The sequence below is a fragment of the Zalophus californianus genome, chromosome 1, assembly GCF_009762305.2.
Source record: "Zalophus californianus isolate mZalCal1 chromosome 1, mZalCal1.pri.v2, whole genome shotgun sequence".
Classification (NCBI taxonomy): domain Eukaryota; kingdom Metazoa; phylum Chordata; class Mammalia; order Carnivora; family Otariidae; genus Zalophus; species Zalophus californianus.
The window spans coordinates 201,280,142-201,397,394 of record NC_045595.1 but is presented as its reverse complement, the minus strand read 5'-3'; the positions used below and the strand labels follow the sequence as shown (position 1 = coordinate 201,397,394).

General features: G+C 37.8%; 11 protein-coding genes and 1 pseudogene across 11 annotated transcripts; 6 read left to right on the top strand and 6 right to left on the bottom strand.

The window, feature by feature from the left end:
• Nucleotides 1-11,934: 11,934 nt before the first annotated feature.
• Nucleotides 11,935-12,387, bottom strand: LOC113918447 (keratin-associated protein 15-1). Its single transcript, XM_027586901.1, has one exon. It carries the CDS (start codon nucleotides 12,385-12,387, stop codon nucleotides 11,935-11,937), a length of 453 nt encoding a protein of 150 aa, XP_027442702.1.
• A 3,472-nt stretch (nucleotides 12,388-15,859) lies between these two features.
• On the top strand, nucleotides 15,860-16,372 carry LOC113918286 (keratin-associated protein 13-1-like). Its single transcript, XM_027586616.1, has one exon. It carries the CDS (start codon nucleotides 15,869-15,871, stop codon nucleotides 16,370-16,372), a length of 504 nt encoding a protein of 167 aa, XP_027442417.1. The 5' UTR covers nucleotides 15,860-15,868.
• Nucleotides 16,373-23,345: 6,973 nt separating this feature from the next.
• On the bottom strand, nucleotides 23,346-23,906 carry LOC113918184 (keratin-associated protein 13-1-like). The gene has a single exon (XM_035723216.1). It carries the CDS (start codon nucleotides 23,868-23,870, stop codon nucleotides 23,346-23,348), a length of 525 nt encoding a protein of 174 aa, XP_035579109.1. The 5' UTR covers nucleotides 23,871-23,906.
• Nucleotides 23,907-29,220: 5,314 nt separating this feature from the next.
• LOC113918134 (keratin-associated protein 13-1-like) lies at nucleotides 29,221-29,769 on the top strand. Its single transcript, XM_035723067.1, has one exon. The coding sequence runs from the start codon at nucleotides 29,257-29,259 to the stop codon at nucleotides 29,767-29,769; it is 513 nt and encodes a 170-aa protein (XP_035578960.1). The 5' UTR covers nucleotides 29,221-29,256.
• A 15,818-nt stretch (nucleotides 29,770-45,587) lies between these two features.
• Nucleotides 45,588-45,769, bottom strand: LOC113915840 (keratin-associated protein 23-1). Its single transcript, XM_027581776.1, is given in 2 exon segments — nucleotides 45,588-45,655; nucleotides 45,658-45,769. Coding segments are annotated over 2 exon segments (180 nt in total).
• A 5,047-nt stretch (nucleotides 45,770-50,816) lies between these two features.
• On the bottom strand, nucleotides 50,817-54,406 carry LOC113915841 (annotated as a pseudogene).
• A 992-nt stretch (nucleotides 54,407-55,398) lies between these two features.
• Nucleotides 55,399-55,911, bottom strand: LOC113918249 (keratin-associated protein 13-1-like). Its single transcript, XM_027586529.1, has one exon. The coding sequence runs from the start codon at nucleotides 55,894-55,896 to the stop codon at nucleotides 55,399-55,401; it is 498 nt and encodes a 165-aa protein (XP_027442330.1). The 5' UTR covers nucleotides 55,897-55,911.
• A 6,526-nt stretch (nucleotides 55,912-62,437) lies between these two features.
• On the bottom strand, nucleotides 62,438-62,911 carry LOC118355999 (keratin-associated protein 13-1-like). Its single transcript, XM_035722103.1, has one exon. It carries the CDS (start codon nucleotides 62,909-62,911, stop codon nucleotides 62,438-62,440), a length of 474 nt encoding a protein of 157 aa, XP_035577996.1.
• Nucleotides 62,912-83,111: 20,200 nt separating this feature from the next.
• On the top strand, nucleotides 83,112-83,702 carry LOC113915842 (keratin-associated protein 13-2-like). Its single transcript, XM_027581777.2, has one exon. It carries the CDS (start codon nucleotides 83,112-83,114, stop codon nucleotides 83,700-83,702), a length of 591 nt encoding a protein of 196 aa, XP_027437578.2.
• Nucleotides 83,703-90,155: 6,453 nt separating this feature from the next.
• Nucleotides 90,156-90,653, top strand: LOC113916567 (developmental pluripotency-associated protein 3-like). The gene has a single exon (XM_027583089.1). The coding sequence runs from the start codon at nucleotides 90,156-90,158 to the stop codon at nucleotides 90,651-90,653; it is 498 nt and encodes a 165-aa protein (XP_027438890.1).
• Nucleotides 90,654-103,953: 13,300 nt separating this feature from the next.
• Nucleotides 103,954-104,487, top strand: LOC113918311 (keratin-associated protein 13-1-like). Its single transcript, XM_027586683.1, has one exon. The coding sequence runs from the start codon at nucleotides 103,987-103,989 to the stop codon at nucleotides 104,485-104,487; it is 501 nt and encodes a 166-aa protein (XP_027442484.1). The 5' UTR covers nucleotides 103,954-103,986.
• A 7,693-nt stretch (nucleotides 104,488-112,180) lies between these two features.
• LOC113916204 (keratin-associated protein 27-1) lies at nucleotides 112,181-112,786 on the top strand. Its single transcript, XM_027582173.1, has one exon. The coding sequence runs from the start codon at nucleotides 112,181-112,183 to the stop codon at nucleotides 112,784-112,786; it is 606 nt and encodes a 201-aa protein (XP_027437974.1).
• The last annotated feature ends 4,467 nt before the right edge of the window (nucleotides 112,787-117,253 follow it).

Sequence of the window (117,253 nt, the reverse complement as noted above, 5' to 3'; positions counted from 1 at the left end):
CATGCTCTTTTTAGTTAACCTTTAATGAGTGATGGGAGGGGTTAGACAAAACCAGAGGTAAGAAGGGGACAGACACCTGGCATTACTTTGCCGAGGGCAAACCAGTAATGGATTAGTCTCTATGCTAAAATCAGCACTGGCACGAATGTCTTGGATTAATTTTAATTTAATGACTTAACCTGGTAATGCCACTGGAATGTAAGGTCTCTGGGGTCAGGAATCTTCTCGGCCTCATTCACCACTCTGTACCCAGCACTTGCCTGACATAATCAGTTAAAGGGTGTTGACTGATTGGCTCATTGATGCAGAAGTCCTTTCTGACTCACCTGCTCTAGGGTTCTACTCGCGCTGTATTTCCTTAATTGGATTCTGAATATCTTAATGGTGGGAGGTGTTGACTTTTAATTCTTTTGGTTTCCCACAGTTCCTTTGAATACATGTGATATTTTTAAAAGTTCTCAAGAAAGGTGGGCTGCAATTAGTTTAAATTACAGCTTTTCATCTGATAAAGCTGTATTATCAGAATATTTTTAAAGGCCTACTTTTCAGGCATCCAGTTACTTCTGGTTGTACTAGATGCTTAGCCATGGAAAAGACTCCAATTCAATGTTTGAGAACTAATGGCTAAAATTATGTTAAACAATTTCTTTAAAAAGATAAAAGATTTGCAAAATTAAAGTATTTTATAAGATTTATAACATATAAATAGGTTTTCCTCACCACCAACTTGTAGGAAATTCAACTAAATATTAATGCATGTGACATATTCCTGCCAGCAATTTCATTAATGTGATAGATTGATCCAATTCATCATATTTAGATGTCACACCCACTAATAACCCTTTATGGGTTAGAGTATCAGGTGATACACTCTATCTCAGACCACTGTCTAAAAACGAATTCAGCATCTGTTGATAGTCTAAAGATATTCAGCGTCTAAAGATAGTCTAAAAACAACTATCATCTGTTATTCTGGAAACTTCAGCCAGGTCGTTGAGGGCTCCCTTTAGCTTCTCTCCGGCAGTCTTCCTATCCAAGCCACTTTATCTATTGTCTTCCTAGCACCTTTCAAGATAGTTCCCAACTCCACAGTGACTGCCATGATTCTTTCCACAGTGCCACTGGCTACCAGTGTTGTGGTCAGTCCCTGTATTTCCAGCCCGGACTTTCTCCTTCTCCCATCCTTGACAAAGAACTTATAACAGATCTTGGGATTCTAGGAGGAGGTTCTACCATCTGGGCAGAGGATCCCTGGGGTTTCCATCATTGAGTTATTAACACCTGTGATATCTCACCATGTGGAGAAACTGGTCACCTGTGACTGACTCAGAAGCATCCAGGACCTACCACTGAATTTGCAGGAATTCTCAATCAATGCCCTGGCCATCTTTCGAGAAGTCTTCTAGTTATGAATATTAGTAACCTGCAAAGTCTCCATTTTGAGGAAATTGCAATGCAATATCTTTGTGAAAGTAATAAATAACTTCAATAATACAATAGATGGTGTTCATGAGATAATGCATGTGTATTAAAGTCCATATAAACTGTAAAACTATACAAACATTAAACTTTGTTGAGTATTACTTAAAAGAGTTCAAGCTTGAATATCTACTTAATATCTTTCTTGGATCACTAATATAAGCAGAAATATACGTGGGTTATTTTTAAAAACATTGATTTAAACTTGTATCAATATACTTTCTAATTGTTACTTATCCCTTTTAGGGTAAAGGCTCTGATTTTGTCTTAACTATCTTTCAATCCAAGGTTTGCAATTTCATCTAATTAAAAAGTGTCCAGAAATCTAAAATTTCTTCAGTGGACGTCTAGTGACCTGTGGTTGAACCACGGTTTACTGGGAATTTTGTTCCACTTACTGGGGGGAGAGACAGTGGGCAGTTATATAAAGGAATGGAAACTTTTTGAGATCATTTCAAGCAGGAAGACACAGAATTAGCTGCTTTAATAACTCCCATGTGGGTAATCTCAATACCAAAAGTTTTCAGTATCTGAATCTTGTATCATTAGTGGGTCACAAAATCTATTTATTGATGGTGATCAGTACTTCTTTTAATGATAACTAATAGAATGGGCTGGGGTGGATGAGAGAGGATAGAAAATGGTAGAGTCATCTTACACATTTTTTTTTTTTCTGAAAGTTTGGTTCTTAGGAAAGAGTAAGAGAGAGAGAGAAATACAGAGCGAGAAAGGAGAGAGACAAATAAGTTCCAAAATAAAACATGTTTCTCAGTATGGGTCAGGGTCACACAAATTTTAAAGCCTCTGCTCTATAAGAATCTTCCTTGGCACCCATCCCTGTGGTGTGGACACTCTGCATTAGAGCTGCTCTGGATACAGTTTTAAAGACTCACATACATAGAGGAAGAAGTAATAAAATTCCTACAGCAAGTGTCCGTTTGAATTGTACAGTATTTGAAAACAATTTTCTTCTTTAGCTAGATAAAGAAGAAATAAAAATTGTTTCTAATGCACTTAAATACACATGGGGATTTTCTTTATACTACTTTTTTTCTTTTTTAACTGCCCTGTAGGTTGTTTGAGGGTAAGAACTATCTTCTCATCTTTGTAAACCCAAGGACAGTGAAGTGACCGCCACACAGTTGACATTCTGTAAATGTTTATTAACTATCCACTGAAGAAATCACCATGGTTGAGGACATGTAAATTAAAACTAGTAAAATAATAGTGGATAGAATCTAACATTTATCAGATTTATCAGCTGCCTTCCATTACATAATAAGTGTTTTTTTTTTTTTTATGTAATGTCTCCTTTAAATCCTTAGACTAATCCTACCATATAGATGATTTTATCCAATTGTAAAAATGAAGAAATTGAGAAATTGAGGCTAGGATGTGAGTCACCCAAAGTTATCAGCTCATGGGCCAGAAAAAAACTTAAACTAAGCTTTAAAAAAAAAAGCTTAAGTAGATTTCTCAAGAACGCATGGAAACTAAGTGATGGAATCTTAAGTCATCTTTCTACCACATTCCAACTCAGAGGACACTCAGGCTCTTAGCCTATCAATAAATACCTCTCTCTCACTCTCTCTGTCTCTGTCTCTATCTCTCTCTCTTTGGTTACTTAGTCTTATTGAATTTATTTTTTTTAAAGATTTATTTATTTATGTGAGAGAGAGAGAGTGAGTTGGGGGTGGGAGAGGTGGGAGAGGAGGGGAAGAGGGAGAGAGAATCTCAAGTAGACTCCACACTGAGCATGGAGCCCAGCAAGAGGCTGGATCTCACAACCTGAGATCATGACCCGAGCTGAAATCAAGAGTCAGGCGCTAAACAAACTGAGCCACCCAGGCGCCCCACTCTATTGGTTTGAGAAGACACTTTTAAAAAAGGGAAACATTTTTATTCTTAATAGAGCTCATGTCAGGGTGCCTGGGTGGCTTAGTGGGTTAAGCGTCTGCCTTCAGCTCAGGTCATGATCCCAGGGTCCTGGGATCCAGCGCCATGTCCGTCTCTCTGCTCAGTGGGGAGTCTGCTTCTCCCTCTCCCTCTGCCTGCCTCTCCGCCTGTTTGTGCTCTCTCTCTCTCTCTCTCTCAAATAAATAAAATCTTTAAAAAAAATAGAGCTCATGTCAAGTTTTATTCTTAATAGAGCCCATTTTATATAGCAAATACAACATGGTTGTGTACATAAAATGGTTATATATGCAACAGAATAAAAAATATAAATAAATATTGAATAGTTATGTGTACCCATTGAAATACAGGGAATCTTTGGAGGTTACAGGGAACAATGGACAAACTAAATAAATCCTTATTTCTCATAAAAGAATCTGTACAAAATTGGCATATTTTGTGATTTTTACAGAAATAGAATGGATTTACAATTAATTGACCACAGCTTCACAGTAGCCTGGTACTACGAGCTTGAGCAATTTAGAATTTATCATTATAGACTTTCATTACTTTGTTTCAATATGCAGCAAAAATATTCTGAGCATGACATATGAAAGAACAAAATTAAAATGTTCCAAAGTCTTAATTTTCTTGCTGGTTCTTTTTGTGTTCCCTCTATAATTATGTAAAATCCAATTACTTAAGTCAATATCATAATAGTTAGAAATCGCTAATCTAGTAGTTATGAGAATTTAGTAGCCAGTGGTTTTATTGGGAATGTACTGTATCTTATACCAGAAAGCCTGCTCTTTACTTAGGTCTTCTGCATGAACACTCCCGTTTTTGTGCAGATATGTAAATCTAGGGAGGATCGTTCTCCAACTGTATTAATACCATCCAATTCTCTAGACTATTTCATATTGTCATTCTTCAATTTGCACTCCACTTGCTCAAATAAATGTTCTTAAATATTTCATCATATGTCCTGCCATATCTATTTAGAATTTTTTTTAGCATTCATTTACCTTTTGCAGAGATTCATAAAATAAATTTGTGGAAATGCAATTCGTTAACGGCACAGACTCCTAATAAATAAATTCGACATTATCCAAGATCTTTGAAAAAAAGTAATGCTCACTATTTCCTTGATATCAAATGCTTGGAAATGTTATTAAGTCAAATAGACATTTTATTACCTAGAATATTGTGACAGTGCTCTCTTGTTTATTTATTTATTTATTTATTTATTTATTTTTACTCATTGTGTAGGATTATATGATTTTTTTTTAAATAGAGTTTTAAAAGTAGAACTGAGTTTATAATATAATACTGACTTAGCTGTGTGATTTTGGACAAATAACCTTCTCTGTACCTGAGATGTCTTATTAAAAAAACAAACAAATAAAACCAAATACACAACCCAACTCTTTGTACTGCTCTATCGATTATAAAAATACACTGCTATAGCATGTATAGTTAAAAATAAAAGCCCACAAAATTTTGACAACTGCTTTTAAAAGTAACATAAAAGTGAATAGACTGATGATCTCAATTTTCATAATTAATTTTTATTTTTAGGTATAATGATGAATCAGTTGCTAACATTTTATTAAATGATACTCTGAAAGTAACAAATTATGCAGAAGATCACAGTCCTGTCTTAAGGGTTCCTTTCAGATAAGCAGGCAAGAGTTGGAAAGTAGGATATAGCCCATAACCACAAAAATATTTCCAGTACCTCTGGCCAGGATTCCAATGACAAAACAATCAAATAGAAATATTATTGTAAATGAAATATTGACTAAAACAATCAAATAAAAGCTCTTATTTAAAAATATGTCTCCCAAAAGCATATTAAATTTAGGTGACAGAAGGAAATTCTAGAATTACTACTCAGAAATTTCCACTGTTCTCCAGTTCCTTTCATAATGTAATCAAAATTTGTTAGCATGATATCCATGGCCAAATAGCCTTTCTAGTTCAAGCTCTTTTCCAAATGCAAAGGGAAAGGGAGGGTCCTTGCCCTTCCTCAAACAGGTGTTTTGCACACTGTACTTGTCCTACTTCCTTTCCTGTAACTTTACTCTGCCTGTCCAAATGCATTATCCTCAAGGTCCTAACTGGAGCTTTACTTCTTCTGGAAAAAGTCCTCCAATCTTCATTTCTTTTCTCGTGAGATTCTGCCAGTCTAACTAAAGTTATAGTTAGTTCATAATGTTGATAGCTGTGTGTCAATTCCATTACATTGTTGCTTAAACTTGCATCCTCCAGGACTTAGCATAAACCCTGTCATGTAGCAGGGACAAATAAATATTTGTTTAATGAACTTGTTTTCTTGTATTTGAAATATGAATCCCTTTGAGCAGATGCTTGTTAACATGAAATATTTGGTAGACACAACTGAAGAAGTTCATAGTCAGTGAAGTGCTCATATGATACATTGAAATGTGGTGTTGAGATACTTAAAGAGTGAAACCCGTGATATCAGCTTCAAAGCTTCAAAATGAAGAAATGTAGTTTATGATCAGCTCCATCACTGCCGGTCGATACTAAGAGTTGAAGTCTTTTCTTGTGGAGTACCAGAATGAGTCAGACAAATTGAAGGAAGCCCTAAGAATACCCAAAGATATTAAAGCAGAGTCCATAAACCAGAAATTGGTCTCAGCTGGTCTTAATTATCTGAAATATAGTGAGAAGATAATCTAAGTCTTGCTATTTCTCCTTGGTCCGGGATGATCGAAGAGTGAGTATGATCCCAAAAGACAACTTAGATGTTCTGCTACTGAGAAACTGGTCACAAAAAATGTCATTTTTTTCCCTCTAATTGCAGTTGAACAGGTCATTACAATTATGAATATCATCACAATTACTACATTCATGTGCAAGAGTGGAATAATATTTACCAATAAGTAGCTCAACATTATTTTAGATTTATGAAATATCCATGCATTTATTCAGTAGTTATCACTTATAATACCTTTTGCATGCTTGGAGTAATACAATATTTTATTTTCACTGTCCTATCTCCATCCCAAATAGGGGATAGGTCCGGTGTTCTCAGTTAAGAACTATCCTAAGCAGCTCATTCCCCAGATACCCATCTAAATCAGTGGTTCTAAACAAAGAATAATTGTGCCTCTGGCGGACAATTGGTAATGTCTGGCAACATATGTGATTGTCTCAAGGGGGATAGGGTGTGTGTATGTGGGGGGAGGGTGGCAGTGCTACTGGCATCTAGTAGAAGGGGCCAGGGAAGCTGCTAAACATCTAACAATGCACAAGACACCCATATCCTGACAAAGAAGTACCCAATGCAAATGATAATAGTTCCAAGAGCTGTGGAAACTATGAAGAGAATGAACACTTGGTTAAAGTACAGGAAACAAAGCAGAAAGGTAGAGAATGATAAAGGAAAGTCATGATAAAAATGGGTGGAGTATGACAAAAGCTAATGAATGAAGCAAACATGAGAAATATGATGATCAGAAATAGCCTAAGATGGGCAAATAGATGAAAAATTATCCCGGGGGTGGGGGTCGGGTGCCTGGGTGACTCAGTTAGTTAAGTGGCTAACTCTTGGTTTTGACTCAGGTCATGATCTCAGGGTTGTGGAATGGAGCCCCTCGTTGGGCTTCATGCTCAATGGGGAGTCTGCTGGAGATTCTCTCTCTCCCTCCCCGCCACACCCCCACCCCCGCTCACGTGCGCTCTCTCTCTCTGAAATAAATGAATCTTTAAAAGGAAATTTTCTTGGAAACAAATTCCCTGAACATTGCCCTCTGCCCTAATATGTCTCGTGCACAGCTAGGCCAGAGTTGCGTTCCTAGCAGGACTGCACTGGAGAGATCATCAGCAGAAAAGAAATTGTTCTTACGAACACACATAGACACGTATTAAGAGGTTTCCGTATCCCAGTGAGCAATTGTGAAACTGCTAGAAATCTCTCTTACAAATTAGACTTAAGAATATGAAAAATGATCTAAAAAAAGAAGTATGAAAATAATTTTATGAACTGAGAGGAAGATTACTTACAAGTAAAATTTTAATTTACTCTTGCTTAAAGTCTTATGCACTAATTTATACTGTATATGTTATGAAATAGATACCCTCAGCCCAGATTTTCAAGAGAACGGAGATTGTGGCAGATAATTATTATGTGTCAACTGGACTAGGTTATGGTGCCCAGTTGTTTGGTCAAATACTAGTTTTGTGTTGTTGTGAAGACATTTTGTAGATTTAATTATCATTTACAATCAGTTTACTTTTAAAGAGATTGTCTAGATAATGTGGGTAGGTCTTGTCCAATCAGTTAAGGCTTTAAGAGCAAGAACAAAGGCTTCTCCTAGAGGAAGAAATTCTGCCTCAAGATGGTAAAGATAGCAAGAGGGGAAGAATGAAGGGGGAGGGGAATCGGAGGGGGAGACGAACCATGAGAGACTATGGACTCTGAGAAACAAGCTGAGGGTTCTAGAGGGGAGGGGGTGGGGATGGGTTAGCCTGGTGATGGGTATTAAAGACGGCACGTTCTGCATGGAGCACTGGGTGTTATACGCAAGCAATGAATCATGGAACACTACATCAAAAACTAATGATGTAACGTATGTGATTAACATAACATAATAAAAAAAAGGGTAAAAAAAAAAAGAAAGAAAGAAAGAAAGAAAGAAACCCTGCCTCAGTTTTCAGCCTCCTGGACTGCGCTGGGAGTTTTGGACTTGCCAGACCTCACAGTCATGTGAGCCAATTCCTTAAATCGCTGTCTGTGTGTGTCTCTCTCTTTGTCCATCTGTATCTCTCTTTCTCTAGTCACATCCTGAAGAGAAGATGTGGCCACACCGTTTTATAGTTTTTAAGAATGTTTCAACCATCAAGAGAAGCTTAGACATTCATAAGGGGGAGAAGTTTACTCTCAAAGAGTTCATTCTGGTAGAAGGGTATCAACCCCCACCCTCTTCACAACACACACACACACACACACACACACGCACACATGCACACACGCACACACGCACACACGCACACACACACACACAGTGCTTCTCCTTTCTTGTGAAGGGAGAGAAGCTCATGAGGACCATGCACGGACAGTGTGGTGGCTGGCCAGAAGTGGCGACAGTAATCTTATCCTATACAATAGGAACATTTTATATAATAGGAGCTCAACAAATATTTGTTCAATGAATGCCTAACTGAAAACAAAAATTTTTGAAGCAATTAGATGAATAAATGCACTTCTGAGAGAATATAAATCTCTCAAACATGAGCTATGTCATATATTTCAATTCTTATTTAACCTTTCTTCTTTTTGTCCAGAAAAAAAATAATAAAATATATGAAACAAAGAAAACAAAGAGTGTTGACCCAGTGAAGACTTTTGAAGTACGGGCTGCATTCACTAAACGTGTCATGTTAATAAAAGGAATGGGATATCTGTGGGATTTTGTGGCCTAGAGCCACTGAGAGGACAATGCAGAAAATTAACTATGTTTCTTGGAGGCTGTGAGTTAGGGTAACTAGTATTCTCTGTTTCTCTCTTAAAAAGCTGCAGTGAGTCATTAGCATTGGCTGAGTGAAAGGAAGCTGCTCTAGGAGCAAACTCTGCTTCCATGGATAGACGGCTAGTGTTTGTGTTTCCTCTGGACCAAGAGGTCTATCTCTAGAGCAAATGGATGCTAGCAGAAGAAAGCTGGATGGGGTGTAGCCCTGATGATGGGTAGGAACTGAGGGTGAGACGCTAACGAGAAGTTGTGGAAGAGTGTGCTGTCAGGTGAATGGTTCAGTGCAGGAGATTCCAGGGAGTTGGGTGGGGTTATAACAAGATGGTTTCTCCACTAGGGAAAGAGCCGGTACTCAGACACCTGTGAAAACTGAGGATATTCAGCAGCAAAGGCAGAATCACAAGTAGCACTAGCTAAGTGAAGACTTTTATGTCCCTCTGAACACCTTAGAGTATCACCAATCTGTTACTTAAGCAAAATGAAGCATAGCCGAACTTCTTGCAGTGAGGGGCAGACACCAGGAGAGTTTTAGCTGTGATTCCAAAGAGAGGTGTTAGAAGTGAGATTTTGGGTTCAAATGGTGTCAAGGTAGGAAAGTGATTGGGACTGGGCAAACTTATTACATGATACTTTAGGACTAGTGAGCACAGCAAAGAGAACATACTGATAACAAGCCTCTCGATAAGCAAACGGTTGCTCACTTTGGTCTCTGTTTTTCCATGTCTACAGACCATTTTCTCCAAAAAGCTAGTACATAGGAGTTTCCTCAAGCATACAGTGAAATGATTCCTTGGTTTAATCTCGTCTTTTCCTAGGGAAAGTTTCCTGAAACAAAGAAGTCACATTGACACAGGGTGTCTAAACCATACTGAGACAGATGCCCTGAGTTCTCACTTTCTTTCCTCCCGTCCTTTCTCTCTGGTTTGAACAGGAGAAGTTGGGAGCAGCACTTTGATGGAAGACAAGGTAGAGCAAGGAGCTTAAATCAAATGATCATGCCCCCAGTGGCCTGCCAAATCACATGACAGGTTTAAATTAAGGGAGAAGGGAAAAGACTTGATGTAGCTGTAAGGCTGGTTTTTAATTTCTACTGGATTAGAATTAACTACTAATGTGAGATAAAGATGTTTCTTAATATCTTAATGTGATCATAGATCTGCCCATGGAATTGTTCAGAGACCCAGGCTAGTTAGAGCCCTCAGGTCAAGTGTGAAATTCAATAGCAGGAGAAAGATGAAGCAATTTCCTAATTATGCCCTACCGGGTCCAGCGTGTTTAACACATTAGTTATATTTAAAATCAAAGATGACCATCCAATAATCCTCAATTCCTTCTTATATTAAGCTGTAGAGTTAGAGTTTCACTCACTGAGTCCTAGATAAGGTTTGTTACAGTAATTAATTTTTTGATCAAACTAAGTAAAAAAGAGATAATGAACGTAATTCATGAAAAAATCCATCTTTTCATTTATCATGTCACCATTTATTGTAAATCAGAATGAACATCATGGAACCTATGAAAACATAGCTCTCACACCTCCCTCTGCAGGGAACATGATTAACTGACATCTCCAGCTGCCAGTCTCTGAATCTACCACCACGTTCATGTCGACGTCATAACATGCCCTCTTCTTGGCCAGTTACTGAGCTTGGCAGGGATACTAAGGCAGGCCCATCTCTGTGAGACACTGAACTCCTTTGATGGGTAACTTGGAACTGCCCTGAAGAAGGTTATTCCAACCCAACATTCCTTCTTTGCTTCTCTCTTTCCTTCACTGAATTCAGATCTGCATCGTGGTCTGATGACCCTCCCAGAATTCTCCAGCTACGGCTCCATTTTCCCTGACAGGCATTTTCTCCAATAAATTTCTTTTAGGTCAAACCCTGTTTGGTAGCTATTTCTCGAAGGACTACAACTAACACATTAGATCGACGAGAGTTATTTTTTTTTAAATATGAAATGGTAATTCTTTGGATTGTCAGTAATGAGTTTTATGTGATTTCCTCACACTTTTTCCCCCCACACTTTTTTTGAAGTCCCTGTTCTTTGTATTCCTATTGAACCTTAATTTTTTGTCCCCATTATTGTGCTTGCTGCATGATGATACGTTAGAATTGTACGTGTGTGAGCTTCATGAAGGCAGGGAATTTATGCCTTTGTTCAGCACAATGCCTTGTCTATAATCAAAACTCAGTAGGGACGCCTGGGTGGCTCAGTAGGTTAAGCGGCTGCCTTTGCCTCAGGTCATGATCCCAGGGTTCTAAGACTGAGTCCCTCATCGGGCTCCTTGCTACGCGGGGAGTCTGCTTCTCCCTCTGCCTGCAACTCCCCCTGCTTGTGCTTGCTCTCTGTCTTTCTCTCCCCCTCTCTCTGACAAATAAATAAATAAAATCATAAAAAAACCTCAATAAATATTTTGCAGTGAATGCCTAACTAAAAACAAAATTTTCTAAGGCAATTAAATAAATTCATCTATCAGTGTACATAAATCCTTAACCTGTAAGATATATCACATTTTTTTAGTATACGTGCTGCCAAAGTGAGCACAAGATATATCACATTTTTAATTATCCTTTAAATTCCTTGTTTTCTATTCAGTAACATATTAATAAAAGCTATGAAACAAACAAAACAAAACAAAAAGGTGCTTACCTAGTGAAGACTGTTGAAGGTATTGGATACATTCAACAAATGTATTGTATGAATAAGAAAAATGGAATGCCATAATTCATGGTAGAGAAAAGTTTATTTTGAATGTCAATTCTATTTGAAATACACTTAAGTGAAAGAATCCTAGGAGAAAAATAAGAGAAAAATCTTAGAGAGTAATGAAAGGGACTCTGAGCATTGACATAAAAATGAACATTCAAGGCTTATCTCATATGTCTGATTTAGAAAAGGTCACAGGCCAAGGTTACTTTGTCCACAATGAATCACATACTTCTGGGAGAGATGGTGATGGCGAATCTTGGTGATGCAGATCATCAGTAATCGCAGATATTGGACAGGCTACATGTTAAGGTTTCATAAGGCACAGACATAATGGTGAGATAATGGGGAATATTCAGCAAGTTGATCCAAAAAAGCGAGAGCTAAAGGCTGGTTGGTAACAAGTTGACTGGCAACTCCTAGAAGAAAAGTAAGTTGGACGACTGAAGCTGGACCCACAGCCCAGAGATTGGAAACCAGTGCTTCCACAACCGAAAGACCCAAGGCCAATATTTCCACATCCCAGAGACCCCATGTAATTTGTTTGGCAGGGACTGAAGAAGAAGGAATTCTTTGGGCGGAAGCAGGATGTCTGGTAGGGTCTGGCCCCAGCACAGGATGTCCCGCAGCTGGTGCGTTCACAGCAGGTCTCCTGATAGCCATCAAAGACAGAGGAACCCAGCTGGCAGGTGCTGGGAGAGTAGATTTCATTGCTGGGGTAGAAAGAATCATAGGGAGAACCTGGGTACCCCAGGTAACCTCCGAGAGAGCAGGAGGAGAGGTTTCCAGGGCTGCAATTGTAATGCATGTCAAGTTCTGAGTTCAGCTGAGTTGCAGAGAGGTTTGGTGAGTGTGACTGTTACCTTCTACTGGACGCTTATATACCCTAGTAATGAGTTAGTAGCATGTGCCCAACTTAATAAGAATGCTTAATTAGTCTCCAGTCAAAATGAAATACATTAACCTTCAAAGGCCTTTTTTTTTTTTTTTTTTTACGAAAGAAAACTTTTAAATGAAAGAATTTCATTAGGTTTTCAAAGCAATTGTTTATGAGTAAAGATGTCATCTCTCATTCAACTAGCTTGGGTAGATGAATATAATTGTATGGTAATTGCCCCTATAAGATTGGTGTTTTATTCATCCTATCCCTCAAGATACTGTATCTGAATGGATAATACAGTGAGAATTTTGCTCCGTTTAAAGTTCTAAAAAAATACTCTGTTGTCTGGAGGGCATATTTATTTTGTTCCAAGTTTAAGAACCCAGTTGAGAACAGAAAAAAAAAAAAAAAACACACTCCTTAATATCTGTTTCATCTCCCACATCTTGTGGACCTTATAGAAGAAATAACCCACTAAGAACTCTTAATTGGTAGAAAAGTTAAGTGAGTGTCCTACACATTTGGATTTTGGTTTTCTTACAGCACAAGTACCCAAGCTGCTTTTGTGTGTGTAAGTTTTTGATTTAAGAGTGAAGGGTCCAGGGGCGCCTGCATGTTCAGTCAGTTAAGCATCTGCCTTCAGCTCAGGTCATGATCCCAGAGTCCTGGGATCGAGCCCCTGCGTGGGGCTCCCTGCTCTGCAGGGAGTTTGCTTCTCCCTCTCCCTCTGCTGCTCCCCCTGCTTCTGCTCTCTCGTTTGTGCATTCTTTCTCTGAAATAAATAAATAAAATTTAAAAAAAAGAAGGGTCCAGGGGTGCCTGGGTGGCTCAGTCAATCAAGCGTCTGCCTTCTGCTCAGGCTGTGATCTCGGTTCCTGGGATAGAGTCCTGTGTGGAGCTCCCTGCTCAGTGGTGAGTCTGCTTCTCCCTCTCCCCCTGCCCCTCCTCCTTACCTGCTCATGCTCTCGCTCTCTCTCAAATAAATAAAATCTTAAAAAAAAAAGAAGAAAGGGACCAATATTTGCAGGAGTACATTGAAGATTACATTGTAAAAATACTGAAGTCGAGGAATCCTTGCCCTGAAGTTGACTTGCCTTTTGATAGAAGACATTGATAAATTATCAAGCTTAATCCCCATAAAGTTTAAGTAAATTTTTGGTAGGGTTGATGTTTTGAGAACAAAAGAGTAAGCACTGCACATAAAAAATGGGCCTTTGTTCTCTTAGTTTCCATTCATAGGGTAGGAATTTTACTGCAGAAGGTAAATATAATCAAGAAATCAAGAAAGTGTCTACTCCACATAGACTTCAAGGAACGATCAAGTGTTGGAAGAATTCATAGTTACAAATGATCTTTATAAGTTGATATGGGATGGGAGGGAATAAGAACAGATGGTAATGTGAAATAAAGAATGAATGCCATTGGGACCTCTGACATGACACATGTATCAAGTAACATATATATTCTGCCTAGAGGACTAGTATCATAAGTATTTTTCTAGACTCTCTCATCAAGAGCATAATTGACGACCACAAGTAGAGTAGTGCATGGGGGCAGGAAATGGCTTAAAATAACCTGTGGGAATGGGCAAACCTCATAAGACACCCATCTTCAAAAATTGGTATGTTGTCCAATGGAAATGAGCTGAAACTTATTCTAGAAAGAACTGAGATTACTAGGTGGAAGTTTTAAGGGAAGATTCAGCTAAAAATCTAAGACAAGCCACTTTTGTAGGTAATGAGATGTCCATCTTGAGGGCACTGGGAATACCTTGTCAGGATATTGTAAATGGGATTCCAGTCTGGTAGGGGACTGGAGATAATTGCTAAACTCCCAAATTGTACACTTTATGGGTCTGAACATTTTGAGTAGACAAATTGGTTTTCAAGCATGTTTCATTTATGACCTAAATATAGTTTGTCTTCTGTTTGTAAAATAAACGATTCTTATTTATTAGGCTTCTTAATTATAAATAGCAAAAAGCATTCTCCTAGATCCCAAACCTTCCCATTTTACTTGTGAATAAAATATTGAACATTAAAACATACATATAGGTATTCAACTCACCTAAATTGAATTTGCTTGCTTGCTTCAATGTCATCCACTCTTAGATCAGCTATTTCTATGAAAGAATATTCTCTGAGTCAGATATTTGGTAATTTTTGAACATTCTTTTCTCAACCAAATGGAGGACTTTACATTCCAACCCTTTTGTTCAGGAGTGGAAGGGAAATGCTTTACTGTGAAAGGAACGAATCAAACATCACAGAAGCCACAGCAAGATAAACCTTCTCAATCTTTCCTCTTCCTCAAGGTATCAATCTTCATTAGTCTACTACATAGAGGTGGAATACAAGTCATAGAAGAAGAAAAAAATGACCATTATTTTAGAAATTTTGTAATACTTGTCAGAAACACCTGAAAACAATTTAAGTCAAAGTGATGTATGTTGCTTTCTGAGGCAAGGAAGAATCTCCTTAAGATGGTTCCTTTGGTCTAAAACTTCAAGGCAATTACCTTATAAACTTTTTTTAGAACAAGAACATTTTCCAGGTTCTGGGGAACTTTTTTAGTGATAAACACTGCCTCTGATTAGAGATAGAAATACGTGGGGGTGTTTTTGCCACCTTTTTGTGATTTTCAATGCTTTTTCAGCACCTTAGATGAATCACCTCCAGCACTCCAAAATCATATAAAGCGATTTTAATATTTAACTTATGCCACCATAAACACACACACAAAAGAAAGAAAAACTAAGATCGACTCCTATTGGTCTGCACACAGTTTAAGCAGGAACATGGGAAATAAGGGAACCTCAGTTAATATTTCACTGAAGCTGTTCAAATTGAGATCTGATTAAAAAAAAAATCCTCATACATCTTGCATATTACCCCTGCTGCTTCCTGAGGACACTATTCATTAAGTAAACTTGCTTGACAACAATCAATGTGTGTTTTTGTTTAAAAGAAATGACTATGAATAGATCAGTTAGTTAGCAACTTTGCTATCCAGATGGCAACAATTTTGAGACAGATTGTGAAAGGGGTATCAATTATTTTTAATTAAGCCAGCTTTCTTCATCCCAGACACTGTCTACCTCTGAAGCAGTTCTCTGAGTGATCTGCTGGGTGACCTCTGGCAAAAGGAGATGACTAATAGCTTTGAAGATTCAACACTATTATCTGAATTCCAAGGCACAAACATTACTGCATTTTCCAGTTGTAAAACCACAAACACTACATATGTTTGATTATGATGATCTTTTCAATTCAATTAAAAGCAGAAGGTAACCTGTTTTTATGTGTCATGTGGCTGGCACACCCAATGATAAGGGTATATAAATGCCCCAGTCCAAGAAGTGGCATTCAAACTCAGAACCTTCTCTTTGTACAGCACATCTCCTCTCACCATGCCCTACAACTGCTGCTCTGGAAACTTCCCCTCCCAGTCCCTTGGGCAACACCTGCGCTACCCAGGATCTTTCTGTGGCTCATCCTACCCCAGCAACCTGTTCTGCAGCACCAACCTCCACTCTCCCAGCACCTGTCAGCTGGGCTCTTCCCTCTCTAGTGGCTGTCAGGAGACCGGCTTTGAGCCCACCAGCTGCCAGACATCCTACCTGGTGTCCAGTCCCTGCCAGATGTCCTGCTACCCGTCGAGAACCTCCACACTCTTCAGTCCCTGCCAGACGACTTACACCGGGTCTCTGGGCTTTGGCTCCAGCGGCTTTCAATCTTTGGGTTGTGGCTCTCCCTCTCTGGGCTTTGGATTGGGTGCTTTCCAATCAGTGGGCTATGGTCCCAGTGCTTTTTCATCCCTGGGGTGTAGATCCAGCTTTTACCGTCCACTCTACTCTTCTAGAAGCTGCCAGTCTGCTTTCTACCAACCAACTTGTGGATCTGGCTTCTACTAATCTTATGTTTGAGCATAATACCTACTATGTCTAGAAATTTACCATAATACCAGCTATGTCAAGATCCATGCTATCTCTATTGATCTCTGTCCTAACATTAGCTTACAAATTTGACTTGTATTGTTACCTAATATGGTTTAGAAATAATTTGAATTCTGGTAATCGGAAAACACATTCATTGAAGAAAGATGTCAGAACAGCTTTCTTGTAGTTATATAAACATGCAATATTGAAACATATTTCTTTCTTAATATCTTTCTTAATATCTCCTAGTGCATTTATTTAAAATTTTACAAAATGGAAAAATGTAAGTGTAAATAAAAATGTTACATGGCATTCACATATATGTTTTTATATGATCTGTTCACTCTGTGTCTTCAAAACTACTTCTAACTATCTGACTGGATATTTCTGTATTTGTATTTATCATTCAAAAATTTTTTACTTAAGGGGTGCCTGGGTGGCTCAGTCGGTTGAGCATCTAGCTCTTGATTTCAGTTCAGGTCATGATCTCAGGGTTGTGGGACTGAGCCCCACATCGGGCTCTGTGCTCAGCACAGAGTCGGCTTCTTCTTCTCCCTCTGCTCCTCCCCACTCGTGCTCTCTCTCTCTCTCTCTAAAATAAATAAATAAATATATGTGTATATATATATATATATATATTTTCTTTTACCTTAAAAAATAAAATCATCAACTGTCTTTTTGGTTTGAAAGAAATTATTTCGTCTTTAATGTCCACTCCATACCTTCATATGATAAAACTTAGAAACACATTTTTAAGACTGCAAACCATTGTGGCCTTTTGTTATCTATGGAGTCAGAAATTTCAGTGTTTTTATATAAAATAACTACAAATTGTAATGGATATTAAATACACTACATAATTTTGGAAAGGAGGTTACTCTAATAAAATATATCCTAAAGTACATGCAAAAGTGGAGTTAAACTCTCCAGTGGGAAGTTAGACGTACCAGTCCAGTCACCCCACTCAACTGACATAAGAAACCAAGTCTCAAGTGTTGAATCACTATATGGTACACCTGAAACTAATATAACATTGTATGTTACCTACACTGGAATTAAAATAAAAACTAAATAATAATAATGAAAAAAATCAAGTCTCTAAATGAAATATCTAATACATTCCAATATTTATTAGTAAGTAGGCCCAATATCATCAGTCCTGTAGGTCTGATAAAGTCCCAACTTGCTCCTGCTTTTCGGTTGTTCGGTTACTAACACTTGTTTGAAAACAACAGCAACAAAACAAAACTCAAGACCAAGGCAAATGCTCTTTTGTTACAGCATTCAGCTAAACATCCTGGCAGCCGATAACACGGGAATCAGCAGTTCTGCCCCAGACTTTTATCCACTAAGTCAAGGACAACATTACTGAAGGCATAGATAACTAGATTCCTACCCACAGGGTAACCATATGTCTTGGTTCATTCTGTTTGTCTCAGCGACCAGTCTCATTTGGTAATGGTCTTAGATTTTTTTTTTTACTTTTTATTTATAATGAGTGTTAATTGAATTAGCATAAGTGAGATTGGTTTGGGAGACTTCCACTTTGGTCATGCTTCTAGCTCGTGAAGTATAAGATGCATGCATAGTGAGCAGAGTTTTTACTTTAATCAACATTAAATCTGAAAGAAGACAAGGCTTCTCCAATCCCTTCCTTTGTTCATTCTTTTTTGAGTAAAAGAGAACTATCACTTTTTTTTCAAAGACAGTGTGCAGAGGGATCACTGAAAGACAAATTAAATTCAGATACAAGCGGTAGGACCACTCATACATTCAAATCGTTGTGGAGAGTCATTTTTTTTTTTTTTTTCCTAACCTAGCCAGTAAGTACTGCTATGGCTCTTTCTATAGGCCTCAGGAGGCAGTAATATACACCAAGTTACCAGTAGGTGGAGATAAAGAGAAAGTTGGGAATTACCGATGGGTTGTACATGAAATACAGCATGAAATTGAGAATGCCACAAAGCATATAAAGAATAATTTACATGCTCTTGCTGGGGTGGCTTGACCATATATTGTTTAAATCTGCAACTATTCTTTTTGTCTGAGAACATCTTTCTTCTTTAAATTTGCAAAAAAATATTTTTAGGAGCAATGAGCTAAAATTGAAAGTTCATCTTCAATGAAAAAAGTGAATACAGAATTTCTATTCCTAAAGCAAGTTGATGGTGAATATTTAATTTGTATAACAATTTGATGCCATTTACTATCCCCCATGGGGGTCAGCAATGTCACTGACCACATGAAAAGTTAGAGACAATTTTGCTGAAGAAGCATCAATGACTACTTCAAAAGAAAATAGAAGTGTTTTGTGAGGGTTTTTTTTTTGTGTGTGTGTGTGTGTGTGTGTGTGTGTGTATTTATTTATTTATGTAAGTCAGTACGTAAGTAATCTTTACACCCATTGTGGGGCTCAAACTCATGATCTGGAAATCAAGAGTCACATGCTCTTCCGACTCAGCCAGTCATGCTTTGGCAAAGTAGAAGTTTTTTTAAGATGATTATGATGAGAGAAATACTCTCTAAAGATCTGATATACAAAAGAAGCCGTTTTAGACTTCTAAGTCTGCATGACTGTACATAAACTTTGTTCAACGAGAAGCCTGATTTATGGCCCACCATGCATGTATTGTACATCTGCTCTGTGAATGAGTAGCCTAAAGGAAAACCATCTTGTCCTTGAGAAATTGATCAGTGCTCCTACTGCCCGAATTCCTTAATGTTAAAACTTGGGATTTCTGCCTATATGCTCATCTATAATTTTTTTGAGCTTTTCCAAGATGAAGAAAAGCCTATTATCCTGTAAAGACTGTTCATTCTCTGGAGAACTTTCTTTCTCCTGAAGATCCTGTTTCCTGGGCGGCTGTCCTAACTGGGGCTCGAATAAGACTCTATTTTCTTTCTGTATTTGAGTTCTCTTTCTGGGAAATTTGTGTCACCAGTTGCTTCCAAAGATGACGATTTATTGTTAGCAGTTGCAAAAGATGTGTTAATAGATCACTGGGATGCATACATTTTCATTGAGGTCAAATAGCTATTCTAAATGATTTTCACTCACGTTAAACCCTAAGTTTTCCTGTGCATGCAAAACAACACACACACTAAAGCATAGCTATTGGTGTGCTCTTCTATTAGCAGCAGTAAAACTTCACTTAGGAATAGATGAAGGAAGTTTTATGTCTGTATTGTCAAATGCTTCACGTAGAAAATGAACAAATTCTAATAATGGTTTGATCTCTTCATTCATTTGAAGGGGAGCAAAATCTGCCACCTCAAAATATTCCTCCTTGTCCTGTCAATTATTTTAAGCTGGTTATTTTTAAGAAAATGCAGGCACAAAAGAAGATCTGAAAATTGAGTAGAAGTTACCCTTTTATAAGATACATTTATATTCATAAGGGAAACCTCTGTTTGTAAGATGTCTCCCACCCCGTGCCAGGAAAAGGGGAAGGACTCAACAGTCTAAGAACTCTTGTCAGTGGAGAAGGTGAGGACCTCAATCTGCATAATAACTTCAGCCTTGTTTACTGAGCTTTTCCTGGTCACCTCCATAACTGACTCCCTACCCCCAATATCTTCCTTTGTCTTTAGCTGAAGATGGTATTTAAGGTGATGGCTTTGACCATTTCAAGGGGTTACTCCCCACCTTAGAGTTATAAAGTTATTAAACTTTTGTTTTACTCCTGTTTTAAATCAATTTAATTATTAGACCAGCCAAAGAACCTCAAGAGTAGAAGTAAAATGTTCTTCTCCCCAGCACAGGATGAAGAATCCAACTAAAGTTCATAATGTTCTGATTGACAATGTTAATGTAAAGTTATTTAAAAAGGTCAACATTGAAGATAAAATTATTGGTTGCCTCAGTAATAATAAAAAAATGCAAATCTGGTAAAGGACAACATCTTGGTAAAGACAAGTAAGATTCCTATGGAGAAGAAATAACAGTTTTTAAGTATTGTAAACAAATAACTCATAATTGTATCCAAACAAACTGCAATATTCTGCTAATGAAAGTGGAGGCAGTAGTTTTAAAACTTTAAAAGCAGTCATGTATACCCACAGTAAGTTAGTTTGGTAATCAATGCTTTTCCTTACCTCATCAACCACCTCTGTTGTATTATTATCCTTGTGCCTTTGTGTTGCTGTTTTTTAGGCTGTTAGTATGCTACTTTACATAATAAAGCACACCCAAGAGCTTTTCTTCTGTTTCTTGCTTGGGCTACTATTCTGCCAAACTGGATTCTAAATCCCAACCCCCCCCCCCCCCCCCCCGCACCTCCACCCTGCCCCAGCCCCACACACCTATGCTACTTCTGAGCAAACAGTACTCCTTTTCTCTACTCGAGGACTTTCCCATGATTTTACTCAGATTGCCTCCACTCCGTCAACCTGACTCACCAAGATGGGAATGCAGCTTACAGTTTCTGGGAGATGTCACAAGATTTTGGCAATTTCACTTTTTTTTTTTTTTTAATTTTCAGAGAAAAGCTTCTAGGAGCAACAGTGTTTGTTGGCGCATCTGAAGGGAAATTAAGAAATCTGTCAAGTTACGTAAGAATCATCTTTAACTTCTTATTTAGTTTATTTTTTTTTTAATTTTAACAAGAAGCTGATCATCTCTAATTTTTGGTTGCTGATATTGAACTTGAATATACCAAGTGAGATGTGAGAGGGCTTTTTTTTTTAAGTTATTTTTGTTCATAGTGTTAGGTATTGAGGAAGGGAACATCATGATGTGACACTAATAATAATAATTAAAGTGAAGAATATAAGATTTGTCATAGGACTCAGGATTTCCAGGGATGTCTTCCTGAGAGGTAGTCAAATATTTCTCTCAGTCTTTTATTAGGTACTATAGTTAATACAAATATTTTCAAATGAAATTAGCTCACCCTTCCTTCATGTTTTTCTCCTAAAGTCTATTTTTTTTTCATTTCTACTCTTTATTCTAGATACTATTCATGAGGCTAATGAAATGAGATCCCATAGGAGTTGAAGCCTATTCATATAAAGGAATTTTGGTAGTACCAGAGGTAGTCAGGTACTCTTTGGTTAAACAATGAGTTGCATATTAAAAAAATCCAGAAAGAACAATAAAAGATAGATTCAAGAGGTCAGATTCTACAAGATCTTTGATTTATAAAGTTTGACAAGCTTCTAAACCTTTTGAGTTTTTATTCCCTTATGTCTGGAAAGGTCTATAGGACATAATGTTTATCTTTCTCACAGGGATGTTTGAGCATTAAATGAAAGTGATATATCTTTTTTTTTTTAAGATTTCATTTATTTATTTGACTGAGAGAGACACAGCGAGAGAGGGAACACAAGCAGGGGGAGTGGGAGAGGGAGAAGCAGGCTTCCCGCAGAGCAGGGAGCCCGACACCGGGCTCGATCCCAGGACCCTGAGATCATGACCTGAGCCGAAGGCAGACGCTTAAGGACTGAGCCACCCAGACGCCCTGAAAGTGGTATATCTGACACCTCTTGTGCCCTCCCTTATATCCTCATTCTCTCAGCAGATCCCAGGCACAGCTATGATGAACAATTTCATGCAGACTTCAACTCTTTTTGCACAGACAGTTTTTTCTCCTCCAAGACACAGCATTTCTTTCACTCTCTACCTGAGCTTCTCTTAGGTCACAGCCAGGAAAACAAATGGAGCCCATGATAATCCTCCTTTGCACACTGAATGAAGTTCCAGGAAGTTAACATACATCTGGGACAACATTGAACCAATGAGAGAGGTGGATAAATGCTGATAAAAGCTGATGGATAAATGCTTCTGCCTGTTGATCAGATTCTGGGGTAAATAATTCTAAGAGTCATTCTATAAGTTCCTAAAAAGACCCAGAAGGATTGAGTTCCCATTGCCCACTGTAATATTAACTAAAAAATATGTCCTTGATGAGATTTTCCTCTCTGATTTTTTAACCTTCCATGATCTCCGAAACTTGATCCCTGGGATCTTGTACCAAGTAAACCTTCTGCACCCAAGTTCTTGTCTTCAGTTCTATTTGGGGGAGACGGAGATAGAGGCTAAGACTAATGAACATAAATGTTGTCAACACTGCTCAGTTCAGGTGTGTTGCTCTTAGCTTGAAATGTTGAACCCTGGAGAAGCACCAGGAGGTCATTCACACTTCCTTAACCCAGTTACTCCCTACCTAAGATCATTTTGAAACTCACATGTGTTTATAGGTAAGGCTCAGGAACACAACACCTGTGGTAGGCAAGGATCATGGCACTTAGGCTAACTGACAAAGAGCATACATAGCATCTGTCCTGGGAGTTAAAGCTCTTTTTCTGCTGAAAATCCACTCAGATGCTAGACTTTGAGGTATGTGTCTATTGATGTATAACCTCACCTTATAAATTATATTATATTCTTGTCTGCATTTCTAGTTTATGTACCAATTTCTTTGTTTTTCTTTATCAGCAAAAATTCATGACCCTATTCTCAGCCAAGTGTCATTGACATTGAAACATGCAAAATATGGACCTCCAGGAAATGAACACTCCCGACAGGAAACATAGCCAATGTCAACAGAAACTTGCTCAAATCTATCATATTGTATGTGCCCAAACCCAGTCTCAGAGTCTTATTGATCTTTATCAAAATCTCCCAAATCCATAAAATACAAAAACTACAGGAAAATAATTATAATAAAAAGAAGATGAACAATATATTTGAGTGCCAGATTACAAAAATTTATTAGATTAAAATTTTCATTTTCAATTGCTTTTCAATAGAAATCCAATAGCATATATTCTATCAATAGTACAGAATTTAGGACTTCATTTGAGATTACTCATTAAATTCAGTTGGCCAAAAGTAGGTGCTACAAGAAACTGATGATTTAGGAATAAAAGAATAGTAGTAATTGGTGGAAATGAAAACAATGGCTGTACTGAGTAGAGACTGACATCAATACTCAAAAGCATCTGAACCTCAACAAGTTGCTCTATAGAAGCCAGATCCACAGGGTGGCCTGTAACACAATGACCGGTAGCTCTTAGAGGTGAAGTAGGATGGGTGGCAGAATCTGGATCCATAGCTCAGAGAAGGAAAACCATAGACTCTAAAACCCAGGGGTCTGAAGCCCTGGGATCCACAGCCCAGTGAGTAACAGCTTCTGGATCCATAGCCCAGGGAGCAACAGCTGCTGGACCCAATGCCCATAGACCCAGGGTAAGCAGTCCAGCAGGGACTGCAGAGTGTGGAGGTCCTCCAGCGGTAGCAGGACATCTGGCGGGGGCTGGACACCACACGGGATGTCGGGCAGCTCTTGGGCTCACAGCAGGTCTCCTGACAGCCACTGGGGAGGGAGGAGCCCAGCTGGCAGGTGCTGGGAGAGCAGAGGTCAGTGCGGCAGACCAGGTTGCTGGGGTAAGAGCCACAGGAGGAGCCTGGGCAGTGCAGGTAGCCCCCACGGGAACAGGAGGAGAAGTTTCCAGAGCAGCAGCTGTAGGACATGTTGGCAGGAGGTGTGAGTTTGGCTGAGGGACAGTGAGAAGATTCTGAGGTTGAATTTCATCTCTGGACTGGGGTGTTTATATACTCGCAGCAATAGGTGTGGTAACCTGCACGGTCATCCTTGACATATCTGTGTGCCCTCATTTACATATGGGTAACTCAGTAATCTCTGTAATTGCAGTTGAATAATTTCCCACATTTGGATTTATGGATGCTATAATTTTGGTGTTACAACCAAAGCCAATGAACTGCTCCTCTGTCAGAAATGCCACGAATGTTTGACGTTTATGTTCATCCCATCATGAGGAGGAAAACACCACAGCCAGGACAGCTTTTCCTTGGGCTTATGCTACCTACATCTGCTTCCTGTGTATCAACATATGGTTTTTCTGGTGGATGCTTTCCTCCTAAGAGTAGGGAATGAAATCACATCATTTTTTTTTCCTGGTACAATGGATCAGAGGCAGTGTTTCTACCTGGATGGAACCTTCCAGGAATGATCCACCTTGTCACTATACTCCACATGCTCCAGAATTACTTGGTGGTAATTTGTTATGCCAGCAATAGAGAAAGAATGCATCGAGTAGTGGTTACCCAGTGGGTCTCTTGTCCAATGAACAGAGACCAAAAATAGATAAAACAAAGACAGAGATGGCTAGACACTGACAGACACCTTGCCACATATCTAAAGATAAGGTGACAACACAAGGGCTCAGCTGAAGCAATCCCAAGGAAGATCAATCTAGGCCCATCTCTAGGCAGTCAAGGGGAAAACACTAGTCTGATGACGGCAGCTGAAGGAGGAAGAGAGAAAGGTCAGAGACTTCAGCCTTTTTTCTAGTGCACTCTTAAAAGATGATCTGTTCCATCCCAATGTCTTTAGAATTAGAACCATTCAAATTTAGTATATTTTATGAAAGTTGATGTATTATCCATTTTATCATCTACATTTAAAAAAATCCAGGGCTTCTAATGTCTTAGAATATCTTAGCTTTTCACTTCACAGGTTTTGAATGATTTTCTGGCACTTGCACAGCCTGGTACCACCCTGCATTCTCCTGCCTAAATGTTTCTTTTCCAAGTCCCTTTTCCTCTGGAAATACATGAATCAATCTCTCTCCTCTCTCCTTCTCTTTCTCTCTCCCCAACTCTATCTGTCCCCGCACCATTTTTCATTCTTGTTTTTTTTTCTGTGTTTAAGTTTGGTTTTCTCTGTTTTTCTTGTTTTGTTATTTTTTGCCATCGCTTAACTATAGATTCAAATTTTTAAAAAGTTTGATAATTTATCATATTCTTAGAGTATAACTGGCTGCTTTCTAAGTTCAATGTTAAAATAAAATCAGTTAAAAAATAAATAAAATAGGGGGGCAAGGATGGTGCAGTTGGTTAAGCATCTGACTCTTGGTTTCAGCTCAGGTCATGATCTCAGGGTCTTGGGATTGAGCCCCATGTCAGACTCCACCGTAGGCATGGAGACTGCCTAAGATTCTCTCTCTCCTTCACCCTCTGTCCCACCCTCCCACCCACTCTCTCTCTCTAAAAATAAATAAATAAATAAATAAATAAATTAATTAATTAATTAAAATCAGTTAAATGATATTCTAAGCCCAAGAGAATGTACTATCATGGTTGAATGCAAAGTTTAATTTTACTAATAAAACTGTAATAAACTCACAACAATAATATTAAAAGTATTTAAAAATGTGCTACATGCAATATTAAAGCACATTTGTCTCTGTAATATATTCTTGGCATTTCTCCCCTAGGGATCATTTCATTTAAATTTTATAAGGTGGAGAAACATTGAAGATTTCTCAATAAACATATCAGTGAGGTATCCAAGTATGTATTTTTTTCTATAAATTATCCAAGAACAGTGGTTGAGAACATGAGCTCAAATGCAAGTTGTTTATTTTGGAGAGGATACCAGTAATTACCTGCAGGGGAGTATGAGAAATGTGGCAGACAATGGAAGGAAGGCAATGTGGGGTGCGTTACTAAGCCAGGCACCACTGTAGACAACTGAAACCCAATCCTAGTGGAGAATTCCCCACACAGGGCTCAGCAAGTTCTTGTGGAGTGAAAAAGTCCTTGGGCAGAGTTTTATAGATACCCCCAGTAATCGTACACTTCAGAGTTTAAAGATGATTATCCAGGGGATGTAGGCAGGGTGTGAGAGCTTCTGTTGGGAATGAGGTGTCACTAGAAAAGCAGAGATACCGTAAATATGGAAAAGAATAAGATAAGATCTGGAAGGATAAAATGGGATAAGAAAAGCAGAAGGGTGTGAAGTCACATGGTGAATTCAGATCATATTGCGACACAAAGTAAAGCATATATAGTGTGAAAATGGGAGACAGGGTTGGAAAGAAAGGCTGAATACCCACAACTCTAGCATTTGAATTTCCTGAAATTTGGTAGGTGTCATCTATTACCAGTGCAACTACTATAATGACTTTTAAATGGCCACCTTCTCTGTAGATCCTCACTTATTTGAAGCATTCCCTTGTATTTTAAAAATAAGTAAGTCATTCAAAATTATGTAAAATTAGCAAGTTAACATTGCTTAAAACACTGAACCCTTCTTTTCAATGAGAATAGAAAATCTGTGAAAATACATCATCATCATCATCATCATCATCTCTGTTTGAAAACTTCAGAGAAATACCTAAGTATTCCAGAGTCCCAGAGGTACTATATGGGCCAGAACTGAAGTAATAAATAAATAAATAAATAAAATAAGCCTACGTCTGGAGTTGCTATTCTCTTAAAATGATATGTTGATTTTGACGTGGATGGAACTGGAGGGTGTTATGCTCAGTGAAATAAGTCAACCAGAGAAAGGCATGTATCATATGACCTCACTGATATGAGGAATTCTTAATCTCAGGAAACAAACTGAGCGTTGCTGTAGTGGGGGTGGGGTGAGAGGGATGGGGTGGCTGGGTGATAGACATTGGGGAGGGTATGTGCTATGGTGAGCACTGTGAATTGTGCAAGACTGTTGAATCACAGACCTGTACCTCTGAAACAAATAATGCAATATATGTTAAAAAAAAAAAAAAAGAAGCAGATAACAACAGGGGAAGAATGAAGGGGGGAAATTGGAGGGGGAGACGAACCATGAGATGATGGACTCTGAATAACAAACTGAGGGTTCTAGAGGGGAGGGGGGTGGAGGGATGGGTTAGCCTGGTGATGGGTATTAAAGAGGGCACATTCTGCGTGGAGCACTGGGTGTTATACGCAAATAATGAATCATGGAACACTACATCAAAAACTAATGATGTAATGTATGGTGATTAACATAACAATAAAAATTTTTAAAAAGAAAAAAATTATATGTTGATTTTGAAAGTAGTAACTGAGAGGCTAAGAGAATTCCACAAACTCACTGGGCTTAAAAAATAAAATTGGAATTCAGTGTCTATTGGAATTGAGATCATGGCAAATATCCCAGACCTTAGAGAGCCAAATCCTAGAAGTAAAATTGAAGTGCTAATAAATAGCTCTTCATAAGGACTGAAGCCCAGGTTTGAATTATCTCAATCCCTGATTGGATAAAATGATCTAGGATGCTGGTGACCTTATCCTAGCAGCCTGCCTGAAACATAAGTAAATTCTTTCTGGAGGAAGGTAAATTATTCTGGGATGTGTATGTGTGTATTTCATATATATATATCTCAAAATATAGTAGGAATATGAGAAGAAAAGACTAAAACAAAAGAGAACACCAGAATATAGAATCTGAAATACATAGTGCATGTGCCAAAATCAGACATTAAGTTACCAATGTGAAGAATTTAACATTAGGAAATAGGAAGATATTATCGAAGGAATTATTATATTTAAAGAAGTAAAGATATGATTGAGAATTTTGGCAGAAAACTAAAAGCCATGTAACAGAACCTCATTGAAATTTTGGAAATTTGCAATATACTAACTGATCTGTAAAACTTAATTGATGTGTTTTATCAGGAGATGAAACAAAGATAAACAGACAATTAATGAATTGGGAGATGGGATAGAAAGAAATTCCCAAAGTTAAGTATAAAGAGATAAAAAGAACGAAAAGCATGAAAAAGGAAAGAGTATAAAAGGCATATGTAACATAGTTTAATAGTGTATTTTGCTTATAATTAGAATCTCAGAAAAAGGGAGATGAAAAAGAGACAAACGATATTTGAAGAGAATATGGTTGAGAATTTACTAAAAATGATGAAGGGCATGAATAGAGCAGGCTTGACACTGAGATGGAATTAAAGGCACACAGATTTCATTTGGGAAATGTCTTTGAGAGAAGAGTTGGAGGAGGGGTGAAGAAGGAGAGGAGAGCTGTCAGACCCGGTACAAGTCTGACCACAGTGCCTGAGGCAGCCGCACAGACTAGGCATAACTGCTTGAGGCCATTGGAGAATCCTCAGTCATTGGCCATCAAAGAAGTCCCATGTGTCCCAGGACAGAGCTTATCTAGTATCTCTGCTGCACCGCAGCACATCGGGGCCCTTGGTCAACTCAGCCTCCTGCAGTTGAAGATCTGAGAAGGAAAGTCTCAGCGTTGATATGCATATGGATGAGAAACTGTTAGGATTACAGGACTCATATCAGACACACTGAACCTAAAACCCAACTATTTCTTCCCTCATTTCAATATTGCTTAGCTCTTTGATTCTCCTCCTAAGACCCCCATTTGATCTGCACTTGTGACTCTGTCTTGATTCTGTCCTTTACTGTAACCATGTCTCCAAATAAATGTCCAGGTTTCTCTTTGGCTTTAACTATCAATGATATTTAATTTGTATTGGCTGACATTTTCCCCCCTTTCCATTGCATCTGAGACATACTGTGTAATAGAATGTGGATATAGATGGATAATAATTTTGGAAAATGAGAAAACATGGTGACAAGTAAGGTCAGTATTTAGTCTGTTCCTATTAAAGCCAAATTATATCTCTGATCAATTGACAAAGCAGAAAAATAGTTATATCTCATTTCCTGCCATTTAGGAAAAGTATGTGCCCATTATTGCCAGGAATAAAACACATGAAGCTTATGGCAAGAGCAAAGGAAGTGCTTTCCCGGCTGAGATGGATGAACATTAATGTCAAACAGTCACGGTATTTCTGACATAGGAACAGTTCACTGGCTTTGGTTGTAACACCAAAATTATAGCATCCATAAATCCAAATGTGGGAAATTATTCAACTGCAATTACAGAGATTACTGAGTTACCCATATGTAAATGAGGGCACACAGATATGTCAAGGATGACCGTGCAGGTTACCACACCTATTGCTGCGAGTATATAAACACCCCAGTCCAGAGATGAAATTCAACCTCAGAATCTTCTCACTGTCCCTCAGCCAAACTCACACCTCCTGCCAACATGTCCTACAGCTGCTGCTCTGGAAACTTCTCCTCCTGTTCCCGTGGGGGCTACCTGCACTGCCCAGGCTCCTCCTGTGGCTCTTACCCCAGCAACCTGGTCTGCCGCACTGACCTCTGCTCTCCCAGCACCTGCCAGCTGGGCTCCTCCCTCCCCAGTGGCTGTCAGGAGACCTGCTGTGAGCCCAAGAGCTGCCCGACATCCCGTGTGGTGTCCAGCCCCCGCCAGACGTCCTGCTACCGCTGGAGGACCTCCACACTCTGCAGTCCCTGCTGGACTGCTTACCCTGGGTCTATGGGCATTGGGTCCAGCAGCTGTTGCTCCCTGGGCTATGGATCCAGAAGCTGCTACTCACTGGGCTGTGGATCCCAGGGCTTCAGACCCCTGGGTTTTAGAGTCTATGGCTTCCCTTCCCTGTGTTATGGATCCAGTTTCTGTCACCCAATCTATTTCCCTTCCAGGAGTTTCCAGTCATCTTGTTACTGGCCACACTGTAGATCTGACTTCTACTGATTAGCGTGTTGAAGAGCAAAATCCATTCGAGAAATGCAGATTCTGTCCTGAGATTATTTATTATCTTAATTTCTTCCATTAAAAAGTATCTAATATTCCCTGATCACTGGTAACTTTACCTCACCAGCCCTCAAACACTGGCTGATAGAAGAACTCTGTCAAACTACAAGATTAACGAGTAATTCAAATGGCACTGTTGATAGAATTTATGGTTTGCATTTCTCCCAAAAATAGGCGGAAAGTCAAATGATTTTATTTTAATAAAATCTTTATTCTGCTATCCAAATATGTTGTTATTTATTAGTAATGTGTCAACTGGGATTTGAGTTATCAGTGCTTTAGTTAATGGGCTTTGGAAAGTTCAGATTTTAATGCCTGTGCACTAATTTTGGTTGGGTTTGAGTATTTCCCCCTGTTTAAGCAGTTCCTTGGAGGCCCACAGTTTCTAGGTACAGCCTTTTTCTCAATGAAATCTCAGGGGTTTGAATAAGATTCTTGTTTACACAATGAATATAGCCTATGCACACAAAGACATAATAAAGACATTTTGTATTAAAGATATTTGAGGAGTGTAGGAACAAAGTTTAGATTTACATGATGAGGCCTGTGCATGCAGGTTATTCAAATGGAAGACTAGTGTGTGGGTGCAACGTTCTAGAAAAAGAGCACCTATGAGCTTCAGCTAATCACAGTGAAGGGATGCCACATATTTTTTTCTAATTGACTAAGTCCCTGTACTCCGATTACTATTTTCAATTTGCTCAAATTATCCCCATTTGTATAAGAACAGCTTAGATGAGAACAAACTTAGCTGGGAAGGAACTAGGCTCAGCAGGTGTGAAGTTGCACCTGGGTTCTTTGCCAATATATACACAGAATCTAACTAAATGAGAATCTAATCTAAACAAGAAACCTTTAATATCATTGAAAATTACTGTTTCCGCTGTATATTGAAATAAAATTGGATATTTTTTATTTACACCATTCTTCTCTCCTACATCCAAGTGTTATAAATGTAAGGTACTAACAGGTAACATAGAAACTAACCATGTAGTAGATAATACAGATATCATAACATACTAACATAGCATGATAACAACCGGAGACGTGATGTTCATATAGAGCAAGCAGTGTTTAAATATTTTTTCCCTAGTCTTTATTTTATAAGATCCTCAAACATCCCTGAAATTAGGAAATGGAATGCAGAGTACTTGAAGGTTGGAAAAAACCCCGTCTAAATCTGAAATATAAAAAGAGTGGTAGGGGCCATTAATTCAATCTACTTACTCCACAGAGGTGGAAACTGAAAGATAGAAGAGCTAGATAGAATTTTACAAGATTACACAGCAAGTTATTATAGAGTTATTAGTAGAATTACTTTATTCCGTGCATTCTCGCCAACCTCTCTCTTCCTTCATATGCTCCCTTTCTTCCTCATCTTTCGTTCCCTCCTCCTCCTCCTTCACTATGTTTAGAAAATAGTCATGACACTTACATAGCTAGAGGAAAACATAAAGGAATAATGAAAGGAGATTTGGGGAAAATTTCATCAGCTGTTGTGCTATAAAATTTAAAATAGTAAACTCCTCTGTAAACAGTCCTGCTCATGAATTTTAATGATCCAAGTTGGTTTCATGCCCATTATCTTCAACCAAGAGAAAGAATCCAATTTTGTACCCCAAAACATAAGCAATGACAGAGCAGTCATGAGGAGCACCTGGAGCTTTTTGGCCAAGCTGAGGCTTCGTCTGTTACTGTCTCCAGATTTTAGATGTCAGAGTGGAAAATTTTCTGGCTTTCAGAAATATACCAGTGTCTTAGTTTTCCTATTATTGCTAAAATAAATTACATCAAAATCAGTGGTTTAAACAATACAAATTTATTATCTTACAGTTCAATAGGTAAAAACTCAGACACAGTCTCATTGGGCTAAAAGCAACATGCTGACAGGGCTATATTCCTTTCCAGAGGCTCTAGGGGAAAATCTACTTTCTTGCCTTTTTTAGTTTCTGGAGGCCAGCTGCATTTCTTAGCCCATGCTCCCCTTCCTCTACCTTCAGAGCCGGCAGTGGTGGGTCAAGTTGATCTTACTCTGTATCACTTTGACCTACTCTTCTGCCTCTTCTTAAGGATGCTTAAGATTATGTTGTGTCCCCCTGCTAATCTCCCTATTTTAAGGTCAACTGATTCACAACTTTAATTCCATCTGCTACCTTAATAACCCTTTCAACAGAAAGTAACGTATTCATAAATTCTGAGGTTTAGGATATGGATATGTTTGAGGAACCATTATTCTGCCTAGCAACACTAGTAAACAAGCAAATTTACTAAAAAACAAACAAAAAGCCCAAACCAAACCAAACAAAAAAACCTCAACAACTGATTCACTGTAAATAGATAGCCATGTGATGAAGTGCTCACAAACAAAGCAAAATTCAATAGTGAGGACAGCAAACTTGCAATACCACAGCTGCACCTGAAGTTACAATATCCCATTTCATGTTGATAGTCAAGATAAGAAAACTGTAATATTTTACAAGAAACGTAACTCCTGAGCTGATATCTTGCCATGTTCATTTAAGAAACTGCCCCTTCATCCATTCCATGTCTCTGGCACATCCTAAATTTCCCAGAGTATAGACTTTCTTCTTTCTATATTTTAGTATAGTGAATTGTGATCTTCCAGTTTTCACCAAATTGACCCCACTCCACATGAGCAGGAAACCAGCTGGTACTTGTCTGGCTTCCTCCTGCCGTATTGTTTGACAGATGCCTAACACCTCGGATTTTGAACCTAGGGGTTTAGGTCCCAAGCTTCTGCCACCCCACAACTATAGTTCCAGAAGCTGCTGATCATCTGTCTGCCAACTGGTTCCCAATTCTGACTTTCAAGAATAAGTGTAACCAGTTTCCCAGGAAATACTCCCATGAATCATTCCTAGGCACTTGATCTCAACAATTTCTATTTATTAATGTTTATCTCATTGGTGATTATAGAGAGCAGGTTTATCCTTGCCAACTCCCTGCCCTCATGTTTGTTTTTTTCTAATTAGTCATACCTCAGAACACATTGTCAAACATTTTGTTAGTACCATTAGTTTTCATGACATTTTCACTGAGCCTTTACGACAAGTCAGAATCCATGGAATGGAAATGTGTTATTGAATATATTTTTTAAAATAAGATTATATTTGTGTATTACTCCATAATTTAAAATATATTAAGGAAATGTATGGGGTCTCTGTTCTAACTGATCTGAAAGTCAAAGAGAGAAAGCAAATACTAAATAAATAATTATTTAATTACAAAATAATGAGCTATGAATGAGTTTTTGATACTAAAATAACATCAAGAGAAACTCACCAAATCTTAGAGATCAAGAAAAGTTTCCCAGAGGAATAGCTTTTGAAATAGGTTGGAAGAGTAAGTAGAGGATGGATTGGTAGGCCTTGGAGAAGAAGTATTTTTAGGACCCAAGTCTTGAGATGTGCATTACATAACTGAAAGGGATTTTGTCTTGTCAGTGAGGGAAAATGAAAAAAAAAATAACTTGAAATTAGGTCAGAAAGATTTAGGGGGCCATTCTTTGCAGGTCTTCAGTGGTCTGGCTCAGAATCGTACTTTCTTCTGATAGCAATGAGGGCCATTGAATGGTTTTGGGCAGAGGTATAAGATTGTCTGCTTTGTTAGTTTTTAAAATAATCTTTGTTATTCAGTTAATATTTATACAAAATGAAATGAACAGATTTTAAGGGTAGAGTTTGACGTTTTTGACAAATATATGCACCTATGTTACAACTACCTGATCAAGATACAGAACATTTTCCCTCCTCAGAAAATACCCTCATCCTCCCTTAATCTCTGCCAACTGGAGCCAACTACTGTAATGATTTCTATCATCGTAAAATGATTTTGCCTTGAGAATTTCATAAAAATTAGACCATACAGTATGTTCTTAGTTGTATCCAGCTTTTCTTGTTCAACATAATGTTCTTGAGATTCTCCATGGTGCTTATGTTTTATTCATTTTATTTCTGTGCCGTGGTCCCTTGTGGGAATAGATGACAATGTGTTTATTCCTTCACCTGTGGATGGTTATTGAATTGTTTCAAGATTAAAGAAAACTTTTTTTAATCAATAAATCTGCAATTGGACATTGACTGTTCCAGTCTTTTTGTGGACATATGTTGTTGGTGTTTTTGTGTTTGTTTGTTTGTTTTTTGAGAAAAACCTTCAAATGGAATTTCTGGGTCAGAGAGTGAGCATAAGCTTAACTTCATTAGAAATCGCTGAAATTTTCAAAGTTGGTTTTATCATTTTACTCTACCACCAGTAATGCCCTAGATTTCTAGAGACCACATTCTCATCAACATTGACATCATCTTTCTCTTAACCATTTACTGGAGGAGAGTGGTATCTCATTGTGATTTTGAGTTTCTTTTTTTGTGTGTGATTTTAAGTTTCATTTAGGTGGTGAATAATGATTTTGAGCAGCTCTTCTTGTGCTCATTGGTTATTCTCTTGACTTCTTTTGTGCAGTGTTTATTCATGTTTTTCTACATTAAATTTTTTTTGCTAATATGTTGGAATTCTTTATCTACTCTGGAAATAAGTCCATTGTTAGATTTATGTATTGCTAGTAATTTTATATTTGTGACTTGCCTCCTTATCTTAATGATGACATTGGATAAGCAAACTTTCATCTTGATGAAATCAAATTTATCAGTTATTTTTCTTTTGTTGTACTTTTTTGTATTCTCCAAGAAAAGTTTTGCCTCCCACTAGGTTGGAAAGATATTCTCTTATTTTTGTCCTAGAAACTTTAAAATTTCAGCTTTTACATATAGGTCTATGACATGTATCAACATATATATATATTTTTAAGTTCTTTACATGTATCCATTAATTCAAATGCCATGTGTTGAGAAGATATTCTGCAATATTTTATAGTATTAAATATGGGAATCTTGAAATATATTCCTTAGGTTATATGTTTTGTTGTTCTTATAGTTTAGATTTGATTTTTCACATATTTTTCATTATTACATAGGAATGAAATAGATTTTTTAATAGAAGTTTTGTACTTCATTGGATTTTTTATGTCATTCTACCTGTGAATACAGAAATCTCTTCTGTTCCCTTGCTCATACTTATGCCTTTTATTTGTTTTTATTGGCTATTTCTCTGGCTAAAACCTATAGTGCAATGATGACTAGAAATGTGGGGATATGTTAATGTGGTTGATTTTATGTGCATATGTATGAGTGTGTAGTGAGCTACCTACCTTCTCTGCTCACATTAACAGATATGTATATTTTTAATTAAAAAAATTTTTTTTAAGATTTTATTTATTTATTCGACAGAGAGAGACACAGCCAGAGAGGGAACAGAAGCAGGGGGAGTGGGAGAAGGAGAAGCAGGCTTCCCACGAGCAAGGAGCCCGATGTGAGACTCGATCCCAGGACCCTGGGATCATGACCTGAGCCGAAGGCAGACGCTTAACGACTGAGCCACCCAGGTGCCCTGCATCTTTTTAGTTTTAAGAGCTTGTTGTGTATGGTATCACATTATATGCAACCATGGAAATGGGGAGAAATTGATTATTAACTGAATTAATTTAGAGGACATTTGCAACAAAATCCTTGCTTTCTCATTCCCAGTGCTCCTGGGAACTCTGTTTTCAAACCCCTCAGATCGGGAAATGGGAACTTTACACATAGCAATTTACTAACTGAATTTCTTCTAGTTCAAGATCGGCATACTCACTATACCATCCCATTCCTATCACCTCCCTCTTTAAATTTCATTATAATACAGTTTAGCCCAATTTCAGAAGATTGTAAGATAACCTTTATTTGATGAGGGAAGCAATATAAATGAAATGGCATTTAAAAATGAATCTAAAAGCTGGGATGTTCTTAAATATCAAAGACATGAGAATTATGAGAAGAGATAAGGGGAAGTATAGGAAGATGACCTGAAACGACCAAAGCAGAGTGGAAAAATACATACTGTGTGTTCAGGAAAGAATTGAGGTTCCATTCGTTTACAGTAAAAGGAGGGTTTATGTAGAAATTGGGAGACAGATTTAAAAAAAAAAGAGCAAGACAGGATGTGTACATGTGGATATGCTGACTATTGGACCTCATTATCACAGATTTTTTCATTCTCACTCAAATTAGTGTAATCATCTTTTAATCAGTTGTCCTTGCTCCAGGTTCTACCTTGATCAAGCTTATTTGCTCATTCTCCAGCTGTAGCTTGTAAACTACTTTCTCTGGGAAGCTTTGTTGACTTCTAAGACTGTTAAGATCTCATTGTTAAACATACTTATATGTTGAGGATTTGCTTGTTTGCAGCTTTAATCACTGCTGCAATTAATTAATTATTTGGTTAACCTTGCTAGATGGTAAGTTCAAAGAAAGAGGAACCACATTTTTAAATATTGTTTTTAAATTTTCTCATTATATAGTAGCAGATGAATGAATGCATTTTCTTTGAAAAAAATATCATAGAACATTTGTTCATCATGCATTCCCTATGAGCAGAGCCGAATGAATATTATTTTGAGAACTGACTAGTATCGACAAGATGTTTGACAACATACTATGAGGCATGACTAATAAAAAATATGGGAGTCAAGGTTGAAGGGGAACAAAGCTGTTATCTGTAATCACGAATGTGACAAGAATAAATAAATAGGAATTGGTGAAATCAATTGCATAGAAATGACTCATGATGAGTTTCCTGGGAAACTGAATACATCAATCCCTAGAAATCAGAACCACATGCTGGCTGGTAAAAAGATGACTGGTAACTCCTGGAAATAGAGTTGCTTAGGCAGCGGGAGCTTGGGAACTGAATTCCTGAGTTCAAAATTTACAGAGCCAGTGAGTGTAACAGAAGGGCAAGAAAAACAGCGTGACAAAGTTAGAAGTCTGGTAGGGACAGGACCTATGGGAGATCTTGTAGGAATCTGGTAGAGAGCAGGGCTGCCTTTGTAGGAAACAAGACCCAGAATCACTGTTGCTGGAATATAGAGGGAAATTTACCTTGATCCTGGTAAACTCAGAATGTTGCTAAAGACTTGGGGGTTATGTGTTGCCTGTTTCTAGAGCAGATTTTCTATGGGATTGAGACAATTTCTTGAGATGTAATGATAGCTTTCATACTTTAATGCTGATATCCTTAAACAAGACATTGCATGTAATGTAAGTATCAGTTGTGATATTACAAATTTACTATCTCCAACATTGTAATTGGGAATTGTATTTCTTTACATTGTAGTGTAATGACTATTAAATCAATCCCTGATTTGTCTTTAAAAGGTTGTTTGCTTTTTTAACTACAGTATTTCCTGGGGCCAGAGGACCATTTTTACATTTTTAATCAGATATCTCTTTTAATCATCAGAGATAGCTCCGATTTAGCCAAAGAGTATTTTTCAATTTTAATGCTATTTTGTCTATGTTCCAGATCTCTAAGACGACTGGCCCACACATGGAAATGTGCATGTGGGGATCATTTGTGTTATTCTATTTTCAAAAATCATGGAAATTATGAACAAAATAAGAATAAGTTCCGAGGAGTACTGAGCATTGCCATTTCTATTTCTGTCAGTGAAAGCCAAATGAAATATCTGTATTTTCTCTCATACTTTCAATCGCCTTTAGATTTCCCAGTAACAATCTAGAAATCATGATAATTTCTCAAGCAATCTAGTGGTGATGATGATGAGTTTTTCAACTCTTCTACTCCACTTTCCTCAACATGATGACTTTGAGTCTTGTGTTTGTTGCCTTATGGTCTTGAATGATCACAACATTGACCAAAATGGGTGAGCTGCTTGTGCTGCCCACCCCAACATTCTTAAGTTGGAGTCCTAACCCCCAATACCTCAGAATGTGACTGAATTTGGAGATGGGATGTTTAAAGAGGTAATTAAGGTAAAATGAGGTTATATGGGTGGGCTCTAATCCAACATGGCTGGTATCCTCATAAGAGGAGATTAAGACCCAGAAACTCATGATGGTAATGGGGAGCAGAAAGAAGATGGATGACTGAAGGAGAGAGAAGATGAGATCCTATGGCACAATTGAAATTGCATTAAAATGAAACTAGGAACCAGGAGTCTATCCTTAGCTTTACCATTAACTCTCTCTGAGACCTAGAAACTAACTCTTCTAGGTCTCAAGATCCATGCCTATACAATAAGTTAAATTTAACTTGGTGATCTATACAGTCATTTATGTCTCTCATATTTAATGCATTCAGGAAGTGAGTGGGATATTTTTATTTCCTTAAAGAAATGGCACCTTTGGAAAATCTGTGATTCTCTTTGAGCTTCTATTTTCTCATATGCTAAAAGGACCTTAGAGTGTAATGAGTGAATTCCACACTGGTATGCTTGTGAGTATGATGAAACAATGCATAGAAAATTTAAGTATTCCCTGGCTTTACACAAAGGTATCCTTTGATTTTGGTGTTTGGCTCATTTGCAATAAGTCCTATTTTTAGCAGCTTATCATTTCCTGAAATATTGTATTTATAAAAGTTTAGAAAGGAACCATAAAAAAAATCAAAGAAGGGGCGCCTGGGTGGCTCAGTCGTTAAATGTCTGCCTTCAGCTCAGGTCATGATCCCAGGGTCCTGGAATCGAGCCCCCCATCAGGTTCCCTGCTCAGCGGGAAGCCTGCTTCTCCCTCTCCCACTCTCCCTGCTTGTGTTCTCTCTCTCGCTGTCTCTGTCAAATAAATAAATAAAATCTTTAAAAAAATTAAAGAATATCCAATTTCATATTGATACAATTGAAACATATATAGGCTGCTTTAAAAGCTCATTCGGGAAGGCACCAAGATGGAACCCATGCCTTCTGAACCTGGACCCTTCCCACCTAGCTTCAGTGATTACCTCCTTATACACAGAGAAATGAATCAGGCTAGAAACTGGTTGTTGGAATGCAAAATTTAGACATTTTTAACCAAAATGAGGTATATTTAATTCTAGTTAAACATACAGGCATTCTTCTCTTAATTTTACAAACTCATAGTAGTTTTCTATTTACTTTCTTTTTTTAATGGACCAAACCATATAAACTAACTTATTTCCTTGCTTTCTATATTCCTGGTATATGTGTCAACTTCTTCATTCCCTCATTCTGTCAGCACAGACACATGGTCCATTGTTCACTGAGTGAATTCCACTCTGCTCTGCTCCTGAGACTTATCATCAGAGATACTTGCACCTTCAAACTATGAACTTCCAAGAAATTACCGCTCTAAGAGAATTAAAACTTTAAAGATATTTGTTAAGACCTTGCACACACAAGCTTTCAAAGCCCATTCACAGAAAAATATAATCTTTCATTTTAATTTCACAAATATATAACAAACCAAGAGTAAAAAATAAACATAACAAACCACTACATTATTTTTGGATTAAGGAGCTTATTAGAGGGGCACCTGGGTGGCTCAGTCGGTTAACCATCTGCATTCAGCTCAGGCCATGATCCCAAGGTCCTGGGATTGAGTCCCATGTTGGGATTCCTGCTTAGTGGGGGTCTGCTTCTCCCTCTCCCTCTACCCTTCCCCTGCATGTGCTCTCTTTCTCTCTCTTTCTCCTGCTCTCTCTCTCAAATAAATAAAATATTTTTAAAAAAGGAGCTTATTACATTTAAATCATGTGAATTTCATTTTGAGGAGAAAATCTATTGAAATAAATTCTATCACAAAGGCCAGCATTAGACTTTAAATTTGGGCTATTCAGTTCAGTGCTGGCAATATGTATTTTAAAAATAAAACATCAGTAGATATAAGATAGAGATAAATTACAAAATTTTAACTTAAAAAAAAAAAACTCATAGCAGGGCTCCTGGGTGGCTCAGTCAGTTAAGTGTCTGCCTTTGGCTCAGGTCATGATCCTGGAGTCCTGGGATTGAGCCCCATGTCAAGCTCCGTGCTCAGTGGGGAGTCCTCTTCTGCCTCCCCTTCCCTCTCCGGCTCCTGCTCTCTCACTCACTCTCTCTCTCAAATAAATAAGTAAAATAATAAAATATTAAAAAACCTCATATGATTATAAATTAATCAATACCATTCATTATTATCCAAATATCAAAGAAAAGAAAGCCCCAATGGAAATTGGGAAATATTTTGAAAAGCATAATAATGATGATACAACTCAGTAAAATCAGGGAGATGCAGCTGTTTGGAAGGAAATGTTTAAATTTTAATGTATATATGAAAATCCAAGAAAGCTCGAAATAAAAGTTTTATTCTTCTATATGAGGAAGCTTAAGAAAGGAAGAGCAGTTTAAACCAAAAGGAATTTTAGGGTAGGAAATTATAAAGATAAAAATAGAAATAAATGGAATAGAAATCAAACACAAAACAGAGAAAACCAACAAGGTCACAAACTTCAGACTTTGTGAAAATCAATAAAATCAATTATTTCATTTAAAAAAATCATACAGGAAAATAGGTGACCAATAGCTTCAGAAAATTTATATAATCATTTGGAAAAATATTTATTTTCATATATTCCAAAGCAGAATTCATTTTTCCTTCATTTCCTCCAGCAAGTATGGTGTCTTTGTCTTACAAATACTTTTTCAAAATAGCCATGACAAACTCAGAAGTCACGAACAAGATGAACAGGCTGCAGAACCACTCTTAGACAAAACGGAAAGTTAATAAATACGTTTTCAAAGAGTACCAAAACCTAATTCATATCCTCTGCACCAAAGAGGTTTATGACCTCATTCTCTTCCAGCAAATTCTCATCTCTAATTCTACATTTGTATAATGGTGAATGATGGGAGTCTACTTGAAGGAGACTTCCCATTCGCTCAGATCCTGGTCTGCCCAGCTCAAACTTGTATATTGGTCAGGACTGAACACTCTAGGTCTCCAAGGGTAGTTTTTTTAAAAAAGAAAAAAAAAAACCTTAAATTATTTGTCAACATTATACACCTAGACAGTTTCAAAATATGTGTGCTCTTTACTATGGAAATACTGACTTACATTTTTTGTTTGTGGATCTGCGTTCTTGAGATATGGGTTCAGTTGTTTCTGATCTGAGCAGTGTCATCCATAGATTTTAGTACTTACTTTTCAAATGCACATACTTCTAGAAATTTTTTATCAAATCAGCCAGGGTCGAACTAATGATTTTGTAGATAATTTTTTGAGGATAAAAATTTTCTGAACATATTTTCATTTTTATTTCTTTTTTGAAGGGTATTTTGAACTGATATAAAATTCTAGGAGGCTGAATATTTTTTTTTTCTTTTCAGCCTTTTAAATATATCGTTCTGCTTTCTTCTGGTGTTAAGAACATTAGCTGTATTTCTTATTACTGTTTCCCATACGTTATGTCTCTTTTTTCCTCTAGCTACTTTAAGATTTTCTTTTTAACTTTGTTTTTAATCACTTAAGATTTTCTTTTTATCTTTGCTTTTAATCAATTCACTACAATGTACCTAAATGTGGATTTCTTCTGATTCAAGTATCCTAATATTCTTGGATTTTTGAGTTGGAGGTTTTATTGATTTGTTTAATCTTGGCTTTTTGTTGTTAATCAAATGCAAGTTTTTTTCTTTTCTGCTCAGTTTTTTTTTTCTGGGACTTTTCTTACGTTGTTTTTAAATTGCTTGATGTTTTTCAACAAGTTTCCAAATCTTTACTCTGTCTCTTTTTTCAGTCATTATTTCTCCGAGTACTTTGAATTGGGTGATATATTTTCTTAAAAATCTATTTTCAAGGGGCACCTGGGTGGCTCAGTCATTAAGCATCTGCCTGCGACTCAAGTCATGATCCCAGAGTCCTGGAATCGAGCCCCACATAAGGCTCCCTGCTCTGCGGGAAGTCAGCTTCTCCCTCTCCCACTCCCCCTGCTTGTGTTCCTGTTCTCGCTGTGTCTCTCTCTGTCAAATAAATAAATAAAATATTTAAAAAACATCTATTTTCAAGTTCACTTATCTTTGCTTCTGTTTTGTCAAATATTCTCTTAATCTAATTTTAATTTTAAGTCTTTAACTTAATTTTAATTCTTTAACTTTCTGTTTAAGGATATCCACTAGTTTTTTTTCCAATTATTTCCATCTCTTAAAATTCCCCACATACTTATTAATTATATCCATCTTTTTCTGAAATTATTCACATGTTCATCATAGTCCCTTTAAAGTCTGTGCCAACTAATTCTAATATTTGTAATAAATGTAAATTTGCTTCTATTGATTGTTTTGATTGGGTAACATCTACATGCTCTTTGAAATATTTTATAATGTTTTATTGCATTATAGATAGTGTAAATAAAAGACTAGTGGATTTTGAAATATAAATATTTATATTTATATAGAGTTACAATTGTATTTGTAAACTCTTATGATTATATGATCAATACACATATACACACAAAAATATATGTATGCAAATATATTGATTTATCATTTTCCAGAGAACGTAAATACTTCCTTCTGCATGTTAGAAAGGCAAAGAGCTTAACAGTAAGATTCCTGAAAGAACTGAGTTAAGCAGACTGTCCTTCCCCAGTTTAAATCAGCTTGAATGCATCACCACGTTGCCTATACTCCCATCAGGTATATTGTCACTCTGATCTGAACTCATTAGTATATTCTATATTTCAGTTGAGGGAGAGGCTAGCCCATAGTCTTAGACTCTTTTAGTTTGTCTTCAATTCAAATGAGGTTCCTTCATTTTAGTTATTGTATTTTACAGTTTTAGTATTTTCATGTTCACTTTTATGTGTTCTAGTACTCTTGTTAAAATTCTTGAACTTTGTCTTTAATTTCTTAAGAATAATAACCACAATTATTTTTCTGAACATTTCCAATATGTACATTATCTGGATATCCTGTAGGTTTGTTTGTGCTCTGTGTTGTCTCTTGGTTTGGTTTGGTTTTGCCTTTTGGTAGCATTGGTAATTTTAATCAATTACCATAGGCAATTTAGTCTCTGAATGAATCTATTTGCAGAGGAATTTACTTTGGTTGTACCAAGCTGAGGTAAGATTACTAACACTTTCAATATGAAGAATTATACAATTCAGAGGTTGACTTCAGTTCCTATGAAACATATTCTATGTTTGCTTCTTCATAAAATTCTAATAGAGTCTTTAAAGCCTAGAATGTTCACCTGTACTCCAAGATCCTAAAAAAAAAAGGCCCTGGAATCTGATTCTATTCATTCGTACCAGGAACCCATTAACATTTTTGGAATCAGTGGAAAACTCAGGAAGAAAGTAGCCCAAATACCAACATTTATTTTTACTTAAAACTTGTCCTAAGTTTGATTTAGCAGTTCTTAGCTGACAGTGCTCCAGAGTTTGTGCATAGATTATTTTATCAAGGTTTGCTAAGGTTCTTATTCATAAGAGTGATTTAAACTATCCAGTCTGATGCTGTCAAAAGTTATATTTGATATAAAATATCATGTTTTTTTTTTAAAGATTTTATTTATTTATTTGATGGAGAGAGACACAGCAAGAGAGGGAACACAAGCAGGGGGAGTGGGAGAGGGAGAAGCAGGCTTCCTGTGGAGCAAGGAGCCCGATGTGGGGCTAGAGTCCCAGGACCCTGGGATCATGACCTGAGCTGAAGGCAGCTGCTTTACCAACTGAGCCACCCAGGCGCCCCGCATGTTAAGTTTCTATATATGAGGATGGTTGGTAAGAATATTTATTCTGTGATAAATGCAAAATTATTTAGAATAGACAAGAAACCTGGAGGATTATCACTAGAAATCTGTTCCAATAAATTTAATAGATGAATATGAAATCATTCAAAACTCACACTTTAAAATGGTGGGGTAATGTGCAGCCATTATTAATAACTAGCACTACTTGCCAAATAAACCCTCCATTCGTTGTAAATTAACTACCCAAACGTTCCCTAACCATACCAGCTAACTTTCTGCTTTGTTCATTCCATTTTATCTTCCCAAACTTCCTGTATTCCATCCTATACGATTTCTGTTTTTGTTTTTCATAGTAGCCTCTATCAGGAAATTGTGAACATTGATTTCTCTATAAAACTGGGATCTTTGGCCAGATTTTGACTCACTTTGAGCTTCCACTGCCTCATGTTTAAAAGAAATTTAGCACATAAAATACATCTCCCCCTCAGAGTGCTGCTTAAGATTCTAAAGAAATAATGACTTGAAAATCTATTTGAACATTTATTTAGCTCAACACAATGATAATTCTTTTTTTTTAAAGATTTTATTTTTACTTATTTGACAGAGAGAGACACAGCAAGAAAGGGAACACAAGCAGGGAGAGTGGGAGGGGGAGAAGCAGGCCCCTGCTGAGCAGGGAGCCTGATGCGGGGCTCTATCCCAGAACCACAGGACCACAACCCGAGCTAAAGGCAGCCACCCAACTACTGAGCCACCCAGGCACACCAAAGATAATTCTTTTTTATTATTAGATTTGTCTCTTTATCAAACTGTGTCTCAAATAGCAACATATTGTTTTCTGGAATACATGGCCTTTAAAAGATTAGCACATATCTATAAAAAATAAAAATAATGGATCTCCACTTTTTGCTGACATAAAGGCTGTGATTCTCAGCCATATGTCATTTGAGTTATTGGAAAACGTAGAGGCAAATACATATCCTGAACCAAAAATCTTTACATCAAGCATAACTGGCTTCCTTCTTATATTACCATAAATAAATGAATTCCATTGATTTCTGGGATTCAAAGATTTCAATACTTTTCCCAACCAACATTGGATGAGTTTAATGGAAGTTATTCAAGCTTTATATTTAGTATTTTCTGAAAATATGAAGCCACAAGTTAGATTTATATTTAATTTTTGTTTCATGTGCAAACCTACCAATATATCTAAATTTTATTCTTTCTCTCTACATTTCATATGTATACACCAAATTTTGTACTTTTCCTTCTCCTATGAAAAGAGATACAAGGACTCACATGGTTTAAAGGATTAGGCTTTCCTAGTTCTTGAGATATTTATTTATACAAGGTTCATATAAAAAGGAAAAAACCTAAAGATGAAAATTTTATTTCAAATTCTCCAAATTCTATGATTTCAAAGCTTACTTTGTGAAGCAAATTAATCTTACATTAATCTTTACATACATATATTATGTATATATTTTTATATATTAATTAATATACCCAATAACACTAAAAGAAATTCCTACTCAATAAATACGTAATAAATAATAATAAAAACAACATATGTTGATGCCAGGATAAATGTGTTTATTTACTTAAAATAATTAGTTTTTTTAATTTTTGAAGGATGTGTAATAATTATGATTTCCATCACCAACACAGCTATATGATTTAAAACTTAGGCTTATTGCTTAGTTTTACATTCTGCAAGAACCCTTCTGAAAGCTAGACTGGGTGGCCGTAGAGTGGGTGAGCAATTAGTCTTTGGAGACCATAAAGAGAGTTGTTTCTTTTGAGAATAAAATAGCTGACATTCTGCAAAAGATCTGGACATTCAACAAATTAATCTGTAGAAGCCAGGTCCATAGATTGGTTTGTAGCAAAATGGCTGGAGATTATGAAAACCAAAATAAGTTGGGTAGCAGAATCTAGATCCACAGCCCAAGGTGGGGAAACCACAGACTCCATAACCCAGGGGTCTGCAATCACTGGACCTACAGCCCAGTGAGTAGCAGCTTCTGGATCCATAGCCTAGAGGACAGCGGCTGCCCAGGGTAAGTCATCCAGCAGGGATTGCAGAGTGTGGAGGTCTTCGGGCAATAGCAGGACATCTGGCAGGGCCTGGACACCACATGGGTTTTCTGGCAGCTGGTGGGCTTACAGCAGGTCTCCTGACAGCCACAGGAGAGAGAGGATCCCAGCTGGCAGGTGCTGGGAGAGCAGAAGTCAGTGTGGTAGACCAGGTTGCTGGGGTAAGAGCCACAGAAGGAGCCTGGGTAGCACAGGTAGCCCCCAAGGGAACAGGAGGAGAAGTTTCCAGAGCAGCAGGTGTAGGACATGTTCATAGGAGATGTGAGCTCTGCTGAGAAAACACTGTGGATACTGAATTCACAGAGAATATTCTGAAGTTTATTTTACCTCCTGGACTGTGGCATTTATATACTCTCAGCTGTAGGTGTCGAAAGTGACAAAAGCTTCATCCTTATATTTGTACTCCTTCATTTGCATAGTATTAACATCATTTCTGTAATTGCAGCTGCATAGTTTCCTACCTATTGTATTTATGAGGACTATAATAAATTTCATTATAACACAAAGCCAAGGAGCAATTCTTACGTCAGAATACTATGACCGTTTTTGCATTAATGGCCATGTCAACTTGGCCAGGAATGTCCCTCCTTTTCTTCCTGGTATATGCTGTACATGCATCTGATCCTAGCTTTGCTGGGGTGTGCGTTCCTTCTAAGGGTGGAGATGAAAATGACATCACCTTTCTTTCTTTCTTTCTTTCTCTCTCTTTCTTTCTTTCTTTCTTTCTTTCTTTCTTTCTTTCTTTCTTTCTTTCTTTCTTTCTTTCTTTCATTTGGCTACAGGCATAGCTTCAGCTTTGCCAAAAAGCCTTCTAAAGATTGAAAACTACTTGTGACCACTCATTTTTATCCAAAACTTATTTTCCAAGTATTAAACATTAATGCAGGGTATCTCATACCCAATGGAAAAGGCCCAACAATGTTACAAACTGAATGGAGAAAGGCTAGGAACAGAAGGAACCCTAAACAAGTATTGGGAAGCAAGATGCAACAACAGTACATTGACAGAGTCACAAATGGAGACCAGTTTGACCAGTTTGAGCCCCTCAAAGAGTGTTTATCAATTGAGACGAAGGGAAGAAGTAAGTGACAGAGGACAGAGTGAGACATTCAGGTTTCTCCTCTAACTTATTTTAAACTTCTAATTTGTTGAATGTAAATGTGCAAATCAAAACAATTCTAAATGGATGAATTTTAAATACATTGTGCCTTTTTACCATCTATCTTTATAGTCATCTAGACATCTCACTCTTCTAGAATAGCCCTAGTTGGGCATTGCAGTCCCATCAAATTTTCTCTCACATTTTTCTCACTTATTGTCAAGCATCTTCTTTTTTTCCCTAGACTACCTCCTTGAGATTAGTACTCTAGTGCAAGATACCTAAATGCCTACCTCTAATGAGCTCTCTAAATTAAATACTATAAGACTCTCTTTAGGTACAAACAAAATATTCTCAGAAATATGGAAGTGCAGGAAGAAATATAAGGTAAATGTGTGGGTAAATATAAATTACATTTGAATACAAATTTATAAAACAATAATTGAAATGATTTTTGGCTTTAAAATATATGTATTTAAAATGCACAAGAATAATAATGCTTAAAAAGAGAGGGATTTGATATAAGGCATTCTAAGGTCTTAGCATTATTGGGGAAATTGTAAAATAATAGTTTATATTAAAGCAGAAATAAATCAAGAATGTACATTGAAATTTCTAAGAAATTCTAAAATCAGTAAAACAATGCAAATATTACACTTAAATGGGGGAAATGAGAGTACTAAGGTTTTTGTTTTGTTTTGTTTTTAAATAATTGTTTTTTGTTAGATTTTAAAAAATTTATTTATTTGACAGAGAGAGAGGGAACACAAGCAGGGGCAGTGGGAGGGGGAGAAGCAGGCTTCCCACCGAGCAGGGAGCCCGATGCGGGGCTCGATCCCAGGATCCTGGGATCATGACCTGAGCCAAAGGCAGGCACTTAATGACTGAGCCACCCAGGCACCCTGAGAATATCACGGGTTTTGAACTAATATTAAAAAAGCAGAAAAGAAAAGCAAAAGTAATTAAAAGATCAAATAATAAAATTATATGTTGATAGATATAAACATTGGTAGATATAAACTCATATATACATACATACACGTATATGTATGTGTATACATATATACAATGAATATATATAAAACATGAAAGGACTAAGAGGTCCAATACAAAGACTTGGAATGCCAGATTGAGGTACAGATAGAAGAACCATAATATCCCACTTTTAAGAGTAAGCAATAAAGGGGTGCCAGGGTAGGGGGTTCTCAGTCGGTTAAGCTTCCAACTCTTGATTTTGGCTCATGTCCCGACCTCAGGTTTGTAAGATCGAGCCCTGCGTTGAGCTCTTCACCGAGAGTGGAGCCTACTTAAGATTCTCTTTCTCCCTCTCCTTCTGTCCCTCTCCCCCACTTGTGTGCTCTCTCTTTCTCTCAAATGTGTAGATGTATATGTGGAGATTTTATATTAAAATGTTGGCTCTGAGTTGTGGAATAATGGCTTCCAAATATGTATTTGATTCCTATCTCTGTTTTCTACCTAATTTTTTCAGATCTGTGGTTTGTGGAACTAACAGATTTCTATTATTTATTTTAGATCCTACTTTGCCACCCATCTAATTATTCTGTGGGAGTTGCTGTTCAGCTTGTTACTGACCATCCAGAAGATTTGACTTTGATTGGTCATCTTGACAAGTAGCCAGTTACTTAAAAACCATGACTTGGAATATTAAGATTGACGCCATCAGGTAATTGTCTATTTGTTATTGAGAAAGTGTTTCTATTATATTTGCCCCATGTAGCCTAGGGGTACTTGTATACATCCCCTGGGAAGTCATACCATGACCAAGAAAGTATGCGGTCTTAAGAATGGGAGGAGAAGTCAGCTCATACCTGAATTTCAGACTTTTTCCTATTGACGGGTAAAGACATTTTCCTTCTCACTAACAGACAACTTTCAGTACATATTTTAGTGTCAGTCTGCTGCTGAGATGTTCTCTCAATTTTTTGTTGTCTGAAATTATCTTCGATTTTGAAGCACCTATTTATTGAGCATAGTATTCTAGGATGGCATCTGTGTTCTTTCAGAATTTTGAATATTTCATTCAATTATCTTTGTAAGTAATTCATATTTTAGTCCTATTGTCACTTTTTCTTTTTAAAAAGAAATCAGCTTTCTTTCTCAGGTTTCTTAGAAATGTTTCTGTCATTGGTGTTCATCAGATTTACTAGTGTGTAGGTGTGGTATTCTCTGTCTTTAAATTTTACTTTGCAGCCTTTATTGACTTTGGGAAAAATTTTAAATTTCTCCGCAATATATTTTCTCCCCAATTCTCTCTCTTTTCTGTTTTAGGACTCCAAATGCAAGTATGTTAATTTTTTTCACTATAGTCCATATTTGCATAAATTCCTTTCTCTGTTTTACCTCCATTTCTCACCATATATTAGTTTAGATAAATTATTCTCAACCAAGAGTGATTATGCCTTCTACCCCCCAGGGAATATTTGGCAACATCTGAGAGACAGGTTTAGTTTTCATGACTAAGGAAGACTCTGATCTACTTTGTGTTCATTTCCTTCTATTTAAAATAAACTGGGGGTGCCTGGGTGGCTCAGTTGGTTGTCTGACTCTTGATTTCAGCTCAGGTCATGATCTCAGGGTTGTGAGATCGAGCCCTGCAGTGGGCTCCAGGCTGGACATGGATCGTGCTTAAGTCTCTCTCTTTGGGCGCCTGGGTGGCTCAGTTGGTTAAGCGACTGCCTTCGGCTCAGGCCATGATCCTGGAGTCCCGGGATCGAGTCCCGCATCGGGCTCCCCACTCAGCGGGGGGTCTGCTTCTCCCTCCGACCCTCGTCCCTCTCATGTTCTCTCTCTCTCTGATTCTCTCTCTCTCAAATAAATAAATAAAATCTTTTAAAAAAAGTCTCTCTCTTCTTTGCCCATCTCAAATAAATAAATAAATAAATAAAACAAATTAATTAATTAAAAAAACCTGAATTTTAAAAATAGTCTTTGTCATAGTTCTATCTGAGGGTCCAAGGAAATAATGAGTAGGATATTCTTTGAGCCTTGATTATAGCACTATTTAGGAATAATGTCTTATATAATTTTATTCCTTAGTAATCTGCTGTTTATCTTAGTCTCATATGGGTTTCTCTAAGTACTTGGCCTGCAAAAGATGAGAATACTACCCAAAAAGTAAAGACATAGTGTCCCCAACTTTACAGTGAGATCCAAATGAAAAGTTAAGTCCACTGCTATAAAGTGCTTTTTGTTTTCACCTATATTTAGTTTGAGCTTTAGTAAAACATTGATAGGGAATCACATACATTCTTCCCAATAAGAATATCTTTCCATACATATAAAAAAGTGAATTATGTTGGACATTCATCAGTCGATGTGTGAGTCTGGCCAATTTTAATCAGATTTGGGTAAACTCATTAGAATTCATTTAAGGCTCATACATATTTTTTAAACTGGCATTTTAGTTTTTCTCTCATTGATTATATTAACCATGCAAATCTGAATGTTATTCTTGTTCATGAAATTCCTGAAGAATCTGTCAACTTCAGTCACATTCCCTCTGTCCACATAGATAAAACCCATGTTTTTTGAAGTACTCAAAATATATCCTAATTCTCAGACCATCATTCATAAAATTCTAAAACTAAAAAATATGGATGTCCAATAACTACAGTTTGAATGAGAAAAATATCCATAATCTGAAGAAATTAGATCAAATTCACAAGGTTTTAGACTTCCAAAATTTACTATGAGATGCATATTGAGCTTTTATTAAACCTGTAAATCAAACTTAACACAAACTCTGCTCAATAATATATAAAAAATAACATAAAAATATTTCAATCAGAATAAATTAGTTTATTGGATTATAATCATTTAACTTTTTATCCATTTGGGGCAGATAATAAATTAGCATGAACTTCATCCATAATGAGTTAAGTCATTAAATTAAAAGGATGCAAAAATCAGTCTGTTAGATTATGCTTGATAGAAATTGGATAAGGAACTGGTGATCAAAGACTAAGATAGTTGTCACTGGAAATAATGAGCATGATGGAACTCTGGGTAGACGTTTTGATCACTTTGCATAAATGTACTAGAACTCAACAAGTTGATTAGCAGAAGCCAGATACATAGGTAGGTTGGCACCAAGATGGCTGGAGGCTAACAGAAGTGAAGTCAGTTGGGTGGCAGAAGCTGGATCCACAGCTCAGGAAAGAGAAACCACGGACTCCTTAACCTAAGGGTCTAAAACCACTGGATCCACAGCCCAGTGAGTAGCAGCTACTAGATCCATAATCCAGAGAGAAGACACTTGCTGGACCCATAGATATGATATAAATTGATTTGCAGGGACTGCAGATCATGGAGATCCTTGGGCAGTAGCAAGATGTCTGACAGGGGCTGGATACCACACAGGATGCCTGGCAGCTGGTGGGCTCACATCAGGTCTCCTGACAGCCGCTGTGGAGAGAGAAGCCCAGCTGGCAGGTGCTGGGAGAGCAGAAGTCAATGCTGTAGACTAGGTTGTTGGGGTAAGAAGAGCCATAGGAGGAGCCTGGGTAGGTAGCTCAGGACCTCCCTCCCCCAAGGGCCTGGGAAAATAAGTTTCTAGAGCAGTAGCTGTGGGACACGTTGACAGGAGATATGAGTTCAGATTAGTCACAATGAGAAAATTCTGAAGTTTAAGATGATTTTGTGCACTGGGTATTTTATATACTCATCAGATGGTGCAGCACAATATAGGTACAGTCCTCTCATATCATCTTCACACCCTCTTCTGCATTTGTGTAATTCATTAACCTCTGTCATTGCAGTTGACTAGCTTCGTACCTATTGTACTTACGGGTACAATGGGTACAATGATCATTCCTATCTCAGAAATTCCAGAACAATTTGTCAGTAATCCTCAACCTATTATGCCCAGGAAAGCCCCTTCTTTTCCCCCTGGCTAGGACTCCATGTATATCTATTCCTGCTTTGCTCGGGAATTCTTTCTGTCACTTTTCTACTATGTCAAGTGATAAGTGACATAGCTTTATTTTTTATAAGGATACTTCTAATGATTGATTCTACTTGTCACCACTCATTTACATTCTCCAAATTTATTTTTCATCTATCACATAGTATTATACAGTACTTCTCACATCCAAATGGAGGGAAGAAAAATAACACATAATGGGAAGTGGCTAAAAATAGGAAGGAACCAGACAAACATTTAAAGGCAAAAGACAATTGAGATGGAGTCACAAGAAGAGGTTGACTCAGGCCATATGAAGAGGGAGAAGGAGTGATGGTGACAATGTGGGAATCTGGAAAAAGGGAATGAAGAAACAGGGATTTCAAGTGTCTCTTCTACCTACTTTTAGCCTATGGAACTTTTCATCTAAATGCCATTTAAGGGGCACCTGTGTGGCTCAGTTGGTTAAGCATCTGCCTTTGGTTCGGCTCATGATCCCAGGGTCCTGGGATGGAGCCCAACATCAGGTTCTCTGCTCAGCGGGGAGCCTCCTTCTCCCTCTTCCTCTGCCTGCTGCTCCCCCTGCTTGTGCTCTCTCTCTCTCTCTCTGCCAAATAAATAAATAACATCTTTAAAAAATGCCATTTAAAATATTATTAATGTATTTTTACATATTTTCATTCACATTGTCCAAATTTTAAAAGAACCTGGGGCCTGCCTCCTAGAACAACTCAGGCTCTCCACTGCTCAGATTGAATGAGTTTTGTGCATTTCCAAAGTCAGTTCCTTTCCTGTAATTTCCTCCAAAATATTAAATAAGGGTGCTGGGTGGCTCGGTCAGTTTAAGTATCGACTCTTGATTTCAGCTCAGGTCATGATTTCTGGGTCGTGAGATCGAGTGCCCTGTCAGGCTCCATGCTGAGTGTAGAATCTGCTTAAGATTTTCCTCTGGGGGCACCTGGGTGGCTCAGATGGTTAAGTGTCTGCCTTCCGCTCAGGTCATGATCCCAGAGTCCTGGGATTGAGCCCCGCGTTGGGCTCCCTGCTTGGTGGGAGCCTGCTTCTTCCTCTCCCTCTACTGTTCCCCCTGTTTGTACTCTCTCACGCTCTCTGTCAAATAAACAAATAAAATCTTAAAAAAAAAAAACAGATTCTTCCTCTGTATCTCCCTCTGCCCCTCCCCCACACTCTCCCTCTCCTCTCTCAAAAAAAAAATACATATATAAAATAACCCTCTTTTATCACCCTTATTCTTCATTTTATTTTTCTTTTGAATAATATAATAACTGGGTATTAATTTCCAATGGGTTTACTATTCAGATAAATTTACACTGACATAAATACTAACAGATTTTTTGGGGGGCTGAAGGAAAATAATCATAGGTGGAAACAACAAATTCCAAGAAAGAATAGAGAGACTATTTGCCAGTTGTATTATCCAGGAAGCAGGCACTGAGACACTGATAGAAGAACGAAAAGTTTGCAAGAGAGTAGCACCTGTGAATGAAAAAAGCCATTCTACCACCTTGTTCAGTCACTGACCATGGGTCAGGAGCTGTCATGAGAAAAGCCTGACCTTGCCTTGAAAGCTGAGGGAGAGCCCAAAGAAGCCAACAGAGAAACCTGTCAGCTGGCCTCACTTGTCAGCCAGACAGCCATTCCTTTTGTGAAGTGATGTGATGTGTGTTCCAGTGCAGATCTGTACCTGTCACAGTCCATTGGTTGCATCTTCAGGGTTAACTTGTCAGGAAAGAGATTCTCCATGGCTGTGGTAGAGCTCTATTCCTGAGGGGAAATATAAAAGGGCAAAGCCATGGCATGAAACACGGTCTCTGTCACTGCATTTGGTCTTGGAGCTGCAGCTGATGCTCACCATCTCCCTCACTCACTATCCATTAGAAATTTGTCTCACCCTTAGTTACCACCTCTGGTGGTCATGGTGGATTTCTTGGTGGTATTACCCAAGCCTTATTCCTAAGAAGTGTGAATCCTGATAATTGTACCTTTTTCTTGCTAGAGTTGCTGCATTTGACAAGTCATGTCCACAGTTGGATGGGAGGTTCCAAGAGCCACCCAAGGAGACCAACTGAGCTTCCCACGTATTCCCTCTTCCCTCATTGTGTAACAGTAACCCAACTACTTTCTACTAATCAGGATCAACTCCTCTTGCATAGATGACAACTCTCTTTTTGGCTGTTCGTACCTGAATAAAAGGAGCCCAAAGTGCTCAGGCAGCAGCCATAGCTGTAGTTTAATGAGACCCTTGATGTGTTCCTCAGCAAGTCTGCCTTTGGGAACTGGGCCTCTATCCTTGAAAATTCCAGCTGCAGAATAGGAAGCACAAAGTTCTTAAATGGGTCTTTGAAGTAATAGTAGGTAGATATTTGCAGCCCAATCTTTTGAGGATATTGCCTCCATGCTAACACTTCAACTTTGTAGTCAGCAGGCCAATCCAATGCACCATCAGGCAGGGAGCTTCAGGGTGGTGTGGTTTTTGATAAAACCTGTGGATCTCACTTACACTGTCTCTACTGTGAAGTGGATTTCCTGTGTGGATGCTACATTGTGAACAATCCCATGCTGATAGATCAAGCTATTCATTAACTCCTGAATAATGGTGCTGCTGAGGTAAGCATTAAAAGCAAACTCTTACACTGACTACGTATCTATACATTGGAGAATGAACACTGATCTTTCCGGAGCAGAAGAGGACCGTGTTCAACTTACAACCAAGCAGCCAGTTGGTCTTCTTGAGGACTAATGCCATACTGGGAGTTTAACATTAGCCTCCATTGCCAAGATTGGACGTTCACAGGTGGCAGTTATATCAGCCTTGTCAGTAGGAGCTGATGCTGCCTGAACCATTCATAGCCTCTGTGGTCCCTTGTTCATCTTGTCATCTTATCATCTTGTAGGGATTGCTGATGAAGGTAAGCTTACATCAACTGGCAGAGTCATTTTGTTTACTTGATTGTTTCATTCCTCTTTCATGGTGGACGCGTTCTGGTGGGCACTGAAAGGAAATACAGATCTTCACATTTTGTGCCCACTGCATGTGTCTATCCATACATTTCCACACCAGATTTCTTTGTATCAATATTCTAACATTCTCCTTTCCAGGTCCCTAACTAGCTGATCAGGTCAGTTGCCACTGTCCAGGAATTTAGATGTATCAGATGTGTTTTTTCCTTTTGTCAGCAAAAGTCAAGGTCCCACATCCTTTGGAGGAAATATGCTCTATATTTCTCCTGAGATTATTATTCATATAAAGTTTATGCATGAAAAAAGGATTCAGAAAAAAAGTTTTAAAGAAAGAAATGTCTAAAGCCCAAAATAAATTAGTTCAAATTCACCAATCTATTAGATTTCCCAAGTTTGTTCCCAGAGACATAATAAATATTAACTTGAAACCCCCCCAAAAAAAACAAAAGAAAAAAAATTACCCAGTTGAAACTAACAAAATTAACAGAATATTTGGAAGCCAGAATGAATGAGTTTATTACACTATATTCATTTAGGTTTTCATCTCTCTTGTGAATAAAATGTAGGAACACGAATCCCATTAATTCATTAACTCTAGTTCATGTTTATTAACATAAATTCCATTAATTGATCTCACAATTTATTTCATTAATTCCACTAATTCTATAAATTCATCCAATAAAATTAGTCATTAAGTTCAGTATATGTTAGAGATTTTGGCCTTTTTTTGGCCAGCACGCTGTGGCTGGAAAAAAAAAGGTGATTGGAGAGTTTTTCTTGAACATCACGAAGATGATAAACTCTGTGTTTAGAGGTTAGACACATTGCTCTAAAGGTCAGGATCCTCAACAAGTTGGTGTATAGAAGCCAGATCCTCAGGTTGGTCTATAACACGATGACTGGCAGCTTCTGGAAGTGAAGTAGGTTGGGCGGCAGAATCTGGATCCATAGCCCAGAGAAGGGAAGCCATAGACTCCATAACCCAGTGATCTGAAGCCCTGGGATCCACAACCTAGTGAGTAGCAGCTTCTAGATCCATAGCCCAGGGAACGGCAGCTGCTGGACCCAATGCCCACAGACCCAGAGCAAGTCGTCTGGCAAGGACTGCAGAGCGTGGAGGTCCTCGGGCGGTGGCAGGACATCTGGCAGGGGCTGGACGCCACACGGGATGTCTGGCAGCTGGTGGGCTCACAGCAGGTCTCCTGACAGCCACTGGGGAGAGAGGATCCCAGCTGGCAGGTGCTGGGAGAGCAGAGGTCAGTGCGGTAGACCAGGTTGCTGGGGCAGGAAGAGCCACAGAAGGAGCTTGGGGATCGCAGGTATGCCCCAAGGGAGCGGGAGGAGTAGTTTCCAGAGCGGCAGCTGTAAGACATGTTGGCAGGAGATGTGAGTTCAGCTGAGTAACAGCAAGAAGATTCTGAGGTTGAATGTCACCTCCTGCACTGGGGCACTTTTATACTCTCAACCATGGGTGTGGCATTTTTTACAGTCGTCTTTCCCACACTTGGAATCTCTCATTTCCATATGTGTAATTCAATGATATTTTCTGTAATTGCTGGTGATTCCTTCCATCTCATATTTATAGGAGAATTCATCATGTTGTTATAGCACCAAGCCAACGAACTATTCCAAAGTCAGAAATGCTATGACTGTATGACATTAATGCCAGCTAATCAGGGCCAGAAAAGCCCCTACCCTTCTCCTTGGCTGAGACTCATTGTGCCTTTTCCCATACACTGGCTGCGGAATGCTTAGATCTAAAGGCGGGGATTAAGGTTAAGTCACTTTTTTTTTCTCCCTCAGTGGAATAGAGGCACCCTATTTTGTCACCAATGATTTTCTTTCTGTAAATTTATTTCATCCCTTAAAGTTAGTTTTCATATATTACATTATTACATATTGCCCCTCAAATCCAATAGAAAGGGGAAAATAGATAATATAAATTGATTGAGAAATATGGTGGATCACAGAGATAAATCAGGACAGATGTTTAAAGGCAAAATGACTAAGCAAGACTAATTTGAAAAAGAGTCTCAGTGGATACCGATTTATACACATGCAAAAAATTCCAAAGAGTCGAATACTCTTGAGGTGTGGGAAGAAAGCTAGTGACACGATGGATCTTTCCATCTGTGTGTAATTCCAATAAAAATGGGTTCTAGATCAATATACTTTATAGCTTTTCATATACACATTGTCCCTTTTATCATCTGTCCTTACAGTGTGTCCAGTGATCCTGCTCTCCTAGAACAATTCTTATCACACAGGACCTTCTGGTCATTTTTATCTTTAGATTCTTTCAAAGAATTGTTTCCTTCATTACAAAAACATTTTTTCCCTACTTCAGTTCCTCAAGATTATTTTTCCATTGTAAAATATCCAAATATCCAAATACTGTCTTTTATAGAGCTCTCCATGTCAAGCAAACCTAGGCTAAAATGAATACTGAAGTGTTTTCTCCAGTTAGGAAGGCAATTACCTCAAAGGGGAAGTTGTAATTGCAGGAGGTGATAAAAAAGATGGAACTATAAGTGAATTGTCTGAATACTCATTGTGCATAATACTAATAAAGTGGTTTGCGGTTCTTAATAAATAGGTAGAAGTAAATAGTAATTAAAGTGATCATTAAAATCTTTTGAAAGCTTACTAAAAAATTTAAAAATGATAATAACCTAAAAGGGTAAAATTATAGCTTTAATCATTTTATTATCCCTCCCAAAAGTATGAAAATTTACTATTACAAATAGTAAATGTGTAAGTAGAAATCTGAAAGTATCAATAATTAAATTAAATATAGTGGACTGAATAATCCTTATTGAAGACTTAGAATATCAGACTGGACTAGAAACCCAAGCTATTTCCTACTTAAAATAGATTTTCTTAAATATAAGGAAACAGAGAAGGGAGAGAGTAAAAAGATACATCAGACAAAAGAAACAAACAAAAATGCTACTTCTGTTTTACTAACTTCAAAGTTTGCTGTATGATAACATGTAAAGCATCATGTTATTAGATGTAATACAAGATATTCCCTAACAATCATTCTGTCAGCCTTCCAGGATGATATCCATGATTTTGTGATTCATTTAGAGGCCAACACCATACCACCCAGCAGAGTAGCCACTAGCCACATATATCAAGTTCAATTTATATCATTTAAAATTAAGTTAAATTAAAATTTGGTTCCTCAGTCACGTTAGCCACATTCCATGTGCCCAATAGATACATGTGGCTGATGGATACCATATATTGGAAAATGCAGATAAAAAGATTTTCGGCAACACAGGAAGTTCTATTGGACATTGCTGCCTTAGAGTTCACAGCATGCTTTGTTGACTTGCTAATAGAAATGAATACTTTTACTATTTCCGGTCCAGTGCAAGAATGTCAGAAATCTTAAGGTCAATTATTTTTACCCCAATTCATGTACTATGTTAGGATTTTCTGTATTGTAATTTCGTGTATGCTTATGTATATTCATATATATTTGCCTCCATGTTTTTATGACCAAAATTTGCTTAAATTTATCATATATATAAATATATATAATATATATGTATATTTCTTTTGTTTACTCTTCATTTCTTCTTACATCTTTTTTTGTATGTTCTGAGATTATTTTGTTTCTGACTATATATAACTTTTATTATATATTTTAGTGTTGGAAGCCTAGTAACACATTCTTTACAGGTTTGATTGTCTGAAAATGTCTATATTTCTCCTTCTTTTTTTTTTTTTTTGAGAGAGAGAGAGTGGGGGGGCAGAGGGAGAGAGAGAGAGAGAGAGAATCTCAAGCAGTCTCCATGCCCAGCACAGAGCCCAACTATGGGCTTGATCCCACGACCTTGAGATCATGACCTAAGCCAAAATCAAGAGTCAGATGCTCAGCTGAGCCACCCAGGCGCCCCTCTCCTTCATTTTTCAAACAAAGACTCATTAGTCAAGGACTCTAAAGTTTTCTTTCTTCAGAAATTTGAGGATCTTTAATTTTCTTTCTACTTTCCTTTTTTCTGTTTAGAATTCAGCTGTCAATCTTACTGTTGCTTTTTTTAAGGTAACTTGCATTTTCTTTCCCTTTGGTTGCTTTAAAATTTTCTCTTCTTTTTTGTTTATCGGTTTGACTCCAAGGTATTCTCTTTATTTGTTAGTTTAAATATGTTCTCCAGAACAATCTCTAATTGTCTCTCCAGCTATGTCTAATTTCTTTTCAATCCATTCAACAATTCTACATTTAACTTATTGCATTTTTCAATTTTAGAATTTCTATTTGGTTCTTTTAATTTTTTTTCTTTTTTTTAGAGAGCGAGCCTGAGTGGGGGTGGGGGGAAAGGGCAGAGGGAGAGGGAGAATCTTAAGCAGGCTCCACACCTAGCATGGAGCCTGATGTAGGTCTTGATCTCATGACCCTGAGATCATGACCTGAGCCCAAATCAAGAGTTGGACACTTAACTGACTGAGCCACCCAAGCACCCCTCTACTTGGTTCTTTTAATATGTTTCTCTCTTTCTTAAAATTTTAAATCTATCTTTTTATTTCCTAAAATGAATTCTACTATCTGATATATTTTGGATTTAGTCATTTCTTAACTTCTTGAAGTCTAGGAAATTTCCCTAGGATATCAGACGATCTATGTCTACATCATCTATGTGTATCATCTATATACTCATTTATATCTGTGTAAAACTATATCCACAATTATATCTATACCTCTAAGTCTATGTCTGCATTTATAATTTATATGTATCTATGAAAAGAAATAATTTAAGGTCACCTCTATACCATGCTAAATTTTTTTGTAGTTTGAAGTTTTTATTTAAATTCCAATTAGTTAACATATAGTGTGATGTTAGTTTCTGGTGTACATTACAGTGATTCAACACTTCCATACAACCTCAGGTACTCATCACAACAAGTGCACTCCTTAATCCCCATCACCTGTTTAACCCATCCCCCTCACCACCTCCCCTCCAGCAACCCTCAGTTTGGGTTTTGTATAGTTAAGAGTCTGTTTTATGGCTTCCCTCTCTCTCTCTCTCTCCCCCCACCATGTTCATCTGGTTTGTTTCTTAAATTCCACATATGAGTAAAATCCTGTGGTATTCGTCTTTCTCTGACTGACTTCTTTTGCTTGCATGCCACAACTTCTTTATCCATTCATCAGTTGATGGACATTTGGGCTCTTTTCATAATTTGGCTGTTGTTGATAATGCTGCTATAAATATTGGGGTGCATGTATCCCTTCAAATCTGTATTTTTATATCCTTTGGGTAAATACCTAGTAGTGCAATTGCTGGATCATAGGGTAGCTCTATTTTTAATTTTTTGATACTGTTTTCCAGAGTGGCGACTCCAGTTTGTGTACCGTGCAAATCTAATCGAGCATTGAAATGATTGGGAACTTAATTTCAGTTCATAGGAAGGGGTAAATATTGAAGTTTCAGCCTAGTCCTAAGGTGTGGTTCAGAGTCACAATTTTGGTCAAAATCATTGGAAATTTCTAACTTTCAGTTTTGGTTACCTGAGCTCATGAGTCTCATCAGCCTCCCTTTTGGATTCAGCAATATCCCTAATTGAAAAGTAGTCACAAATTCTATGACTTTGTTGTTGTCGTTGTTGTTGTTTTTAAAACCTCCCTGACACTTTGGCCCTGGTAACTTCTGGACATTTTCACATATATTTTCTTTGTCTAAATTTTCTAGACAAAAATATTGGTTCCAAGTATTTTTTTTTTCATTTGTAAGTATATCAATTTTTATCTTATTCCCCCCCTTAGGAATAAGCTTAAAATTCATAACCAAACCTAGATGAAAGATTTATCTTATAATTATGAAAAAGTGGCTAGAATAGGTGAGAGATAGAGTAGGAGTGTCCAATCACAAAATTATTTATTTTATTTTTAAGATTTATTTATTTATTTTAGAGAGAGAGAGAAAAAGTGTGGGGGGGGGCAGAGTGAGAGAGAATCTTAAGCAGACTACAAGCTAAGTGTGGGGCCCAACCTGGGGCTTGATCTCATGACCCTGAGATCATGATCTGAGCCAAAACCAAGAATCAAGTCTTGACTGTGCCACACAGGCACCCCACAAAACTATTCTAGTAGTTTGAATGGAAGATGGTGGAAACAAGAATTATTGCAAATTAAAATATAATACCTCTAAGAAAATAAATAAAAGGTAATACCTCTAAATGATGGAAGAACAGTTACTCATTAACTATTTTTTTATAAAGATTATTTTTTATTTATTTATTTGAGAGAGAGAATGAGAGATACAGAGCACGAGAGGGAAGAGGGTCAGAGGGAGAAGCAGACTCCCTGCTGAGCAGGGAGCCCGATGTGGGACTCGATCCCGGGACTCCAGGAGCATGGCCTGACCTGAAGGCAGTCGCTTAACCAACTGAGCCACCCAGGCTCCCACTCATTAACTATTTTTAGCCATGTTTATCATTGTCACACCATATAAAATATCCTTCAATTGTAAGTTAACCAAATTTCCCGTCATTCCTTCAATGTAAAAGTAATTTTCAGTCTTTTCTACTCTGCTTATTTTATTTCATCTTCCCAGATTTCCCTTTTGCCCCTTCTAGTACTCCTATGTCTTTGCAATTCTAAATAAACTTCACCTTTTAAGATGCCATGGGACAGGTATTCCTTAGAAATTCCTTATTCCTTCTGTGTCTCCCTTTTCTTACACTTAACATAACAAATTTATAATGAGTATCTTTCTCTAAGGACTGTTGTATAGCCTAAAGAAATAAGGCTTAGGGACATTTATTGAACATGTGTTAACTCTTTTTGTTGTCAGTTTTAAGTTCCTTATCAAAATCTATCTATTTTCGCTCTTTGCTATCCCTGAAAATACTTTGCCTGAGAAAACAGAGAATATTATAATGGAAAAGAGAAGTAATATTTCCCCATTTTTTAAAGATACGCATTAAATCATCACTCCTGATGGTATCAAATGCTAATTATATTTTAGTTTGAAACATGAGTAAAAACCAAGGTGGAAATCATCCTTATGATTTTAGATTCTTCACTCAAATTTTATGGTATTGCTCATTACACATATGTAGATAAGATCATATTGAATACTCATCAGTGAGATGCAGGTGTTTATCACTTTTACTAAGAAATAGTGGGTGACTTCAAGCAAAGTTACTTAAAATTCATCCATAATCATGTTCATTTGTCTTCTGTTTAATTTTTCTTTTCATGTATAAGCCTGACCATATAAATGTAAATATTATTTTTATTCCCTGCATTTCTTATGTAACTTTCAACTAGTCTGCTACGTTATGCCTGTTGGCATTCCCACGTCTTGTGAGGGAATTAATTTAATTCCTGGATCTGAGATTTCAATTCATTAAAGTCTATACACTTAAACAATAGTCTTCTACTACTTATAGTTTGAGTAAGAAAAATATCTGAGGTCCCTCAAAGTTCAAATCCCCAATTTCTTAGGATTTCAAAATCTCTTTCCAGGTGCATATTGATCTTTTCATAATATCTCCATTATCTATAATAATCAAAAGCATAGTCAATAAAAACTAACAACAATAAACATAGCTGGTTTCAGAACCAATAAATTTATTAGGTTATAATGATTTGGTTTTTCATACAATTTTGGAAGAAAATCCAATAACATGAATTTTATCTCCAATGCAGACTTTAGATTTTATTTTCAGTTAGTACATTAATTATAGAATTTTTCAAATAAAGCCTGTCAGCCAGTATTTGGAGCCAGAGACAAGGTGAGGATTTGATAATCTAAGAATAAGAAGATAGTTCTTCCTGTAGGTGATGGAGATAATAAAGGTTATGAGTAGAGGCATTGGTGAGATTGGACAACAGGATTATAAATTTAATAAGGTTGATCAAAAGAAACCAGATCCACAGGTTGGCCTGTAACAAGAAGTCTAACAGCTCCTAGAAGCCAAGTAGGTTGGATGCCAGAATCTGGATCCATAGCCCAGAGAAGGGAAGCCACAGACTCCAGAACTCATGGATCTGGAGCCCTGGGATCCACAGCCCAGTGAGTAGGAGCTTTTGGATCCATAGCCCAGGGAACGGCAGTTGCTGGACCCAATGCCCACAGACCCAGAGCAAGTCGTCTGGCAAGGACTGCAGAGTGTGGAGGTCCTCGGGCGGTGGCAGGACGTCTGGCACGGGCTGGACACCACACGGGATGTCTGGCAGCTGGTGGACTCACAGCAGTTCTCCTGACAGCCACTGGGGAGAGAGGATCCCAGCTGGCAGGTGCTGGGAGAGCATAGATCAGTGCGGTAAACGAGGTTGCTGGGGCAGGAAGAGCCACAGGAGGAGCTTGGGGAGCGCAGGTATGCCCCAAAGGAGCGGGAGGAGTATTTTCCAGAGCAGCAGTTGTAAGACATGTTGGCAGGAGATGTGAGTTCAGCTTAGTGACAGCGAGAAGATTCTGTGTTTGAATATCTTACTCCTCAAGTGAGGCATTTATATACTCTCAGCAATGGGTGTGGCACTTCACAATGTCATCTTTTCAAAATTTGGAGTCCTTCATTTGCATACATATAACTCAGTTATCCTTTTTTTGTAATTGGAGTTAACTACCTCTCTTCATCTTATATTTATGGGTTCACTCATTTTGTTTTTATAGCCCCATGTCAATGAAGTAAATCTATGTTACAAATGCTATGACAGTTTGTAATTAATGCCTACTCCATCACGGTCAGGGAAGCCCCTCTGATTTTTCTGGTCATGAAAACATGTGCATGTACATGTGCTCAGCTTTGGCTGAAGAGTGCTTTCTTCCCAGGGGGGAGATTACAATGCATTCATCTCTCTTTTGTGTCAGTGGCTGAGAAGAAGAAATCTGGTCTTGATGAGGAATCTTCTAAATATTGCTCCTACATCAAACCACTGATTCACACTCTAATATAATTTTGCATCTATAACTTACTATTAGCATTCCTTACTATGACCAGTCTAGAGGGCTCTTATAAAAGTAAGCCAAAAAGATTGACAGAGATGATTAGAAGTGGGCATAATCCTGAACAAATATGCTGTAAAAACTTAGTCTTTAGAAAAATGAAATCAAATCTAAAGCAAGAAGAGACCAATATGAACGCATGTGAAGAAAACTAAAATGGGAGATGCTATTGAGATGAGGTGAGGAAACAAGGGACAGTGGTAGAGAGGGACAAGTCTGTCAAGATGTTCTTCTACCCCATTGGACGACTTGTGGATATTCTACTTCTTAGTTCAATCATATAAAAGTTTTTCAAAATGAACTTAAATCATGCCTTTTGTGAAATACATTTATATGCTCAAAACATCCTGGGGTTTATCCTCCCACAACACCTCAAAATTTTGAATGTTATCTGAGTATTTCCAAGGTCATGGCAGATCCTATATTTTTCTCCCTACTTTTGATACATGCTTCTGTCCCAGCTTTCTTACTAGAGGGGTCCAGGTTATGTGAATCCTGAAGTTTATAATTTGGGGGTACTTCTTTAAGAAAAAGAATACAACATTATGAACATAATAGTAGATATAAATATGAATGCTAATTTAGAATAAAACAATATTAACAAGTAAAAACTTATAAGATGACAAAAGACACAAATATCACAAAATTAAGACAATAATATATTATCGTAATCATCACCAACATCTATAACATTTCCTCTATATTTATTGGCTGCATAGTCTTTGATCACTTCTACATATGACAATGATTTTGTCAACGTGATCTTCTGTAGAAAGAACAGAATATATTTCAGTTTTTCTTCTAAGGTTATGAATCAGAAAATACTTAAATTATTTTTGATGACACAGAAACGTTCCTTTCAACATTGTTATTTATTAGTAATGCCACATCTGTAACATCCTGTGTCATTTCTTCTCAGTTGGTGCTTCAATCCTCGGATTATGCATATCTCAGCTTAGTGTCCCTGCTTTATCTCCCCATCCCAGTCTCCTGGCCCTAGAGGTTGTGGACTTGTGTGAGAATCAGCTACAAATGGCTGTGGACCCTCGGTTTTAGTGATCTATTAGGTAGCAGAGTGATGTTTTGGTTTTAATCCTTCTTAAAGTCAAAACTCCCTGAAGTTCTGAGGTTCATCAGGTTGATTCTAGGGTCTAGAGGTAGTACAGGCAGCTTTCTGGATCCACCCATAGCTTCAGAACTACTTCAAGGGCAAATGCCTGACTCTCAGGATACAGCAGCACAACTGGAGCAGTGGGTTCCTCCAGACCTCCCTGAAAGAGTGCAATGGAGCCTTGGAAAAGGTCATACAGAAGAACCCTGAAGAGGACCCTCCCATGGAAACTTCATTAGGTTAAATCTGTCTCTGTCTTTACCTAAGTTGCTCTATCCAAGACACTTGAACATGTGCTGGTGACCTTCTGTCTGAGATATCAGGGACCCACAAAGAGTGCCCAGGTGTCTCTTCAATATACTTTCCATGGAAATGTCTCTGTCCAGAGTTCTAACCTAACTTTCAATAATTGCATTGTGGTGGTTAGTTACTGCTTTTATTATTTGCCTCTGGTCCTCTTTAACACCAAGTTTTTTTTTTTAAAGGAAAATGTCTGATAGATTTATCACATTCTTTGAGTATACTGCTGTCTCCTGCCAATTTGGTGTAACATACACCAAAATTCAACTATGCGGTATCAGGTACTCAGATAGTATAGTGCTGTGGCTTAAGGCATTGAGTTGCAACTCTGATAAAACTACAATACAATTTTACTGTAAATGCTTAAATTAACAACTTTTCCTCAATGTAAGAGTAGGTTTCATTGCAATTTTACAAAAGGAAACACTATACAGGACTTCTGTAAGTCCAAGAAATGATGAAGTAGCTGAATTCACATCAAACAGCTACTTTTAAAAAGTTTATCTTATGATCTTTTAAATTTCTACATTTTTTTCCCTATGGGTTTCTAGCCACTGAGATAAAAGTCCTAGCCCACTCACTGCTGTGAACACCATGCCTTTCTCAAATCACTGTTTTTCAAAGAACTTCTTGGAAATAGTAGTCTTATAACAAATGAGAGTGACTTTTTGCTCACTGGATATAGGACTATTGTTAATCAAAATAATAAAGTCAGCAAAATTTGTCTATAGTGACAGAACCTTCCAGCTGCCCTCACAGGCATACAATGATGGCCTTCTCTTCCTTGTACATCTGACCCTCCTCACGTCAATGTGGTAGTGTTGATTTTAGCTGAAATAACAGATCACAAACCTCCAGGTCCTCTACCAAATCAAGCCCACACAGGTTTGTTCATCACACAAGCATGGACCACCCCCCCACAGGTTTTTTATTAAACTCTAAATTAGTCACCAATATTTAAAAATCAAAAGAATTAATACAAAATATGGATTTCTGACATCTTTTTAAAATTCTGAAAATTTGGTTCTGTTGGGCTCCCTTGCTTGCGGCTGCCTGGAACTCACTATAAGCTACTCCATTCATAGAGGATGTGCTCCCTGAAATTCCCAAGTTCAGCTACTCCTCTTTATTTTATAGTTGTGGGGCCCAATTTCAGTTGTCATTAGTCATCAAGCCCATGCTATTATTTTGTTGTGTTAGTTAATGTCACTATCACAGATTGAGAGGCTTTGGGTTTTAAGAAATTTTGTGAAAACAATCTCCCTGTGCACTTGAAGGATATTTTTACATGTTTAATAGGAAAATATAATGCATCTATGTTGGTGGAATTGGATTATAAAAACACCAATCATGAGACAAATCACAGGTCAACTGCATCACCTCACTTAATGTTTATTATCCTCTGACTTAAAATACTCTACATGCCAGCGGAACGTGACAAGGTTTTTATATACTGGGCAGTGACTTAAATCAGTGGTGTCTTACTTCTGAATATGCAACAGAAGTAACAAAGGGGTCATTTTAGGACATACAAACCAACCAGAAAAGAAATAAACAATTTTAAAAACCAAATGATTGAATTCCTCCCTAGGCTGCCCCACATGTGATTCTGATGTACTACCATGGTTAGATTAAAGGGTTAACACAATTAAATTAAATTAAATATTAAATTAAATTAAATTAAATTAAATAATTAAAGGGTTAACATCTAGCCAGGAGCCCGCAGGAGATACTCATAGCCATGTGACATCATACTACTACATGCCTGACAACTGTAAACACCTTTGCACAGGGATTGTCTTTCCAAGAATATGAAGTACAACATTATAAAGAGAGAAAAGGAAATCTATTTTCTGTTTATAACATCATAATTCTATTGTAATGGACAGTTCCTGCTAATAATATGCTGCATCCTCTCTTCTTGCTACTATGCAGATATAATAGCTGTTACGAATGCTGTTGTTTGGAAACACTGAAGATGGATTTAGTAGCATTAATACCCATCCTGCAAGATGCAGCATCCCAGGGTTTGAACAAAGGCTGTGTGTCACTACCCAGTGACATTGTGCAGATGGCCTCATGATGAGTGGTAATGACTCACTATAAATACAGGAGAGAAGAATAGCAATTGTGACAGACTGTGATAGCTAAATTTGGAAGGCAGAATAAAAACAAATTTTGAGTTAGAAATCAGATGTTAAATGTATGAGCAGAACTAAAATGGTCTGTGGTATATAGTAGGCACTCTATAGACATATGTTGATTGAGTGAAAAGGGACATTGTCTTAATCTTATAAATGTCTTAAATGAAGTAAGTCACCTAGGAAGATTACATAAATATTAACTATTTTTGGTGTGTTCTTTCTTTGATTGACAGCTTAGTGAAGGTTGACTATGTGTATCTAATGGACACAGAAGCTTTTCTACTCAGATGTCATGGGTCAGCTAAGACCCATGGGCTTAAAGTTTTCCAGGTGACATCAAGTCTTGACCTAGTGGAAAGTAGTGAGATGAGGAGAAAGAGCACAGGCTAGCAGATGTGTGTGTGTGTGTGTGTGTGTGTGTGTGTGTGTGTGCGCGCATGCACGTACGCGTGTACCTTCCTCTCTTGCTACTTTGAAGAGGTCTGGCCTCTTCCTGATGCTGGGGTGTCAGCATCTCCCACCTCATTTTTTCTCTCCCCAGCCCTTTGCTGATTAAAGGCACAAGGAGTGGAATAGAGAAGGCAACTCCATATTTACTCTGCATTTCTTCATCTCCAGGGCAGGGGTGCAAGGGGAGGTACCTGAGTGGGCATGGGGAGAAAGCGGGAAAAGGAAAGGTAAAGAGGAGGAAGTTTTTCCAGGGTACTTCCGGATTTTTAGAGGCTTCAAAGTAGAGGGATACTTGAGGTTTCTTTGTCTCCTAGGCTTGTTCACCCTTGTAATTAGGCAGGAGCCCTTGACAGGAAGACAGCCAGATTTTCTCTGGAGGGGACCTTGTTTAGTACTGCTCAGTTGGCTGAGCTCTGTCTCGGTGGATGGCTGGCGGCACAAACATAGCAGAGGTCATGGTTTCCCAGTGTCTGTTGGAAGCCACTGAGAGAGTGCCAACATCTGGGACACCTCCAATCCAGGGTCTTGTTTTGGTTTTCTCACTTACTAGTGGAATAAACTGCTTAACTCCATTTACCCATTTACCCATTTCTGTGCTCAAATCATAGAATTCTATGATGCTGAAATTTGGTTCTGGTGCCCAGAGACTAATGGGCAGTCTCCCTTGCAAGTTCTGCCCCATTCAAAATAGACTAAGGTTTTGATGGGAGGGGTTAAAGACTGTAAAATATAATTTAGCCTGTTTATTCCTCAGGAAGTGTTATACGCAGGGTTCCTTCTTTCTTGCTTGCTACCTCTCTTGACAATAGCTTTTTAACTTATCCTAATACCAGGATTTGATTTATTTTTAGAGATCTGAAATTTAAAACAAACAATGTAATCTTAGGGCATTGTGGAATGGACTATGTGTGATCTCTCAAGATCTTAAACCCTGGTGGATTTAAGTAATACCTATTGAAACATACTTGTTAGAACGCCACCAGCACAGCACGTGGCTGTGGGGAGGGGGCCTTCCCAATTGAGGGGGAAGGTAACGTGGAAGCTCAAAGCCCCTATTCTGCTGTCAGAACGCCTGGGAAGTGAATCCGGGCATTACCTTTCCCAGCACGGTGATCTCCTGCCATTGACTTGAGTTCCCCATGCCCCAACTCTCCTGTTTGTGACATGGGAATAATAATACCTCTCGCATTGGGTTATTATGAGAATTGCATGAGATAAATATATAAGTAAAATACTCACAGTACTGCCTAACAATTAGTAAAGCGTATATGTGAATCTTTGCTCAAATGATCAAAGAAAACCCTTCCCTAGTGCTTCTGAGGTATCAGATTTGAGAATCACAGCTGTAAATATCTTAAATATATTTTTATTGCCTGAGTCATTCTTTTTTTTTTTTATTGCCTGAGTCACTTTTAACAAAAGGGCGAAATGTTTATAACTAAATGAGAAACTTGGGATTTCAAAAAGTACACTTGTTTAAAAATAAGAGAATAGCAACTGCAACCCTCTATAGAAAGCAGAGTTTTAAGCCTTCACACCACAAAGCCTGTGATAGGTGGCCTCCTAACTTCCTGGCTTAACGCCGTGCTCACATGCTGTGCTTCTTACCCTTCTGGAATGTCCCTTTCTTTCCCATCTCCATTCGTCCCTTTCTTCCTTCCCTTTCCTTCGCTTCCCCCATCTTTGTTTCACACACCGTTTATCTTGGTTTAACCTTCTAAACTGACAATACTGCCAAACCAAAGAAATGTTTCCATTTGTCTCATTCATTAAATTTGACTCCCTTCTGTCCTTATTTTCAAGAGTAGTTAAGCCTTTCTATTCATTTCTCTTAAAATGCTTGCCATTTCATTAGTTTTGTTGGTATTTCATTTAATTTTAGATCAGCTGTCTTTGAAGGAAAAGTTTCTAGCTCCCATTTAAAATTCTGGAATCTCAAGGGGCACCAGTGTGGCTCAGTTGGTTAAGCCTCAGACTCTTGGTTTCAGCTCAGGTCATGATCTCAGGGTTGTGAGGTCAAGCCCTCCATGGGGCTCTGCTTGCGATTCTCTCCCACTCCCTTCCCCTCTGCCCTCTCTCACTCACACATGCCTGTGCACGCTCTCTAAAATAAATAAATAAATAACATCTTTAAAAAAACTTTTGGAATCTCCATGTTATAATGTCTTTTTAACCAGCTATTGCCAAAGACAAACAATTTCAAGATGATTTGCCAAAGTGGCCCTGATGAAACTTTGCTCACAACTGTAGCTGTTAGTCTGTTGCTCTTACAGAGTACTTTAGGAATCCTGAGCTTTGTGCGTCCTGTCTTAATCTCCCAGACAGAGTGGACCCAAAAGAAGGGACAACATCTTTCCCACAGTTACTGACTCACAGTGGACTTGAGGTAATGTTTATTAAAAAGATAAATACAGGCATTCTTAGTATTGACTATTATTTTTACTTGTTGACAACTGAAAATACATGATCATCACTTTAAGAACTGAGATTCTGCTGCTTGGCTCCTTAGGACAGGAAATGGAAGAGCATGGTATCTTGTCAGTATGTGACTCTGGGCAGTGGGACATGGCCAGGGCCCTACGGCGTTGCATGTTGATTACTGGATTACTGGCCATGAAAATAGTCACCTCCATCCCATATATGAGAAAGGAATGATCTGTGTCTCTTAAGTAAATGAATAAAACATATTCAGCCATGTCTGTGCAGAGGAAAATCAGTTTCATTTTAATTAGATAGCTGATTAGTTAAACCCCAGAGGACTCTATCAGGTTGTTTTCCTCGCACACCACACCGAATGGAAAGGGTTTATAAAGTTCCTTAGGAGAAAATTCACTGCAATTCTTCATTAAACCCCCCAAAAAACTGAAGTTAGGAGATAGTAATCAAACTCTTTTTTTTCCCTCTTTAATGACTGTTTGTCTTATGAGTTAAATTGTGTCCCTCAAAATTCATATGTTAAAATCCTAAACGCCAGTATTTCAGAATGTGACTTTATTAGAAGTTAGGGTCTTTAGAGAAGCAATCAATTATATAGTGAGGTCATTATGATGGACTGTAATCCAGTAGGACTATTGTCATAAAAAGGGGAAATTTGGGCGCAAAGATGCATAGAAGGAAGGAGATGTTGAGAGACCCAGGGAGAAGATGAGCATCTACAAGCCAAGGGGAGCAGCCTGGAACAGATCCTTCCCTCACTGCCCTTAGAAGGACTCAAGACCTCCAGTATCTTGATCTAGGACTTCCAGCCTCCAGAACTGTAAGACAATGCATTTCTGTTGTTTGAGCACCCAGTCTGTAGCACTTTGTCAAATACATCCTCCATTGGTCAAAAGGGAGTCCTGTCTCCCCAAGAATTGAATTACCACAATGACTGACTACCTTTGCTCATGTCTACCAAGTTTCTGCTGGGCACCAGGGAACCTTCCAGCCATCCTGTGCCCACTTATGAGTTCCCTCCCTCATCGATGGAGGGACTATGGGCTTGAAGGCTGTGGATCTGGGACCTCCCCACCTTTCATGATGAATTGGGCCCCTTTGACTCTCCTGTTGTTTCTCTAGACGAGGTCAGTCACCTTTTTCCTGACCAATGTGTTCAGAGGTCTATAAATCAGCATGTTGCATTTCTAAGATCTCAGGGAATTTTTAAAAAAAACTTTATTGTTAAGAAAGTACTAGATCTTCTAACTCAGGAACCACTTATCCATTCCTAAGAAATGAGACCTTCAAAAGCCATCTTCTGTCATTAACTGAAGCATTTTAATTCACCAATAACCTATGTAACAACTAGAAATCTGCAAGTTGTTACTTCCAAATTCTCTCTTTCTCCCCTACCTCACTCCCTACCCCCCTTCCTCTCCTTTTCTTAGAACACATTTTATTTTATTTTTTAATTTTTATTTATATTCAGTTAATTAATATATAATTTTTTTTTCGTTTCAGAGGTAGAGGTTAGTGATTCATCAGTCATATATAACACCCAGTGCTCATTACATCATGTGCCCTCCTTAAAGCCCATCACCCAGTTACCCCATCCCCCCACCCCCTTCCCCTCCAGCAACCCTCAGTTTGTTTCCTATGATTAAGAGTCTCTTACGGTTTGTCATTTTATTTTCTCTACTTTCTGGATCATCTCTTTCTAGTATGTCACAACAGAATAGAAAGATGCTAACTTATTTTACAATAATTTGCCTAACATAGAAATTTGGCTCATGTTTCTATTTATTTCAGTGGCAGTGTCAGTTTAGTCAGTTTTCTTTGGCATGAAAATGCATTGGTTCTGCTTCCCCTAAGGTTACACCAATCATTTAAATGTAGAGTATAGAGTTTCTGGAGAATATGCAAGCCAGGTGCCCCAGATATTGAAATCACTGCTATAATTAGATTCTTAATTATATCTCCTTTTTCTCTTTTTACTTCTCTTGGTCTCTATCCAAACAGGGAGCCCCAAGCAAGATATTTTTTTAAAGCCCAACAATGATTAGCTTCTCCCTATTCCTGGTTAGATAAAGCAAAGAGTACAGCTTAAGAAATGTGCTGAGAAAAAAAACTCTTTTGTTCAACATGTTCCATTTGACACCTAAGTGTTGTCTCAAAGAAACAGAATCCAAATTCAACCTAAGATCAGAAATAGTTCTTGTCATCCAGAAATATATTTCAGGCTCCTAGCAGAGTCAGTTTTGGAAAATTTGGGAATGGATTTGGTACTAATAATCAGACTGTGATGACCTCATAGACTTTATTCATTTGCTCACTTGTTTATGTATCTATACATTATAACTCATCTATTCAAAATTAGTAAATATCTATCCTGCTCAAGAAACTCATGCTTATGAGAGCAAATGAAATGAATAGAATGAGTGAGTGAGTGAGTGAATGAGTGATGAATGAATGAATGAAAAGAATGGAATTTAGAGTGAGACAAACATGAACTTGAATCTTAATTCACTTAGGTGAAGTGACCTTATAAAAGTTTTGTTTGCTCTGCTTCTGCATCTGGAAAATGTAAATGATAATGGCATATATTTCCTAGGAAAATTAAATTAATTTGTATATTCAAAATTCCTGGCATAGGGTTTTTTCATACATATTGATCATATGTTGTTTCCTTTCTGTCTAAGTTCTTTGTTTTGATCTCTCTTCCAGGAAATCTTTTTTTTTTTTTTACCCAGGATGACATTTTGGACTAAACTTTCTCAACTTCTTAGTATTTGCACCTGTGCTTTCTCCCATATGAGCTGACTTTTGATTATTAGCAGTCCTCAACTTGTTGTTGTTGTTTTTTTTTTTTTAGTGGATTTGTATGCTTATAATCTATGGCACGTAAATTAGAAATTAAAATGAACTAATTTTCAGGGTTGACTCACAGAAAAGTGATGAACATTTCTGAACCAAGGGGGATCCTGGCAGAGAAAAGCTAGGAAAGGCTTCATGGGAGCCATTATTTGAGGGAGATCTAAAGTCCAAACCTTGGGAGTTACAGTTAAATCAAAAGAAGAAGGATATGTTTTAAAAAGACACAAGGATTTGTAAAAGGTTATACAACCAGGATGGAAATTTTATTTTTTATTTTAGGGGAGATTGAAGATTAGAGTATCATTGAAGTCTAGGGTGGTGGCATGAATTTGTAGTAGATCTTAGGTATTGCTTTTCCTGGTTTGGATTAATAAAGCATAGACAACAGGGTAATTAAAATTTATTTTCAACAGAATTGGGTAACTGAAACCAAAAACAGGGTCCTGAGCATGCCCGAATCCTAATCATTCCAATATATCTCACTTTGTCCTAATATTTCTTCATTCCTTACCCTGCTTCTAATCTTTCACTCTCTACCTTCCCAACCACCTTATCTATCTTCCTTGTTACTGAGGCAGTACAGTTAAGAGCTAAGGGCATAGATTCAGATAAAGCTATGATGGTACATGGTCTCTGCTACATTGTAGCTCATCTATAAGAGGATAGAAATTATTGTAGCACTGCTGTGAGTTAAATAGGATAACTTACGTACCATGTATAATGTTTAGCACAATGCCTGGTCTATATAAAATGCTTATTAAATATTACCCACTATTATTTTATTAAGAGAGAAAATTGAGATCCTGCATTGTATTTCAAAATTAATCATGAAGCTCTGTACTCTATTTTACCTGCATATTTAAAAAAAATCTAGAAATGCTTTTAGGTATGTTTCTAGTCCCAAAGAACTCTTCAGGGCTCTCACACAGCTTGAGTGAGTTAACATCACTTAAATTAGATAGCTAGATAGATAGTTAGATAGCTAACTCAGTGATGTCATAATTGAGATATAAATAATTACAAGTGTAGCGTGTAAAAACTCACATCTTACAGCAAATGGCAAACATAGTTTACAACTTTAAGTGGACAAATACATCCTAACAAATGTGGTTTCCTGTAACAGATTCATAGTCTCATGTTTCAAGTCAAAAGTTCTTAAAACTATTGTAATAAATATTTCAATATTACAGGAAATCAATTTGTACTTTTAGTAAATAGATACATAGAATATATTTGTCATTATGATGATAGAGAGTGTATATAGATTTAATTTACATTGAATAGTACTGGCTTATGAATATTTTTAAGCATTCTTTCTTTTATAAATAGACAAGACTAATGTCTTTCCCAGATGGTGTTTTACCGTTTAAAACACTTGTGTTGAGAGCAATTTTGATTTCCTTCAAGTGCTGTTGAGATTTTAAAGCTTGTGATTTTAAATATAACTTAATCCGGAATGACTAAAGATATTGAGATATTCACAAGTTCCATATTATTAATATTATTAAAGTAAATGAAGAAATAATAAATCAACAGGAGTAAATAGCAGAATGACAGTTATATTTTTATAATGAAAGAATTGTTTGTTAACACTTTAATGTCTGATAATGTCTTATTTGCTGATATTGTTTAATGCTTTAATAACTATCTCTTATGGTTATAACTATAATATTTCCACTCAGCTCAGTTATTGTATCTAGTTATTTATCAAACACCAATCAAGATGTTGCTGTGATTATCATATAAATCAGTAAATTTTGAGTAAATCAGATTACCTCCATAATGTGGGTGAGCCTCATTCAATCAGTTGAGGGCCCTCAGAGCAAATACAAGGTTTCCTGAAGAAGGAATTTTCAAGGCTACAGCATAGAAACCCGAGTTTTCATCCTGCCATGTTATGGAATTCAGACTCAAGACTGCCACAACAGGACGAATTTCCAGACTGCTGTCTTGTCTTATAGATTTCAAACTTGTAAGCCCTACAACCACACAAGCTGATTTTAAAAAATAAATCTCTCTGCCTCTGTACCCACACAAACTCACATATATATGTGTGTGTATATATGTGTGTGTGTGTGTGTGTGTGTGTATACACACACATATACTATCCATAAACACGCATGACATATGATCAGTTCTGTTTCTCTGGAGAACTTTAACACACACTCTAAGAAATAGATGACTTTCTTCATGTTTGCTATGAGTATCCTTTCTAACCAAATTGATCATGTACTTCTTGAATCTTGCTTATACTTCACTAGGGAGAGAATGTACCTTTTCCTTCCAAAGCAGCCAAAGAACAAAAGTTAAACAACAAAATGTGGTCATATGGAAACTCATTATGGAGGCTGAATTATCAGAAAGTGAATTTTACCTTAAAGTCATTGAATTTTGCAATTGTCAGGACCTTCAGCAGCCATCTGGTCCTGCCTCTGATCTACGTAACAACCTAAAGTAAACTGCTGTCATTCTGTGTTGTTTCCATGATCATACACTAAAACTCACCTTTATCAGTATAAAAAATCAGATATTGCAATCTGTGGTTTCACCACTAGCATTTACTTGGTAAGTTTAGTAATATCTGATGCTGTAAACTATATCTGCACTTTGTTCATTTCCTAGTAGGCTGTGTTTCTGTTTTGTCTATGGTGCTGAATTCAAACAAACAAAGCAATAAGGAAAATCGAAGTTGAATGTAATACCAGACTCCCTTTTCGGTCCCCTAATTTTTTTTTCTAGATTATGCACATCTTTGAAAACTTTCAGGATGGGGATTTGAGAACCTTGAGAACTAAGGTTTGGAAACAGATGAGGAGTTGACTATTTTCTAATTCTTTTAGAAAAGTCAGCCTTGTTTATCAACTGACAAGCAGACTGAAGATGGAACCTCCACTAGGTAAATGATACAGACAGAACCCAGGGAATGATCTTTACTTCAAATGCAAGGTGAAACCTATCACCACGTTCTGTTGCTTTAGTAAGCACAGCTAACAGAAGACCTGAAAGCAAAATGGGGTAGAAAAGTGGCCATGCATGTCTGCACAAAATGCTGGAAAGGAGAGAACTAGGGCATCCATTCAACTGGAGCATGTATTCTGTTTTGAGGCAATCAAGTTTAATAAGATTCAAAAGATGTTTGGTTTCTTAAAGTACTTTTAATAAAAAGACACAATAAAATTTCATTTGAATGTACATCTGAGTGAGAACAGTTATATTAATATCATGGCAGAAATGATTAGCATGAAAACAAAACAAATGAGATAATACATGTGAGATTGTTGGTTTTATGTCTTCTGGATTCAGATTTTGCTCCAACTGGTATCATCGAACTTGCCTTGCTTTCCAGCCAGAGTGGCCCTTGGAATGGCTTATGCTGTCCATGTGGTCGTGAGACAGGTCACCACTATTTCTACCTTTTTTATAGCCCGAGCAGATTTATATGACTGCTGTTGCTGGATTCTGAGGTCACTTGCTGGGACACCATAGGTGAAATGGGAAAATTCCTTGGCAGATACACACTAACAGCTCAATCAGGAATAATGATACATCCTGGATTGCCCTATATCTATAAAATAAATTAAAATGACAGTTAAAAATCTTACAAAAAAGCAAATTCCAAGCTGAGGTAGCTTCATTGGAAAATTATTCAAAATTATTGAAAAAAATTCTACATAAAATATTTTGGAAAAAAGAAGTATAAACACTTCCCAACTAATTTTATAAGATCAACATTACCTTCATAGAAAACTAGACATGGACACTATTATAAGAAAATCACAAACTAATACCCCTCATAAAATAGGCATTAAAAAAAACTTAGAAAATATGTCAGTAAATCTAATCCAGTAATATATTAAAAGTATAATACATCATGATCAAGGATGTTCTTCCCAGGAATGCAGAATTGATTTAATATTCAAAATCACCTACTGCAATTTATCACATTAACGGATTAAAAACTCAACTATAAGATAATCTCAACAAATGCATGAAAAAGCATTTAGAAAAACTCAGCATGCATGCACTTATGGTAAAAGCTCTCAGCAAACAAGATTTAGAAGAGAACTTACTCAGCCTAATAAGTGATATTTACAAAACCATACTGGTAGCATCATAGTTAATAAAGAAAGATGGAATGCTCAGGAACAAAGCAAGGATGTCTGCTTTGACCATTTCCATTCAGCATTGTATTGGAGGTTCTACTCAATATGATGAGACCAAAAGAAAGGAGTCATACATATTTAAAGGAAGAAAGAATATTGTCTTTATTTGCAGATGACATTATAGCCTATACAAAAAGACCTGAAAAATTCACAAAAATCTGCTAGAACTAATAAATGAACTTTGGACACTTGCAGGATACAAAGCCATATACAAAAAAAAAAAAGTAATTCTATGTAAAAGTGATGAACAAATAGGAATTGAAATTTTAAAATACCATTTAAAATAGCACCAAACTCCACAAAGTACTTAGCTGTAAATCTAATAACACATATGTAAGATTTGTATAATGAAAACCACAACACATTGATGAGAGATATCAAAGAATGTTCAAATAAATGAAGAGATATGTCATGCTCATGAAACAAAGACTATTAAGATTTCAATTCTCCCCCAATTGCATGCAGATTTGACATCATACCACTGAAAAAACATATCAGCTTCTTTGTAGAAATTGGCAAACTCATTCTAAAATTTATATGGAAATGAAAAAGAACTTGTACAGGTAAATAATTTTAAAAATAAATAACAAGTTTGGGGATTTACAATCTGATGTCAAGGCTTACTATAAAGCTATAGTCATTAAGGCATGGTAGTGTTGGGTAGACATGTACCTTAATGGAACAGAAGTCTGACTCCAGAAATAACTCCATACATACATGACTTAGACAAAGTTGTTATGGTGATTCAGGAGGAAAAGGGCAGTCTTTTCAACAAATGGTACTAGGATAATTGGATACCTATATGACAAAAAATAAAAAAATCCTTGACTCAAACTTTGTACCATATACCAATATTTTTTCTGATAAATTGAACTTAATAAAAACTAAAAACATCTGCTCTTCAAAACACTTTTATAAAATGAAATGACAAGCCACAAGCCACAACCTTGGAGAAAATATTTGAAAAACACTATTTGATAGAAATCTTGGATCTAGGATATACAAAGGACTCTTACAACTCAATAATGTAAAGAGAAACCACTCAAAAATGATAAAATAATTTAAATAGGTACCACTGTAGGAGAGCTGTGGAAGGCAAATAGCACATCAAAAGCTGTGCACTATTATTATCATCAGGAATATGAAAGCCAAAATCACATGTGACACCACTACATGCCTCCTAGAGTAGGCAAAATAATAATGGGTAATGGTAATGATAACAATAATATGCGTGGTGCTATTGAGGATTTGGAACATTGGAACTTGCTGTTGGGAATGCAAAATGGAAAATGGTCTCACAGAGTTTTTGTAATGCTAAACATGCAGTTACCATATAAACTAGCAATCCCACCACCAAGTATTTATCTAGAAAAAACAAAACATATGTCGATGAAGAAACTTGCATGTCAATGGTTATGGCAGTTTAGACCCTAATAGCCTCAAATTGGAAATCATCGAAATGTCCATAGATGGTGTGAGTGGATAGCATACATACAGTGAAATACCACATAGCAATAAAAAGGTAGGGGCCATTGGACTGTACAACAACATGAATGAATCTCAAAAGCAGTGTACTCTGTGAGGAAAACTAGCCACAAAAAGCTGTGTAATGGACAGATCCATTTACAGTGCATTTCAGAAAAGAAAAGACTATAAGGACAGAAATTCAGATATATGGTGGGAAGAGATTGACTCACAAGGAAACTTTGGGTGATAATGGAAATGTCCTGTATTTCCATTGCATTGGTGGTTACTTGACTATATGTTTGTCAAAACTCATTGAACTATACGCCTAAAAGAGGTGAATTTCATTATGTGTAAATTGTATCTCAATAGAGCTGAGCTTAAAAAAGATAGTCAAACAACCCAGTGGAGAAATATTTTTGTAATGTATGAAAGACAAGGCAAGGGTGCCTGGGTGGCTCAGTCGATTAAGCATCCAACTCTTGATTTTGGCTCAGGTCATGATCTCAGGTTTGTGGGATCAAGCCCTGGGTCAGCCTCCTTGCTCAGCGCAGACTCTGCTTGAGAATTCTCTCTCACCTTCTCCCTCTGCCCCTCTCCCTACTGCTCTCTCTCTCTTTAAAATAAACAAATAAATCTTTTAAAAAAAGATAAAGGCATAAAATAAATAATACACAAAGAATTAAAAATTAATTTGAAAGGAGAAATGACTCTATAGAATAATTGATAAAAGGTAATAATAAAAGACTAAACTTGAAAGAATCTGAGTTATATAACTAGCAAATGATAGAGTCAAGATTCAAACCCAGCCGTTCTGATTCCAAGGGCCATGCTCCCAATTACTACACTAAAATTGAAAATGAAATTGAAAATACCTAGCAGGTCTACCTCTAAGTGTGTACCTGACAGAAACCCTAGATGTGCACATAAATACAAGTATCTTCCTTGTCACATGATTTGTGATAGTGAGAAATCAAAAATAATAAGGACATAGATCAATAAAATGTGATATTATTATGGAAGAATTCTATACAGCAGTAACAACAAACTAGATCTTTATATTATAATAGAGTGCTTGTTTGCACAAACTCTGACAATGGGTCCAGTATCGGGGTTCAAATTCCATTTCTGTTACTTACTACATGAGTGGCCATGGGCAAGAAACTCAACCTATTTGTCTCAGCTTTATCATCTCTAAAATAAGAATAACAGCAGTAGGTACTGAATAGGATTATTATGAAGATTCAATGAGCTAATATTTGTAATAAAGTGTTTAGAACAGTGCCTGACAAAGTGCCCCTGAAGTGATAATAGAACAATACCCAAATATATAAATATCAATATGGCTATATTTTAAAAGTAATTTTAAAAAATTTAAAAAAATAAAAAAGTAATTGTTCATAAAAATACATTTACAAATATATGTGCAATAAGACTGCATTCTTACAACTTAAAACAATAATAGTGAAACAGGGGTGCTTGGGTGGCTCATTCAGGTAAGCATCACACTCTTTTTTTTTTTTTAAAGATTTTATATATTTATTTGAGAGAGAGAATGAGAGATAGAGAGCACATGAGAGGGGGGAGGGTCAGAGGGAGAAGCAGACTCCCTGCCGAGCAGGGAGCCCGATGCGGCACTCGATCCCGGGACTCCAGGATCATGACCTGAGCCGAAGGCAGTCGCTTAACCAACTGAGCCACCCAGGCGCCCAAGCATCACACTCTTGATTTCAGCTCAGGTCATGATCTCAGGGTCCTGGGATCAAGCCCCGCATTGGGCTCCCTGCTGGGGAGTCTGCTTGAGGATTCTCTCTCTCTCCTTCTGCCCCTCTTCCACCATTCTTTTGTTCTCTTTGAAATAAATAAATAAAATATGAAATAATAATAATGATAACAAAACAACAAAGTACATACACTTATAAACATGTGTGCAGAAAATTTCCTGGAAGACTCCTTCAAACTGAAGGCATTAGTGGAAAGATAGGAAATAGCAGAAGACTGAGGGATCGTATCTGTAATGTTTTATGTCTTTAATTGAGCGAGAGAGAGAGATGAAATAAATATGACAAAATGGTAAGAATTGGGAGTTTAGGCATTTCAGAAAACTGCTCTAGAGTTTGCTTTTCACTCTGTGTATTCTTTTTTTTCCATTTTCAAAATGAATTAGGCAAAGGCAAGTGTCAGAAGATCAGTGAGTTCTGGAAGCAGAGTCTAGAAATCAGCTACACTGGCCTTTTCAGTTAAAGTTATGGATGATGCAGTTCTGCAGAATTAAAACGGTCAGTTTGCAGCAGGAAGAGGCTGTGGTTATGTTCGAGGAGTGCCAGCACCCAGAGAGTCTAACAGGGCAGCAGGATGACCTCTGGGAAAGTAGCAGCTCATGGCTGACTTGCTTGGCGCCTGGGCCAGAAGCCAGAGCAGAGAGGTTGAATGCTTTTCCTCCTCCTTTCCCCGGAAATGGGTCTTTCAGCCCATATTTAGTGATAACCTTTAACAGATAAATCACTCCCCAGGTGAGAGAACTTGGAAAGTAAAATCCTAGTGAGGAATAGCTATCAGGAAGCAGAACCTTTGCAGATGGGGTGATAAAAGTCCCTTGTAGGTCTAGAGAAGGCAGTTTTGAGAATATAAGAGAAAAGTGAACAGGAAAGATAAAGGTACCTGCTGGAATATATGGATTTCTGCTATTTCTACTAATATTCACTTGGTTTGAAAGGTATTCAAAAATTTCTGAAAACATTGCAAAAGGGGATTGTCAGTTTGAAGACTGAACTACATTAATGTGATGACCTGGAAAAATAATCAATACTCAAGTAATTCAGATCATAAAGTTACTTGTGGCTACTGAGCCCTCTAATGCTGGTTTATTCTATGTAGTATTGGTATTTCTCCATTTCAAAAAAAATTGCAATATAGCATTTTTCTTCTGACATACCCAGATAGTGATTTTTTTTCTTAAAAACTCTGCCTGTGTTTGTAGAGTACACAGAGTGTTTTATTAGTTCCAGGATCCACTTCTGAACTATTAAAACCACTCTAGTTTTGTTTTGCTTTTTCTTCCTTTCAGAGGGACACATTTATTAGCATTTATGAGTTATTCACTAGTATCTGTACAAAGTGCACGAATGACTAATGAAAAGTGTTCACCTAATTAGCAATGGGTGTGGGGCGATATTAATTGGAATTGACTTATTCCCGAGTTATTTTCATGTTAATTCCCAGGCATGGGGAGCTAACCTGGAGAAGCAAGAACTTCCGGATATTAGAAAGCCTTTTTTATTTATCTATTTATTTTTACCAGAGTCAACTATGAATAGGAAGAGAGAAATACTGTGCATTCTAAAGGATTTAAAGGTTGGCATTTTAAGGAATCCCATGTGTTGGGGATGGCACATACTTCTTTAGTAAATTTAATAGGTGTCCATTCATAAAGCATAACTTATTTTACTTCAGTGAATCAGAGTGATGGTTTAAGTATTGCACAAGGGCTCTTCATGTGATGCATGCCACACTTTGGATTCTGCATGGGAGAGATAATCATAAAACAAAGTAACTAAGTGCTCCAAAGCAGCGTGCTTTGGAATTCAGCAAGTTAATTTTCAGGTAGTTAAGGAGCTTTCTTTTCAATGACAATTGTAAATGCCATTCCCCTTAGTTAAACCAAATAAAATGTCAGATTCTAAAGAAGACAAATGGGCACAAACCAGATAAGAAGAAACCCTTTTTCTTCTTCTTCCTTTTTTTTTTTTTTCATTAATCTAAGTATGGGTTATCCAAATTCTTTTCTCTTTCTTGGACTAGAAAGTAAAATATACTTTAAATGCATAAAGATCAATGATGCATGGACATCTACTGTTGAACACTATTCAGTGCAAATATTCTTAGGAGAGGTAAATAAGGCTTTATTAGGCTTTTATATCTTAGTATAAATAAGCTTAATAGATTCTTTTTCTGAGACAAGTTAAAGTTAAATTTGCTTTTATATTTGCAGAGTATTTGGATCTTGACTCTGCATAAGGAGACTGTAGTTCAAGCTTCTATCTTTCCTAGCCCTTAGGAGGCATTTACTGAACCTCTCCAAGGCATAATTTTTCAATGTGTGGGTTGACTACAGATATTAAAGACCCATGTAGCTCTAATACTTCAAGTTAGTTGCTTCAAAAAATGAAGCCACAATTTAGTTAAGCTAAATTAATAGATATCAGTAGTTACATGGATTAATTCAAATAGAAAAAGAGTAAAAGTTTCAACTGATAGATTGTTGAGTCTGCTGAGCATAATTAGTATTTGGAGAAATCCATTGTTATATGGTCATGAAGAAAAGGACAAAGTATGTTGAATAATAACCACTGATGGTCCTGATAGTCTCGTGGAAGTGAAGGAAAAGTTTATGCAAGTCCATTTGGTGGGACAAGGACTCACAGCCTACGTGGATAAAAAAGGGAAGGGTATTTGGAAGTGTGATGATGTATAACTTCAAAGGTCAAATCACAGAGAATTCCTGGAGAAAGAAACTGAGAAGCTTCTTCCAAAGTGTATCAGAGTGATTGAAGCACAATTAACTATGTGAAGATGTGATAAATTAGAGTTAAGCAATAACCTAGAGAGGCATTCTTGCATAAAGTAACAAGCAAGGAGGAGGGAGCATCTGGATGGTGACACACCCATTTCTAAGAGTATATATAACTTGGAGTCCAGACCATGGCTTTGAAACTCAGAGCATCTCTTCACTGTCACTCAGCCAAACTCCCATCTCCTGCCCACATGTCCTACAACTGCTGCTCTGGAAAATACTCCTCCCGCTCCTTTGGGGCATACCTGCGCTCCCCAAGCTCCTCCTGTGGCTCTTCCTGCCCCAGCAACCTGGTCTACCGCACTGATCTACGCTCTCCCAGCACCTGCCAGCTGGCATCCTCTCTCCCCAGTGGCTGTCAGGAGACCTGCTGTGAGTCCACCAGCTGCCAGACATCCCGTGTGGTGTCCAGCCCGTGCCAGACGTCCTGCCACCGCCCGAGGACCTCCACACTCTGCAGTCCTTGCCAGACGACTTGCTCTGGGTCTGTGGGCATTGGGTCCAGCAGCTGCCGTTCCCTGGGCTATGGATCCAAAAGCTCCTACTCACTGGGCTGTGGATCCCAGGGCTCCAGATCCATGAGTTCTGGAGTCTGTGGCTTCCCTTCTGTGGGCTATGGATCCAGATTCTGGCATCCAACCTACTTGGCTTCTAGGAGCTGCCAGTCTCCTTGTTACAGGCCAACCTATAGATCAGCCTTCTCTAGACAAACCTGTTGAGTTTCCAGACCCTTTGAGCAAAATATTTCAGTCTCTACATAGAGCTGCTATCAGTAATGTTAGCTAAACACCTCTCACCTCCAGCTCTTCACCCTTTGTCTGGCATCAAGTACCAGCTGATAGACTAGTTCCTTTAGACAGTGAAATTAATGAATGACCAAAATGTTAAGTGTGTGCCTATAATTTTGAACAATTGACTCAGAATTACATAAATTCTTCTTACAAAATGTGTGGAAATTCAGTTTTGTTTGACCTAATAAATTCATTGACTGTTGTATCTGATATGTTCTCATTGTTCTTTATTGATTTTCAAAGTCTGATTTGTGATCTATTTTTGGGGCTCCAGACCCTCAGAATACTTTCCTTAGGAAGTAGGTTTGGATTTCCCTAGGAAATGGCAGCAGGCCTGGTATCTGGTGAAATTCTCTGGGCAGTGTACTGACTAAGAGCTAATAAGTGTGCATGTCTTCCAAAGCTGGTAGGATTTTTATTATTGAGAGTATGCCCATATAAAGTCAACATTCTCATCATGTTTTCAGTGAGGACATCATATGCTTATTTGGTTTTGAGTTTACATTTTCAAAACAGTATTGAGTTAGAATTTGTCCAGAGATGTTAACTGGGTAAAAAAGCATTTAGAAAATATATAAATTATTTGAATGAATATGATATATTGACATGAAAAACAGAAAATATGAAGTGTTAGAGTTTGGAGGACATGATGATTGTCTTTAAATATATAGAAATATGGGTTATTCAGCATGTGTGTATTTGTGTGTGTGTGTGTAAGAGAGAGACAGATAAACAGAGTCTTAAAGTTTAAAAAACTGTGAGGAATGGAAAAAGTTATAGGAAGAAATATTTTGGCTTATTATAAAAAATATAAATTTGTGAGTTACAAATTTAAAAAATTATTATGACCTGGGTACTTTGAGGCTATTCAGTTTCTCAACAAGTAAAAGATGAATAATCCCTTGTTTGTTTGTCTTATGACTTCTGCCTTGAATTGGAGGTAAGATTAGATAACTTTCAGTGTCCTGAATCTTATAACCCATGTAGGTATTCTTGGGATCTACTGCTCAGTTGTGGTAGTGAAAAGTGGACACATCCTTGTAGGACATTATGCAGATCTGAGGCAGGGACACCCTTTGTGTTTATTTTTAATATGAGCAAGTTTTTGTCTCAGAGGCTAAATGTAGTGTTAGAATTCAGTTAAAACTTTTTCATAACATATATAGTGACAACTTATCGTGAACGGGAGAAATCACCAACAAAGATTTACCACTTATTGCAATCGTGTGCCGTGAGTGTTTATTGATTTATCTTCCCGGATACTTTTTCCTCAAGCTTTTTCTAATAGAAGCTGAGGAAAGAGAGCTCCATTTCTTTTATATCCAAGAAAATAATGGGCTAAGCATGGATGCGTGGGAACCAGGTCTTCTGTACACAGAAATGTGCCCAAGAGACAGAAAATAGAGGAATAGAGAGGAGGGACATAGAAGTTCCTGGTGACACAGGAGTCTCTGGTTTCCATCATCCCTTAAGCCAGATTTATTAGCCCTTCATGTACTTCGATTATATGGGCCAATAAAGTCTTCTTTTGGTTTAAACTAATTAAAATAATTAAAATAAAATTTAAGATTTCTGTCACATTCAAAGAGTTATAATTAATATAAATGTGTAATCTAGGTGCAGAGTTACTCATTGATTTTGGTGTAAAGAAACACTTAAAAATTTTATTAGTAAGACAAAAAGATTCTGTGAGTCTGAACTATTACCATTAGCAGTGAGGGTGGACTACTATTCCCTTCTTAAAACAATGTGGAATGAGTAAAATGCAGACTAAAGAAAGCATTTGGGAAAGCAAACTCAAGAAGGTCACAGTAGTATGGCCAGTGAGAAAGTCTTGGGGACACAGTCAGCAAACCTAATAGAACTAGAAGCTTCTACCTTCAAGCAAGGAAAGATGGGGGCCCAATAAGGAGTGATGAGTACACATAATGTTTAAAACCGAGAACAACCCCAAGATGGAAGGAAGAGGTATCCAGTGACATAGAGGGTCTAGTTCTGGAATGACTTGGAGATTTTTCCCCACTATAATGGAATCTTTGAGGTGAGAGGCCAAAGACTGAAATGGAGGGTCAAAGGAGGGGAGAGAAAATGCATACATTGGCATACTTTTAATATGTAAGCTTTTCCAAGTATAACATGAAGATTCAGATTTCAGGGAGCAGACATGATGAATACCCTTTGCATCCTTCATTGTCTGCATTGTGATTTTCCCAGTATCTCATCACTGCTAGTTTCCATTTTCCACTTTTCTTCTCTTACCCCTCTGCTTTTCTTTTCTATCTGCCCCCCATATATCCATCTTTCTCCCATATATCCATCTCTCTCTCCATCTCTCTCTCAACCTCTCCATCTCTCCCCCCTCATATCTCCATCTCTCTCTCTCTCTCCTTCCCTTCCTCCTTCCCTCCCTCCCTCCATGATTTTTTCACCTTTTACATGCACTCTGCTTTTTTCCACATCCACCTTCTGATGTCCTATTGAGTCTGGGCACCAGGTAACATTGGTCAATGTTTAATGGATGATGGTGACAGGGTGTAATAGAAGGCAGGGCTCTGTCGTTGGCTAAGAAGAAGCTAGGAGTGAAGAGGGGCATTTGTCTCTCAAGCTCAGTCTGCTCATTCATAACTACCCCACTTCTAATGCCCTTACTACATTAGGTGATGTTAGCTCTTTGCTCTGAATTCAGCTCACTAAATATATTTTGAACTTTCACTTTGCATTACAGTTCTTTTGAGAAAAATGCTGAGAACTTAGAAAAGACAAAGACTTTTGCTTGTAAAGAGCTAGTTCACATGTAGTAGAAGAGACAAACCTCCTCCCATTATCTTGGTGGGAAGGGTGGGTGTAAGGGGATGCCAAGGGAGCCTCAGGAAGAGGTAACTGCATAAGCAATGGTACAGTCACCTGGAAGAATATTGTGTGGGGTTCAAGGAGGAAAACTGCAAGCTCTTTTTATTAAATTCTGAAATCTGGGCACAAGAAGATAAGAGATTACATAATAATAAAAAGTGAGCCGGTGCAACCCTACCAGTCCAGAAATAGATGCTTGAGGAAGCCTGAGCCTCTTGTCTGGAGTGACAAGTTGTCACTGATAAAAAACAACCTTCATATTTGATATGCGGGAATGGTTCTTTGGGCTCATGTTATTCTTGGGAAGCAAAATTAATGTGCTTATTTATGTGACTGGGGACTCATTCAGTTGCAATTAACAATCTAATAAAATGCTAACACACACAGGGTAGAGTTCAGGGATGCAGACTATAACTTGAGAGGCACTGCACTCTGAATTAAGGAAACATGAGTTGTTTCTCAAGTTCAAAGTACTTTATGCAGCTATTCAACAAGAAATCGTACCTCTCATCATGCCTTACTTACTGCTGCTCCAGGAGTTCCCCTTACTGCCCCTTTAGGGGTTTTCTGATTTCCTAGTGTTCTGCTGTTTCTGTCCTCATCCCATTGATTTGCTTTAATGCAGCATCTCATTCTTAAGGGGACACTCACCATCAGAGTTGTGCAAAGGACTGCCTTCTTAAAGGATACACCTCAGGCTTCCATTCACTCACCCAAGCCCCAGTCCTAGAGTGTGTTTATCTCTACTCTCTAATTACCATGTATGTTGATTGCCACATGCATGCCAGACAAGAACTGTTGCTTTATGCAGGCCCCACCACATTGCTGACATGGAGTCTTGGGTCTAGGGACATAATAATTGCCACTTCTCGGTTGTGGACCCTGTTTTTTGCCACCCACCTTATCTGCTTCTGTAAATTTTTTGTGTATTTTGCCAACCAGTCTGTATATATAAATTACTCATCAAATTGCTGCTTGATCATATTTTTCATGCACAAACTACACAAGCTTCTGGTGCTGTTGAACCCTCTCTACACAATCAAGATTGTCAAATAATGAGTATTCCCTTATTGGACTATGACCTTTCCCTAGATAAACTGTACCTGTTCTAAGATACCCCTTGTAATTGGACCAGCAACCATCTACCTAGAGAAAAATAGCCTTTGCTCATCAAAGGCTATTTGATTCACCCACTAAAAATTATTAAATCTTAGTAATGTTACATTTCAAGGCTTATCCTTTACAATGAAGTAGATCCTTATAAGCAAGTAGAAAATAATGAAGAAAAATGAGATTGTAGAGATTTAACTTACTGGAACCAAAATTGTGCACTCTATTATTTTTCATTAGTGTGTGTGGTCTGGTATATCTTTTGGATGCTCTAGGTTTTAAAGAAGTACTGATATTTTTGTTAAATAGACACTAAATTTCCAGCTTAGAAGAATGTTGCTATATTTAAGATTACTATCAGTAGACTAGGCTTTTGAAATCTTGTAATTTTCCTTTCCTTTTGTGGCACCATGGACAGGGAAATAAAGCAAATAAAAAACATGTTGGGACTTGGGTTCTATTGCTGGTTCTCTTATTAACCAGACTTTGATTTTATATCCATCACCTCACTTCCCTGGGTATTGTCTTCCATATATGTAAAATGAGATAGTCCTTGATAATCTGTGATCTCTAAGATTTCCTTCAGCATTATAGACCTATTCATATTAAATGATAGTAGTGTCATGTGGGGTGTGGGCTGTTAATGCACCCACTACAGTTTAGATTCTTCTCTGTGGCCTGGAAAGGGAGAAACAGAAGGCTAATGTGTAAAATGGGATACGATATAAAACCTAATAGTATTAAGAGATAACTTTTCAAATAGTAGAATCTCATGTAAATAAAAAACAAACACAAATGAAATAGCTTACTAAACACATTAATAGATGAGAAGACCATTGGAAAGTTACAAATGGCTGGAAGGAGAATTCAAGGGACACAGTTATGTAGGCTGTCGGAAATGCTGAAATGAATTTACAAAGACAGGTGCAAAAGGGTTGCTCTATGGAGTGAAAATCAGTGGCACTGGACAGAAATAATTTTCATTTCTATGGACAGGAATCATTTGCATTATTATGAATTTTCTACAACAAAACAGATCAAAAGCAGTAAAAAGTGCAGATACCCTGAAAGGTGAGCAAGACAGACCACATAGTAATTCATTCCTAGGTCCCCTAGTTCAAAGTCTTTCAAGACTTCTGACAACAGTATGTGAAATCAGAAATGTCAGTTGTAGAACATATTAAACATGTAATACATGTGAACCATGTTTTTTTCCTTTAATATAGAAAATAAGAAAAAGTATTACATACACTATACATTGAAAGATCTACTCTTTCAACTTAGGCTTTTCTAATGGCACTGTGTCTGCTTGAGGAAAAGGGATATTATTACATAGGGGTGTGATTTTTTTTTAAGATTTTATTTATTTACTTGAGAGAGAGGGAGAGAGCACACAAGCGGGGGGAGTGGCAGAGGGAGAAGCAGACTCCCCGCTGAGCAGGGAGCCCAACAGGACATGGGGCTCCATCCCAGGTGCCTGGGCAGGGCTTAATCCCAAGACCTTGGGATCATGAGTCCTGAGATCGTGACCTGAGCCAGAGGCAGGCACTTAACCCACTGAGCCACCCCGGTGCCCAAGGGATGGGATATTTTGACTTGGTCTTTCTTCCTGCCCTGTCCCACCCCTCACCTCACCTCAATTGTCACACCACTGTTTCATATCATTGCTTAGGAAAAACAAGCTTCACTCTTTTAAAACCTCAGATTTAATTAAATTAAATAACATTATGTATATATAATAGCCACAACTGGGGGTCCATATTTCAGATTCATTATCCCTTTCAATTTTTCTAACATGAAAGAGTTAGCCATTGATGGAATAGTTCTCCATCTTGATTGCAACAGTGGTTACATGAGTCTATACATAGGATAAAATTACATGCAACTGTACAAACGCACACACACATAAATGTGTGCATGTTTAAATTGGTAAAACTGAATATGGTTGTAGTCTGACAGTTTTGAGCTAATGTCAATTTCCTGGTTTTGACATTGTAGTACAGTTAATTAAGATGTCACTATCGAAGGAAACTGGGTAATGCTCAAGGGATTCTATGTGCAATTTTTGCAACTTTCTGTGAGTCTATAATTATTTGTGAAAGAAAAAAAAAAACAAAAACCTCAGCTAAATGAAAATTAACCATATGCTGACAACGTAAGTAGACTATCGATTGGCAAGATGTGATATAGGTTTATAATGGGCATTTCTGGAAGATTCATAGGGTCATGTTAACGTCTGTGAGTTAAAGTGACAAGATGCGGTTCTTTCTCTTGACACTCCAAAGGAGTTTGGGTTTTTCTTGCTCCCTCTGGCCTATAAAGTTCTTCCCAGGGTATTTTGTAGCAAGTTGAGTCTTGAGCATCACCTCCCACTGGACCCCGAAGATCCAGGAGGAGCTTCGGTCTGTGACCAGGCTTCCAATGGATTCGCCAAAGCAGCTTTACCCAACCTGGGCCCTGGGGTCATCTCAGATGCCCAGTGAAGAGAATTCCCAGGAAGGCTCGGGTGCCTCTCAAACTATCTCCGAAGTATTAACAAAGAATCTTGGTAAATTGACTCTCGACTGTAGTATCAAACTCCTTTCCCCTCTACCAGAATATCCATCCCAGCAGCAGGGCAGAGAGAAGAAACCACAGGGGCTGGTTGAGCGCATCCTTAGCAGCAGCAGGAGGAGGACTGGAGTAAGGACTTTGTTAACTGCTCGGAAAGAAAGGATGGCAAGGATGATTCGAATGATTCAGTACCAGCGCTACCTCAGCCTGGGGCCCCAGCTTCAAAAAGATCCACAGCAGAAGGAGGCTGAGGAGGGTGAATCAAGAGTAGAAAGATTTAGATGTCGCTGTCATTATTGCCTTTATCATAAAAATCTTTCTGAGGAAACCAGCATGGAGAATAATTGTGACATAGAGCCAATGTAAACATAAACTTTATTCTTGTATGGTTTCTTCTTAACTAGTGGTTTTAGGGTCATTTTGCAGCAGCTTGGGAAAGCTGCTCTATGCTAGGGCAAACTATAATATTTTGGTAATCTATGATATTATAAAGTCTTTTGTATCTTTTCTACCTTCATACCAATAATTTGTGAGGAATCCTGTAGTTTGCATTTGAATGACTTCAGTATATGTCCACCTTTTGATTTGACCTAAGAAAGCACTAATAGGTTTTGAGTGTTGCCTGTGTGTTTGAGAGGCCTGAAGTCATTAAGACAAGACCTAACCTCAAAAATTGGAAGCCAAGTAACTTGTGCAGAAGGAATACACAGAAAACTTCGGGTGGTTTGGTTTAGAGTATGATTAGGGCAGATGTGTATGCTAGATTTTGTGGTTTTCAAAAATGGTAATAAAATTTTTTTGTGCTATTTCAATTTTCAGTAGCAAATGTGTGTGTAGAGGATCTTATTAAAATTGACTTATTTGAATACCTCTTAAAAAAAAATAAAGTGACAAGATGCATTCATCACTGATGGCATGGAAGCTCAATCTGCAAAGGGTAGATATGCGGTTTGTGAATGAAGTCAAAGGATTAGAAATTGCCCAAAGTTGTTCTTTTCTTCTATGTTCAGAATTTGTAAGATTTCCCATCAATCTCCATTTTGCTTCTTGATGGAGTCAGTAAAATTCCTCTACTCCAAATGACTGAAGCTCCACTTCCCAATGTTTATCTCTTGGAACACTAGTCTTAAGGGACACATAATAGATTAGATATAAATTTACATTTATGTGATGAATATTGGACTAATCAAATTAATCTGGTTCACTTTCTTCCCCTTTCAGAGTTTTAAAATATGCTTAGGCATCTTGTGAATTTCCAAAAGAAAGAAGATTGCAGTCTCCTCTGCCCCCATCCATGGTGGAGTTGACAGCGACACTCCATGAGTTTTCCCAAGTTCTTTAGGCCAGATAATATTGTAATTTTTAGTTAAAATCAGTTTTAGTAAAAAATCTATACTCCAGACAATGAGGTATTGTCCTTACTTTGGGGAATTTTTGCAAATGGATAACATCTAAATTTGTTTTTTTATATACACTCTCATTTTGGTACTTTACTAGCAAAATAATCCCAGTCATGTAATTGAAAGGGAAGCTGTTATCACACTCATAATCATAAAAAGAGTGAATAGTGGCTGATTCTGTGTTTTTAACAGCTTACTCTTCCTGCCGGGCAAATGACCACAGAGGTTAATGTCTTGACTATAAAATTGATTCCAGAGGACTTCGCTTTCTATGTCCTATAGATACTGCAAGGTGAAGAAGTGTCATTGATTGTTCATCTCCTCTAGCTTATAAACCAAATTTGAAAAATGCTTTAGCTTCAACAATTTTAGGGTGATTTCTCATGGTCTATTATTGCACTGGGTAAAGCAGAGAAAACAAACAGTCAAGCCACATTTAGCGCATCCTCAGGAGCTGCAAACTTCATTCTGGGAGAATGATGTGGAAATGTTCTTCTAATTGATTGTCAACACATGGAGGGGAAGGCTTTTGTACGGCAAGCCTGAGTTTGCTGGAGTCACGACATGGAATTCTACTTAGTTTTTCATTTTCAAATTCTCGACGGGAAATGAATATGGTTGTGAATTACTTTTTACTTTCCTACTCCATACTTTTTGTACGTGGTTTAGCACTTTGCCTGAGATTGTCCCCTATCACCTCCATTTTAGTTCTGTCTTCTGAGGGGTTTGAAGTGCCAGAAAGGCTAGTAATAAAACTCTACCTCAACTGCAGCATGCATTGGTCTTCACATTTGTAGCTTCATATTGTGGCTTAACAAATACAGAAGTTAAGGGTGGGTAATGAAATATCTGGAGACGGATAGACCCAGTCTCACGTTTTGGCCTTACAGTTTTTATTCAAATAATTTTTAACACATGACTTACCATACCACTACTCTCTTTTTTATATGAAAAATGGAAATAATATTAGTTAATTCACAGGACTATTATGAAGAACATATATGAGAATTATGTAATATACAGTAGGAGATTTTTAATTTATTGAAGGTACTATGTTTCAGACATCTTTGTTCTGAGCACATTCCCTTTGCTATACAAAGTGATTCTCAGATACGTGGCAATTAATGTTCACATATTAATTGTCTCTTAGCAAGTGGGAGGAGCATAGAATGGACTTTGGTCTGTGTTACTGAGATTCCAAAAATGTATGCAAAGGACATTGCTATTTTGAGCAGAAGCAAAACAATAGTTGTTTTTTCCAGTATGGAGAAATACCAATTTTGTGTTCCAAAGTTTACCTGTGACTAATTTAATATATTTCCTTGCTTAAATCTTTACTCTTTGCTGTGTTTGGTTAGGTCAGAGTAAAACAGGCAAAAATGTGCAAACCTTCCTTAAAAGAGTCCTTACCTGCTGAGATACTACTTTGGATAAACCCCTATAAATCATTGCAGCATGTGATGAGAGCCATCGAAAAGTTAGGAAAACATGACTATTGAAACAAAGAGCCACCTGGCACCCATTAGCCCACCAGATCCTATTCCTTGGGGTAACAGTTTCAGTCATTATTAATGATTCTGTGGAGAATGCCAAACAAAAAATTACTAATAGTCTTGAAACTCAAAATGAATGAGCAACATACATTATTATCTTTGCCTGTTGAACTTTGAAATTTTGCCAGTATGGGTAGAGAATGAAGACACATCGCCTTCAAGCTGCTGAAACCATATAAATCTAATACGATCCCCAGAGCTCCTCCATGTTAATAGGCATTCGATTCCTGAATAGTGGGGTGTGTTTGTAAGTCAGGACTTGATTATTACCAGAAACTCCTTCTTCCCCACATGTGATTAGAACTAGGATAGCTCTTTCCTGGTGGTAGGTACAGAGTCAGTTCAGAGGAGGCTGGGCTCTCCTATCCATTAACCAACTGACATCCCAACCTGTACCACCCTTGGTCATCAGAATGCCACGCTCGGGATCCATTTGGTTTTTCCACCTAGGGGATCCTCTGAGTTTTTGTGCTTCAGAATAATTTCTTAGAATATTTGAGCATTTAGAGAATCACACCTTTTTTCACTTGTGCATTAGTCTGTCTGCTGTGAGAGGGAACCCAGTTAAACCGTCCAAGTATGTGACTCCTGAGGAAACACCATGCATATTTGAATCCATGACTCTAACACTTATTGGCTCTTTGTTTTGTACATATTGTAGGAACTCTCAAAAATTCAATTTCCTTTAATGTAAAAAAGAGATAATGATAGTATTTATATCACAGGTTTACGATGAGGAATGGATGATAAGATATCCAAAGCAACTAAAAGAGTTCCTTGGATATAGAAAGCACTTTATAAATGTTAATTATCATTTAGACTATAAATGTATGGAACTTACGTCCCCAAAATCAATGAATGTGAGTCCCTTGACCTAACTGTCTGGGTGCATGAGCCATAGACCTCACATTCTTTCTTAAAAGATTTTTATTTATTTGAGAAAGAGAGAGCTAGAGAGAGGGAGGGAGAGAGGGAGAGAGAGAGTACAGGCGGGGGGAGGGGCAAAGGGAGAAGACTCCCTGCTGAGTAGGACCTTGGGATTATGACCAGAGCTGAAGGCAGACACTTAAGTGTCTGAGCCACCCAGCTGCCCATCACATCTTTTATATAGTCTAAAATGAAATATTTATTCTCTCAGTTCCTAAACATTTTAAATATCCACTAAAGTACACAATAGTGTACTCTATTCCCTCCCAAACATCAGAAATATATAAATAAACATAGTCTAACCCAATACCTTTAGAATATATATATATATATTTAAATATATAAGTGTATATATTTAGTCCCTGGTTACAACCTAGCTCAGAATTTCCTTATAATGCTTTTCCTATTCATCTTAAAATATATATATATTTCTTTTATCCTGTGATCCTTCTAGGCAGTCTTACCTCTTTGCCTTTGACTCCTGGTCTTCACTGGAGCTCTGGTCTTTAAGCCACCACATTCTTCTATAAGGTTAATTGGGATCTTTAGATGTAATATCCACCCTCACATAACATGAAAATGTGATATCTATAACATTGCTTTGGAAATTTTTATTTGTTCAGCAATTTTCAGTGTGCTTGAGGAAAATAATTTGGTATTTGCTTTACTGCTTATAAACACAGCCCCTAAGGAGCCATTAAAAATTTACACACTATAAATTTGATGGTAGATTACTTTTTTAAAGTATTTGGGCTGAAATTTCCATTTTCTTAGCTAATATAATTTAAGTCCACTTGTATGAGACATTCCATATTCATCCAGCTGGTAAAGAGAGCCAAGCAGAATTATTTTTCCATAAAACTCATTTGATTCTCATGAAGTATCATGATCATGGAATACTCTTTGTCTTTTATGAACCATTTCTGTCACACACATTAGTTGTTACTGAACATAAGTACATGCTTTATAATATGGCAAGCCACATTAGGAATGACTGAGAAAAGAATCACAACAAAATATAATACCACAAGCTGGGAGGAAAGAAGAGAGCTATATCTCAGCACCTTGTACATGACCCTCCGACTCATAAATTAAACCAGCAATGATGACCAACTGCTTTGAGTATACAGTTATCATCTGGTATAACTAAGCTGGTTAAAGGTAAAAACTAAGCTGGCTTTTACCTACAAAATACAAGTAAGCATATTTATAATAGTATTATTCTAGTTGTTTGAAGTTAGACGATACCCCTTGCTCTTATGCAAGTTGTAGTGTAGAAGGATATTGAAGTTCACTGTCAAGAATGTCTCACCAACAGGGTGAGCACATGAGCTGTCTAAACCAGCAGAGAATATTCAGATACTCTCTGACATTGATGACGAATGAATTAGACATAATGATTATATGTTTCAACTGCTGGTTGGAAAATTCTCTTCCTTTTCTCTTACAGAATTCCTGGTCTACCCCATCTTATGGCTATTCTTACCCCAGCTACTGTGTCTACCTACTGATCTCTGTTCTCCCAGTCTCCACCTAGATAGGTCTCTCTGTAGTGACTCACAAGACAGTTGCCAGAAACCCGTCAGCAGCCAGGAGCTATCATTTTTCCAGAAACTATGAATTCAATGGTTTCCAATCTTTAAATTATAGATCTTGTGATTCCCAAAACCTGAATCGCCCCAGCTTCTGCCATGAAACTACCTCTCTACAACTTAATACAGACCAGCCTGTAGGACTAGCTTCTATAAATTAGCTTCATGCCTCTTCACATTCCTACAAGGAAATGCTGCTATTATATCCGTTTACTACAACCCCTCACTTCTGGAATTGACTGGCCACCAACTACTTAGTTTCTCTGTTCTGTCATCATTATACAATCAAAGAACAGTCCAAAAAAAAAAAAAAAAAAAGAAGAAAGTCAAAGTTAGGAAACTACCTTTTGTCAGATGATAAGAAATTATAAGGTTATTTCATATTCTTTTCTTCTATGATGTGACAGATATGTTTCCATTTACTAAACTAAACTTATGGATTTTAAACATATTCATGTGTTTCTTTGACTTTTTAAGACTTATTGGCTTACTGAAGTTGCATTTTTTTATATTATAAATTACTATATGGACAGCTTTGCTTGCTGATTTTATAAAATCAGTAAGGACGGCCCATTTGTAAAGAAGCTTCACTTGCTGTGAGCAGAGCATAATATATAAATTTGTGGAATCACTATGTTGTACACCTAAAAGTAATGTAACACTGTGTAAGGAAAGGGTTAAGGTCTAAGCAGGGAGAAATAGGAGGCCCCTGACTTCCCTGACTAGGCTCACACAGCGGGGTGCTCCATGACCAGGCTCACAGAAATCCCAAAGGTGGAGAAATGCCGAAATGATCAAAACCAGAGATAAGGGAGCAAACCAGACCACCTGACCATAAATATTAAGGAGTTGTCTTTTGTCGTCGTTGTAGGTTTGTTTTTTTGTTTTGTTTTGTTTTGGCAGCTACATTGTAATCACAGAAAATGACCAGACCTCAAAGAAGAAGTAAGCCATTAAGAACGTTATCAATACTCCTTGCTCAAACCAAGATGGCACAATTCCAAGGCCACAAGCTTCCTGGTCCATTCTAATTAAAAGACTGCCACTGAAAGACTTCAGTGGCGACCCATTCAGGACCCCTCTCATTCTAGAGAGCTTTTTTCTTTCCTTTCTATTCTCACCTTCACTTAATAAACTTTCACTTCACTACACCCTTTTGTGTCTATGAGATTCATTCTTTGGCTCCATGAGACAAGAACCCAGTGACCCTGTAACACTAAAAATCTCCAAAAAACACTTGAGCAAAGACCTGGAAGCTGTGAGGGCATTAGTACTATGGACTAACTGTTTCCCTTTCTTTTTGACAACCAAGAAGATTAGAACTGAATTTGAGGCTCAAGTCTGGTACTCCAGAGGCCCCCGTGGTCTGCAAATTTGTGGTCTTTTGTCCCTTGAAGAGGCAGGAAAGTAGAGTGGTTAAGGGCATGAGTTCCAAATTCAAACTAGATTCAAATATTGGTTCTACTGCTCACTAGCCACATGACTTTGGGCATTGTATTTAATCTCTCTGGGCCTCTAAATGATGATAATAATAGCACTTTCCTCATAGGGCTCTTTTTATGGATTAAATGAAATAATGAGCACAGATTCCTTTGCATGCAGGAAGAACTCAATAAAAATCAGCTGTAATTATTTTTTAAAAATTGGACAAGATGTTTCAGTTTATTTTTATTTCTTTATTTATTTCAGAGAAAGAGAATGAGAGAGAGTGAGTGAGAGAGAGATCATGAGGGGAAGAGGTAGAGGGAGAGGGAAAAGCAGACTCCCTGCTGAGCAGGGAGCCTGACATGGGGGCTCGATCCCAGGACCCTGGGATCATGACCTGAGCTGAAGGCAGACACTTAACTGACTGAGCCACCAAGGCACCCCAAGGTGGTTCAGTTTAACCAGTGTTTATTCAGTATCCACTCTGTACCAGGCACTGTTGAAATTGTGGCCATTTCCAAATTAAAAAACAAACAAACAAACAAACAAACAAAAAGTGTCTGCAGTCTCCCATGGAGAGATGCTTAAAATCCAGAAAGAGCATCTCCCTAACTTGACCTTTCTCCAACATTCGATACTTTTTTTGACTACTTTCCTCTATTTGTAACATATCTTCAAATTGATTTTGTTTGTTGCCCTCCAGATTATGTTTTTACTTCACTGGCTATTTCCTCTAGGTCTTTTGTGGGCACAAACCAGACCACTTGGCCATAAATATTAAGGAGTTGTCTTTTGTTGTTTTTGTAGGTTTTTTTTTTTTTTTTTTTGGTAGCTACATTGTAATCACAGAAAATGATTTGCCAATTCCTTAAATGTAAAATTTTCTCAGGGTGCCACCATAGGCCCCTTCTCATCTCCTTCTGTGTGTTCCTGGGCTTCCATCGTTTTCATGGGAGGTGGCCAAGCACTGTGGTTAAGAATACAGGCTATTGAATCATACTCTCATGGTCTGAAGCCTGGGGCCCACTCTTTATTCTAAGGGACCCTCTGATTCATTCTTCACATGACAGCCAGAGTCATTTTGTAGGAAGCAAATTTGATTTAGTTGGATCCATATGTATAACCTATGGATGGTTTCTCACTGTTACAGATTCATACTCCTTTGTCTAAGCTGATGAGGACAGATGAGATTTGGAATCCAGAGTTTTTCAGAGTTTAGAAAGATAATAGAATGAATAAGCTGCAAATTATATAATACCTCAGGTAGTATCTGGGACAACATCCCATAATCAAACATATTGATTTATATATCTAAGGCACAACATAAGATATCCACACTAAGAAGAAGAAATTAATATGCGTAGTTTCCATTAGTTTGAGCTATGTGATTCCATCTAAAAGGAATATATGATGTTGTCTTTCACCTCCAAATTAATTCCAAAGAATTTTTGATTTTCAGAGATTTGGGGACCTTTGAAGAATGTCCAAACCCCTGCCATGGCTTCCAGAGTCCTTGTAATCTGGTTCCTGTCTGTCTTCAACTTCATCCTCTATCTCCTCTTTTCTGACATTCTTTGCTGATGCTGAGCTTCCTTGAAACAAGACCCCTTTGCCTGACTAACTCCTCTGCCTTCAATCCTTAAACTGAGCTGAAGAGATGTGCTATCTTTCGAAGATAAAATTAAGGCATTAAGGTATCCGGTGTAAGATAATTGGGGGTCAGATCATAGGATGACTTGCATAAAATACTTAGAATATTGAATTTAAGTTTGCAAAGGCCAACCTAGACTTTTAGAAAGAGCATTCAGAGAAATGAATAGGACACTGGGTTGAGAGAGGCTTGGCCCATACTGGGGACAACATGCAAGAGCAAAGGCAGAATAGCTGAGATACAGCAAGAAAGGAAAGTATTCTAATATTTTTTGGAGATAAAAAAAAAAAATAGGAAGACATGCTGATCCGAGATCGGGCAGGGGATGTGAGGAAGAGGCACATCATAGATATCTTCCGGGCATCCAATTTTCAGGGTTGCCTAGGTGGTTTACCATAACTAAAGTGGGTGCAGAGGAGTAGAGGCAGGTCTGGGCCAGGAGACTGTTTATGAAGACAGTCAAGCTTCTGCTGAGTTTGCTGTCTTTGTGAAATACCCAAGGTGAAGCAAGGAAAAGTTTGGAAGTCTAAAGACAAAATAAGATAGGAGATATTTAGGTAGTGATAAAACCATTGATTTCCTAATTTATCCATTAAGGAAGTATTTATTGAACAACGACTATACAACCCTGTTCTTGAGCTGAGGATTCAGGGTTGAACAAGAGTAATTTCTGCCCTTCCCCCCGTCCCCGAGATTACAGTCAGAGACGTGCTATTCAGAGTGAGTCATAGACCAGGGTAAATCCACGGTGTTACTAAACCTATGATTTAGTTAAGCTGACGTTTTTAATCACGCAAGACTTCTTATTGTTCTTAATGAAGGAAGAGATGCATTGATTTACCTGTTGGTATACACTATCTCATGGTAGATAGTAATGATCTCCATGGACTAATCAATTTCAGTAGCACTGCCCTAGTCAGCGGGACAGTTTAAAAAATAAATATAGTATAAAGATGATGGAAGTAAGTACAAGGAGGATAGACATCATAACATGGAAGCCTAATTTATCCTGGGATACGGTGGTTATAAAGTGAGGAAGGGCTTAATTATCTTAATTATCCAGATGAAGGAAGAACATGTAGGGCACAGGAAATAACATGTCCTTGTGGTAGGGGAAAGCTAGAAAGAGTTTAATTATGAAACAGGGAAAGGGCCCAGGGTGCAAATGAAGTTAGAGACATGGCCAGGGCCACAACCGTGCAGCCTTGCAAATCATGTCTAGGATTTGCATCTTATCACACATGTACTAGAGAAAGTTTCATCAGGAGAGTGATGTCGTTGCTTTCCATTTTAAGATTTTCTTTTAAGGATTTTATTTATTTATGAGAGCGAGAGAAAGAGATTGGGGGGAGGAGCAAAGGGAGAGGGAAGCAGACTCCACACTGAGCACTGACCCGATGCAGGGTTCGATTCCAGGACCCTGAGATCATGACCTGAGCCAAAACCAAGAGTCAGATGTTTAACTGACTGAGCCACCCAGGCACCTCTTCATTTTAACATTTATCAGGCAGGGGGTAGGGAGAAAAGAATGGAGGGGACAATTTCTGAAAATGAGACAGACCATGTTGGCACTCTTCCACAGCCTGCCAAGAAAGGAAACACCTTGAACTAGAGCAGGTGTTTTTTCCCAGAAACTGCTTTCACTCCCATGCAACTTTTGGAGACATAGTTAATTGTCGTGGTGTGTGTGTGTGTGTGTGTGTGTGTGTGTGTGTGTGTGTGTGTGTGTCGGTGGGGGGTTGGGGAAGAGGTGTGCTACTGGCATCTAGTGGGCCAAGAGTACCACCAAATACCTTACAATGCATAGGACAGTCCCTACAACTAAGAATTATGCATTCCAAAATGTCAGTGGTGATGCAGTTGAGAAACCCTAGACTAGAAGGTAGGCAGTAAGAAGACTAGACAGATTTATGGAGAATTTGGAAGACAGAATGGGCCACGTTCGGGATGGATTTCATATATTAAGAGGATTCCAACTAAGTGGGTGGAAATGCTGCTTACTCTTATAAGAAAAGAGATATTTTATTCTTCCTAGGGAAGAGCAAAAGTTCAATTTCATACACATAAAAGTTGGACACCCTTATGAAACCTTCAAACTGAAATGTCTAGTAAGTAATTGGATATCTGAGTCTAAAAAAAAGATGGGGCGCCTGGGTGGCTCAGTCATTAAGCATCTGCCTTCAGCTCAGATCATGATCCCAGGGTCCAGGGATCGAGCCCCTCGTTGGGCTCTCTGCTCGGCGGGAAGCCTGCTTCTCCCTCTCCCACTACCCCTGCCTGTGTGTCTCTCTCTGTCAAATAAATAAATAAAAAATATTTTTATTTTTTACATAACACTCTCTCTCACTGTGTCTCTCTGTCAAATAAATAAATAAAAATTTAAAAAAGAGGTGTGTATGGAAATAAACATTTGAATGGCACAATATGGATTGTATTTTAAGCCATGAAGGGGAGGTGCCTCCCCTATAGAGAGAATATGTCGAGACATGAGCACCAAACCTGAAGAAACATTATGTACAAGTACCCAACCAAGGGTACAGAGAATTAAGTGGAAAATAAGGAGTGGGTGTCATGGAACAACATAGATGAACATGTCTCAAGATCAAGGGCACAGTCACTTGTGTTGAATGTGACTAAACGTTCATATCGGATCATTCTAAAAATGTCCATGGCATTTAGCAGCATAGAGCCACTGCTGAGCATGGCAGTGAAGTTTCAGAAGAATGTTAAACCAGATAGAGACAATATTGTTATAGAAAAGTGAATAAGAAGTGAGATAGTTGACAAACTTAGAGAATTCCATCTTTAAAAATTAGAAGAGCCCTATCATCACAAAGGAAATGACACTATTTGACATTTTTGGATTGAAGAAAGTTGACCGTGTCACCAGGCTGAGAAAACAGAATTATTAGAATGAATGAGAATGAAACTGTTTGAAAGAGAAAGAAATAGTAACTGGTCAAGGCCCCAAAGCCAGCTTTGTGTGGAGTGGGGGTAGGGGACAGATATCTTAGGGTCATTTCAGGCACTGAAGTTGATACGCTGAACTTGAGAACTATATGGAATTATGAAAGAGATACTTATTTTCACTTAGCATTTTTCTTAAAGATAAATTTAAAAAAACCAATTAGTTCACTATAAAGATAGAAAGTTAATGATTTGATATATTCTTTCAGTTCATAAATAATTTGGAGTACCCACCATGTGCCAGTCTCTGGGTTAAAGATGACTAAGCCCTGTTGCTGACCCCCACATGTGACTCTTCTGCAAATTCAAAAGGCTAAAGTTGGGGTGCCTTGGTGGCTCAGCCCATTAAGCATCTGCCTTTGACTGAGGTCCTGGGATCGAGCCCCAGGTAGGACTCCCAAATGGGCAGGGAGTCTTTTTCTCCTTCTCCCTCTGCCCCTCCTCATGCTTGCTCTTTTTTTCTCTCTGTCTCTCTCTCTCTCAAATAAATAAATACAATCTTAAAAAAAAGACTGAAGTCTTACTCATTCTGCATGAGCCATATCAAAAGACATCCCTTGCAATCCCTTCTCTATATGTGACTGAGTGTGTGTGTGTGTGTGTGTGTGTGTGTGTACCAAATAGATAGCATATAACATACTAAGATTCTTATCTCAGAAGAGTCAAAGCTTAGCTGAGATGAACATCTGTCAGATGGGGAATTTGATTTGGGATTTGGGCTTTAAGAGATGAAAAGGACTTGGAGAAGTGAGCAAAACATTTGGTAAAAATTCATAAGCAAAACAATGGGCAGACTCTTCCACTGGTGCTAGATAAGCAAATACTATAGGAGATTAGAAAAAACAATCACCTGGGAAACAAATAGGAAAGATCAAGTTACATAAATAGCTTTTTGTTTCCAATTTCTAAAAGATGCTTTAAGGCAGAAATTGGATATTATAATAAGTGAAAAAAAAAGACATCTCTAATTCCAGGACTTTTCTTTATACCATTGATTTTTTTATAGTGATAAGGATGATTTTAACTACTTAGTATGAAGGTAAGTTTTATGCTTGTCTTTCTAGAACAATGAGCAAAAGAGAAGCTCAGCAGGGAGTGAAATGAATCACTCTCTGAGGTGTCTCATTTCTCACTCCCAACTGAGTTGGCAAAGGTTAGCACACTATTAAATTCAAGTTTTTGCAAATGTATTTCATTGGTAGTCAACTCAGTCAAAAGGTGTATCAGTTCTTAACAATTATTCTCAGTGATAGTCTAAGTGTTTGCCAAAGAATTCTCTGCCTCACCTGGAAAAAGAATCCAATAACTCCATACTCGATAAAACATGAGTTGCTTATTGATGACAAGCTAAATGAAAGGACAAATAGGTAGTTTGAAACAACCATCTTAATGGTAACTTTGTATACTAAAAAAAATATTAACTAAAAGAATTAAGAAGTTGTTCCTTCAGTGGTTGCATTTGGGAATTTCATAAAAGAGGTAGGACTTCATAAGTAGGCACCTCAGATAAAATGCAAATGTTATCACATTGAAATGTTATTTTTCCACCTGGGCATTCATTGTTCATGTGATTCTGGGAGTGGAAAAGACAAGCTTCTTGAGTTGGCATAGCTATGTGGTTCCTGCTGGTTTTTAGGACAGGCACACATGGGTGACTACATTAGTGATAATACCTATCTCATAAGGTTGTTGCAAGGATTAAATGATGCCACAATTTTCAATGTTGCACTCATGGTAAATGCTCAATAAAACATATACAAATATTTGGGAGGGAGGTGCTGATGACTGTTAGGAGTACATTGCTGGTAACAATTTAGACGTTCATGCTCAAAAATCCCCATAGTCAAGCTTGTGAAGAAGGGAGGGTACTATGTGTGTCATGACAAATGTCTTTTGAAGGCAAACCACACCTTACTTCCAGAAAAAAAAGAAAAAAGGTAAGAAGAGGAGTGCCTTCTATAAACCCGAATAATTAAACAGCAGTTAAGAACACATGAATGAGTTCAATTATAATTTTGGCCTAGGTGAATTGGTTGTTTTCATGACAAGACATGTAAAAGAATGGGGAGGGTCTGAATCACATCTAGTGCAGTGAGGGTATATATATAAACATGCCTGGGAGAAAGAGGGGATATCAGAACATCTCCTCACTGTCACTCAGCTGAACTCACATCTCCTGCCAACATGTCCTACAGCTGCTGCTCTGGAAACTACTCCTCCTGCTCCTTTGGGACATACCCGTGCTCCCCAAGCTCCTCCTGTGGCTGTTCCTGCCCCAGCAACCTGGTCTACCACACTGACCTCTGTTCTCCCAGAACCTGCCAACTGGGCTCCTCCCTCTCCAGTGGCTGTCGGGAGACGTGCTGTGAGCCCACCAGCTGCCAGACATCCCATGTGGTGTCCAGCCCTTGCCAGACTTCCTTTTACCACCAGAGGACCTCCATGGTCTGCGATCCTTGCCGGTCAATTTACCCTGGGTCTCTAGGCTGTGGATCCAGCAGAAGTTACTGCCTGGGCTGTGGATCACTTGGCTTCAGACCCCTGGGTAATGGAATCTGTGGCTTCCCTTTCCTGGGCTATGGATCCAGATTCTGCCACCTAACCTACTTGGTTTCTAGGAGCTGCCAAACTTCCTGTTGCCAACCAACCTGCAGATCTGTCTTCTCCCACCAATCATCTTGTTAAGGATTCTAGACCTGGACTTCACAGTCCTTCAAAGTCAATCCCGGCTGTTATCTGGCTAGAGTCTATATTCTACTACCTAGAAAAGTATAGTTAAATAAAAATCCTATTAATATGAAATTGTTTATCTCATAAAATACTCACCCTGTTTTCCTTCTATTTTCTTCTATTTTCCCTCTTACTTCTTTAGTTAAAAATGAACCAAGAAGTCTTTTTTTTTCTTCAAATAAACTCATATAATTTGATGTCAGATCACAGGTCAATGTTAAAGAAAAAGCTATCCACTGGGAATTTCAAACCTACTGTTCTTTGTCTAAAAAGAAATATTTAAGAATTAGACTCCCTGGAAGGCAGAATTCTCTGACAACACAGAGTTAGTTCTCTGGAATTTTTGGCAAGTGGAATCATTGCTTGGGGCAGGAGGTCATTCTAAACGCTTCTGTGTATAATCATTTCAGCCTTACTAGGCACCTTACTTTGGTTAAACTACTGAGTCTAATCCAAGAAGAAAAGTTCCAGAGACAGCAGTGATGCTTTCAGTGTACTATCCTGGCTGCTTTAGATGAGGAAATGTCAAAATACTTTTCATGAGCCCCTTTTGTAGACCTATGCAAGTGGTAATGGAATTTTGAGATCCTGATATTGACTAACAGCAGTAACTGCTATGATGAAACAAACATCCTAAATATGGATGAAATTAAACATTTATGCATTGAGTATAATAAAATTAATTCAATTTCTAACTTATTTCTCATCTTGATGCTTAACTCTCTCCTTCTTCAATCTGGTCACTGTTTTCAAAGAAGTCACCTGGGAACTCCTGGAAACATGGTGCTATCATGAATAGATAATATCACCTGAGAAGGAGGACTTTACCTTTTGATATCTTGAGGTTAGATCTGGATGTGATAACTAGATAGTCTACTAAGCTCTCTTGTTTTGGGGAACACAGTCATCTACATTTAAAAATACCTAAGCGGGAAGAAAAATATGTAACTGGATGTGGGTACTGATTGTTCATTGCCCTCACAACGTGCTTCTCTCTCCTCTCCCAAAAAGAACTGGGTTTTGTTTGTGTACCCCTCCTTATCTACACAGAGTCAATCCTATAAAGTAAGGTGGCCATGCTCCTGGTTTCAGGATGGATTCTGGCTAGTTCTAGGGCCACCCCAATCTTCCCTGAAAGTGATTGGTTCAGGATGGAGCGTGTGATCTGATTTAAGCCAATGAGGAACAAGGAATGATATGAACCGGTGCTTCTGGTAAAGTCCTTGTGGAGTTTTTTTGGAGCAACCATCTCTTCCTCTGGACTTTGTCATATCGTGTGTGGAATGCTATATCCATCTTGCATGTGGCCTAAAAATTAAACCATCACGTGAAAGACAGCAAAGCCAAGAGCAATGCAAGGAGCAGAGCCCAGACTACCTCATTTCTGGACTTTAGTAAATAGGAGCCGGTAAACTTTTCTTATTACTTAAACCATTTTGAAAAACAATTTCAGTTACTTGTAGCTAATGTTTTCCTAAATGAGACACTCATTTAAAAGCTGGAACAACTCCTTTTCCCAAAAAAAGCCCCGTGTTATGTTAAAGATCATTTGAAGTCCACCTTTGCTCTGTCCTAGTGCCTCTCCTCATGACTCCACACATGCATTCACTCCACCAATGCTATCTACTCCTGTTTCCTTGAACACATTGTGCAGAACTGAGGTCTTATACAGTCTTACACCTTTTTTATTGTTATGTTAATCACCATACATTACATCATTAGTTTTTGATGTAGTGTTCCATGAGTCATTGTTTGCATATAACATCCAGTGCTCCATGCAGAACGTACCCTTTTTAATACCCATCACCAGGCTAACCCATCCCCCCCTGCCCTCTAGAACCCTCAGTTTGTTTTTCAGAGTCCATCATCTCCCATGGTTCATCTCCCCCCTCCGATTTTCCCCCCTTCATTCTTCCCCTCCTGCTATCTGCTTCTTTTTTTTTTTTAACATATAATGTATTATTTGTTTCAGAGGTACAGGCCTGTGATTCAACAGTCTTACACACTTCACAGTGCTCACCATAGCACATACCCTCCCCAATGTCTATCACCCAGCCACCCCATCCCTCCCACCCCCCACCACTCCAGCAACCCTCAGTTTGTTTCCTGAGATTAAGAATTCCTCATATCAGTGACGTCATATGATACATGTCTTTCTCTGGTTGACTTATTTCACTCAGCATAATACCCTCCAGTTCCATCCATGTCATTGAAAATGGCAACTTTAGAAAGAGTGTCATGTCTTTCTAACCCTTCAAAACCCACAGAAATATTATCTCTTCTCTCACTCCTTTTTGGAAGACTCCACAATCAATAGAGTTTATTATTTCTTACACATTAGCATTAAATATGCTTATATTTTTGTTAATAACAAATTCACTACTTTATATTTTAAGTATTATTTTGTTTAATCAGTACTAGTTTGTTTGTTTTCCCTTGTTATATCTTCGATGAACACAATGGAATCTTACCTAATGGGATCTGGAAAGTAGTAAATACTCAATAAATATTAATTTAATAGATAAAAGAATGAAATGGAGCTAGGGTGATAGTCTCCAAGATGTATTATGTCAATAGAAACAAACATTCATTCATTGTTGCTAGTTGAACTCAATTTGGATAAGCTAGTTGTCAGTAATGTCATTAATCTTCTGGTCACCATTATTATAAAAAATAACTTAGCTCTATCTTAATGACATATTATCACAACTGCAGTAGCCATAGGTTAAGTGGGAGAACTCAAAAGCAAATTCCCATTTCTGGATCACATAAAGGCAGAAAAATAACTTCACCAAAAGCTAACCTCAGGGACAGGCCAGAGTAAGTGCATCTGGGGAAAAGAACAAAAGCAAGTGTATAATTACTATAATAAACCATGACACTTTCACATCCAAGACATAATAGAACAAAGGGTTGGAAAATATGGGAGTTACTGCTCAAATGGCTGAGGTACTATGATCCATTCTTTCTTTCCAATTACTCTTTGTTAAGGGCTACATAGTATGTAGTACTTTCTTTCTTCTTCTTTCTTTCTTTTTTCTTTCTTTCTTTCTTTTTCTTTCTTTCTTTCTTTCTTTCTTTCTTTCTTTCTTTTTCTTTCTTTTTCTTTCTTTCTTTCTTTCTTTCTTTTTCTTTCTTTCTTTCTTTCTTTCTTTCTTTCTTTCTTTCTTTCTTTCTATTTACATCAAAGTCTGATGTCATTGAACTGTAAATGACCAAGAATTATCCCAAGAAGCAAAATTATTTAGAGATAGTTTCATAGGAAAAAAAATGATGTCACATGTGAATCCTTTTTATTACAGTGTTCTAAGACAATCTATTTATCATAAGAAATAGATAAAACTGGCAAGAGACCATTTCCATATTCCACATAGGGTCATTATTATGGTTTTAGTGTCATAATTCTGAGTATTCCAGAGACTAAGATATTTTTTTTTCTGTATACATTACAGTGCCTGAGAGAGGTTATATGGTACTTGACTAATTTTACAAAATGTTATATTTAAAGGAAGGTGGTCATTCCCCTTGGCACACTCTTTTGAGGTGGGCCAATGAAAAATAGACTTTTTCTTTATTTTTCAGAGTTACTCTCAAATACAATAAGACTATTCATTTTAAGTGATAGATTTCTACCACCATGCATGGCAACTAATAGCCTACTGACTTCAGTCTTTGTTCTGTCCTGTTAAAATTTTTATAAGTAATCTTAATAAAAATTAGATGGCTTAAATGAAAGTGCAGATTTCATTCAGCAGGTAAATTTGACAAGATGCCATTTCATGTCCTTTTCAACTCTAAAATATTAAGATTCTGATAGAAAATCATAGAATGTGACAGCTAAAAAGGACCTTTGAGATCCTCTCATCTAAGCTCATTATCTTAGAAGATATCCAGAGAGGCAGAGTGATTTGTTCAAATTCATGCAGTGAATTAATAGACTCAGGGCTAGAATCAGATGTCTTCACTCTTGGTCTAGTATTCTTCCATTGCTATGCAATCTGTCTATATGAGTGACTTCCTGGTTGAAGAAGAGGAATTGATTTAAATTAACTTAAGTCATTTGGTTGGTGAGGATAAAACTAAGGCAAGGTTAGAGGAAATACATTGTGGGAGAACTGAGCTGAATTATGTTGCTCTAATTTTTTATTTATTTATGTTTTACTTTAATATAGCTGAACATTGTTTAGAAGTCCAACATAGCCACATAATCAAATATAAAAGTAATATAAACTGTTCAACCTTATAATCATCAAGTGCCAAGCCCTTGAGAGATAGAAACAGGTTTACTAGGCCTGTAATGGGAATGATGAATACAATCCAATCCTTAGAAGAATGGAATGTGCAACATTTATGGACACAAACAAAATAATCTCAAATACACAAAAAAGATACTGTGTTTATTTTACCTGATAGTTTTGTATCAGTACAAGATTGATGTCACCATCAGAACAACATTTTGGTTTGCACAAAGATCCTTAACTTGATCAAAAATAATTGCTACTTTTTTTCATTTACCACTCCATATGTGGCAAGCGTTTGGGTATCATACATATAATCTCTTTTCATCTGTAAAACCATTTTATGAGGTTGATACTCTTAGAATTTTCATTTCAAAAATGAATGAGCCAAGGCATAGACATTTAGGGGAAATGTTCAAGGTTTGTGATTGTAAATCTTGGCTTGGAATCGTAACTGAAGAACACTTCCTTGTATTTAATTTCTTCTTCACAACAATTTTTGATATTCCACCCTCTGGTGGTAAGGAAGTGCTACTGCAGCTGCAATCACTTCTATTTCAAGACCAGGAGATACCAGGGAATTGTTCAACCATTTAGTAGAAAAGTATCCAGTCACCATAAGCAATCATGTGACTATTTCTACCTATATCACAAGAAAACTAAGAAATAGACTACATAATTATCACTGTTCAAATGCCTACAAAGCGAACACTTAGTTTTTAATAGTTTGCTTGAAAACAGTCTGAAGGTGACCAGTTGTCCTAGCATACATCATTCCACAGTGATAAACCTAATCACTCCCTCTATAAATCCAGCACTAGCCAAAATCTGTATTTACTCATTGAACTAAAATGGTATGCTGAAACACCTATTAATTCAGCACTCAGTTAAATAGCATGTGCAAGTTAATGCTTCATCCCAAAGAGAAAAGAATTCATGGGGTGGCCTTATTCACAAATGACAGACCTAGCATCACTATTTGACATTTGGAGATTGGGAACTGCACAGGTATTCACTAATTTGCTACACATTGTGAGGTTAATAAGAAGGCAGTCTGCTGGAGACAATTGTGTGAATGTTGGCCTGGATGATGTCCTGCCTCTGCCCCCCGTCTGAGTTTGGTTTTGCAACAGGACTCTGTTGTGCTGACAGTGAAAACTGGTGCCCTTTTTTCATGGGGAAAGCTTTTTAAAACATGTGTACATACAATCAAACATTATTTTGAAATAATTGACTCAGCTTGTGCCATGCTAATAAGTGGCCTCCTTAATGATTTTGCTCTTATTTCACAAAGAGGTAACTGAAAAGTAAGCACGGGACTTATTATTATTTTTTTTCTCTTTAAACTCTGTACCCTGGCCAATTCTTGAAAATCTTGGGTATGTCAGGGTTTCAGAACTCTATCCCCTCAGACATTAACTGTAATTTGAATATATTTAGCAACTTCCATTTATTTATTCATTAATCTTTCAAAATACATTTATGGAACTCTTATTATGTGTCAGTCAGGCCTTGTGCTCAGTGCTGGGTATATAATAGCACGGAAGATATACATACTTTTTGCCTTTTATGGAACTCACAGCGCTGTGGCAAAGGCACAGTGAAGAAACAAATAAAGTCATTATAAACTGAGATAAGTTCTATGAAGGAAGAAAAACAGACTCTGAGAATGGAATCTTTTTTCAAACAGGGTGATGAAGGAAAGCCACTATTCGAGGTAGCTCTTATGCTGAGACAAAAGATGAGGAGAGGAGCTGCGTGTGGAGTGGGAGAGTGCAGTGAAGGGGTGAGACAGACAGGCAGCTGCGTGCCAAGTAATGAGGCAAAGAGAGGCTTGGCGCACTCAAGAGCCCAGTAGAGTCCTGTGCAAATGGAAGATGTGGGGCAGAGGGAAAGGACAAGATTTAGACTTAGTAAAATAAGCAGCACCCAGGTTTCACAAGTGCTGGGTGGGATGGACAAAGAGGATGGATCTTACTCTCAGGGCAATGAAAATCCATTTAATACTTCTAAGCAGGAGAGTTAACAAGCTACAGTGGAAGCCTCTGTGATGATCAATACAAATATGCATACAATTTAAATGGGGTGCTGTTGGGGTCATGTGGAGGGCATAATGGGATCTTTAAACACACAAGACTGGTAATTCAACATTATAAGTAACTTGCATATGTTGTGATGGCATTACACACAGGTTAAGCGTGCTGTTTGTCAGGTTGAATGTATTCAGATGTGTCCTTTGAAATACAGGGTATTCCCAGTCCATCACATGTTAAGGAGGAGTTTGTATCAGAGCTGTTCCAGGTTTCTGAATGTTTTTGATTTTCTTCAGATCTGAGAAAAGGGGCCAAGCATTGTGCTAAGAACACACTTCTGTTGTTTCACTTTCATAAGCTGAGCTAAGTGAACTATAGAAGGTGCTATAGAAATTGTGCTGGCAGGTCCTGTGTTATGAGTATGAAACTCGGCTGTGTACAGCTGCTAATGTGATAAATTTAGGTGCTGATCAACATTCTGCAGTCAAAAAACAAAACACAATAAACAAAAATGAAAAGCACATCTGAAACAGTTTGTTACAAAGGCAAATTATCAACCGTTGATAAGCACAAATAAAAGTAAATACACTACTTGGTGTAATTCAAGTCCTAATAAAGAATGTGTCCAAGTCCATTGGTAATTCAAGGAAGAAGTAGTAACCTGTAAATAGGAAAATCAGGGAGAAGTTTCATAAAGAGGCAATGTTTATATCTGACCTTCAATAAGACAAGGGTTACAAAATGTTAGACAAAAGGAATGATGTTTATAAGGCAATGGCCACTTTCAGTACTTTGGGTGAGCCGTAAGAAGAGATTTCATTGTCGAGTCCTTCACACATCCTGATCAATTGGACAGACTGAGATCTGAGTAGAATGAGGGTGAGCTTAATTGGATTGGCTTCTGACTGAAAAGGTCTTGATCATATTATTCTGTTCTGCCAAAAAAGCATCCATCCAAACTCCACTGCGGAATATCGATTAGTTTACAATTGGTTGTTTCCACATCTATTTGTTTTGTCCATTTACCAATATGGAGAGTCATGGCGACTAAGAAAAAAAAATGTTAGCTTGGGTGGCATGTTGGGACTCATATTTGAGAAACTGCCCTGATGAATCAGCTTTGGGGCTAACATGAAAGTCATTTTGAAGATTCAAAATGGACTGGCTTCTTTGTTAATAGGATGCCATCTTCATATGTTACTAAACAAAGTGCTAATGAGATGTTATCCTTCAAATTAGCTTAAGCAATGAGGTGGAAATGAATCTTGAGAAGAAGCCAACACCCAGTTTTCTGAGTATATAATCTCACCAAAAAGGAAATTTCAGACCTGGCATGCTGGGTCCTTATGACCAACTTCAATGAAGGGTTTCAACAGTATGCCCCAGAGCCAAGGCCACTTGCTCAAGAGCTTCTACAGTGTCCCACCACTCTCTGCCATCATACATGGGTCTAAGCTTATAAACTTTGAAGATGGATTTTTTTTACCCAGCAGCTGCCATGGCCGGACCTGGCTCCTGGACAACTTTCAAGAAACCGGCAGTGAGACTACCAGCTGCAAAGTGTCCAACCATAAACAGGAACTGTGCACAGAGCCTAGCTGTGTGCAAAGTGTTGGCCTCCCCAGAGTTGTCCAAACAACTTGTTCTAATTCCAGGCTCTGTGAAAAGACAATATGCCGATCAAGATATTCCTCAACACTGGCGGAGTGTGTTTCTCAGACTTGCCAGTCAGGAAGCAGCCAGCAAGTGGGTTTTGTAGCCCAGAGCTGCCAGCCTGTGAGCTATGTGGCAAAGAGTTGTCCACCTAAGACATGTGCATTTAAGAGTTGTCAGACTCTGGAACGTGAACCTGGCCAATGTCAATCTCAGAGCCCTGGATCCAGTTCCTGTAGGCCTCCAGTCCATGTGGCACCAGGGTCACAACTCCTGGACTCTTCTTCTAACACTTATGAGCCAACTTGCTGTGTTACTGGTGGTTTGTAACTGCCTCGTAAGTGAAGAATGGGTAGGATGTGTAGATAGGAGATAACAAATTTTAATTGAGATAAATTGATTTCTTAAGATATCTAGGAACTTTTATTTCTCTAAATACATATTATTGTGCATGGGTTTGTGAGTGAATGGACATGTCTTTTGTCTTCAAAGAAAATAATTTTTGTTTTTTTCTCTTTGGGGCATTTCTGGTAGTAAGCTGGGATTGGAAAGCATGTTAAATATTTTAGGTCACTAGGACACTATTTGTCACAGAGCACTGAGAGCTGCAACCAGGAGCTAACATGAGTATTTCAGTCAACATGACTCTTTGGCCACTTATTATTATCCATGGAAACACTTAACATCAAATCTGGCTTATTATAATATATAAATACAATGTGCTACTAATATCAGAAATCCATATAATATTGGAACTTAAAGGGATACTGAACCCTGTCTAGTCCCATGAATTCTGATGGATTTAACTCTTATCAGGTGTTGTCCATGTTGTTTATAACATCAGAACCACAAATGAAGTCTGTGTCAACTCCCTGTCCATCCACTCTTTTATCTGCTGCATCACAACACTCTTGTAGTCAACTGTGAGGTTTAATCTATTGCTTGAAAAGTGCAAGAAAATTTTCAATTTCACTTCCATGGACTTCATAACCACATAGTAGCCAGAGACCTTTGAATATAATGAGTTCAAGCTTAGTATACCCACTACATTTCTCCTATTCTTCTTCCTCTTTTCACTATTTCTTAAGTGTTTTTAGAGTTGAGAATATACTCTTTGTATCAAATAAATTTACTTCATTTAGAATTACAAACTTAATTGTCACATTATTATTTTTGTTCAACACTTTTGTGGGCTTTATGTTATTGGTTTTTCACCAGATGAAAATCAAATAAATATTTGGAAGAAAAAAGGAGACCATGTTCCCTTCCAATTGTTTGTATAGTATGAACCAGAATAGAAGTGCACGTTTGTGCTAGTCAGCAGAATATGGGGAACATGCTCAATATGAAGATCATAAAACCATGGAGAAAGAAAGTGTGAAGATACATGAATTTTGTTTATAGTAGCCTGGCTATTGTGAATCTGCGGGTGTACTATTAAATGTATCTCTCATTTTCAGGGCAACAGAAGGTTGTGGTAAAGAGCATGAACCCTGGAGTCAGATTTTCCTGGGTCTGAATCTTCACCTTGCTGGGTGAAGGCTGTTTGATCCCAACTGTGTGGCTATGTACAAATTATTTAACCACTCTCACCTCAGTTTCCTTACCTCCAAAACCAAGATGATAATGATTGATCCACTGTGAGACTTAATAAGTTAATAATTTGAAAGTGCTCAGCACATGACCTTGAAGGAAACACTCAATAAGATATAGCAACATGATTAGCTAGCTAGCTTGGAGACTCAATATGAAGAGCAGAGGCAGGGATTTATAGATAAACCCCAGAATCCATGACAGATTAAGAAAGGTAGTCATCCAAAAAAATGAAAGACTAGCTGTTTTGTATCTTGAATGATGCAAGTAGCGCCTTTTACCAAGGGAAATGTTTAGGAAACACGTCAGGCCTTGCTGAGGTGGGCTGGCAAGTAGCTGAGTCTATGACAAAGCTAATGTTGATTTACCTGTCAGTTCTGTGGGTAGATTAGACATGGGTCATCTTAAAGAGGAAGATTTAAGGGCGCCTGGGTGGCTCAGTTGGTTAAGTGACTGCCTTCGGCTCAGGTCATGATCCTGGAGTCCCGGGATCGAGTCCCACATCGGGCACCCTGCTCAGCAGGGAGTCTGCTTCTCCCTCTGACCCTCTTCCCTCTCGTGCTCTCTATCTCTCATTCTCTCTATCTCAAATAAATAAATAAAATCTTTAAAAAAAAAAAAAAGAGGAAGATTTAAGCCTAAAATCTAGAAAGCACTAATTGCACAGGTGTTTCCTTAGAGGGGTGGAATTGAGAGGTGGCTGAGGCAGGTCTGAAAGAGCCTGAATGAACCTTGTGTGATCCCATCAATAGTAACAGAGCATATGGCAGCCACACGAGCAGAGCATTCCTGCAGTAAGAGACATTGACACGAAGCTTCTGGGCATAGCAGTGACAGAGCATTGGCAACAACAAGGAGAGACTTCATCTGCGTGGCAGCTTCTTAGTATTCTTGTCACAGCCAATCATGCAAATGCAGTTGAAACTCACGCACAGTGAAGATAGATGCAACTCAAATAGGAAGATCTGGGAAGAGTACAACGCATTTTGGCCACTGTTTCTGAAGACAAGAGGGAAAACAGACATTTCATTTGTCTCTCAAGTATGCGTTCCTTTAATGTGTGTGGTTTGTTGAGAGACAGGGTCTTGGTGGCTAAGAGTGGGGTTTGTGTGTGTGGTGCAGGTGGGCAGGGCGAGGCAGGAGAGAGGAACAGCAGTATTAAATGAGGTTTTCATTTTTTTCCAGCTACTCTGTTTATCATCCTAGACTTAATTCATTCTTTCCAGGCTGAGCTTGATCAATCCCCTAAGGAGAAGTTAGGTGAAGAAGATGTCAGTATCCATCTAATCTAACCCACCATGGAGCACATTGGAACTCTTTATAGGGAGAAATTGTGTGGATTCAGGAACTAAAAATTCTTGACATTGGAATAGATAATGGTGTGATGACGTGAAGAGATGCTTTGTAGGCCATTTAGTGTGGTGGGAAGAGAATTGGCTTTGGATTATACTGAACCTTGTTCAAATCCAAATTCTGCCATTTACTAGCTGTGTGCCCTAGGACAAGCTAACATTTCTCAGGCTCAGTTTCTCTATTAGAAAATGGAGATAATGCCGAATTCGTTTGATGGCTGTGGCAACGAAATGCCATCATGGCCATCAAATGCTTAATGAAGTGTTTGTGTCAATATATGTAAGATATCATCTGACACTTTAGCTGATATTTGCTTCTTGGGCCACAACCTCAGTTTGTTTTCATGAGTTCTCTATACTGGACTTAGATTTTAAGACAGAGACCCAGAAAAGACTTTCCATTATAGGTGCAAGGGGCATAAGCAGTATGGAACATAACCTAGATAGTGTATGCAGTACTCTCAAAAAATGTAGAAATGACTCAGGGGGTACATGCTACAAAACATTCTTCGTAGATCAAGGAATTTCCTCTTGCTTGAACAGAAAGGCTATGGTAGGATTTATGCACTGATGTTGCTCACCCCAGACTCTTCAAGACATAGATAGATTAACAGCATGCTTTTCTCCAAGAAGCCAAGCATAATGAATTTCAACATTTTCTTGCCTATGCAGTACTGTGCCAAAAGCCACTGATAGATCTTATTAATTTGGTCCTAGTTGTTTACCAACCACTGTGTATGTATTTTTTAACTTGAAACTCAAACAACCCAGTCAGATGAGTACAATTTTTTAATCCTCATTTTTTTTTTCAAGGAGGATGAAGACACAGATAAATTAAGTAGGTTGTCTAAGATCAGGCAGATAGAAAATGGTGGATCCAGGATTTTAATTCACTGAGTTAGACTTCAGAGATTGAGCTATAAGACTTGACTCCCTGGTAACATTACATGCTTTGTCACTAGAGCAACTCAAATATGGGGAAAATTTCTGTGTCCTAAGGAGGGTCTATATATGTAATTTGAAAATTATTGGTCTGGCTATATAGTATTGTTGTAAGTCTGTAGAGGAAAGAACCAGAAAATTAAGTATGGTTGATTGGATGGTTTAATCATAACTCAGGAAATAAGTGCTAGAAAGTAATTGGGCATATTTCACTGGAGTTTGTGAAATATTACAGTTTTCCAGTGTCTTAGAAAAGACCAAGAACTTCAAATCACGTGAAATTACATAATCTAAGTGTTAGGGAAGATGTTTAGGTGGCATGGAGTCAGATTTTTCTACAAGTAAGCTTGACTGTCTTGATGTTGTTAGTAATTGGTTTTTTATACCATTAGTCCCTACGTCTTTCTTGTTAAATATGTTCCTTTTGAAAACGATGAGCCTGTTTTAGGCATTAATGGGATATGAGGACACATTTTTTTCCATGTGGCATCAGAGTCACTGGTACCTTTCTTGAAGCCAGAGTAGCTTTCTCCCATTCTGCTTCCCATTTTCCCCTTCAGAGAGTTCCTGTTACTCCCTCAGTTCAAAATTCTTTCACTTCAGGAATTGTTCCAGATTCTTCCCCTGAAGTCCAAGTGGAAATAATGATAATCAAATGCAAAAATATCTAAAAAAAAAACAATGAACACAAAACAGGAGTATTTTTTTTAACTTATAATGTATTATTTGTTTCAGAGGTACAGGTCTGTGATTCATCAGTCTTACACAATTCACAGCGCTCACCATAGCACATACCCTCCCCAGTGTCCATCACCCAGCCACCCCACCCCTCCCACCCCCTCCACTCCAGCAACCCTCAGTTTGTTTCTTGAGATAAGAGTCTCTTATGGTTTGTCTCCCTCTCTGGTTT

Bases quoted from the DNA above. Each gene is read 5' to 3' on its own strand.
- LOC113918447 (XM_027586901.1), bottom strand. From the start codon at position 12,387: ATGCATTACAATTGCAGCCCTGGAAACCTCTCCTCCTGCTCTCTCGGA.
- LOC113918286 (XM_027586616.1), top strand. From the start codon at position 15,869: ATGCCCTACAACTGCTGCTCTGGAAACTTCCCCTCCCAGTCCCTTGGG.
- LOC113918184 (XM_035723216.1), bottom strand. From the start codon at position 23,870: ATGTCCTACAGCTGCTGCTCTGGAAACTTCTCCTCCTGTTCCCGTGGG.
- LOC113918134 (XM_035723067.1), top strand. From the start codon at position 29,257: ATGTCCTACAGCTGCTGCTCTGGAAACTTCTCCTCCTGTTCCCGTGGG.
- LOC113918249 (XM_027586529.1), bottom strand. From the start codon at position 55,896: ATGTCTTACAGCTGCCGCTCTGGAAACTACTCCTCCCGCTCCCTTGGG.
- LOC118355999 (XM_035722103.1), bottom strand. From the start codon at position 62,911: ATGTCTTACAACTGCTGCTCTGGAAAATACTCCTCCCGCTCCTTTGGG.
- LOC113915842 (XM_027581777.2), top strand. From the start codon at position 83,112: ATGGCTTTGAAACTCAGAGCATCTCTTCACTGTCACTCAGCCAAACTC.
- LOC113916567 (XM_027583089.1), top strand. From the start codon at position 90,156: ATGGATTCGCCAAAGCAGCTTTACCCAACCTGGGCCCTGGGGTCATCT.
- LOC113918311 (XM_027586683.1), top strand. From the start codon at position 103,987: ATGTCCTACAGCTGCTGCTCTGGAAACTACTCCTCCTGCTCCTTTGGG.
- LOC113916204 (XM_027582173.1), top strand. From the start codon at position 112,181: ATGCCCCAGAGCCAAGGCCACTTGCTCAAGAGCTTCTACAGTGTCCCA.